At 49.1% G+C, this 144,179-nt stretch overlaps 1 protein-coding gene across 1 annotated transcript; it reads right to left on the minus strand.

The window, feature by feature from the left end:
* Nucleotides 1–11,252: 11,252 nt before the first annotated feature.
* On the minus strand, nucleotides 11,253–79,605 carry LOC147101010 (uncharacterized). Its single transcript, XM_085966011.1, is given in 15 exon segments — nucleotides 11,253–11,512; nucleotides 12,787–13,039; nucleotides 22,364–22,793; nucleotides 27,909–29,399; nucleotides 33,041–33,218; nucleotides 34,234–34,467; nucleotides 54,159–54,289; nucleotides 55,746–55,971; nucleotides 60,627–60,712; nucleotides 62,267–62,410; nucleotides 65,318–65,474; nucleotides 68,180–68,310; nucleotides 74,494–74,612; nucleotides 76,234–76,274; nucleotides 78,506–79,605. Coding segments are annotated over 15 exon segments (4,728 nt in total). The 3' UTR covers nucleotides 11,253–11,505.
* Between the last annotated feature and the right edge of the window lie 64,574 nt (nucleotides 79,606–144,179).

The following is a 144,179-nucleotide window of genomic DNA, read 5'->3' on the forward strand; positions in this document are numbered from 1 at the left end:
GCATTGGCTCCCAGTCCTCGATTTTAAAATTCTCATCCTTGTTTTCAAATCCCTCCATGGCCTCGCCCCTCCCTATCTCTGTAACCTCCTCCACCCCTACAACCCTCCGAGATCTCTGCACTCCTCTAATTCTATCTCCTTGCCCATCCCTGATTTTAATCGCTCCACCATTGGCGGCCGTGCCTTCAGCTGCATAGTCCCTAAGCTCTGGAATTCCCTCCCTAAACCTCTCTGCTTCTCTCTCCTCCTTTAAGACGCTGCTTAAAACCTACCTCTTTGACCAAGCTTTTGGTCACTTGTACTAATATCTCCTTATGTGACTCGGTGTCAAAATTTGTTTTATAATGCTCCTATAAGCACATTGGGATGTTTCACTACATTAAAGGCACTATATAAATGCAAGTTGTTGTCATTGTTTGCATAAGCGGAGACTTGCAGGGAACACGGGATGGGGGAGGGGAACATGACTGAGGTTCAATACAAATACCCATATGCATACTCAGACAGGTGGACCTGATTAGTGCTAGTTTAAAAAAAAATAGTTTATGGGATGTGGGCGTCGCTGGAAAGGCCAGCATTTATTGCCCATCCCTAATTGCCCTTGAGAAGGTGGTGGTGAGCTGCCTTCTTGAACCGCTGCAGTCCATGTGGTGAAGGTACTCCCACGGTGCTGTTAGGGAGGGAGTTCCAGGATTTTGACCCAGCGACGATGAAGGATCGGCCGATATACTTCTAAGTCAGGATGGTGTGTGACTTGGAGGGGAGCTTGGAGGTGGTGGCGTTCCCATGCGCCTGCTGCCCTTGTCCTTCTAGGTGGTAGAGGTCGTGGGTTTGGGAGGTGCTGTCGAAGAAGCCTTGGCGAGTTGCTGCAGTGCATCTTGTAGATGGTACACACTGCAGCCACGGTGCGCCGGTGGTGGAGGGAGCAAATGTTTAAGGTGGTGGATGGGGTGCCAATCAAGTGGGCTGCTTTGTCCTGGATGGTGTCGAGCTTCTTGTGAGTGTTGTTGGAGCTGCACTCATCCAGGCAAGTGGAGAATATTCCATCACACTCCTTACTTGTGCCTTGTAGATCATGTTCACATCAGATTGCTCACAAACTTACTCAAAACAAAAATAACCCTCCTAATGCACATACACAGCAACTCCCCCCTCCCCAACAGCAGGATTCTTGTTATGAATTTGAATTGAAAGACAGTATAGGGTAACTTCACCAACTCATGCATCCAGCAGGGACCAAGGCTCATGGGGTGCACAGGTCAGAGATTGGGTACTACAGTATTGTAGCTGTATCTCTGGCCCACGCTCCCTTGGAGCATTGCTCCCTGTTGAGATCAATTTATTTAGTCATATAATAGCAGCCCATTTATGTACCAGTAAAACCAGCATATTGTTAATCATTTAGTATCAATTATTAAACCGCTGTTCATATTGCAATTTAATGTGTGTATGCAGTTAATTACATTTTATGTATTTATAGTTATTGTTCATATTAATATGGAGCAATTAAATAGGGTAGCACAGGACAAATATATAGCTCTTCCGTTTATGCATATTTCACAAGACACAAACTGATCACATTTCATGAATAATTATTGTCATCGATGCTCACATTTAAAGAAAGACTAGCATTTATATAACGCCTTTCACAACCACCGGACATCTCAAAGCGCTTTACAGCTAATTAAGTATTTTTGAAGTGTAGTCACTGTTGTAATGTAGGAAACGCGGCAGCCAATTTGCACACAGCAAGCTCCCACAAACAGCAATGTGAGGATGACCAGATAATCTGTTTTTAGTAATGTTGGTTGAGGGATGAATATTGTCCCAGGACACCAGGGAGAACGCCCCTGCTCTTCTTCGAAATAGTGGCCATGGGATCTCTTGCGTCCACCTGAGAGAGCAGACGGGGCCTCGGTTTAATGTCTCATCTGAAAACACAGCTGTGTTGTACATACCTTGTGCTTGATATGGAACTTTACCAAAGGTCCAAGTCCACCTCCATATCTCAGCTCCATCCTTATCCCTCAGTTTTCAGTAATGTCAAAAATAAGGTATAGCTCCAGGTGATCTACTTCTATTAGATGGATTTTCAGATTGCTGTCTGATTTGTAAAATCGTTTATTATTTGCGATCAGTTGATCTATTACATGGTATTTACAGCACAGAAACAGACCATTCGGCCCAACGGGTCTGTGCCAGTGTTTACGCTCCACACAAACCTCCTCCCTCCCCTTTTCATCTCACCCTATCTGCAAATCCTTCGATTCCTTCCTCCCTCATATACTTATCTAGCTGCCCCTTAAGTGCATCTATGATATTCTCTTCAACCACTCCCTGTGATAGCGAGTTCCACATTCTAACCACTCTCTGGGTAAAGAAGTTTCTCATGAATTCCTCATTGGATTGATTAGTGACCATCTTATATTTATGACCCCTAGTTTTGGACTTCCCCACAAGTTGAAACATCTTCTTTGCGTTGACCCTATCAAATTCCTTCATAATCTTAAAGACCATTATCAGGTCACCACTCAGCCTTCTCTTTTCTTGTAAAATCTTTTCACTAGTTGAATCAGATACTAGCGCAGTTATGCTTGGTGATGGTCCCGTAGCGGAGTTTGTCTTCGAGAATACGATTGCCTTCTGAGGCACCCCCACAGAACTACAGTAGCATAAATACAGTTTGCAATGGATGTGGCTGGCTTGTGACTAGAAATTGCACTGTGCGATATTAGTAAGAAAATGCACTGAGGTTTGTAGAAATTCCTCTGTTCACTATTTTCTTCTTCTTCTCTTCTTAGGCAGTCCCTCGGAACCGAGGATGACTTGCTTCCACATTAAAAATGAGTTCTCAGGTGACTGATGAGTCCAATGCCCTCGTGGGTGATCGGATCCAACAAGGAGGAATACCAGCCAGTCGACCACCTTTATACCTGGGCAGGTAGGTGGAGCCATGGGCGGAGTCAGCAGTGGTCAGCCCAGGTATAACAGCGTGACAAGAGGCGACCTCGTATAGTGATACAACAGTGTGAACAGTGATAACCATAGAGTAACGATATAACAGTGATAACTATAGTGTAACGATAGTGAACGACAAAAGTGGTTTACCACAGGGACCTACAGTCTCTGTCACGGGTGGGGCAGATGGTGGTTGAAGGGGCGGGTGGGTGGGGTGCTTGGGTTGACGTGCGCTCCTTGCGCTGCCTGCGCTTGGCTTCCGCTTGCTCCCGGCGAAGAGACTCGAGGTGTTTGGCGCCTTCCCGGATGCTTCTCCTCCACTATTTTAACAAACGGGTTACTAACGCCTCTGTGAAGGTAACGGAGCGAGCAATTCCATATCAACATGTTTATTATTAACATCGTACTGCATGATTTCAACTTTCGTGATTTTTCTTTCGGCTTTGAATGCAGAAACCAAATCGCGTGTGTGCGCAAAATCACACCCAAACCCAATTAAAATCTTACACTCAAGCAAGCGGAAAGCAACAACTCATTTCAGATTCATCGTGTGAACAAATTAACCGGCGTTGTAAGCGGTAAATTGGAATCATGTCGCAGTTAAGCAACGGTGAAAGACCAATTAATCATGAGCACCATAAATGTAAGTTGTTGTTATTCTTTTCCATGGGAGATTATTACAATGCTTTAAAGTATTGTTTTCATTTTCCCCTTAGTAAATATATGAAAGGTATATCTTAGTTACAGCGAGCTGTTTAAGGTCCCCTTTAAAAAGCTGCACCGGAGAAAAGAATCCAGCCTCCGTCGTTGTTTCAGACAAGTACGTTTTATTTTCATTTGTAGTGAAAATAATATAAAACTGAAATCCCCAATATAGAGCAAGAAGCCCTGGAGAGGGTACAAAGGAGGTGCCCTGGACAGGGTGCAGAGGAGGTGCCCTGGAGAGGGTACAGAGAAGGTGCCCTGGAGTGGGTACAGAGGAGGTGCCCTGGAGAGGGTACAGAGGAGGTGCCCTGGAGAGGGTACAGAGGAGGTGCCCTGGAGAGGGTTCAGAGGAGGTGCCCTGGAGAGGGTACAGAGGAGGTGCCCTGGAGAGGGTACAGAGGAGGTGTCCTGGAGAGGGTACAGAGGAGGTGCCCTGGAGAGGGTACAAAGGAGGTGTCCTGGAGAGGGTACAGAGGAGGTTTACGAGGATGATACCAGGGATGAACTTACTGAATGGCGGAGCAGGCTCGAGGGGCCATATGGCCAACTCCTGCTCCTATTTCTTATGTTCTTATGAGGGAGTTCAGTTATGTAGAGAGATTGGAGAAGCTGGGATTGTTCTCTTTAGAGCAGAGAAGGTTAAGTGGAGACCCAATAGAAGCATTCAAAATTGTGAGGGGTTTTGATACAGCAAGTAGGGAAAAAACTGTTTCCTCTGGCAAGTGGGTTGACAACCAGAGCTCATAGATTTAACATAATTGGCAAAGGAACTAGAGGGGAAATGAGGAGACATTTCTTCACACAGAGAGTTATCAAGATCTGGAACTCACTACCTGACAGGGTGGAGGAATCAGATTCCATAGGGCAATTGGACATGCACTGGAAGAGGACTAACTTGCAGGGTTATTGAGGAAAAGCTGGGGAGTAGGACTAATTGGATAGCTCTTTCAAAGAGCTGGTACAGGCATGATGGGCCGAATGGCCTCCTTCTGTTCTGTAAGACTGTATGATTGTATGATTCTAAGCAATTTAATGCACTGATAAAATAACATTATGCATTGCGATGAACATCATTGTCAACATTCGTTTTTTCAGTGAGGGATAACACTGTTATTCATCTCAAACCAGTTGTTTGTTGATATGTATAAAATTCTCCCCATTATATTAATTGGCTATTCAGGCTGCAAAACTGAGATTCAGCAAAGCTATTCCTGAGTGGAATTGCAACAACCTGCCAATGACTCTGTTTAACACTCAGGTAAAAGAGAGTTTGTTTCATTCCAAGTGCTGATTTCATCAGCTATTGCCAGCTGGCTGCAAAAATAAAAGCACGTTGTTTCTTTGGGGGAGTTCATGCCTTCAACAACAACAACAACAACTTGCATTTATATAGCACCTTTAGTATAGTAAAACATCCCAAGACGCTTCACAGGAGCGTAATCAGACAAAATTTGACACCAAGCCACATAAGGTGCTATTAGGACAGGTGGCCAATTACTTGGTCAAAGAGGTAGGTTTTATGAAGGACTTCAATAGGGTAGAAGTAGAGAAGTGAGGGAATCCAAAACTAGAAGTCATAAATAGTCACTAATAAATCCAATAGGGAATTTGGAGAAACCTCTTTACTCAGAGAGTGGTGAGAATGTGGAACTCACTACCACAGAGAGTGGTTGAGGAGAATAGAATAGATGCCTTTAAGGGGCAGCTGGATAAGTACATTAGGGAGAAAGGAATAGAGGGGTATGGTGGTAGGGTGAGATGAGTAAGGTGGGCGGAGGCTCGAGTGGAGCATAAACATCAGCATAGACAGCCAGTGGCTCAGTGGGCAGCACTCTCGCCTCTGAGTCAGAAGGTTGTGGGTTCATAGTCCCACTCCAGGGACTTGAGCACAAAAATCTAGGCTGACACTCCAGTGCAGTGCTGGGGGAGTGAGTGCACAGTCGAAGAGACGTTAAACTGAGGCTCTGTCTGCCCTCTCAGGTGGACGTTAAAGATTCCATGGCACTATTTTGAAGCAGAGCAGTGGAACTCTCCCTGGTGTCCTGGCCAATATTTATCCCTCAACCAACATCAATAAAAAAAAACAGATTATCTGGTCATTATCACATTGCTGTTTGTGGGAGCTTGCTGTGCACAATTGGCTGTCGTGTTTCCTACATTACAACAGTGACCACACTTCAAAAAGTACTTCATTGGCTGTAAAGTGCGTTGGAACGTCAGGTGGTTGTGAAAGGCGCTATAGAAATGCAAGTCTTTTTTTATAGATCAATTGGGCCGAATGGCCTGTTTATGACCTGCAAACTCTATGTAATTCTATGTAATGCACCTGCACCTCAACACTTCATGCTCCCTTAACAAACCACCGCAGAGACAGATTGCATTGGCAGGTCATGAAATTCTGAAAAATAAGGTTTGTTTAATCAGCATGTAGTAAGATGAACAGGGGGATTATAAATACTTTAAATAATGCATTATTATACAATAAAACTGCAACGCTCATCAATTAGATTCCAGGGTTTTATTGCTCTCAGAGGCAGAATGGTAAGAGCACACCTGTTATGACCTGAGTTGGGTGAGGCCATCACACAGCCTCGAGGAGCCTGTGCCCCGCGTTCTCCGTACAATGCTGCACCAAAACCAGGACTGCCACCAGCAGTAGTGCCGGAAGGTAAATGCGGCAAGAGTCTGGGCATATGGTATAAAGTGTGAATAAGACCGTTTGAAGGTTCTATGGTTAAGGTCAATGGGGTTGAGTGGGAGAGAAACACGATACATAAATATTGTATGAGGCAGTAAAACAAACTGACTGAGACAAATGCAGACCACAATTATATTAGATTAAAATGCGGGGGAGGGCTGTTCCCATTTGGGTTACTCTCCAGCTGTGGAATGGACAGTCCGTCTTTTGACTGTCAGCATCTGGATATTTCAAAACTCGAAGTTAGATACCAGAAATTGGATTTTTAAAACCAAAAGCACAGAGGCAAGCAGCAAAGATGACCCCAAGAATTTAAGTTCTTAGGAAAGGTAAAAGGAAGTCTGACTTCCTTTGTTTGGAAGGCTTTCAAAATTGAGAACGGGGTCGACAAAATTGATCCAGGCAAATTGTTCACCGCGGTTCAAATCCCCGGAGACACGAGTTACAAAGGTGAAAGTTAGGAGTGAGAAAGGAAGACATGCGGAATGTTTTTACTCAAAGAGCAAGGGTGTTGTGGAATGCTACCAAGAAAGGAATAAATAAAATCAGGAAAAAAACCTGCAATTGCTGGAAACAGGAAACAGCAGGTTATTAGGCATCTGAAGAGACAAAAAGACAGATTAATATTTCAGGATGAATAAACTTTATCAAAACCAGGGAATAGCATTGAAGCCATCAGTGTAAATAGGAGGTAAATGGGTGTGTTTCTAGGAAGAAAAATGGATTCGAATCATCGAATGGATTAGAATCATATAGCACAGAAGGAGCAATTTGACCCATCATGCCCATGCCAGCTCTTTCAAAGAGCGATTCAATTAGTCCCACTCCTCTGCTCTTCCCCATAGCCCTGAATTTTTTTTCTAAGTATATATACAATTCCCTTTTGAAAGTTATTGAATCTGCCTCCACCGCCCTTTCAGACAGCGCGTTCCAGATCATTGTCGGACTGTCAGATTGAGGGCGGTGGTTGGTGTTGATCTATGAGAAAGAGACGGGCTTGTGTGGCCCTAATCTCCTTTCCCTTTTCCTAAAAACTCTTGTATTGTAAAAAATAATGCTTTTCTATTTAATTCTGTGCAGGGGTTTCAAACACCACCCCCCCCCCCCCCCCCCGCAGATATTTCTATGACTTGTTTTAATCGGACCGCTCCTTCTTTAAAGAAAGCGCTTAGACAACTTGATAGATGTTCTTCACAGCGAGTCAGGGCCGCAATTCGACCAGTGAAAACCTATTAGTTGGACTTGCGTTTCGAAATGTTCACCAAAATAATACAGTAAATAGTAGCAAAGTTATTTATGGGCTAGCAACACATAACCAGTGCTTGGAAACGAGTGACATGTAACCGGCCCTTGCAGACAAGTGACACATAAACAGCACTTGGACTTTGTGCTTTAGAGCTTTTGCTTTTGTCGAAGTGTCAGCCATAGCTCAGTGGGCAGCACTCTCGCCTCTGAGTCAGAAGGTCGTGGATTTAAGCCCTACTCACTCCAGAGACTTGAGCACAAAATCCGGACTGATACTTCAGTGCAGCACTGAGGGACCGCTGCACTGTCGGAGGGGCAGTACCGAGGGAGCGCTGCACTGTTGGAGGGGCAGTACTGAGGGAGCGCTGCACTGTCGGAGGGGCAGTACCGAGGTAGCGCTGCACTGTCAGAGGAGCAGTACTGAGGGAGCACTGCACTATCGGAGGGGCAGCACTGAGGGAGCGCTGCACTGTCGGAGGGGCAGTACTGAGGGAGCGCTGCACTGTCGTAGGGCAATACAGAGAAAGCACTGCACTGTTGGAGGGGCAGTACTGAGGGAGCGCTGCACTGTCGGGGGGGCAGTATTAAGTGAGCACTGCACTATCGGAGGGGCAGCACTGAGGGAGCACTGCACTGTTGGAGGGGCAGTACTGAGGGAGCGCTGCACTGTCGGAGGGGCAATACTGAGAAAGCACTGCACTGTTGGAGGGGCAGTACTGAGGGAGCGCTGCACTGTCGGAGGGTCAGTACTGATGTAGCGCTGCACTGTCGGAAGTTCAGTACTGAGCAAGCGCTGCACTGTTGGAGGGTCAGTACTGAGGGAGCGCTGCACTGTCAGAGGGGCAGTACTGAGGGAGTGCTGCACTGTCGGAGGGGCAGCACTGAGGGAGTGCTGCACTGTTGGAGGGGCAGTACTGAGGGAGCGCTGTACTGTCGGAGGGGCAGTACTGAGGGAGTGCTGCACTGTCGGAGGGGCAGTACTGAGGGAGTGCTGCACTGTCGGAGGGGCAGTACTGAGGGAGTGCTGCACTGTCGGAGGGGCAGTACTGAGGGAGTGCTGCACTGTCGGAGGGGCAGTACTGAGGGAGTGCTGCACTGTCGGAGGGGCAGCACTAAGGGAGTGCCACACTGTCGGAGGGGCAGTACTGAGGGAGTGCTGCACTGTTGGAGGTGCCATCTTTAAATAAGACATCTGCCCTCTCAGGTGGACCTAAAAGATCCCATGCCACTATTTTGAAGAAAAGCAGAGGAGTTCTCCCGGTGTCCTGGCCAATACTTATCCTTCAATCATCATCATTTATCGCATTGCAGTTTGTGGGGCCTTGCAGTGCACAAATTGGCTGTTGCTTTTCCTGCATTAGAGCAGAGATTACAGTTCAAAAGTATTTAATTGGCTGTAAAGTGCCTTGGAATGTCCTGAGGTTGTGAAAGGCGCTATATAAATACAAGTCTTGCTTTGTCTGACAGGCTTATTTTCTCTTTTCATTTGCTTTAATTTTGAATTGTTAGATTAATGGAAGTAATAATGTTTATATTTGAACCTTATCGTGAAATTCCTATTTGGAAAATAGACCTGTTGAAGTACAGGAAACTCTTTTTACCAGCACCTAAATAACCGGAAATCTCTCTTAACCGGCAAAATTCAGGAGTAGGTTCAGGTAAGTTTCACTTCATATTAGTGGCCGTGTAACCGGGGTTCCTGCACCTGTTGCCATGCAACAGGGACGCCTGGATCTGTGGCCATGTACGGGGCTCTTGTACCTTAGTAAGTATACCTCTCTGTAATCCGGACTTTTTGATCAACCGGCACCACGCCGGTCCCGTCGGTGCCGGATAAAAAAAGAGTTTCCTGTAGTTTTATTTAGTCTGGCTAGCTCATATCCAAACACTCCCGTGAAAAAGTCCTGCCTACGCTGCCAACTCTGTGCCTCATGATTTGGAAATGTTAGTTATTAAGAATTTTCATCAGCAGCAAAGCTAACACCAGATGTCAAAGGCTGCTATTAACCCGAATGATGACAGGGTTGGTTGGGTCTCCCCCTGCCCTGAACCAGAAAAGGAAAGAAAGAACTTGCAATTCTATAGCACCTTTCACAACCTCAGGACGTCCCAAAGCGCTTTACAGCCAATAAAGTACTTTTTGAGGGTAGCCTTCAGTTGCCTAGGCCCTAAGCTCTGGAATTCCCTCCCTAAACCTCTCCGCCTCTCTCTCCTTCTTTAAGACGCTCCTTAAAACCCACCTCTTTGACCAAGCTTTTGGTCACCTGCCCTAACTTCTCCTTATGTGGCTCGGTGTCAAATGTCTTGTCTTCTAACACTCCTATGCAGCGCCTTGGGAGGTTTTACTATGTTAAAGGCGCTATATAAACACAAATTGTTGTTGTTGTTATTGCTGACATGTTGGGAAAGTGCAGTTGGGCAAGATTCCAGACGGCAGATAGCGCTTCAAGCAATGCGCCCCTGTGAGGAGAGAGAGAGAGAGAGAAGAAAACCAGGGGGAACTAAAAAGTCAAATGAATAACCAAACAGGTGACTCTGTGGAAACTGATTACTACTCATTGCACTGTCACGAGTCCTGAATGCTCACTAATCAGATTCTGGGTTAACTACAAAGATTTCGTTAACTGTTGCGGGTTCCTGTGTTCCATTATATGAGCCTTTCAGATGTTCTCTCCAACTGTTTGCATTAAGGGCTACATAAAGATATATAGTAAAGATAATACTTCACAGGTAAAGCAGAGATTCACTTCAGTGGGCGGCCTCCTTTCAAACTGTCCCACTGTCTGGAACTACTGGGGCTTTTAATTATTGTTTGATTTTCCCAGACTGAAATTAAGCTTGCAGTTAGCTTGATGTGGGAGTAAGTTTGTACCGCCTCTCCAATACAACAGTGCCTAGAACCTAAAAATCTCAATTTTCTCCTTGAATAAAGATTCTAGCTTGTAGTGATTCCGAGCTGGATTGTCACAATTTACCTTATTTACCTTATCACAATTTTTAAAGTGTAGTCACGGAGAAGTAGCTTAATGTAGGTAGAATAATGTACTGACACTCACTGTCTAGGGCTTACAAATAAAGAGGTCTCAAAGGGTTGTTAGTGCTTCTTCGGCAGCACCTCCCAAACCCGCAGCCTCCACCACCTAGAAGGACAAGGGCAGCAGGCGCGTGGGAACACCACCACCTCCAAGTTCCCCTCCAAGTCACACACCATCCTGACTTGGAAATATATCGGCCGTTCCTTCATCGTCGCTGGGTCAAAATCCTGGAACTCCCTCCCTAACAGCACTGTGGGAGCACCTTCACCACACGGACTGCAAGCGGTTCCAGAAGGCAGCTCACCACCACCTTCTCAAGGGACGATTAGGGATGGGCAATAAATGCTGGCCTTGCCAGCGATGCCCACATCTTGAGAACGAATTAAAAAGAAACACATTCGCAGAATGAGCAACTGGCTTCAGGTGCGGAGAAGAGAAAACAGATGTGCTGGGGGGGGGAGGAAAAGTGTAACATCTGGGAGAAATACATTTGGTTTGAGTTTGTTTCCACCTCCCTCCCTCAGCTGAAGAAGTCAATGGAAAAATTGAACACTTGGGGGGCAAAAGAATTGATGCAGCAATGTGGTTTTCTCTAACCTTTAAATATATTTAATAAGTTTTGTAAACAGATACATTTCCAGAACCTCTGGGTAGACGTCTAAAAAGTTCCACTCGCTAAATTAATATGTTATATAATGCATTCTCTTCAAATAAAAGCAACGTTGCAGTGGGTTTAAGTTTGTGCAGGCTCACGCTGGAGGTTGGAGCATTACAGGGTCGAAGCGTCCGAGCATTGCAGAGGCGATGGATAGTCTGGAAACTGCTCAAGCCGGTCTCCTGCAGCTCAGTGTCAAAATGGTCTGTTTATCTCCTGGAGGGAACAAAAGAATGTTTCCGTTGTTACAGAGAGCAGGGGGACCTATTCCGCCGCCTTTAAGACAAGGGGGGTGACATAAGAACTACTAGGCACTTGGTCTAAGCATTAAACGAAGCTTTAATCAACTGTTTTTCAACATGGAGATCTAGTTGTGTCCTTCACTAGTTCCTGTTAAAGAATGTCCTGAGCAAGCTGGGCCCATGCCCAAGTATTTATACTCTCCCTGGACAGTGCCACCAGCAGGCCGCCCAGTATTATTTCATAAGTAATTTCCACATGAATGACAAATTTCATGTCAGGCGGTGTCATTTTAACACTTGTCGGAGGGGGAATGGGGCGGGAAACGGGTGATAACAAACCCGAAGTCCATTTCTGCACCTGGCCTGTTTTTTTTTGCCAAGTGGTTTGAGCCGCACAAGTGAAAGCAATTCCTCCCGCCCCCTCGCACACACACACACAATGTCCTCACATCTTGTCCTGAAGCCACTAACTCATGCTGGGTTACAATTCCATTGGCACTGGCAGTCCCACTGGCTGCCCAGTGTTCGTGTGTGAGGCTAGACAATATCAGCAAGCCCATTGGACCATAGGGACGCCACAGCCGAGTGCATTCTTGACCTCACCCAATGTCTGAGCAGGGATCACCACAACGTGGCGCCCAGCACACTGTCATTGAGAGGTTCTGGTACTAGACCAGCGTCCCAGAGGTCGTGAGCTTAAATCCCACCCTGAGTTGCAAAAGTGGGGACTGAAGTTGGGGGCTGGCACCAGAAAAATGATTGTGAACGATGCTGGATTGTCGTAAATACCCGACTGGTTCACTAAAATGTCCCTCAGGGAGGAGAACTGGCCCTACCTGGTCTGGCCTATATGTGACTCCAATCCCACACTATATGGTTGACTCTTAGGGCTGGATTTTGCCAGGTTCCCACCCACATGGTGCGGGGGGGATTGGGAGACAGTGTGAAACCCGGAAGGTCGGGTATCCTGGCACGCTGTGGTGTTTTAACTCCACAGCGTGCCGGGACAGTGAAATGGAATGGGACAATGGGAGAGGTTGGCACATTGAGAAAGGCAGGAGGATGGGAGACATTGCGGGTGGTGGAGGGGGACACAAAATATTTAAATACAGATACAGGAGGTCTGAAGCAAAAAAAAATAACTGAATCAACTCACTGAGCCATTGAGGGGGAGGAGAGCAAATCCAGCAGACTCCGTTCATTCACGAAAACCTCCCAAAAAATGCCTAGGTTCAGCAGCGCATTTACCTGCCGATGTTGTTGTGATCCTTTCGTCTCATATTAGGCTTTGTGGAATGGGTACAACCAAGGCGCTGGACTGTGGGAGCCTTAGAGGACATGACACACAGATTCCGTCTGCTGTTGTCCTCAATGACCTTCTCTGGATTGACGAACGTGCTATGAAACATCTCGGTAACTTGGTTTCTCTGGAACCTGGGATGGTTCTTGAAGCAGGGTTTCGAGTCACCATCCTGTAATCGGCCCACGCAGAATATCCTATCTGTGGTGCAAGCAAAAAGATTTTAGTTGCTTAAAGGACTTGAGAATCTACTTCACCTTGGTCTACAAAGCCTTATTAAAATTTAGCACAGGTTAGTTGTTGGGCAAAGCTCTCCCTGCTCCGCTCGCAACAACCCATACTCCAGAAAAGCATCCCCGACTGCTTCTATTTGCTATGTTAACTACAGTCTGTCGTGGCTCAGTGGGCAGCACTCTGGCCTCTGAGTCAGAAGGTTGTGGGTTTAGGTCCCACTCCAGAGACTGGAGTGCAAGAGTCTAGGCTGACACTCCAGTGCAGTGCTGAGGGAGTGCTGCACTGTCGGAAGGGCAGTACTGAGGGAGTGCTGCACTGTCGGATGTGACATCTTTTGGATGAAACGTCAAACTGAGACTCTATCTGTCTTCTCAGGTGGACGTAAAAGATCCTATGGGACTATTTTGAAGAAGAGCAGGGGAGTTCTCCCCGGTGTCCTGGGGCCAATATTTATCCCTCAATCAACATCACTAAAAAAAAAGATTATCTGGTCATTATCACATTGCTGTTTGCTGTGTGCAAATTGGCTGCTACATTACAACTGTGACTACACTTCAAAATAACTTAATTGGCTGTAAAACGTCCAGTGCATCCAGGAGAGCTTTTTGAGCCAACATGTAGAAAGTCCTACAAGAGAGGGGGCGGTACTGGACCTAATTCTAGGGAATGTAGCCGGGCAAGTGGTGGAAGTGTCAGTAGGAGAGCATTTTGGCGACAGTGACCATAATTCGGTGAGATTTAAGGTGGTCATGGAAAAAGACAAAGACGGCCCGGAAATAAGGGTTCTAAATTGGGGAAAGGCCGATTTTAATATGATAAGGCAGGATCTGGCCAAAGTGGACTGGGAGCAGCTACCTATAGGAAAATCCACATCAAAGCAGTGGGAGACTTTCAGAAGGGAAATAGAGAGAGTACAACGCCAACATGTTCCTGTAAAGGTCAAGGGTGGGACCAACAAGCAAAGGGAACCTTGGATGACAAGGGATATACAAAAGTGCATTAGGAAAAAAAGGGGGGCTTTTGGCAGTTACAAAAGACTAAAGACGGAGGAAGCCCGAGAGGAGTATAAAAAGTGCAGGGGCATACTTAAAAAAGAAATTAGGAGGGCAAGGAGGGGCCATGAAATAACACTGGCGTGCAAAATAAAGGAAAATCCTAAGATGTTTTATAAGTATATTAAGGGCAAGAGGATAACCAGGGAAAGGGTAGGGCCCATTAGGGACCAAAGTGGCAATCTGTGTGTAGAGCCAGATGATGTAGGCGGGGTTTTAAATGAATTTTTTGCATCTGTGTTCACTATGGAGAAAGACGATGTAGACATAGAAATCGGGCAAGGGGACTGTGACATACTTGAACATATTAGCATCGAGAGGGAGGAGGTACTAGCGGTTTTAGCAGGCCAAAAAGTGGATAAATCCCCAGGCCCGGACAAGATGTATCCCAGGCTGTTGTGTGAGGCAAAGGAGGAGATTGCAGGGGCTCTGACACAAATTTTCAGAACCTCTCTGGCCACAGGGGATGTACCAGAGGACTGGAGAACAGCTAACGTAGTACCATTATTCAAGAAGGGTAGCAGGGATAAACCAGGGAATTACAGGCCAGTGAGCCTAACATCTGTGGTAGGGAAATTATTGGAAAAAATTCTGAGGGACAAAATTAGTCTCCACTTGGAGAGGCAAGGATTAATCGGGGATAGTCAGCATGGCTTTGTCAAGGGTAAATCATGTCTGACCAATCTGATTGAATTTTTCGAGGGGGTGACTAGGTGTGTGGATGAGGGAAATGCTGTGGATGTGGTTTACATGGATTTCAGTAAAGCTTTTGACAAAGTCCCGCATAGGAGACTGGTCAAGAAGGTAAGAGCCCATGGGATCCAGGGTGCCTTGGCGCGTTGGATCCTAAACTGGCTGAGTGGCAGGAAGCCTGTGTCCAGTGGGGTACCTCAGGGATCGGTGCTGGGACCCTTGCTGTTTGTGATCTACATAAATGATTTGGATGAGAATGTAAAAGGTATGATCAGTAAGTTCGCAGATGACACGAAAATTGGTGGGGTGGTAAATTGCGAGGAGGAAAGCCTCAGGCTACAGGACGATATAAACGGGTTGGTCAGATGGGCGGAAAAGTGGCAAATGGAATTTAACCCTGAAAAGTGCGAGGTGATGCATTTTGGACGGACAAATAAGGCAAGGGAATACACAATGAGTGGTAGGACCCTAGGAAGTACAGAGGGTCAGAGGGACCTTGGTGTACATGTACATAGATCCCTGAAGGCAGCGGAACAGGTAGATAAGGTGGTTAAAAAGGCATATGGGATACTTGCCTTCATTAGCCGAGGCATAGAATATAAGAGCAGGGAGGTTATGATGGAGCTGTACAAAACGCTGGTGAGGCCACAGCTGGAGTACTGTGTGCAGTTCTGGTCGCCTCACTATAGGAAGGATGTGATTGCTTTGGAGAGGGTGCAGAGAAGATTCACCAGGATGTTACCTGGGATGGAGCGCCTCAGCTATGAAGAAAGACTAAACAGGCTGGGGTTGTTTTCCTTGGAGCAAAGAAGGCTGAGGGGGGACCTGATTGAGGTGTACAAAATGATGAGGGGCATAGATAGGGTAGATAAAGAGGAACTTTTCCCCTTAGTAGGGGGGTCAATAACAAGGGGGCATAGATTCAAGGTAAGGGGCAGAAGGTTTAGAGGGGATTTGAGGAGGAACTTTTTCACCCAGAGGGTGGTTGGAATCTGGAACTCACTGCCTGAAAGGGTGGTAGAGGCAGGAACCCTCATAACATTCAAGAAGCATTTGGATGAGCACTTGAAATGCCATTGCATACAAGGCTATGGACCAAATGCTGGAAAATGGGATTAGACTGGACAGGGATTGATGGTCGGCGCAGACACGATGGGCCGAAGGGCCTCTTTCTGTGCTGTATAACTCTATGACTCTATGGGCTAGATTTTCAGTTGATAGCGCCAGCAGTTAGCGCCTTAAGAGAAGTGATTTTCGGGCGCTATGCGTGTAGCGTCCGTGCGCAGCGCAGTTTGTGCCCCGCCCCAAATTAAGTTGCCCGTTAGCGCTGGCGCAAAGTTTAGCGCCCGCCCGGATGCGCGCGCAGAAAATGACGTCACATCCTCGTGCAACGCCCTTTGTGCGCCCCGATTCCAAACTTCAGTCGGACCGCCCCATTGTGCGGCTGGCGGCCGGAGCGTTTGGAAAAAGGAACGCAACACAACCAGCGCGGGCCCCGGGGGGTGCAAATTAAAGGGGACGTGCTCTCCAGTATAAAGGCCAGCCTTTTTTCAGAAAACACTCTTGTGCAACGCATTTCTGGAGACACAACAAGGAGGATAGCTAACTGGTTTCAAGCAGCAAGAGCTCAGGTATTTTTGGACTCAGGCCAGAGCGCTGCAAGTGGCCTTTTGGAAATTTGAGTGTTTGCCAGGATTTGATGGGGGTTGCATGGGGTGCCAACGCGGAGCTGCAGCTCCATGTCCGTAGGGCTCGCAGACGCATTGTGAGAGGGGCAGCCCTGGCTAGAGGCAGAGGGGGCTACAGGCGTCGGCCACGTAGGCCTTACCCAGTCAGGCTATACCGCCAGCAGCGCTCCTACCTAAACATGAGTGCCGCGCGATGTGTTAAAAGGCTCCGATTCCGAAAGGAGGTGATTGCAGAGATCTGCCACCTGCTTCGCCGAGATCTGCGGCCAAAGCTCAGGTCCAGGACGTCTCTGTCGGTGGAAGTGAAGGTGACGGTGGCATTGAACTTCTATGCCACCGGCTCCTTCCAATACGCTGCTGGGGACATAGCAAACATCTCCCAGTACGGCGCGCATCGCTGCATCCGCCAGGTGACCGAAGCACTGTCCAGAAGGAGAAGCCAATTCATCTCCTTCCCCATGGCCCTGGAGAGCCAGCATCAGCGCGCATTGGGATTTTCCAGACTCGGGGAATTCCCCTTGGTGCAGGGCGCCATTGACTGTACGCATGTGGCTTTGCGGGCCCCTCTGGAGCATGGCGAGCAGTATCGCAACAGGAAGGGCTACCATTCTCTGAATGTGCAGCTGGTCTGTGACCACAAGCAGCGCATCATGGCAGTCAATGCCAGCTTCCCAGGCAGCAGCCACGATGCCTTTATCCTGCGGCAGAGTACTGTGCATGACATGTTCCAGGCACAGCCTCCCCCAAGAGGATGGCTACTCGGGGACAAAGGCTACCCTTTGTGCACCTGGCTCATGACCCCGCTCCGCGCGCCCAGGACCGCTGCTGAAGAGGCCTACAACGAGAGCCATCAAACCACCCGCAACATCATCGAGCTAACTATTGGGGTCCTCAAGCAGCGGTTCCGCTGCCTTGATCGCTCCGGAGGAGCTCTCCAGTATTCGCCGGACCGGGTCTCCCAATTTGTGGTGGTTTGCTGCATGCTACACAACCTGGCTATCCGCAGGACTCAGGCACTGCCACCTGACGTTGGACCAGCACCTCAGGAGGAGGAGCAGGAGGAGCATGAGGAGGAGGAGGAGGAGGAGCAGGAGTACGTTCCCAGGAGGGAGCGACCAGGGCCAAGGGCCGCACGACGCCACCTTATTACACGGTACTTCTAAGCCCCCTGTCAGGGAATGGCCAGAGGCCATGAGGGAAGATGAATGCAGCCGCTCCGCAACCCCTCAGCCGGCGAAGCCAACAAACACTAAGAAGAACAACCATGGAGACTGCATGAATAAAGATAATTTTTTATTACACAAAAATGAAAAGCCCTTCCCACATGAATCCCCAAAAACAATAAACGGGCCCCACAAAAAGCCCAACAAACGACTCACTCCCACAAACTGGGGAGGAGTCACTCCAACTTTCTTCAAACCGGGCCTCAACGTCGGCCTAACGCAAAAAATAAGCCCTCCAACAACACAACCATGGGCAAAATAAAGATGGTCACCGCCATATAAAAGGAAAGCTGGCCACACCCTCTACTGAGTGGCCCGCGAGGGCGAGACCTTGCCCAGCCTTTTGCCTCCCCTGCCCGGCCTGCTGCTCCTTCGCAAGCTCTGCCCAGTGGCTGCTGCGAGGCTGGGGGAAGGTGCCTGAGGCTCAGATGCCCTTCCACCAGATGCCGCTGGGGGGTGGCCTACACGGCGTTTGGGCCTCGAGGGGCCGTCTGCTGAGTGGCGCACCTGAGCCTGGCCACCATCAGCTGCAGCCGCTTGCCCTTGACGCCCCAGTGGGGGAGTGGCGGTGACGGATGGCGCAATGTGGGCCAGCTGGCGTCTGGGATGCGCTGGCTGGTGCTGTGGCGCGGTGGCACTCGGCCGGGCCCGCACTGCAGGATCCGCAACAATCAGCCGAGGGGCGGCTTGCTGGGATGGTCCAGCGCGGCGGCTGCCCTGGCGATGCCTGCCTGAGACAGCGCGTGTGGCAGCAGTGAGTGCCCCTGTTGTCCTGGTGTGCGCGCGCATCACATCCGCCAGGGTCTTGACGGCATCAGTCAGCATGCGGCCACTCGCGGCAGTTGCTGCCCCGAACTCGCGCACACTGGTCGCCAGCGACTCGATGGCCTCAGGCATGCGCCCCACCACGCTCATGAGCTCCGTGTGGCGCCGGTCCGAATCCTCGGCCATCTTATCCAGCTTCCGCACCTCCTCCGAGGTGAAGGTGTCCGGACTGGAGTCGCGACTCTCCCGCTGGGGAGGAGGGGGCCGAACTAAGGGACCCTTGCCACGTTGGTGGCGGCGAGTGTGCCGATCAGCAGCACTCCCCTCTGATCCTTCCCCCCTTTGGGGGGAAGGCCGTGGGCCACGCGCACGGCTCCTGGGTGGCTGGACGCCACTGGTCCCAGAAGCTGCATTGCCCTGCGACAGTTCCTCCAGGCACTCGTCCAGTGAGGAGGTGTCAAGCATTTCCTCCTCTCCTGCGGGACGTGACTGTTCCCCCGATGGTCCGGCTTGCTCCTCCTCCTCCTCCTGCTCGGAGGTGCTGTCACTGGCAGCTTCAGGGTCCTGGTCGTCACCAGCTGAAAGCAGGAATGCACAAGAGTAGCTTCAGAGTGAGGAGACGGCGTCAGCGAGGGAGTTAGGACTGGTGGCATTCAGCGCATTGGTGGGACAGTGGCAAAGGAGGTAGCTCGGATGGGCCAGTGCGACGCGAGAGGGCCAAAAGGCGAGGTCCTTACCATTGCCGGGCAGTGGAGGGTCGGATACTCCGCACGCTGTGGGGACAATCACACGGGCTCCCATGAGCACACACACGCGCTCCTCCAGCCGAGTGAGCTTCTGCAGCTTGGCGCGGCCACCCCTGGCACGGGCCTGGCGATTAAAGGCTACTTTAGCCTGCAAGAGAAAGGACGGGCTGTAAGTGCGCAGTGTAGCCCTGATGTAGTGTGCACTGCCTCCCATGGTGGAATAGCTTGGCCAGAGTGAAGCCCTGATGTAGTGTGCACTGCCTCCCATGGTGGAATAGCTTGGACAGAGTGAAGCCCTGATGTAGTGTGCACAGCCTCCCATGGTGGAATAGCTTGGCCAAAGTGTAGAGTGCCGAATGGCCATTTGATGCTCATGACTGTCCCAATGCTGCTGGCTGAGGGCTGGCCAATAGGACTTTCAGCTCCCTTTGCCCATCATGTCAGGTGTACATGCAAGAATGAGGAGGAGACTGGAAAGGCTACTCACCTTGACAATCCTGGTCAGGTCGTTGTATTTTTTACGACATTGTTTGTGGGTCCTGGGGGCATCGCCGGTGAACGTCACCCTCTGGGCGATCTGCTTCCAGGCTTTGGTGTAGTCATGGTGGGTTGGATTCCTCCCACTCTCTGGGAACAAGATCTTGCGCCTCACCTCCAGAGCTGTGACCATTATGCCCAGATCACCCTCTGAGAAGCGCAGGGCACGCTGACGGGCCTTCTCTGGCGTTGCCATGACTCCCTGGGGCTGAGCAGCAGTGTTGAGGCCTCTTTGCAAGGCTGCAGTGTGCAGGGCGTGGCAGCAGACCAATTCGTCCCTTCCCCCTTTAAGAGCTGGTCGGCGCCACGGGGTCTGCTGTCAGTCCAAAAATGACCGCACCCGCGCTGCGCCCCGCCTGGGCGCTATCCCTCTGAACCGCTGGCTTAGCGCCTAAAGAGAGTAGTGGAACGCCTCTTTTAGCGCTCCACCAACCTCTTAGGGCGAAGCCACTGAATTCCCGGCAACGGGGCGCTACTTTGGGGCGGGCGCTAACTTCGGGCGGGCGCTAAGGTTAGCGCCCCAAAACTGCCTATACTGAAAATCTAGCCCTATGACTCTATGAAAGGCGCTATATAAATGCAAGTCTATCTTTTTTATTTGTTTGCCTATTCTGGATGAGAATTAGAGCCAGAGTCTGTGCTTGTGGACCATGGCCATTTGGAACAGGTTGGAGTCATCCCAGAATCATTCCATGCCAGAACCTTAGAGCCTGGGAAGAGAGGAGACTTTCAACCCATCAATTGGACTGTTTTAGAGCCCAGTTGCCAGAGATCCAACACCCACTTCCGATTTTCTTCCCTCAGTGATTAGTTTACTGGACAATGACAGAATGTGGTAAACTCACTTATTTGAGCAGCACGATTAAACAATTGCCATGAATCTGTAAAACTCAAACTATAAATCCATCACTGACTCCTGCACCTGGAATTTCCAAGGGGGTTCTCCGATCTCCCACCGTAATTTTGGCAGAAGATCGGCCGTTTCACCAGGATACCCGCTGAAGTTATGGGAAAGGATTGGGGAACCCCTCCAGATAATACACCCCTTTGTTTATAGGAACGAATGGCCACCAAATTAACTGCTGTTTGTTCTTAGGATGTGGGAATAGTCACAGTTATTGCCCATCCCTAGTTCTCTTGGCTTAAGAGGATATTCAGAGTCTTCAGGGACTGGACAGAGGCAGGGGTGGCATATAATGGTCATTTTCTTTCCTGGTTACCAACTGTATAACTGAATTCAGTTTTCACAACTTGCCATGCTGGGATTTGAACCCACAAACTCTGGCCAAAAGCCTAGCCGATACACTATCACATCCCACTGTAAACATCGGGGAGGGGGAGATTTTGACTGTTGGTGTTAGTGTAAAATGGGCGATATCGTCTTGGCCACCCTTTAAACACCTCCCCCAATTTTCATTTAGGCCTGAGATGAGGAGAAATTTCTTCACTCAAAGGTTTGTGAACAATGTTTCCTGGCTTTTCAACAGAATTACAGGGAACGTTGATTCTGAACGTTTGGAATTCTCTGCCCCAGAGGGCTGTGGATGCTCAGTCGTTGAGTATATTCAAGGCTGAGATCGATAGATTTTTGGGCACAAGGGAATCAAGGGATATGGGGGTCGGGCGGGAAGGTGGAGTTGATGTAGAAGATAAGCCATGATCTTATTGAATGGCAGAGCAGGCTCGAGGGGCCGCATGGCCTACTCCTGCTCCTATTTCTTATGTCCTTAATTGCTCACTAATTTATCTGTTTTCGGAGGTGGGCAGCTGGGTGGCAAAATATTAATGAGGCCTGACCGTTACAGGAAACCCCATATGGCGCCTCTCACAGGTAGCTACGTCGTCAGTTGTGGCTCCGCGGGTAGCACCCTCGCCTTTGAAATGAGAAGATTGCGGGTTCAAGTCCTCACTCCAGGCACTTGAACACAAAAATCCAGGCTGACACTCCCAGTGCAGTGCCAGAGGGAGTGCTGCACTGTCAGAGGTGCCGTCTTTCAGATGAGACGTTAAATTTGCAGAACCTACCCTCAGTGCAGACTTGATGGGCTGAATAGCCTCATGTACTATTCTATTCTCGCTCAGGTGGATGCAAATGATCCCATGACTATTTCAAAGAAGAGCAGGGAAGGTGTCCTGGTGCCAATATTTATCCCTCAATTAACATCACTAAAACAGGTGATCTGGTCATTATCACATTGCTGTTTGTGGGGGCTTGCTGCACGTAAATTGGCTGCCGCGTTTCCAACATTACAACTGTGAATACATTTAAAATAAAAGTACTTAATTGGCTGTAAAGCGCTTTGGGAAGTCCGGTGGTCATGAAAGGCGCTATATAAATGCAAGTCTTTCTTTATTATCCACCCGGGAGTGAAAATCCCCACTCGTGTCCATATAGTGAGATCAGCTAACCCAGCTTGTGATCAAAGCGTGGGACCTTCCCGTAACACTCAGTCCTAACTGGGCAGTTCAAGAGCCAATAGACTCACTAAGCTACTATTTTTCTGACCGTTTTCTAATGAGTGTTTTAAATATTGAATCTCTCTTTATTTTCAACTCAGGAAAACTTCCGAAATGTTGTCGCACTTACTTCCGTGCCGCTTCCAACAAATGCAACTTGAATCGTGTTGCTCTCCAGCAGGGTTTGAAATCTCCTCCATCATATTGGGGCTTAGGTTTATGGTCTCAGTCTGCACAAAGTAATTTATGTCATTTTGGGGGCACACCTGATTGCGATTGCGTTTCAGAGCCATAGACACCCTCTTGATCATTTGTGACATAAAGTAATGATTGCCTACGGTGCTCTGCATGTCCTCTGTGACTTTGTGGCCCCCTTGGAAAAGGATCTGGGTCTTCAGGTGGATCTGGGCCTCAGGTTGCAACTGGCTTGAACTCCCAATCTGCTCCATGCTTTTCACCGACACGATGCTGCATGTATCCTCAGGCTTGGGTCCTTCCAAGCTGTGATGTGATGTTGCACTCTGGTTGTCCAGCTCTTCGGAGATATCCGACTGAGCACTCTGATGGAAAAGTAAACACGCGTTTGAAGTTATCGTCAGGACAGAGGTAAGAAACGACAGAGTTGGAGCAGTTTAACAATGACATCAACATTAGTGCACAGCGTCCATCACCGCCGGCTATAACCATGGAAACCTCCTTGCCGCAATTGCTTCAAAGTGTCCTGGAGTGTGAGCAGTGTAGGAGCAAACGCATTGCTCACCCAGTCCCCAGCCCACTAGTGCCACGGAAAACTGGATCACCCAAACCTCATCACCAATCCCTTATTATATCATCATCCGCAACCAAGCACTAACCAAAGACATCATCAGCAATGAGGTGACACCTGACCCAATATATGTTCCGTAGTTAAACATTTATTCTTGGGATTGGCCTTTATTCAAGAGGATTTGAGTATAAGAGTAAAGACGTCTTACTGCAATTATATAGGGCCCTGGTGAGACCACACCTGGAGTATTGTGCACAGTTTTGGTCTCCTTACCTAAGGAAGGATATACTTGCCATAGAGGGAGTGCAACGAAGGTTCACCAGACTGATTCCTAGGATGGGAGGATTGTCCTATGAGGAGAGATTGAGTAGACTAGGCCTATATTCTCTAGAGTTTAGAAGAATGAGAGGTGATCTTATTGAAACATACAAAATTCTTACAGGGCTTGACAGGGTAGATGCAGGGAGGATGATTCCCCTGGCTGGGGAGTCTAGAACCAGGGCCACAGTCTCAGAATAAGGGGTCAGCTATTTAAAACTGAGATGAGGAGGAATTTCTTCACTCAGAGGGTGGTGAATCTTTGGAATCCTCTACCCCAGAGGGCTGTGGAGGCTCAGTCGTTGAGTCTATTCAAGACAGAGATTGATAGATTTTTGAATATTAAAGGAGTCAAGGGATATGGGGATAGTGCAGGAAAGTGAAGTTGAGGTCGAAGATCAGCCATGATCTTATTGAATGGCGGAGCAGGCTCGAGGGGCCGAATGGCCTACTCCTGCTCCTATTTCTTATGTTCTTATGCGAGTGCCGCATTTAAGATGGTGGTGGGCCTTCCTCTTGAAGCACTGTAGCAGTTTGATACTTCAGAGGGCAGTTAAAGGTCAACCACATTGGTGTGGGTCTGGACTCCATGATTCTACTCGATGAGACCAGAGAAGGACGGCAGGTTTCCTTCCCTAAAGGACATTAATGAGCCAGTAATGGAGTACGGTAGCATTGTGGTTATGTTACTGGGCTAGTAATCCAGCGTGCTTGGATTGATAATCCAGAGATATGAGTTCAAATCCCACCACAGCAGTTGTGAAATTTAAATTCAGTTAATTCAATAAATTTGGAATGAAAAGCTAGTATCAGTAATGGTGACCATGGAGCTCCTGGATTGTTGTAAAAACCCATCTGGTTCACGAATGTCCTTTACCTGGTCTGGCCTATATGTGACTCCAGACCCACAGATTTGTGGTTGACTCTTAACTGCCCCTTGGAAATGGTTTAGCAAGCCACTCAGTTGTATCAAAACTGCTACACACCACACGTTGGTTCAAGAAGGCGGCTCCACCACCACCTTCTCATGGGCAATAAATGCTGGGCCTTGCCAGCAACGCCCACATCCCGTGAATGAATTTTTTAAAAAGTTGGGATTTTTCACAAACCGACAGCTTTATGGTCACTTTTACTGAAACCAGCTTTTTATTTCCCGATTTTTAAACTGAATTTAAATTCTCAAACTGCCATGGTGAGATTTGAACTTGTCGATCAATTACTCTAGGCCTTTGGATTACTAGTGCAGTAACATGACTGCCACACCGCAGTACCCATAGTATGTAGAGCTACGCCGTATCCCTGTACCCCACACAACAAAGACCATCATACTTACAAACACGTACGCTTAGGTCTAATATTTGTCTACACTGTTCAAACATGTGCATGTGCATCATATAAATAGAATAGATCATGACCAGGAACCCTGGCCGAATTTAATCCCTGCCTATTCCACGGTCACTTGTACCAGCTCTGACTGAGATCAGCTCACTCAGCATAGAGTGCAGATCCAACATGGGAACCCTCTTGAGAGTGCTTGGTCTGTATAGCTCAGTGACAGGCTGATCAGTGACCACTGGACGGCCTCTATTATCATCGAATCACTGAATAGTACAGCACAGAAGGAGGCCATTCAACCCATCAAGTCTGTTCCGGCTCTTTCGAAGAGCAATCCAGTTAGTCCCCCTCCCCCGCTCTTTCCCCATATCCCTACGATTCTTTCTCCTTCCAGTATTTATCCAATTCCCTTTTGAAGGCTACTATTGACTCTGTAACCACCAGACCATCAGGCAGTGCATTCCAAATCCTAACCACTCGCTGCGTAAAAAAGTTTTTCTTCATGTGGCCTCTGGTTCTTTTGCCAATCACCTTGAATCTGTGTCCTCTGGTTATCAACCCTTCAGCCACTGGAAACAGTTTCTCCTTATTTACTCGAGCTAAACCCCTCATGATTTTAAACACCTCTATCAAATCTCCTCTTGGCCTTCTCTGCTCCAAGGAGAACAACCCCAGCTTCTCCAGTCTCTCCATTATACTTTTTAAAATTAAAGTTAAATTTTTTCAATCAGTTTGCGGCAATATTTCTTCATCACAGAGAGAGATGGGAAACAGGGAAACTGTTGAGGATCTCTTCCTCTCTACACACCCGCCCCTCCCACCACACTGATAGAGAATCATCACATTTAAATGTTGGCTCCTTCATAGTAGATGTCACATCGAGTGTACAGCACAGAATGAGGCCATTCGGCCCAACTGGTCTATGCTGGCGCTTATACTCCACATGAGCTTCCTCCCGTCCCTCTTCATCTAACCCTATCAGCATAAAATTTGTGCTTCTGTGTGTGCTCGTGCGTGTAGTCTGCACTGCTATGTTCTTTTAAAATAAACTGGCTAAGAAACGCTCTGCCTGGATTGAAACCTCTGCCGGGACCACATTAGAATAGTTAACAGAATTTGTACGGGGATCAAATATCCATTTAACTTGGCCACGCGGGTTTTGATTCTCCTCGATGGGGAGGAATTTTGCGTACTTTGCAGATCAGGGAGCAAGAGAGGCAAAGAGCTCCTGGATAACATCGGAGAGCGGCACGATATACAGAAAGCTTCCCATCAAAGCGCTGGGAAACAGCGAGCAGAAACAGCTCGCAAAAAATAGACCATGTGTGAAATCCTTTCCTCGCAGTTGGTTAAACCAGGTCAAAAAATGCAGCTCGTCACGTCTTGAAGGTGAGGCAATGCAGATGGATTCACAGATGGGGCTCTTGTATACCAAAACCGCTCCAGAAATTCATGTCCCTGCCTGGGATCTGAGCCTAGTTCCACAAACTAGTGTCAAATCCTTTCATTTTCTTTCAACCCCAATAATAAAAAAATACAAAATAAATAATCATACTACTGCCATGCATTCAGCTCGGCTTTGGAAGGGTATGTGTTCTGGGCACTTTGGGTATCTAGCCACTTGCATGTTGGGACCGTGCCCAAGTTTCTTCAACAATTAATATTGAAGTTTTTGCTTTTGAATGCCATGCCGCATGTACCTTTCTGTTGCACGTATGCCAGAGATGGAACCCAGATTGCATTGTGTAGGCCTGCACAGGGCTTTCTGCTTCTGTGCGTACTTAACTCATGGTTTCAGTAAGCCAAGCTCACTGCTTGTGTTCTGCAGTTAAGTTATTGGCCTGTTTATTACAAAGAATAAGCAAGTGCGGACCATGAAATGTGGCCACTGCTGCAAGCTGAAAAGGAGCGGGCTCTCCTTTGGCAATACTAAAGGGGTTGGGAGGAGGCTCGCGTGGACCATAAACACCGGCATGGAGCAGTTGGGCTGAATGGCCTGTTTCTGTGCTGTAGATTCTATGTGATGTGATATCCTTCTATTCCTTTCTCCCTCATGTGCTTATCTATCTTCCCCTTAAATGCATCTATACTATTTGCCTCAACCACTCCCTGTGGTAGTGAGTTCCACATTCTCACCACCCTCTGGGTAAAGAAGTTCCTCCTGAATTCCCTATTGGATTTATTAGAGACTGTCTTATATTCATGGCCTTTAGTTTTGGTCTCCCCAGCAAGTGGAAGATCTTCTCTACATTATGAAACCTGACATGAACCAACTGAGTGGCCTGCGGGTGGCGCTGTCCAGGGAGAGTATAAATACTTGAGCATGGGCCCAGCTTGCGCAGGACATTCTTAACAGGAACTAGTGAAGGACACAACTAGACCTCCATGTTGTAAAACAGTTGATTAAAGCTTTGTTTAACGCTTAGACCAAGTGCCTAGTCGTTTTCTTACGTCAAAACCCTTTCATAATTTTAAAGACCTCTATTAGGCCACCCCTCAGCCTTCTCTTTTCTAGAGAAAAGAGCCCCGGCCTGTTCAATCTTTCCTGACAAGCGTCACCCCGCTCCACCCACCCATCAATGCACTCTGGACTTCCCGCGCAGTCGGCTCACCGGCTTTTAAATGGGAAAAACCGCGCATGCCCGGTATTTTGAATGGGCCGCACATCCCCCCCCAAAATTAAAGGGAACATTGCTTCCCACCTCCCCCCCCACTGATAATCCGGCTGGGATGTGTGAAGGGTCATTCGCTGATGACAAAAATGGACTCAGATCGCAGACTGTTGGATTAAATTAATTTGGAGTTGCCGGGACGTGAAATCAAGTACCACAGCAACTAAAAACAGAATATTTGGTGGATTACGATGTCATAAGTTGCCCAATTTTGAAGTTGGCCAGACACCATTCACTATTTGTACTAAAGCAAAACACTGCGGATGCTGGAAATCTCAAATAAAAACAGAAAATGATGGGAAACACCCAGCAGGTCAGGCGGCCTCTGCGGAGAGAGGAACGGATTTAGGGTTCAGCAAAACCTCAAATGAAAGGTCATCGATCTGAAACATTAACCCTGTTTCTCTCTCTCCACAGATGCTGCCTGACCTGCTGAGTGTTTCCAGCATTTTCTGTTTCCATTCATTTATTTTATCATTTATCACTTGACCTATAGGCTTATCTCAATGGTGGAAAGTCAGATCACTTAGGAAATGAAAACATATCACACAGACTTTGGTGAAATATCCTCTATTTATACATACGCTGGATGCATTCTCCTGGGATGAAGTGGACACAGACAGGATCCATTCCTGGGCCTCTTTTTTGATCTCTGTATGGATTTTGTTCCCTGCCTGGAACTGGCTTTCTGCCTGAGCCTCTAGTTGGGCCTTGGTTTCTGCTTGGGTCTGGGCGTCTGGTTGGGAATGGGCCTCTGGTTGGGCCTGGGCCTCCGACTTGACCTCTGGCTGTATATCTAGTAGCTCACTGCCCAGTGTCTGGGCCTCTGGCTGAGGCAGGTCCTGGGCCTGTGGCTGAGCCTGGTCCTCGGCCTCCTGCTGAGCCTGATCCTGGGCTTCCTGTTTCGCCTGGTCCCAGGATTCTGGCTGAACATGGTCCTGGTCCCAGGCCTTTGGCTGAACCTGGGCCCGGGCATGTGGTTGGCATTGGTCCCGGGCCTCTGCTTGAGCCTGGTCCTGGGCCTCTGTCTGTGCCTGTTCGCAGGCCTCGGTCTGGGCCTGTTCGCAGGCCTCTGGCTGGGCCTGGTTGCGAGCCTCGGTCTGGGCCTGTTTGCAGGCCTCTGTCTGGGCCTGGTTGTGAGCCTCTGGCTGTGCCTGGTTGCAGGCCTCTGCTTCAGCCTGGTCCCGGGCCTCCTGATAAGCCTGCTCCAGGGCCTCTGTTTGAGGCTGGCCCTGGGCCTCCTGCTGTGCCTGGTCCTGTACCTCTGGCTGAATCTGGTCCCGGGCCTCTGACGGAATCTGGTCCCTGAACTCTGACAGAATCTGGTCCCTGAACTCTGACGGAATCTGGTCCCTGAACTCTGACAGAATCTGGTCCCTGAACTCTGACAGAATCTGGTCCCTGAACTCTGATGGAATCTGGTCCCTGAACTCTGACGGAATCTGGTCCCTGAACTCTGACAGAATCTGGTCCCTGAACTCTGATGGAATCTGGTCCCTGAACTCTGACGGAATCTGGTCCCTGAACTCTGACGGAATCTGGTCCCTGAACTCTGACGGAATCTGGTCCCTGAACTCTGACGGAATCTGGTCCCTGAACTCTGACGGAATCTGGTCCCTGAACTCTGACGGAATCTGGTCCCTGAACTCTGACGGAGCCTTGGCCTGAGTCTCCTCCTGAACCGCTGTCTGAGCATGGGCCTCAGGCTGAGCTTCTGGCTGAGCTCGGGGCTCTAGTTCAACCTCCTGGGCATAGGCCTCTGGCTGGGGCACTGGCCAAGCCTCAGCATTTGCCTCTGTTTGAGACTTGACTGTGGCTTCTGCCTGGGCTTCTAACTGGTCCTGGCTCTGGTCCAATTCCTTTGCCTCCAGTTGGGTTTGACTGTGGTTTTTTGAGGTGCTGTCAGTGCTGGCCGTGCTCGACACACAAAGTTCACCAACTTGCTCCACGGCGTCCAGCCCTGAATCAACCTCTGTGCTGCCCGGAGGCATTTCACCGCCCTTCTCCACATTCTCTTTCTCAGTCTTGCTTGCTCCTTGGGTTGGCCTGGTGGCTGTTTCTGGAAGTTGGCTGGTCTAAGAAGAGAAAAATGTAGCTTTAAAAATGAATTTCATTTTTCAAAAATCGATAAATACAAATTCTGCAGCCTGTGCCAGGTGGACTGTGTAAAATGTTACAGTGTGCCTGATGTCCACAATTGGTTCTTGCATCAAGGAAGGATGCCTAGCAATGTTCCCTCTCATTTTTTTTTGAGTGGATGGCCCCTTTAACAGGATGCGCGGTCCATTCAAATTTCCGTGCATGCGCGGTTCTGCCCATTGTAAAGCCGGCAAGCGTCCTGCGCGGGACCTCCGGAGCGCTGTGCAGACGCACATCTCAACGAGAACATCCTTGTCAAGGCCTTGGAAAGGGTGTAGAGGAGATTTACTAGAATGATACCGGGGGAAAGGGAAAACAGTTGTATTTAAGTATTTATTTCAATCATTTAAGATTAATATTACATTAATAATAGCTCCTGATCTTTGAACAGCTCTAATTGGACAGCGTTTGGCACAGTCATGATGGGCCGATTGGCCTCCTTCTGCGCTGTATCATTGTGTGATTCTATGATCACATTTAAAGAATTTGTTCTGTATCATTCTTCCTCTTCCTTTTCCCCAACTCGGCCCAATCAAACGCACAAATTTCTTCCTGCTTCTTCTGAGGGGTTCGATGCAAAGGGCATCAACAGCCCCACAGGTGCATCACTGATGCAGGCTGCTTGACTGTGACAGGCCCCAACCTGTCCTCAACACACATGTGTACACACAAACACACATACACGCTTAAGAACATAGGAACAAGAGTAGGTAATTCAGCCCCTCGAGCCTGTTCCGCCATTCAATGGCTGATCTGTGACCTAACTCCATATACCCACCTTTGGCCCATATTCCTTAATACCTTTGGTTATCAGAAATCTATCAATCTCAGATTTAAAATTAACAATTGATCCAGCACCAATTGCCATTTGTGGAAGAGAGTTCCAAGCTCCTACCACCCTTTGTGTGTAGAAGTGTTTCCTAATTTCACTCCTGAAAGGTCTGGCTCTAATTTTTAGACGATGCCCCCTAGTCCCTGACTCCCCAACCAGCAGAAATAGTTTCTCTTTATCCACCCTATCTGTTCCCCTTAATATCTTGAAAACTTCAATCAGATCACCCCTTAACCTTCTAAATTCTAGGGAATACAACCCTGTGTAAGCTCTCCGTGTAATTTAACCCTTGAAGTCCGGGTATCATTCTGGTAAACCTACGCTGCACTCCCTCCAAGGCCAGTATATCCTTCCTAAGGTGTGGTGCCCAGAACTGCTCACAGTGCTCCAGGTGTGGTCTAACCAGGGTTTTGTACAGCTGCAGCATAACTTCTACCCCCTTGTATTCTAGTCCTTTAGACATAAAGGCCAACATCCTATTAACCTTTTTGATTATTTTCTGTACCTGTTCATGACATTTTAATGATCTGTGTACCTGGACTCCCCAAGTCTCTTTGTACCTCCACTGTTTTTAGCTTTTCACCATTTAGAAAGTACCCTGTTCGATCCTTTTGAGGTCCTCACATTTGCTTATACTGTATTGAAATCCATTGGCCACAGTTTTGCCCATTCACTTAATCTGTCGATATCCCTTTGCAATTTTATGCTTTATCTTACACGCGCAAACACACGTATACGCGCAAACGCATGTGCATCTAAACACATGTACACGCTCCAGCAGAAGCCACTGACTGGCGATGAGGAAGTAGAACCCCGGTTGGCTTCTTCTATTCCCCAGCCCAGATTACAGGCCGTGCGACTTTCCTTTGAAATTCAGATCGTCTTCAGGGGAACGGGTTTCAAGCCCTCCGAAATCAGAGTTCAATCAGCAGCCAATTAGCAAATTAAAATAAAACTGACGCCGTGCTTTGAATTAGTTGCCTGAAATAATGTCTTTCTGTGTCCATGGGGGTCACATCAGCTTATTGTCAAGTTTCTTTATTTTTTTTTTGTCCTTGAGCTGATCCAAGTGGGAGATGCTAAATTTGGGCCTGATTTTAACTTCTGGGCGGGAAACGCGGCCTAAAAGTGGCCAGTCCGTTCTGGCAGGAGATTTACCCCTCAAGCAAGGTCGCAAAAAAAACAACAGATTATCTGCTCATTATCTCGTTGCTGTTTGCGGGATCCTGCTGTGCGTTTTTTTTTTGCCGCAATAAATATTCTCCTCCTCTGGGAGGAGGCCGTTGGAATTGGGCGGCTGGCGGCTGCTGGCGGGAAACCAGGGGTACGGGGGTCGTGGGGTGGGGGCAGCGGGCAGAGGGGAAAAGCCCCGGGGGGGGGTCAGGGGGAGGCCATGGGATTCCACTCCTTCTTCCTCCGGCCCACATTGAAACTAAAAAGGAAAATTTTGAAAAGTTACCTCTCTTCTGGTCCCGGCTCGTGTTCCCGGCAGCTTTTGTCCTGGTGAAGAAGCCATCACTGGCTACCCTGCCCCAATCAGGCCTACGGTTAAAATAGCAGATCGGGCCCCAGTGACATCATCGGAGCCCAAACCGTTTACTTAAAAAGGGCCCTGCCGGCTTCGGTGGGGGGTGCGGGGTGGCGGGGGGGGGGGTGTCCTTGCTGCCTGCAATTTAATATTGCAGTCAGCCAGATCAGAACAGGAAAAAAGTGGTTAAATCCCTCATTCCATTTTAACTGGCTCTCGACATGCAGGAGGGAGTTAAAATTGAACCCTAAGAGTGGAGATTAGGACACTTTCCATTTCCGGATCCCAGGGTCAGTATCAATCACTCGCAGGTTAGATGCGGAGGAAAGCTCCCTCTACTCTTCCCTGGTCAGGTGCTTCTCCTCAAGCTCATGAAGAGCGTCCCCCTGCTGCAATAGTGAGACGTGTTCCCATTCACCACACCAACAACCCAGTGATCTCTCTGAGGGGCAGTAACGTGTAGGAGGAGCTTGGTGCTTTGCACCCATCGCCACCTGGAACCGGATAGCGACGGCCCAAACTCAACTCATACAGCAGACAAAAGAGACCTCATCAGTCTAGGATTGACTTCAACCCAGGTTCTGAAGGTTGATCTTCAGCGCACGGCACCATCCAGCCACTTTACTTCAATGGATTCAGCACTGCGCGTTTAGTAATCTCGGTGCACCCTGGATGGTTAAAGGAAGAACTTGCATTTCTATAGCGCCTTTCATGACCTCAGGGCATCTCATAGCACTTTACAGCCAATGAAGTACTTTTTGCAGAGTCGTCACTGTTGTAATGTGGGAAACACGGCAGCCACTTTGCGCACAGCAAGCTCCCACAAACAACAATGAGTTAATGACCAGATAATCTGTTTTTAGTGATGTTGGTTGAGGGATAAATATTGGCCCAGGACACCGGGGAGAACTCCCCGCTGCTCTTCTTCGAAATAGTGGTCGCGGGATTTTTTAAGTCCACCTGGAAGAGCAGACGGGGGCCTCAGATTAACGATATACAGCACCTCCAACAGTGCGGCACTCCCTCAGCACGGCACTGGGAGCGTCGGCCGGATTTTGTGCTCGAGTCCCTGGAGTGGGGACTCGAGCCCACCACCTTCTGCCTCAGAGGCGAGGGGTGCCACCCACTGGGCCGTGGCTGGCACCCAGCGTGACTTGTTAGTAAATTGAATTCCGTCTTAAAACGAAGCAGTGCATCAACCGAGATGAAGTAGTTACGGGAGCCGAGGGTGGAGGCGTTGGCGGCTCGTCTGGGGGCTTCTGCTTTGCCAGGACTGACGCCGAGAAATTCCTCTGGTTCTGGGACTCTCCCCGCAGGCTCCTTTCTGGGCACTTCCGCCCTTTCAGCAGCAATTCCTTCTGCTCCTGCCTCTGCCGGATTTCGTGGCGCAGCTGCCTAGAGAGCCAATACCAATGCAAAGCCGTTTGGTGAGAATATTTTTCTCTTTTGCCCGCACCCGCCCCAACACCCCCCCCAACTCCCCCTGCCCAACACCCCCCCCCCAACTAACCCCTCCAATTTTCTACTGTTTTGTTCTGAAGGGGGGTGACCCCTCTTGCCCCGGGCATGGGCAGCCAGACTGCTAGCTCACCCAAGTGACAATAATCACGTGGGAGCCCATTCACTCAGCCAGCATTGGCGGGCTATTCAACCGTGGGGCGGGGGAGAGCCTCCGAACAGATCTTGACCCCGCATCACCCGATACCCAGCACGCCCACACTTTCCACAGGGGTGGCTGGAGAGTGATCGGGGGCAGCAACCCATTGTTAGGTTTTCCCCTTTCCCCAGTACGAGAGAACGTAGGGCAATGGGAGTGTCGCCACTGCTGCCCTCGCTGAGTTCAACTAACTCGATGCAGGACCCGGGATTAATCTGGGGACCTGGTCTAGTCTGCACGGCTCAGCTCCAGGTCAGGTGGTGCCTTTAGCAACCAAGACATTCAAGGAACCCAGTATTCTCTTTCAAACAAAACAATTCCACTCCGGGATTATATGCACGGGGAGAGGCAGTGGAGGGCAGTGGAGGGGCAGTGGTGGGGCAATGAAGGGGCAGTGAAAAGGCACTGGACGGGCAGTGGGGGGGGCAGTGGAGAGGCAGTGGGCGGGGCAGTGGAGGGGCAGTGGGGGGCAGTGCAGGGGCAGTGGGGGGGCAGTGGAGGGGCACTGGAGGGGAGCACTGGAGGGGCAGTGGAGGGGCAGTGGAGGGGGCAGTGGGGGGGCAGTGGGGGGCAGTGGAGGGGCAGTGGGGGGCAGTGGGGGGCACTGGAGGAGCAGTGGAGGGGCACTGGAGGGGCAGTAGAGTGGTAGTGGGGGGTCACTGGGGGGGCAGTGGAAGGGCTGTGGAGGGGCAGTGAAGTATCCAGTTTATTCTAGAAACAAAGGAGACTGCCATCAATCAAAATAAAATCTACCTGGCACATTCTTCCCGGGTCTTGGAGGCAATAGTTTCCTGGAAAAGGGAATGTTTGCATTTCAAGAATTTATCATATTTTTCTGAGCCAGTAATAGGATAAATTCTTCTGAAGCTCCTCATGTTTTCATCTTCGTACTTTTCCATCTGTTCCACCCAGGCAGCCTGGTTGCTCCGTATTTCATCAGCTCTAATGTGAAGAGAAAGGCACCAGTTATTCCCTTTGTGCTTTACTCTAGCGGCTGGCCACCATTTTTTTGTTCTTAAATCTACTGCTTTTTTATCGTTCGGTCTCTCCCCTTTCCTCCTCGACAGTAAGGAATTCAGGAGAAACTTTACCCAGAGCGTGGTGAGAATGTGGAACTCGCTACCACAGGGAGTGGTTGAGGCGAATAGTATAGATGCATTTAAGGGGAAGCTCGATAAACACATGAGGGAGAAAGGAATAGAAGGATATGCTGATGGGGTGAGATGAAAAGGGGTGGGAGGAGCTCGTGTGGAGCATAAACACCGGCACGGACCAGTTGGGCCGAATGGCCTGTTTCTGTGCTGTTATTCGATGTAATCATGAAGCATTAGGGTTGATTCTGCGACTGGACACACATCGCAACGTTAGGAACAGGAGTAGCCCATTTAGCCCCTCGGGCCTGCTCCACCATTCAGTTAGATCGTGGCTGATCTGCACCTTAACTCCGTTTGCCTATCTTTGCCCCATATTCCTTGATACCCTTACCTAACACAAATCTCAGTCTTAAAGGCTCCAGCATCCACAGCCCTTTGGGGGAGAGAGTGCCACATTTCTACCATGAGTTGTGTGAAAAGGTGTTTCCTGATTTTGTTTTGGATTGGCCTGGCTCTAATTGTAAGATTGTGCCTCCTTGTTCTTGATTCTCTCTCCCGGTGTGAAGCAGCGTCCCCAGAGAACTTCCTACACTTTCAAATTAACGGATGGATTATGATGGGCTGGGGTTGGGGGCGACAACTCTGATTGGACATATTCCGGGGGGGGGTCATCACATGACCTCCAGCCGCCACCCCCCCACACTCCTGCTATTGGTCGCCCAATATGCCAATCCTCACAGTGCCCTGCCTTCTCATGGCCAATCGGAAACTCTTTGTTAGTGAGTGTGGTGCAATGTTTTTGGGTGATGTGTATCAGTGAGTGTCAGTCAAACATTTTCCCATGTCTGATATATTTACAACTAATGAACAAAACTGTTCAAATATATACGTTAGCAAAATACTGCAGATGCTGGAAATCTGAAATAACAACAGAAAATGCTGGAAAATGCTGGAAAAACTCAGCAGGCCAGGCAACATCCGTGGAGAGAAATTAGAGTTGACGTTTCGGGTCGAAACCCTTTTTCAAAACTGGAAAGGAAATAAAATAGATCGAAAGCAGGGCTGCAGACACATGGGAACACCACCACCTCCAAGAGCAGCGGCGGCAGGCAGCGAGAGAGGCGGGACCTGTGGGAGACTCGGCGGCGGCGGCGAGGTACAAAAGGCAGCAGCGGGGCCAGGAGAGGCCTCAGAGCAGCAGCGGCAGGCAGCGAGAGAGGCGGGACCTGTGGGAGACTCAGCGGCGGCGGCGAGGTACAAAAGGCGGCAGCGGGGCCAGGAGAGGCATACCAAACTCCAGTCTGCAAGCTCAGAAGGTAGCAGAGAGGTAAAAAGTAATCGGGGTGTGACGTCACCAGGGAGCAGGTAAGTGATTGGTTGGTGAGTATTTCTCTCTTTTCATTACAAGCTTGAATTCTGTGGTGTTAAATTTCTAGGGTCTCTGTGTTGTAGTGAGGACAGTTGGTAAATAAAGCGCCCAAGAGTATACCTGTAACTGGGGTATTGAATAAATTTTTAGATTAATTAAAGGAGTAAGTCATGGCAGGAGAGCTCAGACCCATGTTCTGCTCCTCTTGCTCCATGTGGGAAGTCAGGGACGCTGCCAGTGTCCCTGGTGACCATGTGTGCGGGAAATGCATCCAGCTGCAGCTACTTGTAGACCGCATTGCGGCGCTCGAGCTGCGGGTGGATGAGTTTTGGAGCATGCGCGATGCTGAGAGGGTCGTGGATAGCACGTTTAGCGAGTTGTTCACGCTGCAGGGTAGGGCTGCACAGTCAGAAAGAAACTGGGTGACCATCAGGCGGAGCAACAGAGGCAGGCAGGAAGTGCAGGGGCCCCCTGCGGACATCCCCCTTTCAAACAGGTATACCAAGTTGGATACTGTTGAGGGGGATGACTCACCAGGGGAAGGCAGCAGCAGCCAGCTTCCTGGCACCAGGGACGCTTCTGCTGCTCAGAAAGGGAGGAAAAAGAGTGGGAGAGCAATAGTGGTAGGGGATTCTATCGTAAGGGGAACAGATAGGCGTTTCTGTGGCCGCAAACGTGACTCCAGGATGCTTTGTTGCCTCCCTGGGGCCAGGGTCATGGATGTCACTGAGCGGCTACAGGGCATTCTTAAGGGGGAGGGTGAGCAGGCAGAGGTCATGGTCCACATTGGGACCAACGACATAGGTAGGAAGGGGGATGAGGTCCTGCATCAAGAATTTAGGGAGCTAGGTAACAGATTAAAGAGCAGGACCTCAAAGGTTGTAATCTCTGGATTACTCCCAGTGCCACGTGCTAGTGGGTATAGGAATAGGAGGATAGAGCAGATGAATGCGTGGCTAAAGAGTTGGTGTAGGGGGGAGGGTTTTACTTTCCTGGATCACTGGGCCTGCTTCTGGGAAAGGTGGGACTTGTACAAGTCGGACGGGTTGCACCTGAACCAGAGCGGGACAAATATCCTTGCGGGGAGGTTTGCTAGCACTGTTGGGGGGGGTTTAAACTAACTTGGCAGGGGGATGGGATACAGAGGGGAGCTGAAATAGGGGGTGATGTGCTGCCAATTATAGAGAAAAAAACAAGTCAGCTTGGTAGACAGGGCAAATATACAAGGGCAAGGCTGGATGGCATCTATTTTAATGCAAGGAGTCTTGCAAATAAGGTGGATGAACTGAAGGTGTTGATAAACACATGGGAGTATGATATTGTTGCTATCACGGAGACATGGTTGAGGGAGGGGCAAGACTGGCAGCTCAATATTCCGGGGTACAGAATCTTCAGGCGAGACAGAGGGGGGGGGGTATAAGAGGAGGGGGTGTCGCAATATTAATTAAGGAGTCAATTACTGCAGTAAGGAGGGATGACATATTAGCAGGTTCCTCTAATGAGGCCATATGGGTGGAGCTTAAAAACAAGAAGGGGGCAAGCACTTTGCTGGGAGTGTACTATAGGCCTCCAAACAGTCAGGGGGAGATAGAGGAACAGATATGTAGGCAAATCTCAGAGAAATGTGCAAATAATAGGGTAATAGTAATGGGGGATTTCAACTTCCCCAATATTAACTGGGATAGTCAGAGTGTGAAAGGTACAGAGGGTGCAGAATTCTTAAAGTGCATCCAGGAGAGCTTTTTGAGCCAGCATGTAGAAGGTCCTACAAGAGAGGGGGCGGTACTGGACCTAATTCTAGGGAATGTGGCCGGCCAAGTGGAAGAAGTGCTAGTAGGTGAGCACTTTGGTGACAGTGACCATAATATGGTGAGATTTAAGGTGGTCATGGAAAAGGACAGGGATGGGCCGGAAATAAAGGTTCTAAATTGGGGGAAGGCCGATTTTAATAGGATAAGGCAGGATCTGGCCAAAATGGACTGGGATCAGCTACTTGTAGGAAAATCCGCATCGGAGCAATGGGAGGCTTTCAGAAGGGAGATTGAGACCATACAATGGCAACATGTTCCCGTAAAGGTCAAGGGTGGTTCCAAAAACCACAGGGAACCTTGGATGTCAGGGGATATACGAGAATGGATTTAAAAAAACGTGGGCTTTTGGCAGATACAAAAGGCTAAAGACGGAGGAAGCCCTAGAGGAGTACAAAAAGTGCAGGGGGATACTTAAAAAAGAAATTAGGAGATCAAGGAGGGGCCATGAAATAACACTGGCGAGCAAAATAAAGGAAAATCCTAAGATGTTTTATAAGTATATTAAGGGTAAGAGGATAACTAGGGAAAAAATAGGGCCCATTAGGGACAAAAGTGGAAATCTGTGTGTGGAGCCGGAAGATGTAGGAGGGGTTCTAAATGAATTTTTTGCATCTGTTTTCACTAAGGAGAGGGACGATGTAGACATAGAAATAGGGCGGGGGGACTGTGATATGCTCGACCATATTAACATCGAGAGGGAGGAGGTATTGGTGGTTTTAGCAGGCCTAAAAATGGATAAATCCCCAGGCCCGGACGAAATGTATCCCAGGCTGCTGTGTGAGGCAAAGGAAGAGATTGCGGGGGCTCTAACACACATATTCAGAACCTCTCTGGCCACAGGGGATGTGCCAGAGGACTGGAGAACCGCTAATGTAGTTCCATTATTCAAGAAGGGGAGTAGGGAAAAACCGGGGAACTACAGGCCAGTGAGCCTAACATCAGTGGTGGGAAAATTATTGGAAAAAATTCTGAGGGACAAAATTAGTCTCCACTTGGAGAGGCAAGGATTAATCAGGGATAGTCAACATGGCTTTGTCAAGGGAAGATCATGTCTGACTAATTTGATTGAATTTTTTGAGGGGGTGACTAGGTGTGTGGATGAGGGTAACGCAGTGGGTGTGGTATACATGGATTTCAGTAAGGCCTTCGATAAAGTCCCGCACAGGAGACTGGTCAAGAAGGTAAGAGCCCATGGAATCCAGGGTGCCTTGGCACGTTGGATACAAAACTGGCTTAGTGGCAGAAGGCAGAGGGTGATGGTCGAAGGTTGTTTTTGTGACTGGAAGCCTGTGGCCAGTGGGGTACCACAGGGATCGGTGCTGGGCCCCTTGCTGTTTGTGGTCTACATTAATGACTTGGATAAGAATGTAAAAGGTATGATCAGTAAGTTCGCAGATGATACAAAAATTGGTAGGATGGTAAATAGCGAGGAGGGTAGTCTCAGTCTGCAGGACGATGTAGATGGGTTGGTCAGATGGGCGGAACAGTGGCAAATGGAATTTAACCCGGAAAAGTGCGAGGTGATGCACTTTGGGGGGACTAACAAGGCAAGGGAATACACAATGAATGGTAAGACCCTAGGCAAGACGGAGGGTCAGAGGGATCTGGGTGTGCAAGCACACAGATCCCTGAAGGCGGCGGAACAGGTGGATAAGGTGGTAAAAAAGGCATATGGGATACTTGCCTTCATTAGCCGAGGCATAGAATATAAGAGCAAGGAGGTTATGATGGAGCTGTATAAAACACTGGTTAGGCCACAGCTGGAATACTGTGTGCAGTTCTGGTCGCCACACTACAGGAAGGATGTGATAGCTTTGGAGAGGGTGCAGAGGAGATTCACCAGGATGCTACCAGGGCTGGAGCGCTTCAGCTATGAAGAGAGACTGGGCAGATTGGGTTTGTTTTCCTTGGAGCAGAGGAGGCTGAGGGGGGACATGATTGAGGTGTACAAAATTATGAGGGGCATAGATAGGATGGATACTAAGGAGCTTTTTCCCTTAGTAGAAGGGTCAATAACTAGGGGGCATAGATTCAAGGTAAAGGGCGGGAGGTTTAGAGGGGATTTGAGAAAGAACTTTTTCACCCAGAGGGTGGTTGGAGTCTGGAACTCACTGCCTGAAAGGGTTGTGGAGGCTGGAACCCTCACAACATTCAAGAAGCATTTGGATGAGCGCTTGAAATGCCATAGCATACAAGGCTACGGACCAAATGCTGGAATATGGGATTAGATTAGACAGGGCGTGATGGCCGGCGCGGACACGATGGGCCGAAGGGCCTCTATCCGTGCTGTATAACTCTATGACTCTATGACTCTAAGTTCCCCTCCAAGTCACACAACCATCCTGACTTTTGGAAATATATCGCCGTTCCTTCATTGTCGCTGGGTCAAAATCCTGAACTCCCTAACAGCACTGTGGGAGTACCTTCACCACACGGACTGCAGTGGTTCAAGAAGGCGGCTCACCACCACCTTCTCAACTAGGGATGGGCAATAAATGCTGGGCTTGCTAGCGATGCCCACATCCCAGGAACGAATTAAAAAAAAGTCAGTCCTATTGAATCCTGCTGGGATTGTAGTTCTACGTGATGTGGTTGACCTACAATACCCGACTCATATTACCCTCCCTACCCCGGGGACACTCAGACTGATTGTAGCTCTCTGCTCCCAACCTGACCGAGCTGAACTAACTCAGTGCAGAGCAGGACTTGCTGGTCTGGTCTGTGTGCCTCGGTTACAGCCTGCCAGAACCACCCAAGCAAAAGGGGGAAGCTGTCAACCCTTGCCATCCCCGCATTTACACCCCATTTCTCCTGAATGGGGGTGGCCAACCCTCCAGGATTGTCCTGGAGTCTCCAGGAATTGAAGATTAATCTCCTGGACTGTAGTGCGAGCAGCACCCGGGAGAAAAATCATAGAATCATCGAATCATGGAATAGTACAGCACAGAAGGAGGCCATTCGGCCCATCGAGTCTGCGCCGGCTCTTTCGAAGAGCAATCCAGTTAGTCCCCCTCCCCCGCTCTTTCCCCACATCCCTGCAATTCTTTCTCCTTCCAGTATTTATCCGATTCTGTTAGATCCGTGATTCTGAGAGTATGATGTTTTTCAATAACCACACGGATGCTGTAACTTAACAATCAACAGGTATTTACTGGAGTAGGGTAGTCTCAAGACTGGGGGTACAGAGGCATGCACAAGGCTTATATACAGGTGTGGTCACTGCCGGTACTACAGTATACAGGAGCTGTAAAAGTAGTTCTCTCTTAAAGGTACATACACTACAATTCCTCCCCTTTTAGATTAGTAGTACCCATAATATTCAAATAACAATTAACACTTTACCATGTACATTAAACAACAATAGTCCATTTATAGATTCAGTCTTTAGGGCGGCTTCCTGATCCTTTCGGGATAGCGCCTTTCCTGAGGTTCTTGTTCTTGGTGCGGAGGCGATTCTGGCCCCTTTTCATCGGTTTCCACTGCTACTGGTTCTGAGGTATGTCGGGTTCATCCCCAGGTACTCAAGACATGGGGTTGACTCGTTCCTGTGATGCTAAGATCTGATCGACGTGGCGTCTCATAATGTTCTCCCCGACATCCACTGTGTACATTAATGGCCCCTGCCTTGTACATATCGTTCCGGGTTGCCATTTCTCTGTTCGGTAGTCACGGGCCAAGACTGGTTGTCCTACATTGAAGCTCCTTGTCGGCTTCTCATTGATGTGCTGGAATTGCTTATCCTCAACATATCTTCGCACATTTGGTCTGAGCAAGTCCAGACGAGATCTCAACCTTCGGTTAAAGAACATCATGGCCGGGGTCTGGTTGGTAACTGCATGTGTCGCATTTCGTTAGGCTAATAAGAAATTGTCCACCTTATGCTGTAGTGGAATTTCATCGTCGCACATGGCCTTTATCGCCTTCTTAAAGGTTTGTACGACTCTCTCAGCCAATCCATTTGTGGCTGGATGATACGGGGCGGATGTGTAATGCCTTACCCCATTCCTTCTCATAAATTTTCGAAACTCTTCGGACACAAACTGTGGTCCATTATCAGAGCAAATCTGCTCTGGCAAGCCGTTTCTGGCAAATATGGTCCGTAGGACTGCAATCATTTTCTCTGTAGTGGTTGAGGACATTTTTATCACCACAGGCCACTTCGAATGAGCATCCACTGCTATTAAGAACATTGAGTCCATGAATGGACCAGCGAAATCAATATGCACCCATTGCCATGGCGAGGAGGGCCACTCCCATGGGTGTAGAGGGGCATGTGGTGGTGCATTTTGGACCTTCTGGCATCCTGAGCAGCTCTTGGTTAGGTCTTCGATTTGTTGATCGATTCCCGGCCACCACACATAAGCCCTAGCAAGGCTTTTCATTTTCACTCCCCCCAGATGACCTTCATGTAGCTCATTTAGCACTCTCTCCCTTAACTTGGGTGGAATCACCACTCTGGATCCACACATCACTGTCCCCTGGCATACTGACAGCTGTTCTCTTCTGGATGAGAATGCTGGCAACAGTGAGTCGCCATGTGTTGGCCATCCACTCACCGTGAAATCATATACCCGAGACAGCGTCGGATCATTGCGGGTCTCCTTCTCTATATCCGCGTTCGTTACTGGCAATCGTTCAATTATTGACGAATAAAATATCTCGATAGGGTCCACTGCTGGTGCTTCCTCCACAGTAGTCAGTGGCAGGCGCGATAGCCCATCAGCGTTTCCATGCTGTTTCGTGCCTTTATATTCTATTTCATATTGATTCGCCCCTAGAAACAGGGACCATCTTTGTAATCGTTGTGCAGTCATCGCTGGAACGCCCTTCTTAGGATTAAAGATGGAGACAAGTGGTTGGTGGTCAGTCAGCAAGGTGAACTTCTGCTCATGCAGATAGTGGTTGAATTTTTTTACTCCCCATACTAGGCTGAGGGCCTCCCTGTCAATCTGGGCGTAGTTGCGCTCGGCTGAGGTTAGTGACCGAGACGCAAAGGCTACTGGCCTCTCCAACCCGTCTGGGAATTTGTGCGACAGCACCGCTCCAATAACATAGGGTGATGCATCACATGCCAAACGAATTGGTAGTGCTGGATTGAAATGGGCCAACACCTCTTTTGATGTGATCAATTCTTTACACTTCTGGAAAGCTCGTCTACGTTCGTCATTCCACTTCCATGGTACCCCTGTTTGCAGTAGGGTGTTCAGTGGGTGTAATACCGTGGACAAATTTGGTAAGAACTTATGGTAGTAGTTTACCAGCCCGAGGAACAACCTCAGTTGTGCCACATTTTCCGGTGCTGGAGCCTTGACTACTGCCTCAATCTTTTCAGGGGACTTATGTAACCCCTCTTCATCGATGACGTGGCCACAATACGAGATCTGTTTCTGGAAAAACTCCCACTTGTGGCGATTAGCTCGTAGCCCATACTCCTTTAATCTGGTGAGCACCTTCTCCAAGTTGGCGAGGTGATCACTGTCATTTTCGCCCGTGACCAGGATGTCGTCCAAATAACACTGGGTCCCTGGAATCCCTTGCAGGACTTGCTCCATTGCCCTTTGCCAAATAGCCGGAGCCGATGCTACCCCGAACACCAGCCGGTTGTATTGATAGAGACCTTTATGTGTGTTAATCGTAAGGTATTGTTTCGAGGCTTCTTCTACCTCCATTTGCAAGTACGCCTGGGCTAGATCAATTTTGGTGAAGCGTTTACCTCCAGCTAGCGAGGCGAAAATATCCTCAATTCGTGGAAGCGGATATTGTACCGTGTGAAGGACTGGGTTCACTGTCACCTTAAAATCCCCACAGATGCGGACCTTCTTTGGTTCCCCAGGCATATTACTCAACGACCTCTTCATTACAGGAATGATGGGTGTAGCCCACTCGCTCCAGTCTACTTTGGACAGTACTCCTGAACGTTCCAACCCTTCCAGCTCTGCTTCGACAGCTGGTCTGATCGCTTAAGGCACTGGTCTGGCCTTAAGAAACTTTGGGCTTGCATTTTCCTCTATTTTAATCATTGCTGTTATGCCTTTTAGTGTTCCGAGTCCCTCCTGGAACACTTCTTTTGCATCAGTTAGCATTTTTGACAGTCGTCCAGGTGTGACGTCGTCATCCTTTTTGGCCTCAACCTTCAGTGCCTGTATGGAATGCCAATCTAATTGTATCTTCCGGATCCATTCACGTCCTAGCAGTGGTGGTCCTCCATCTGGCAATACATATATATCCATTTTAGGTATTTCCTGGCCTTTATATATCACTTTCATCCTTATTTTTCCTTTGGGGTAGACTTTTTGCCCCGTGTACGTCTTCAAGACAATCTCTGTAGCTTTCAAGGGTATATGTGAAAATAGCCGCTTGTAGTCCCTTTGGTTTATGACTGTTAGGGCTGATCCTGTGTCCAATTCCATTTTCACTTGGACTCCGTCTATCTTGAGTGTAACCCAGATAGTCTGGTGATCCTCCATTTTGGTTACCTTATGTAGTTTCAGACAACCCAGCTCCTTGCTTCCGGAGTCTGTGTCACTTTTCTGTTCGTCTGAACTACTGTCCATCACCTTGTGTACCTTTTTGTACTTCTCCTGTGGAGATTTCTCACTGTTGGTTTTCTTCCCAGACCTGCAGACTCTTGCTATGTGTCCTGCTTTTCCACACTGTCTGCACACTTGGTCCTTGAACCAACAATCCTTCTGGTCATGTGTTGTTCTGTCGCAGCGATAGCACTACCCTGTTCCATAGGACATTTCATTGGTGCCATATTCTTGCGGTCTCCGTTGTATCTCTGCAGCGCCCCTTGCGGCTGCTTCGTGTGATACTGCCATACTGAAAGCCTTGTCCAGCATAAGATCCTTTTCTGATAGAAGCCGTTTCTGGGTTCCTTCACTTTGCAGCCCACACACAAACTTGTCCCTTAACGTATCTGCTAGTCCCGCTCCAAACTGGCAGTGTTTCGATAGCTTGCGCAGTTCCGTTAGGTACTCAGCATTGCTTTCGTCTTTGTGTTGGTTCCTTTTATGGAACTTAAATCGTTCTGCTATCAGCAGCGGTGTGGGGTTTAAGTGGTCCTGTAGGATTTCTACTATGCTTTCGAAATTCTTGTTCACAGGCTTCTCTGGGGTTATTAGGTTTTGCAGTAACCCATAAGTTTTTGCACCCATGGAATTTAACAAAACCAGTGCTTTCCTAGCATCTGGCACTTCATTCGCCCTGCAGTACACCTCAATACATTCCACATATGTCGCCCAATCTTCAACTTCATTGTCGAACGTAGAGATACTGCCACTCTTCTGCATCCCTGGGTGTGATTTAACTGTCAAAAATGGCGTCTCCCATGCTTCCCCTTCTTCTCCGTGGCACAAAATGGCATCTCCCGTGCTTTCCTTCCTTCCCGCGCTCGCCCTTCTTCTCTGCTGCGGCTTCTAAAAATGGTGTCTCCCGCGCTCTTCCTTCTCCGCGGCTCAATGGCGTCTCCCGCGCTCTCCCTTCTTCTCCCCACAGACACTGTTCAGCCCTTGAGCCCTGGCTGTGCTCTGCGCGTTCTTTTTTTTTGTGCGCCTTTCCCGTTTCCGCCGCTCGGTCCTGAACCCGGCTGTTGCTTTACCCTCTCTCTCTCCGTTTTGTTTTTCCTCGACGCCGCTCGGTTTTCAACCCCCGGCTGTGCCCTGTGCGCTTCACCCTCTGTCATACCCCGTTGACGCTGCTCGGCTTTCTCTCCGCCGTCGGTCGGCTCCAGCCGCCGCTGTCCGGGAAGGGTCTGCGCTGTACCTGTCGTCAGTCTATTGCTGATCGTCGTGGCTGGGGAACCAAGCCCGGCCTGCCACAGCCTCCCCTGCGATGTTCACTCTCTGCCGGACGACTGGGCGGTTGCTCGTGGTCGACGCCCGTGTTTCTGGCCTCGACTTTCTTCCACCGCCCTCCCGGAGCGAATCCTCGAAGGGAAATGCAGAGTTGCAGGTAGATTCGAATCGGCACTCGTCGCCACTGTTAGATCCGTGATTCTGAGAGTATGATGTTTTTCAATAACCACACGGATGCTGTAACTTAACAATCAACAGGTATTTACTGGAGTAGGGTAGTCTCAAGACTGGGGGTACAGAGGCATGCGCAAGGCTTATATACAGGTGTGGTCACTGCCGGTACTACAGTATACAGGAGCTGTAAAAGTAGTTCTCTCTTAAAGGTACATACACTACAGATTCCCTTTTGAAGGCTACTATTGAATCTGTATCCACCAGACTATCAGGCAGCGCATTCCAAATCCTAACCACTCACTGTGTAAAAAAGTTTCCCCTCATGTTTCCTTTGGTTCTTTTGCCAATCACCTTAAATCTGTGCTCTGGTTATCGACCCTTCAGCCACAGTTTCTCTTTATTTACTCTATCTCCACCTTCATGATTTTGAACACCTCTATCAAATCTCCTCTTTGCCTTCTCTGCTCCAAGGAGAACAACCCCAGCTTCTCCAGTCTACCTTACAGGGTGTTCAAAAACTACTGTGTGCTTTTTTATTTTCTTTGAACATTTTCATTTATTAGTTACTAGCTGGAGTGCCCGGCGGTGCCGAGGCTTTTTCGAGGGCATGTTGTTGTTGGAAGAGAGAGAGAGAGAGCGACTGGTGGGGGGGGGGGGATGAGAGAGAGCGACTGGGGGGAAGAGAGAGCGCGACTGGGGGGGAAGAGGGAGAGCGACTGGGGGGGGAAGAGAGAGAGCGACTGGGGGGGGGAAGAGAGAGAGCGACGGGGGGGAAGAGAGAGAGCGACTGGGGGGGGAAGAGAGAGAGCGACTGGGGGGGAAGAGAGAGAGCGACTGGGGGGGAGGAGAGAGAGCGACTGGGGGGGAAGAGAGAGAGCGACTGGGGGGGAAGAGAGAGAGCGACTGGGGGGGAAGAGAGAGAGCGACTGGGGGGAAGAGAGAGAGCGACTGGGGGGGAAGAGAGAGAGTGACTGGGGGGGAAGAGAGAGAGCGACTGGGGGGGAAGAGAGAGAGCGACTGGGGGGGAAGAGAGTGAGCGACTGGGGGGGAAGAGAGAGAGCGACTGGGGGGAAGAGAGAGAGCAACTGGGGGGGAAGAGAGAGAGCGACTGGGGGGAAAAGAGAGAGAGCAACTGGGGGGAAAAGAGAGAGAGCGACTGGGGGGAAAAGAGAGAGAGCGACTGGGGGGAAGAGAGAGAGAGCGACTGGGGGGAAGAGAGAGAGCGACTGGGGGGAAGAGAGAGAGCGGCTGGGGGGAAGAGAGAGAGCGACTGGGGGGAAGAGAGAGAGCGACTGGGGGGAAGAGAGAGAGCGACTGGGGGGAAGAGAGAGAGCGACTGGGGGGAAGAGAGAGAGCGACTGGGGGGAAGAGAGAGAGCGACTGGGGGGAAGAGAGAGAGCGACTGGGGGGAAGAGAGAGAGCGACGGGGGGAAGAGAGAGAGCGACTGGGGGGAAGAGAGAGAGCGACTGGGGGGAAGAGAGGGAGCGACTGGGGGGAAGAGAGGGCGGGGAGGGCAGGGAGGGGCGGGGAGGGCGGGGTGGGACGGGGAGGGCGGGGAGGGCGGGGAGGGGCGGGAAGGGCGGGGAGGGCGGGGTGGCGAGGGCGGGGCGGGGCGGGCAGGGAGGGGCGGGGAGGGCAGGGAGGGGCGGGGAGGGCAGAGAGGGGCGGGGAGGGCAGGGAGGGGCGGGGAGGGCAGGGAGGGGCGGGGAGGGCAGGGGAGGGCAGGGAAGGGGCGGGGAGGGCAGGGAGGGGCGGGGAGGGCAGGGAGGGCAGGGAGGGGCGGGGAGGGCAGGGAGGGGCGGGGAGGGCAGGGAAGGCAGGGGGGGCGGGGAGGGCAGGGAGGGGCGGGGAGGGCAGGGAGCGGCGGGGAGGGCAGGGAGGGGCGGGGAGGGCAGGGAGGGGCGGGGTGGGCCGGGGAGGGGCGGGCAGGGTGGGGAGGGGCGGGGAGGGGCGGGGAGGGCCGGGGAGGGGGAGGGAGGGCAGGGGACGGGGGGCAGGGAGGGGGAGGGGGAGGGAGGGGGAGGGAGGGGGAGGGGAGGAGGGGGGAGGGAGTGGGGGAGAGAGGGGGGGAGAGAAGGGGGGAGAAGGGGGGGAGAGAAGGGGGGAGGTGGGGAGAGAAGGGGGGAGGGGGGGAGAGAAGTGGGGTGTTAAGTCTGTGTGTTATATTGAGAATTAATACACAGACCACAAGAGTAAACTTTAACAGGACTTTACTATTCGAAGGTCAGGGCGGAACTGCCCAATAAATCATTACACAGCACTTATATACTGGTGTGGTCACCACCGGTATTACAGTATACAGCAGCCAAGATAAAGTAGTGCAACTCTTAAAATAGTTCCCTTAAAGGTAGAACGGTTCTCTTAAAGGTGGAACGGTTACATACACTACAATCCTCCCTTTTTAGCTTAACAGTATATGTTCCCCATTAAACATAACATCATAACATATATACACAACTTCATGTGAAAACAGTTCACAGATTCAGTCTCTGCGGTGGCGCCTCCTGCGCTTCCTGATTCGGTCCGGATAACGCCTCGGTGGTGTAGTAGTTTTCGATGGTGTAGTAGGTTCTTGTTGCTGGGGTGACTCATCTAATAGTCCTTCACTGGACTTAACAGCTTGAACTTCCGTAGCTTCAGAACCAGCTTGAACTTCCGTAACTTCAGAACCAGCATTGCTGACTTCTAAAAGCTCGAGTACCTTGGGAAGTTTTTCTACTTCCAAACTGATTTGACTCAGTTCGGAGGGACCACGTGCGTGACCTGGTAGAGGTGATAATGGTTCAGATGGGTCATCATCTTCTGCTTCGTCTTTTCCTTTTCTGCTTCTTGGAGACTCTCTGGGCTCCACTCCCAGCTGCATGCACAGTTCCTCCTCCTCTTCCTCCTGTTGCCGTATTAGCGCCACCATCTCCCGGTGTTTCTTAGACTTTTTGTGATTCTTCATGGTTTTTGCACTTTGGAAGATTTCCCCACAAGCTGGGCAGAACAGGTCGTGGTAATATTCGGTGTCGTCCTGAGCTAGGCCAGCGAGAGGGTCTTCTATTTCCTCCATGCCCAGCTGGACGTTAGCCAGCTTTTGTTCCAAATCCAGACATCTCTCCTGAAGAGACTTCTTCATGTGTTCAGCTTCATCCAGCTTTTTCTGGGCTTCCTGCAAGTCTTTTACTAATGACATCATTTGTGATTTCAATACTTCAACTTCATTCGGAGATTGATTGATCGGACTATTCAATCCCTCTACTGGAGCAGCTGTTTCAGCATTCTGTTGTTCTACATTGACATGAGTCAGCGTACTCTTGGCATCCAAGGGCTGCTCTGCTGCAATCTTCTCAGTCTGTGTTGCAACCTCAGCTATTTCAATAACTTTTGAGAGCTCCGAACCCCTTTCCTTTGAAGATTGAAGCTCGTGTTCAAGTTTTTCCCGTTTCAGAGTCTTGTCCCTCAGCATATGAAGGAGTTGGCTGACCGTTAACTCTTCTGACATCAGACGTTTCCCAGTATCGTCGTCATGTGTTTTTGACATATAGGCTGCCGGGCTGTTTGTAACCTTGCACTGGGGCTCCTTTGCTGCTTTTAATTCGCCATCATCCGTAGCCTCCACCATTCGAATTTCAACAAATGAATCGTCCGGTGATGTTGCACCCAACTTCAGTAGGAGCTCGGAATTCATGGCAACCAAATCAGCCTTTTCTGCCTGCAACCTGCTAACAAGCACCTTCCGTTGCTGAACATCTTGCTCCACCAGATTAGAGCACGCACCTTCAGGAACCGAATCAGCTTTGATTCGTTTGGCCTTCTCGCGCAGATGGTTTGTGTGCTCCTGCTCCATTTTCTCCATCAGCTGCTTCTGTTGTCTTTCCAGATTCTCCCACTCTGTGTCAAAGAACTTTTTCGTTGCATTCATCTCTTGCTCAAGACGGCGAATCATTTGTTCTAATTGCTGTTGTAGTTTGAAATGGAGTTGAGTTCGAGCCCGGTGTTCCTCAGAAATGTGCATGTCTGTAGACTGGACAGACTCAGAATTCTCTGTCAAACTATGTTGTTGTTGTTCAGTGGAATTCTGTTCTGATACTTTGTTCTCCTCTGAAGCATAAGCATTCATGCACTCCTTCGTTTTTCCATCATTAGTCTGCAAGTCCATTTTAGACTTGTCTTTTGCACATGGGCTGGTCTTACCATCATCAGTTCCAGAGTCTGAGCTGATTGTCTTCACCGAGTTCTCACTCTTTATTGCTTTTAGGGAGTGCCAGTCCATATTTATTTTCCTGATCCACTCCCGTCCCAGAAGTGGTGGACCTCCCTCAGGTAGTACATATAAGTCCATTCCTTGGTGTTCTTTGCCCTTGTGTCTCACCTTGACTTTTATCTTTCCGATGGGGTATACTCTTTGCCCCGTGTATGTCTGCAATACAATCTTGGTATCTCTCAAGGGTATATGTGAGAATAGGCGCTTGTAGTCCCTTCGGTTTATGACTGTTAGGGCTGATCCTGTGTCCAATTCCATTTTCACTTGGACTCCGGCTATCTTGAGCGTGACCCAGATAGTTTGTAGGTCAGCTTCCTTACTCACATTGTGAATTCTCAGACTACCCAGTTCCTGGCTGTTGGAGTCTGAATCCGAATGCTGTTCATCCGAACTCTTCTCAGCCACCTTATGAACCTTTCTGCACTTTTCCTGCGGTGACTTTTTGTTGCTGGTCTTCTTACCTGACCGGCATACGTTAGCTATGTGACCAAGCTTGCCACATTTTCTACATTCCTGGTTTTTAAACCAGCATTGGTTCTGATCGTGTGTTGTCTTTCCACAACGATAACATTTCGTTGTACCCAAAGCCATTTGATCTACGCCGAGTACCGCTGCCTTCAGCTGCATTTCCACAGTGCCTCTCGCTGCTGCTTCGTGCGATGCTGCAATAGAGACAGCCTTATCAAGTGTAAGATCATTCTCTTCGAGCAGTCGCTTTTGTGTTCCTTCCTTTGACAACCCACACACGAACTTGTCTCTCAGTGCCTCTGTCAGATTTTCCCCAAACTGACAGTATTTCGCTAGCCTATGCAGTTCAACCAAGTACTCCGCGTTGCTTTCCTCTTTCAGTTGCGTTCTCGCATAAAATTTAAATCGTTCCGCTAACATCAGCGGTGTGGGGTTCAAATGACCCTTCAGGACAGCAACAATATTAGCGAAAGTCTGATCCGCCGGTTTAGCTGGTGATAGAAGATGCTTCAATAGCCTGTATGTCTTCGCACCCATTGAGTTTAGTAAGGTTAGTGCTTTATCATCATTTGATATTTTATTTGCCTTACAATATATCTCTATGCGTTCTACATACGTGGCCCAATCTTCCACATCGGGATCGAAATCGTTAATGTTACCACGCTTAGGCATCTTCGCAATCTTTTTGAGAAACAACAACGAAATTTTTCTTTAACTTTTTTTTTCAAAAATGGCGGTTTCCCGCGCTTATCTTCTTCCCCGCCTCCGAGAATGGCGGTTTCCCGCGCTTGTCTTCTTCCCCGCCTAAATGGCGGCTTCCCGCGTTTCTTCCTCGGGCGGGAGGGGTAAAGCTTTGCCCTCGGGCGACGACCGCTGGCTTTCGGGGTTCGCAGCCTGCGCGCCGGCTTCAGTTTATTCTGAAAGCGCGAGAACAGCTGATTGAGTTCCTTGTTCCCTTTCCCAACAGGGGCAACCGGGCGCTGGGGACAACCAGTTGGCGGCGGACAGTTCCAGCTCTTGGTCCTTTGCGGAAAGCTGCTGTAAGCCGCTGGGCGGAAATCTCGCTCGGTCTCCCTCGCTCGGTCCCGTTCTCCCTCGCTTGCACGGTCTCCCTCGCCCACTTGGTCCCGTTCTCCCTCGCTCGCTCGGTCTCCCTCGCTCGCACGGTCTCGTTCTCCCTCACTCGCTCGGTCTCCCTCGCTCGGTCCCGTTCTCCCTCGCTCTCCCGCTCGCTCGGGCTCTGTCTCTCCCTCAGCGGTTTTCACTCGTGCCTCCCAGCCCCTCTTGCAGTCCGGTCCTTTCCCCCTCCAGCTGCGGCTGAGTTTGCCGCGGTTTTTGTTTTTTTCTCCCGCGCCTTACGATCCCGGTCACTGCGCCTCGCGGCCTCGGTAGCTGCCCGGCCTTTTTCACCGGTCGCGGTCGAGCTGTCTCTTGACGCTGTAGCGTCTCCCAGCCCACTTGTAGCCCGGTCTCTCACACCGGCTGCGTTCCCTTCACCGCGGCTTCCGTGCCCTACGCTGCCCCAGTCTCAGCGCCTCTGGCCCCGACTTCTGTCCGGCTCCTTTCCCCGGCCGTGGTCGAGTTCTCCGCCCTTATATCCTCCGTTTTTTTTATTTTCTCCCCTACTCACAGTCAACGTGGCCAACTTGCTTCTCGTCGCTGATCGGCTCACCCACCACCGTGATAGAAGGGACGATCACTGCCTGTTGCTGATGGAAGGCTTCGTGTCAGAATTCTTCCTTCTTCCTTTGCTCTGCAGACTCGAGTCTTCTCTCAGCAGAATGACGAGGGCGGATGCCTCTTCTCGATGCCCGTTAAACTGCCTTGGATGTATCTCTGCCGCAGGGTAAGATCGAACTCGTCGCCACTGTTAAGTCTGTGTGTTATATTGAGAATTAATACACAGACCACAAGAGTAAACTTTAACAGGACTTTACTATTCGAAGATCAGGGCGGAACTGCCCAATAAATCATTACACAGCACTTATATACTGGTGTGGTCACCACCGGTATTACAGTATACAGCAGCCAAGATAAAGTAGTGCAACTCTTAAAATAGTTCCCTTAAAGGTAGAACGGTTCTCTTAAAGGTGGAACGGTTACATACACTACAGGGGGAGGGGGGGAGAGAGACAGAGGGAAGGAGAGAGGGCGAGTGGCCCGCGGCCACAAATGGAGCCAAGCCCCGAGAACAGGCGTGAGCCGGCTTGAGGCTGAGAGACGGCCACGCCCGGTTGCCGGGGTAACCCTTCCCCCCCTTCCGAGCCCCCGTCCTCCCGAGCACCGGCCGCGCCGCCCCGCCCCGCACTCCCGAGAGCCCCGCTCTCCGAGCCCCAGCCGGTCCGCCCTGCACTCCCGAGAGCCCCGCTCTCCGAGCCCCGCACCCCCCGGCCGAGCCGGCTTGAAGTCCGCCGATTGCGGCTGTGAGAGACGGCCGGCGGGCCCAGTTGCCGGGGTAACCCTTCCTGCTCACCAAGCCCCGCTCGAGATCCGCAATCCCGAGAGCCCCGCCCCCCCCGCCCGAGCCGAGCGGGGAACAGAGAGAGACGCCGCGTCTCAGCTGCTCCTGCTGCGCGCGCACCCTGACCCTCGTGACCCTCGTGGCTGACGCCGTTGCCCTGGATAACGTGACACCGGGGGGGGGGGGGTGAGGAGCTTAGCAGAAGCCGTGGGACAATTACCTAGCTCGGGCCTGGCTGGGCAAGGGAGGCCCAGGCTTTGAGGCCTAACAAAAACAGGGAAAGGTAGGAAAAAGAATCTTCAGGTTAGAGAAAATATTTACAAATGAATGAAGTTTTTTTTTAAACAATTTAATAAAAGCAATTTTATTTTGCTGGAAATGTATATTTGAAAAGAAAGACACAGAAAGCAGGAAAAAGAATGGAAGCAAGATGGCGGCTACTCACCTCGGTTCAGAACGATAAGGCCCGCCCACACACGCACCGATTGGTCGACCGTCAGGTCACCAAAGCGTAGGATTGGTCAATCGTCCCGTCACTCGACCGTAGGATGGCCCGGCCGCACGCGCCAGCAAGCCGGCGTACGATTGGTCGACCTCGAGGTCACTCTGTCGCTAATGAGCGGATAATGAGATGCTAATGAGCGGAATGTTGAAGGTTTTTCGGATACCGCGGGCGCGATTTTCGTCCGGCCGAAACGTAAATACGCTTACCAGCGTTTCGGAAAGGTAAGCTTTCTTTTGACGTAACGCACGCATAGGTACGCTCTGTAACTTTCGAGCGCATAGCCGGACAGACGCACACATGAGGACAGACAGACAGAAGGACAGACAGACAGAAGCACAGACAGACAGAAGGACAGACAGAAAGAAGTATCCGTTTATATATATAGATAAAAATATTGGAGATGGGGTGGAGGGAGGGTGGGGAAAGGCTGTTTGACTGAGTGGGGCGATTGAGGTGGGGGGGGTCATATGATGAGACCCCCAGGATATGTCCAACCGGAGCTGGTAACCCGACTGGAGTACTGTTCTGCCGGGACCACCAACTCTCATGCCCCACTTATGTGCGAGCCTAGACATTGACCCCAGCTTGAGCCAACAGTTCCAGGAGAGCGAAGGAACTGGAATAAGTAAATTATTCCGCACACACTGGCCCCTAATTCATTACTGAGCCTTTCGCGTTGTCACCCTGTCGCACAGTTACCTGTCCTCATGGGATCTGTAGATGTGTAGGAGTCGTTCATTTGTTCTGCGCCTGTCCTCTTCCATAACTTTCCGACGGTCACAAGCACTAAGGTTTATCATGCAAAATGTATCGTAAAGAAGGTTATCTTTCACTTCTTGGTCAAGTTTGGAGTCAGTGGTGAAACTCGGAGAATGATTAACCTAAAATATTCACAGCAAAATATGTTCAAGAATGAATGGTAGAGAAATGTAGCGAGTGGAATCCGCTTTCTTAAAGAGAGAGTCCTACCATCAGTTAAGCAAGGCGTATGCATCAGGTAAAAATAAATCACTGTTAAAGGGGCCGTGCGGCCTAATGAATTGTCACTTACACCTAGAAGCTTAACAAGCAGACATCTGCACACTTATCATGCCTCTCAGGAACACCTTTGCTTCCTTGCATCTGCGAGCCAGAGGCCGTGATCCTCTAGTGCTGCGTTCAAAGTATCCATTTCTTACATATAAGGATTGACTGTGAGTGGCTGCAGGCTCTTCAACTATGGGAGCCATCACAGCTGACCCTTATCCTATCTTTACCCGGCATTCCGCACACGTATATTTTCCAGCAGGGATTGCTGGATAGGGATCACTAGATGGTGATCGAGAAGCTGATTTATTTTTTCCTCTCTTTAGCCCAAAGGCCGTTGGAACCAATTATAACTCTCCGACTGCTGATAACTCAGCACAGATTGGGCACCTTCTGGACATTATGATTCAGTTGCCACTGAGGCCTTTCACTAGATGTAGTTAACAGGAATTAAAGTGATAAATGTAAACAGAAAAAGGTTACACGCTTTATTAATAGAGGCATATAGCGTGGAAAAGGAAGGAAGTTATGCTAACCCTTTATAGATCTCCGGTTAGGCCTCACCTGGAGTATTGTGTCCAATTCTGGGCACTGCACTTTAGGAAGCGTGTCAAAGCCTGGGAATGGGGATTTACAAGAATGGTACCAGGGATGAGGGACTTCAGTCACATGGAGAGGCTGGGGAACCTGGGATTGTTCTCCTTAGAGCACGAAGATTAATGGGAGATTTAATGGAGGTGTTCAAAATCATGAAGGGTTTTGATGGAGTAAATAAGGAGAAACTGTATCCACTGGCAGGAGGGTCGGTAATTAGAGGACACAGATTTAAGGTGATTGGCAAAAGAGCCAGCGGTGAGATGGAGGAGAATCTTTTTATGCAGCGAGTTGTTGTGATCTGGAATGCGCTGCCTGAAAGGGCGGTGGAAGCAGATTCAGTAACAACCAATGTTCCCTCTAAACTGTGTGTCCACACGGCCGTGCAGTAATGGGAAAGGTCACGCACAGGCCGCTCACCGGCTTCTCTTTTGTAACGGGACTGCGTACTAAAAGAAACAGGCCACGCAGAAGAAAGTGCAGCTTACAGGGAGCATTGGTAGTAGCTTTGGATACTTGAAGGGGAGAAAATTAGCAGGGCAATGGGGAAAGAGCAGGGGGGAGTGGGACTAATTGGATAGCCTTTTCAAAGAGCCGGCACAGGCATGATGGGCCGAATGGCCTCCTTCTGTGCTGTATCGTTCCATGATTCAACGTTCTATGCAGTCGACGGAAATATCCGCTTAGCGCGTGTACTTATCTCAAAGATCTCTGTACCTCCAGCAGCCAGGGTTTCAGAGTTTGGTCCAGCAGGATATCAAAGCCAAGGATCTCAAAGCAAGCACTGCCAGAAACATGATTTGGGAAGCATGTGAGGTAATTGTGTTTCAGGACCGGATACGCCGCCAGGATGGTTTTGATGATCACATCTTCAATGCTGCTCCACAGCCTCTCCAAGTCATAGGCGTTGTTCTCCATGTATTTGTTGAAGAAAGATAGCTTTCTGGAAGAAATATATTTTACAGACCCGTCAGTTCCCAACTCTTGTAAATCATCATTTATCTCTCAACAACAACTTGTATTTATATAGCGCCTTTAATGTAGTAAAACATCCCAAGGCGCTTCACAGGAGTATTATAAGACAAAACAAAGATGGTCTTGTGGAGTACCTTATCTGACAAGCTGTCACGCAGCATCATTCGTACCAATCAACAGCAATAGTCGAGTTTTTTTAATTGTTCCTGGGATCTGGCATCGCTGGCAAGGCCAGCATTTATTGCCCATCCCTAATTGCCCTTGAGAAGGTGGTGGTGAGCCGCCTTCTTGAACCGCTGCTGTCCAGAAGGTGCTCCCACAGTGCTGTTAGGGAGGGAGTTCCAGGATTCTGACCCAGCGTTCCATGGGAACCAGCAACCATCTGGGCCCTGGCCATACTCTGTGAGCCCAGGCACTGAGCGGGGAGTTTTAAACTGAAGCCGGTGGGGTCCTTTAAATATGCAGATAAGCCACCATTGGGGCCTGGCTGCAATATTAACCCAAGTCCTGAGCGGGGGAACAGTGGTGACTTCCCCGCCAAGCCAAAGCTGTCGGGAAGTGGATCTGGAGTCTGAAGGAGCCCAGAAAGGTAAATGTTTCGTTTTGATGTTCCCTCGTGGTCCGGCTGTGTGCCTCTGGGCCCCACGGGGAAAGCTTGGACCTCCCTTGCATCGGGCTTCCCTCTCATTAACCCCCCCTTCTCAAGCTGCAATCCTTGCCCAACCTCCCTCTTGAACGATAGCAAAATACTGCAGATGCTGGAAATCCGAAATAACAACAGAAAATGCTGGAAAAACTCAGCAGGCCAGGCAACATCCGTGGAGAGAAATTAGAGTCGACGTTTCGGGTCTAACCCTTTTTCAAAACTGGAAAGGAAATGAAATAGATCGAAAGGTAGGGCTGCAATAGAACAAAAGAAGTGAAGAGACATTAAGAGGTATTCAAAATGAGACGAGATGGTGATAGGACAGTGGAGACAAAAGACGGCTCAGATTAGGTGTGAAATGTTCTGGCAGAATGAGAGACAGCTGCCATGTGGGAGAGAGAAAAAAAAGGAAAGTGGGGGGGGAGGGAGAAACCGCAAAGGGGTGGATAAAAAATATAAGTAAAAATGTAATAGGGGCTGAGGTTATGATCTGAAATTGTTGAACTCGATATTGAGTCCGGAAGGCTGTAAAGTGCCTAATCGGTGCTGTTCCTCGAGTTTACGTTGAGCTTCCGTGGAACAATGCAAGAGGCCAAGGACGGTGAGGACCGAGTGGGAATGGAGCGGTGAATTAAAATGACAGGCGACTGGAAGCTCGGGGTCACCCTTATGGACTGAACGGAGGTGTTCCGCAAAGCGGTCACCCAATCTGCGTTTGGTCTCCCCAATGTAGAGGAGACCGCATCGTGAGCAACGAATACAGTATACTAGATTGCAAGAAGTACAAGTAAATCGCTGTTTCACCTGGAAGGGGTGTTTGGGGCCCTGGGCAGTGGGAAGGGGGGAGGTATAGGGGCAGGTCATAATCATAATCATAATCAACTTTATTGTCATTGTTAGTGCACAAGTGCAGTACAACGAAATGTAGGCTTGCGGCTCCCGAGAGTGTACATTTAGATTAAGACATTTAAACATTCAACATACATTTGGCTTGTAATACATTAACATAAACATAACCATAATAAAGTGCATTGGCAGATGTGCAGGCTTTAGAGTTTATTTGTGGAGTTCAGTAGGATGACAGCCCTGGGAAAGAAGCTGTTCCTAAATCTGGTCGTTCGGGTGCGAATGCATCTGTAGCATCTCCCAGATGGCAGGAGGGTGAACAGACTGTGGCTGGGGTGGGTAGGGTCTTTGATGATGGTCCGTGACCTCCGTAAACAGCGTTTCTGGTATATGTGCTCTATGGTCGGTAGCCGGGTGCCGGTAATGCGTTGGGCAGTTTTGACTACCCGCTGCAGGGCTTTCCGGTCATAGTAGCTACAGCTGCCATACCATACTGTGATACAGTTCGTCAGGATGCTCTCTATTGTGCAGCGGTAAAAGTTAGAGAGGATCAGGGGTGACAGGTTACATCCCTTCAGCCTCCTTAGGAAATATAGGCGCTGCTGGGCCTTCTTCACCAGAGAGGAGGTATTGAGGGACCAGGAGAGGTCTTCCGTGATGTGGACTCCGAGGAACTTAAAGCTGTCCACCCTTTCCACCACAGCCCCATGGATGTGGATGGGGGTGTGACTTCTGCCTTTAGACTTCCTGAAGTCCACAATGATTTCTTTGGTTTTCTTGATGTTAAGGGCCAGGTTGTTATTGGCGCACCACTTCATGAGATGCTGGGCCTCCTCCCTGTAGGCTGACTCATCGTTGTTGGTGATCTGGCCTACTACCGTGGTATCATCCGCAAACTTGATGATGGTGTTGGAACCATGAACAGCCACACAGTCGTGGGTGAAGAGGGAGTAGAGGAGGGGGCTCAGCACACATCCTTGTGGGGCCCCCGTGTTCAGGGTCAGGGGGGGGGGGGAGGTGTGGTTACCTAATTTGACAGACTGGGGTCTGTTTGTTAGGAAGTCCAGGGTCCAGTTGCAGAGGGAAGTGTTCAGGCCAAGAGTGTGGAGTTTGGTGTTACATCTCCTGCGCTTGCACGGGAAGGTGCAAACATTTCACATCTAATCTGAGCCGTCTTTTGTCTCCACTAGTCCTATCACCATCTCGTCTCGTTTTGAATACCTCTTAATGTCTCTTCACTTCTTTTGTTCTGTCCCAGCCCTGCCTTTCGATCTATTTCATTTCCTTTCCAGTTTTGAAAAAGGGTTAGACCAGAAACGTCGACTCTAATTTCTCTCCACGGATGTTGCCTGGCCTGCTGAGTTTTTCCAGCATTTTCTGTTCACCCTCTTGAAGACTTACCTTAGCGCCGTAGGTTTGCCAACTCTGGTTGGACGTATCCCTGAAGGTTTCATCACATGACCTTCGACCTTCAGCTGCCCCGCAAGCACCCTCACACTCCCGTCATTGGTTTCCTGACACGTCCATCCTCGCAATGCCCCGCCTTCCCATAGCCAATTGGGAAGGGAATAGACTCTTCCTTACTCAATTGAATAATTCCTGACTGTCAGTCAAACAGCCCTCCTTACCCTTTCCTAACACACATTTTATTAATGGCCCGTATGATTTCTCTCCCTGGGTTTGCTGGCAGCAGTGTCCTGGAGATTAGTCTTCAGTTCCTGGAGACTCCAGGGCAATCCTGGAGGGTTGGCAACCCCCTAGTGCCGGGGACCGCTCCCTCTGGTCCCAGGGCAGTGGCCTCCTGCGGCCTGACTTTAACGGCCAGGCAGCCGCTTCCCGACGGCCTCCCGGCTATTTTGGTCAGGCAGTTGGCCAGCGGGAGGTTAACAAAGCCCGGCCATTAGAATCGACAGGGCCTCCCTACTGCCACTCCCAGATGGACTGACTGCGTGCTGGGCTGGTCTCCCACCTGGGACTTATAATCAGCTCCTGTTAGGGGTAGGTTATTTGATCAATAACAGTCAATACACCAGCACCTTCCATCCCAAGGCGGACACCTTCATTTCCGACAATCAACCACATTTTTAATATTCATATATTTCACTCACTATTTTGTTTGCTGGCCTATTTTGTATTATAAATAGAATAAAGGAAGGAACATCTGGAGTCTAAAGCCTAAGTCCCCATCAAATTTGGTTCCACTTCTCACCTTCAGTACAAGGCTGAGCTTCCCCTTCTTAGAATCTTTCCTACTGCTGAAAGCTCTGAATGAGGCAATCCAATAAATTTCAGCACTGGACTCCCACTCCCATGGGACCAAGAGAGGCCGTTATTCGGGCTTCATTCTCTTAAAAGGTTGTGTCCATTGTCTTCCTGCAGTGCTGCAGGATGGGGCACATTGCAGAAGCTTTGAAGGACTAGCCCCTTCTCCAAATGAAGCCTTTTTTTTCACGTGAGCTGATCGTGGAGTGGCTTTAATCTCAGGGAGAGGTTGCAGCCTGGTCCTACACTCTCAGTTGAAGGAGGAGGACATTTGGTGGGCAACAGTATTGACGATCTAAACAGGCAATGAAGATGGAGAAGATGTAGATCATGAGCAACCTTTACATCTGCTGAGGTCTCAGAGGGTTCAAAGGTAACTGTTGGGAGGCGGTGATGGTACAATGTGTTGGGTTTAAACACCCATAATTTCCCCCCCACACCAAAAATTCACGGTCTCAGCCATGGCAATAAGGGCTGAGCAGAGGCCAAGCACCTCCCCCAGGCAGGGCGGCGGGGGAGGGAGGGGGGATAAGAATTAGAAATTAGATGGGCAACTCACCTCAGGTTGTTATAGACCTCCTCACAGCCAGCTGAACAGAGGCCTGGGAGCGAGTTGCCTGATAGCCATCTCGGCTTGGGGGATGGCAAGTGACAATGAGAGACCTAAAGAGGGGGAAAAAATAAAATGACTTAAAAAGAGGGGGGGAACAGGAGGAGGTAATGTGCTATTGTGACAATGGAATAAAGGCTGTACTATCTCTCCTGACGCACCGACCCCCTTCCACATGTACTGCGCTTTTACAATGGGCAGGCCCATGCTGCACTATGAGAAAGCCGTCTACAGTTACTCTGCTGCTATACGGTCTCACCTTTTACTGCCTTTGTTTTCATCTCGGACGAAATTCTTGCTGTGCTTGTTGATGGAGTAGTTGGTGAGGTGCATGCAGACATCCTCCTGTGAGCAACAGAAGGCAAAGGGGTTGGTCTCTCGTGCAAGGGGCATCGCCCACAATAATTACGTCGAACTGCCGCCACCTCAACAAGTGGCTACCCCGGAGCGTGGCCACGCAATTGCTATTAACATGCTCACGTCAGTTTCACTGTGAGCAGAGAGGAGAAATAGACTGACGGGTACCTAGGCTCATGTCGCTGGGGAATAAACAGCGGAGACCAAAGAAAAAGAAAGCAAGACATGCATTTTTATAGCGCCTTTCACGGCCTCAGGACGTCCTAAAGCGTTTTGCAGCCAATAGATTACTTTTTTGTGGTGTAGTCACTGTTGCCCAGCAGCCAATTTGTGTACAGCAAGATCGCACAAACAGCAATGAGATAAATGACATGATAATCTGACTTTAGTGCTAGCTGGTTGAGGAGTAAATATTGGCCAGGATACCAGGGAGAACTCCTCCCTGCGCTTCTTTGAATAGTGGCCATGGGATCATTTACATCCACCTGAGCGGGCAGACGGGGCCTCGGTGTAATGTCCTATCTGAAAGACAGCTCCTCCGACAGTGCAGCATTCCCTCAGTGCTGCACTGGGAGTGCCGGCCAGGATTATGTGCCTAAGTCTGTTGAATGGGGCTTGAACCCACAACCTTCTGAATCAGAGGCGAGGGTGCTGCCCGCTGAGCCACCTAACTAGCCAAAAGGAAGTACACTTCTACTGCCCAGCCGCCCTACAATATCTCACCCAAGTGGCCACTCTCCCATCTGTGAGTGCTAACAGGCCCGTTTACCATGGGGGGCATCACAGCTAAGCCCAATCCTGTTTCCACACAACATCCCCACACACGGCAGAGCAGAGGACTGTTGAATCAGGATCACTTGTCCAGGAACCCTGGCTGATTTTTTCTAACCCTCCCTAGCACAGGAACAGCCATTTATTGGACTCCCATCTTTAAAAAGCGCGAATGCTCCATGGAGTTAATTAGAGATCAAGGGGGCAATTTCAGACTAACCCGCCCATTGGAGAGCTGACGGGATCGGGTGCAACGCTGGTTTTACTCCCCGTCCGACAGTACTCTCCAGTGAAGTCAAGGGAGACTAATATTGGGCCGGGTGCAGGGTTGCCAACTCTGGCTGGCAATATTCCCGGAGGCTTCATCACATCACCTCCTGCCTCCAACCGCCCCGCCCCACCCGGTCAAACAGCCTTTTCTCCCCAGCTCTGATATTTTTACCACAGACAGACAGAAATGTTCAAAGAAAATGAATAAAACGCACAATTTTGTTTTAACGCCTCTGTGGTTTTTCTCCCGGGTGTCGGGGAGATTCAGCTTTAATTCCTGGAGACTCCAGGCCAATCCTGGAGGGTTGGCAACCCTTAGCGGGGGGGGGGGGGGGCGGCGGTATTAAACTGACGTTCTGCCCAAGCCTGTGGTTTCCCACCCGATGAGTTAGGTTAAAATTACCCCGGTAAAAATGACCAATTGTATTACTTTTAAAGCAAGCTAACTACAATTCACTGACTTGCAGCTTTAAGAAACAAGCCAGTGGGGGGGCTACTTACCACATTCCTGTCGGTGGGTTCGGAATACTTTGTGGTGGCAAAACGGATCAGGCCCTCATCGTAGAAATATATTCGCAGAGGATCACAGGAAGTAATCAAGACGTAGAGTCTGAGGTCAAACTTGAACCCGTCCAAGATGAATGGCTGCATAGGACGGAAACTTGAAGTCATTCAAAACTCAGCTGCCCGTGTCCTAACTCGCACCAAGTCCCGTTCACCCATCACCCCTGTGCTCGCTGACCTACATTGGCTCCCGGTTAAGCAACGCCTCGATTTTAAAATTCTCATCCTTGTTTTCAAATCCCTCCGTGGCCTCGCCCCCTCTCTATCTCTGTAATCTCCTCCAGCCCCACAGCCCCTCGAGATATCTGCGCTCCTCTAATTCTGCCCTCTTGGCATCCCTGATTATAATCTCTCAACCATTGGCGGCCATGCCTTCTGTTGCCTGGGCCCTAAGCTCTGGAATTCCCTCCCTAAACCTCCCCGCCTCTCTTGCCTCCTTTATGTCGCTCCTTAAAACCTACCTCTTTGACCAAGCTTTTGGTCACCTGCCCCAATATCTCCTTGTGTGGCTTGGTGTCAAATTTTTTTTGCTTTAAAGCACTCCTGTGCAGCACCTTGGGACATTTTACTACATTAAAGATGCTATATAAATACAAGTTGTTGTTGTTGAAGTAGAGGTTGTTGAAGTACCTTTAATAGGGGGGGGGGGTTACGATATCTACATTGTGTTAACTAATTCCCTTCCTAGGGTCATCCACCTACTCCAGACCTTGATCTTGTTCCCACTCTAATTAATCTCCGCTCCCCTCCTGAAGGTACTGAGTCCTGCTGGTGTGCTTCAACCAAGTGGCGCCATCCTTTCACGCGTGAGGCCCGGGCAGCGAATGGAGGCTGGCTATTCAATCACAGAGGGCATCACAGCCGAGCCAAATTCAGGCCTCGATCTGATTGCCCCCAGCTCCCCATTTTGTTAATGTGTTTGGTTTTAACCATCGCCGTCAAACCATGGGGTGGAATTTCCCCTGTATTTGCGTCCAGAGACACGAGCGTTCAGTGTCAGGCAAATACCCAGCGAGAAAGATCGGGAAAATTCAGACGCAAGTGTGTTACCCACGTAATTGCGCTATGCCCGAATTTCCTCGATCTTTTGCGCCCGTCTATTGATCCCTGCACCGGAACACAACTGGGCCCTGTGAGGCCGCACACGTGTGTTTCTTGTGTTGGGTAAAATTATGGGATTTTTCTGGGGCTTTTTATAGCGATTTAAAAAAAAACATTATTTTCGCTGAGACCTGTGCTGTATTTTCTGTTTATTTGAAATCATCTTTACGACATTGCTTTGAGTCAGATGAAAAATTGAAAAGCTTCATCGATCGCAGGGTCTTTAAAGTGCAGGAATGATGTTTAGCCGGCCCGAAACTTTAATTTTCATATGAGGAGGAATATATGGCGTGAGTTTCCTGGGGCCTAACTTCAACGGACGTAAAAATGGGGAGAGATGTGGAACGGGCTGCCGACTCGTTTCACACTGCCGCACAAAGTCGAGATCGACCCCGGGGGAGCATTTCTAAAATGAAGAAGGGATTAATCGCAGGGAGATAGGCTATTTGAAATGGGTAGGGTTTGTGTTAAAAAGAGTTGAACATACTTTAGATTAAAAGACATCCTCTTTCATAAATGTCTCGTTATTGAACCCACAAAGAAATCAATACATGGTGTCAGAAGTGATTGAAAGAGAATGGCCTAGAAATTCAGTAAGGCCCCGCCAGCTCGCTTGCGCCCAAAAGTTAGCGCTGCGCGCGGAGCCAGTTGCGACCGTCAGAAATTCAGTTTTTGCACCCCAAGTCGGAACCGGGCGCTATTCCAGGGTGTGCCCGCCCCCGCTTGGGGCGATGAAACTGAATTTCAGCGCTGTAGGTGCCGCTGCGCCACCCGCTGCGGAGCGGCAGGCTGTGGTACTGCAGGCCTCCTCCTTCTCTTAAGGGGGAGGTGCCTGCAACGGGGAGATCGCCGCTTGATAGTGCCGGCAAATGAGCCCGGCACCACGGAGAAGTGCCGGGCTCGCGGAAAGCAGCCGGCAATGCCGCGGGGGGGGGGTGGAGGAGGCCGGGGAAGGAGGTGCGGGCAGGCACTAAATATGGGTGTCGGGCCGGTATCGGGGCGGAAACGGGGCACTGCGCACACCGATGGCGTCATCGGTGCCGGCGCAGCGCTACCGGCTACCGCCGCCATTACCGCTGCGCTGAATATCAGCGCAAACTCCTCTATTGGCGCAGAAGCCCTCTTTGGGCGGTAACTGGGCGCAAAGCTGGCGGGGCCTTACTGAATTTCTAGCCCAATGTCTTTTAATCTAAAGTATGTTCAACTCTTTTTAACAGCATTTACAGGAGACATCATGCTAGTGATGCATCTAGAACGAAACTGAAACTAAACTCCTTTGCTTGTCTCTCACATGACCTCTGCTGGTCAGGCATAAGTAATCAATACATGCAAACATGCTGGTAAGACATGATAATCAAACAGGCAAATAACATCACTATTTGCTGATATCATTACAGGGTTGGTGGGACGAGAGGGCGTGCATGTAAAATCCGTAAGCAGAGATGCCAGGGAAGTATTTCTTTTCACAGAGTGTCATCACTCTGAGGCGTGAGGTGAGTGTGGAGTCGCTGAAAGGGAACAGCGCGCTTCCAGTCACAGGGGCAAGGTGCCAGTCAGTTGTGCTTTGGGGAGTCCTGGGCAGCCCCGGGCTCTGAGCTTGGTCTGACTGCCTAAGGGAGTCGGAGAGTCATTTCCCAGAGTGTTTCCTGAATTGGCGGCAGGTTTTTTTTGGTCTTTGTGTTTGTTCACCTCTCACGGGCGGGGAGCTGGTGCGGTGCCTGTGGGTTCATGGAGCACGAGGTGCCACCACCGACCTTTCTCGCCCCTCTTTTCATGTGCTTGTTATGGAGTTCTTTAGCAGAACCAATGTCATTCAGGTAAGAATTCTCCTTTACGAATGCCCACATAGTAACACTGAGCAGGAAACTGTGGTGTGGGCTAAAGTACCTTTGGAATGTACACCTGGCACACCATGTCTTCCCCTGGTTTAACTTCATTGGTGTTTCTGGTCAAGAAGATGCCACGGCCCTGACATTCAGAATCAGGTTTGCAGATGAATGTCTTGCTTTTCCTTGCTTTGCTGTAGGCCATAAACTCATGATAACTGTAGAAAGAAGCATTTTTCAATACTGAGAGAGAATAACACGTTAAGAAAGACTTGCATTTCTATAGCACCTTTCACGACCACAGTACGTCCCAAAGCGCTTTACAGCCAGTGAAGCACTTTTTTGAAGTGTGGTCACTGTTGTAATGTAGGAAACGCGGCAGCCAATCTGTGCACAGCAAGCTCCCACAAACAGCAATGTGATAATGACCCGATTATCTGTTATAGTGATGCTGATTGAGGGATAAATATTGGCCAGGACACCGGGGAGAACTCCCCTGCTCTTCTTCAAAACAGCACCATGGCGTCTTTTATGTCCACCTGAGTGGGCAGACGGGGCCTCGGTTTAACGTCTCAGCTGAAAGACGGTACCTCTGACAGTGCGGCACTCCCTCAGTACTGCACTGGGTGTGTCAGCCTATTTTTTAAATGGTGAGAAACTATTAAATGTTGGTGTTCAGAGAGATTTGGGTGTCCTCGTACAAGATACACAGAGAGTTAGCATGCAGGTACAGCAAGCAATTAGGAAGGCAAATGGCATGTTGGCCTTTATTGCAAGGGGGTTGGAGTATAAGAGTAAGGAAGTCTTGCTACAATTGTACAGGGCTCTGGTGAGACCACACCGGGACAGTTTTGGTTTCCTTATTTAAGGAAGGATATACTTGCCTTGGAGGTGGTGGAATAAAGGTTCATTAGATTGATTCCTGGGATGAGAGGACTGTCCTATGAGGAGAGATTGTGTAGAATGGGCCGATACTCTCTGGAGTTTAGAAGAATGAGAGGTGATCTCATTAAAACATATAAGATTCTGAGGGGGATTGACAGGGTAGATGCTGAGAGGTTGTTTCCCCCTGGCTGGAGAGTCTAGAACTAGGGGGCATAGTTTCAGGCTAAGGGGTCGGCCTTTTAAGACTGAGATGAGGAGGAATTGCTTCATTCAGAGGGTGATGAATCTTTGGAATTCTCTGCCCCAGAGGGCTGTGGATGCTCAGTCGTTGAGTATATTCAAGGCTGAGCTCGATAGATTTTTGGACACCAGAGGAATCAAGGGATACGTGGAATGGGCAGGAAAGTGGAGTTGAGGTCGAAAATCAGCCATGATCTTATTGCATGGCGGAGCAGGCTCGAGGGGCCGTATGGCCGACTCCTGCTCCTAATTCCTATGTTCTTATGACTGGGATTGATTTTACACATAATTTATATTATGTAACTATCCTCCACTCACTCAATTTTGCTGGAGAAATAATCCTGCCTTTATCGGGAGACGTTGCTGAGTTCTGTTTGCTGCAGCTCATTGAGAGTCTTTTTAAATAGACTCTGTAAATAGACACTGTAAATAGATTCTGTTTGCTGTAAAATAGACTGTTTGCCATAAGTCCCACCACACCCCCAACTCAGGGGCTGACACAGTGGTCTCAATAGACACGCTGAATATTTACAGGAGACTTTGCTCTTAAACCTTACACTTTGGCTGTTGGGAGTAGTTTTAAAAATCATCGGGGGTAATTTTGCCTTTTGGTGAAGGTGTGAAACGGGTGATTTCGGATTAACCGCGTGTTATACCCCCCTCACGGTTTTCCCTTGCATTGACTTCCGGTGGGGTGTACATTGGGCGGTCGATCTAACATCCCCTCATTTTACACCTCTGCCGAAAGTTAAAATGACCCCCATTGACCTCTGGGACCTGGGTATAAGTTCAACCAAGACTGAGGGGAAGAGAGAAGCAGAGGTAAATCAAGAGGGAATGGTTAGATGACTCCAAGCTCCAATCCTGTAAATTGTAGGAGAAAAGGATGGGAAATTAAGGAGTAGAACAGTTTTGAGAGGCTAGGGAAGCATGAATTAGAGTGACAAGCTGTTTTGATCTCAACACAGGAGAATGGAGGTCCAGGAAGAATGTGTGGAACAGTGAATTTGAAGCTGATGAGTAATTAAAGGAGCGATATCTGGTAGAATCAGTGCAATAAAGACAAGAAAATTTGTGATGGATAGAAGATGGGAAGGGAATCATTTAACAAATAAGAAGCTGTTTCTTGCCTCCTGATCAGTGCAAGAGTGATGCTGGAAGAGATCCTGATCCGGGAATATCTAAGCCTTGGGCATTCTTGCGTTTTGTAGAGTTTTGAAAGCTCCGGCCTTTAAGTAAGAAGAGCCGAGAGGAAAGTGAAGTAGATTTATGCGACTTGATTTTTAAAATATTTATCTGCTCTTCAAGGTGAGGGCTGTTAGTCCTGAGGAATGGAGGTCTTCCCATTGCAGGCTCCCAATGCTGGTATCAAGCTCCCAGATCAGGTATAGCACAGTCAGGCGTTGACTAAAGCTCCCATAGTCTGCCCAACAATGTTCCTTAGCCACAACCTCAGAAGAGTATCCTAGTGCACCAAGGTGACGATTACTTTTCCATTCTGCACAATAGCCAGCTTATGGTCTCTCTGAGTAAGATTGTGAATTTTCTGGTTATAGACTCATGTCTACCAGGAACTGGACTCAGACTGCCCAAACACACGGGACCTTTACAGACAGCAGGCAGAGGAGACCATCATTCCATCTGCAATTTGAACCCAGGTCCCAGAGATAAAAGTCCAGCTTCTAACCCATTGCGCTACCCGGTGCCTGTTTCCATGTTCTGCCCTGTAAGTGTGGCTTTAGTCTATCATTAATGTGCCATGAAGTTGTTTCACTCCCCGGCCTTTCCTGGAACTTACTCAGATGGTAGACACCACGTTTTAGGGAAAATATTGTAATCCTTTGGATATAGCCTTAACATCCTATTTAAGTTCCTGGCCAGCAAGTCCTTCCTGCAGATCTCATTCATCCCAGGAAAATGATTAATTTTCTGTATGAGAAAAAAGAGTCATCAATCCGCATTGACTGCACACACAGTGTGTAGTAACACCTTTCATTTATTCATAGAATCATAGATGTTAACGGCGCAGCAGGAGGCCATTCGGCCCATCATGTCTGTGACGTCTGACAAAGAGCTATCCAGCCTAATCCCACTGTCCAGCTTTTGGTCCGCAGCCCTGTAGGTTACAGCATTTCAAGTGCATATCCAAGTACTTTTTAAATGCGATGAGGGTTTCTGCCTCTACCACCCTGTCAGGCAATGAGTTCCAGACCCCCACAACCCTCTGGGTGAAAACAGTTCTCCTCAAATCCCCTCTAATCCTCCGACCAATTACTTTAAATCTATGCCCCCTGGTTATTGACCTCTCTGCTAAGGGAAATAGGTCCTTCTTATCCACTCTATCCAGGCCCCTCCTAATTTTAAACACCTCAATTAAATCTCCCCTCAGCCTCCTCTGTTCCAAAGAAAACAACCCCAGCCGATCCAATCTTTCCTCATAGCTAAAATTCTCCAGTCCTTACAACATCCTCGTAAATCCGTAGGGATGCGTCAGCTATACATACAGCGCCGCGTTCAGAGTCAATACAATGGCTTCCCGTGGCAGTGGGAGCACGATGTCCCTCAGCCGCTCCGTCCTCCTCTTCACCGCGGCCTCCTCCTCACTGTTGCCGGCTCCACGTGTGGTGGCCTGCTTCTCCCGCTCTGGCCACCATGCCCGGCTCCCCTCCTCCCATCCGGACTGCGAGTTACCTGAAATGGAGCTGCCGGCCGACGTGCTGCAGCGTGTCGTGAGTCTGCTGCTGCTGCTCGTTGCGCTGCGCTCCTCCGCCCGACTCGCCAAACACATCGTCGGGATGTGAATGCTCCAATGCGGCCTCCTCTTCACCATCGCCGGCTCCAAGCTCCACGGCCCGGGGCCTACTTCTCTCTCTTCACGGATCGGCCTCTGGCCGCCATGCTCGGCTCCCCTCCTCCCAGTCGGAATTCCTTCCCGCCGAGGAGCTGCCGGCCATGTGCTCCAGCGGGTTGGCTTGGCTGCTGCTGCTGCTCACCGCGCTGCGCTGCTTCTGCCCAACTCGCCGAGCAGCTCGCTCCGGTTGCGGGAGTGAGCGGCGAGAGCTGGCCACCCGAAGCAGGGAGAGCGATCTCAGCACCGGACCGTCACGGCTGCCATCTTGACAATATGTCATAGCAGAGATCAGCTGATTGGGATTGGGATCTTCCTGACTTTCGTGGCTCAGTAGAAAGAAAGACTTGCATTTCTATAGCGCCATTCACGACGTCAGGATGTCTCAAAGGGCTTTACAGCCAAACATAGAAACATAGGCCTAGAAATTCGGTATAGCCGCGTTTGGGGCGCTAGTCCTGGCGATGTGCAAAGTTTAGCGCCACCTAGCGCGATATTGGGTTGCAGCAGCCCTAAAGGTGATTGCGGCGCTAAATCAGGCGCTGCACGCTACTCTTAAGGTGCTAACCCGGCGGCGCAACCCAATTTCGTGGCGGCGGGGCGCAGCGAGGGTGCTGTCAATAATCACTTTCCCTCAGACACACTGGCGCCGGCCAGCTCTTAAAGGGGCAGGTCAATTGGCATCACCAGACACACTCACTGCCCTGTAGGCCTTCAAAGCGGTGGGAGCCTACCTGTGGCCCACCAGCCTAGCAAGACATGGAAAGGGTGAGGCAGAGGGCGGAACGCCTCACTGATGGGGCATTGGATGCTTTGGTTGGCGCAGTGGAATCAAGGCCAAGGGAGATGGTTGGAATGTGATTTATGTTTTGGACAGTCTCCCGGGTGTGAGAGTTGTTATGTGTCAGTGTATTAGTTTTGCTTTCTATTGCCATAGCTTTCTCATGTAAATGTAACACTTTCTTCATTTACAATGGCCATGCCTGCTATTTACATGCATCTTGCCCGTCACAGGCTTGGGGGCATCAGACCGGTTCCATTCCCGTTCTTGGAATGGCAGCAAGCATTCCGTGAGAGGAGCCTAGAAGCTACTTCTGATCAGCCTGTGACGCGCAGCCTGAGAAGAGCCGCTCGCGTAGAAGTTCAGGCCAGCAGGCATCTTCTCAGCCACCGACAGAGATGTCCTGCACGTTATCTGAGGCTGCAGATCTGGCTGAAGCAGCTGGCACAGCTCAGTCACCACCTCCTTTCCAAATCACAGCCTTCTGACACACTGCTCCTCCGGCATGTTCATGTAGGAAAACTGCTGTCGGAAAACCCTGCCAGTGTAAGGTCTGCTGTGGCGACGTCTGTTGGCCCTCCTCCGTCTGGCCATGCCTGCCCCCCTCTCCCAGCGTCTCAGTGCCCTTTCCAGATGATTCAGCAGCAGGTTGTTCCCCTCCAATGCAGCCCCCATAATAAGTGCCCACAGGAAGGTTCCCCGTTGTCAAGGCTCACCAACAGCAAGGTGATGGTCAGAAGGCTGAAGATCGCCTGCCTGTGCTGGCTCAGTGGTCAAATGGCTCTCAGTGTGCAGCTCAGCAACTTTTTGTAGCTCTCGAGGAAGTTGTGCTCCAAAAATGGCTGCCGCTTTTAAAACACACCAGCCCCCTTTAAATAACGCTCCTCCAGCCCGAGAGTGACTTGGTAAAGGCCCAGGTAAACTGTCACTATTAGCGCCAGGCGCTACAGAGGGGGGCGCCACTGAATTTCCGGTCCGGGGCGCCCAAAAGGCGTTGCACACTCAAATTACGTCATAATCAGCCTGCGCCCATGAGCGGGCGCTAAGATTTAGCGCCGGCGCTAAATGCATGCTCAATATGGGGCGAGGCACTAGGCGCCTTGCGCCTGCGCGGAAATTGGCTAGCGCCCCACTTCTCGGCCTCTTTAGGCGTTAATCGGTGGCGCTAACAACCGAATTTCTCCCCCATAGAAACATAGAAGATAGGAGCAGGAGTAGGCCATTCAGCCCTTCGAGCCTGCTCCGCCATTCAATTAGATCATGGCTGATCATCCAAATTCAGTACCCTGTCCCTGCCTTCTCCCCATATCCCTTGATCCCTTTAGCCTTAAGAAATATATCCAACTCTTTCTTGAATATATTTAATGAACTGGCCTCCACCGCCCTCTGTGGCAGAGAATTCCACAGGTTCACCACTCTCTGGGTGAAGAAATTCCTCCTCATTTCAGTCCTAAATGGCTTACCCCTTATCCTTAGACTATGACACCTGGTTCTGGACTCCCCGGCCATCAGAAACATCCTTCCTGCATCTAGTCTGTCCAGACCCGACAGAATTTTATAGGTTTCGATAAGATCCCCTCTCAATCTTCTAAACTCCAGTGAGTATAAGCCCAATCGACACAATCTCTCCTCATACGTCATTCCTGCCATCCCAGGTATCAGCCTGGTGAATCTTCGCTGCACTCCTTCCATGGCAAGAACGCCCTTCCTCAGGCAAGGTGACCAAAACTGCACACAATATTCAAGGTGCGGTCTCACCAAGGCCCTGTACAACTGTAGCAAGACATCCTTGTTCCTGTACTCGAACCCTCTTGCTACGAAGGCCAACATACCATTTGCCTTCTTAACTGCCTGCTGCACCTGCATGCTTACCTTCAGCGACTGGTGCACAAGAACACCCAGGTCTCTTTGCACTTCCCCTTCTCCCAATCTATTGCCATTCAAATAATAATCTGCCTTCCTGTTTTTGACACCAAAGTGGATAACCTCACATTTATCCACATTATAGTGCATTTGCCATGTTTCTGCCCAATCACCCAACCTGTCAAAATCGTACTGGAGTTTCACGACATCCTCCTCACAGCATACCCTCCCACCCAGCTTTGTGTCGTCTGCAAATTTGGAGACATTACATCCAATTCCCTCGTCCAGATCATTAATATATATTGTGAACAGCTGGGGTCCTAGGACCGATCCTTGCAGTACCCCACTAGTCACTGCCTGCCACTCGGAAAACGACCCGTTTATTCCAACTCTTTGCTTTCTGTCTGCCAACCAGTTCTCTATCCAAGTCAATACCTTGCCCCCAATCCCATGTGCCTTAATTTTGCATGCTAATCTCTTATGTGGGACCTTATCGAAAGCCTTCTGAAAGTCCAAATACACCACATCCACTGGTTCTCCCTTATCTATTTTACCAGTTACATCCTCAAAAAATTCCAGTAGATTAGTCAAGCATGATTTACCTTTTGTAAATCCATGTTGACTTTGTCCGATCCTGTCACTGCTTTCCAAGTGCTCTGCTATTACATCTTTTATAATGGACTCTAGCATTTTCCCCACTACCGATGTCAGGCTTACCGGTCTATAATTCCCCGCTTTTTCTCTACCACCTTTTTTGAATAGTGGGGTAACATTAGCTACCCTCCAATCCATGGGTACTGTTCCAGAGTCTATCGAGTTCTGGAAGATGACCAGCAATGCATCTACTATTTCTAGGGCCACTTCCTTAAGTACCCTGGGATGTAGATTATCAGGCCCTGGGGATTTATCGGCCTTCAGTCCCATCAATTTTCCTAACACCATTTCCCTACAAATACTGATTTCTTTCAGTTCCACCCTTTCATCAGACCCTATGTTCCCCGGCATCTTTGGGAGGTTATTTGTGTCCTCCTTTGTGAAGACAGAACCAAAATATGTATTTAGTTGGTCTGCCATTTCTTTGTTCCCCATTATAAATTCCCCTGATTCTGACTGCAAGGGACCTACGCTTGACTTCACCAATCTTTTTCTCTTCACATATCTATAATAGCTTTTACAGTCAGTTTTTATGTTCCCTGAAAGCTTACTCTCATATTCTATTTTCCCTTTCTTAATTAATCCCTTTGTCCTCCTTTGTTGAATCCTAAACTGCTCCCAATCCTCAGGATTATTGCTTTTACTGGCCGACTTATATGTCCTCTCTTTGGATCTTATGCTATACCTAATTTCCCTTGTTAGCCACGGTTGAGTCACCTTTTTTGTTTTATTTTTATGCCAAACTGGGATGAACAAATTCTGTAGCTCATCCATTCGGTCTTTGAATGTTTGCCATTGCCTATCCACCGTCAACCCTTTGAGTGCCATTCCCCAATCAATCCTATCCAACTCGCTCCTCAGGCCATCGTAGTTTCCTTTATTTAAATTGAGGACCCTAGTCTCTGATTCAACTACTTCATTCTCCATCTTAATGAAGAATTCGATCATATTATGATCGCTCCGACCCAAGGGGCCTCGTACAACAAGATTGCTAATTAATCCTTTCTCGTTACATAATACCCAGTCTAAGATGGCCTGATCTCTGGTTGGTTCCTCGACATATTGGTCCAGGAAACCATTCCGAAAACACTCCAGGAATTCCTCCTCCACAGTATTGTTACTAATTTGGTTGGCCCAATCTATATGTAGATTAAAGTCACCCATGATGACTGCTGTGCCCTTGTTGCACGCTTCTTTAATTTCCCTTTTAATGCCATCCCCAACCTCCACCTTACTGTTTGGAGGTCTATATACCACTCCCACTAACGTTTTTTTCCCCTTAGTATTCCTCAATTCTACCCATACAGATTCCACATCATCAGAGCTAATATCCTTCATTACAATTGTGTTAATCCCTTCTTTAACCAGTAATGCTACCCCACCTCCCTTTCCTTTTTGCCTATCTTTCCTGAATATCGAATAACCCTGAATGTACTTTTTGAAGTGTAGACACTGTTGTAATGTAGGAAACACGGCCATCAATTTGTGCACAGCAAGATCCCACAAACAGCAATGTGATAATGACCAGATAATGTTTTTTTTAGTGATGTTGGTTGAGAGATAAATATTGGCCAAGACACTGGGGAGAACTCCCCAGCTCTTCTTCAAATAGTGGCATAGGAGCTTTTGCGTCCACCTGACTGGGGCCTGCGGTTTAAGGTCCTAAAGATCACACCTCCGACAGTGCAGCACTCCCTCGGTACTGGCACCAGGAGAGTCAGCTCTGGATTATGTGCTCAAGTCTCTGGAGTGAGCTTTGAACCCATAGCCTTCTGACTCGAGGGGCGAGAGAGTGCTACCCACTGCGCCACGGCTGACAATGAACACAGTGTCACACTGTGATGGTACATTTACCAATTGAGCCACCCGCATACTGAAATTTAAATGTGTGAGGTTCCCCTGGCTCTGGTAGAAAATCTGGGGAAACGGCAACTTCCCCTTATTGGGTCAACAGTTGGCTAATTACCTGGTAGCGTTTCAGTTCCATGGCTTTGTCCAATGACACTGAGTAGTCAGTCCAGAACAGAGTCCATTCCTCATCATCACCCACCTCTTTCAACCCAAACTGAACGGCCGCACGACGAACTACAAAAAAAACAGAAAGCAGTAGATGCTAGCTCAATGAATCGTTTTCAATCTGAGCTCGATAGATTTTTGCTAGCAAGGGTGTTAAGGGATTTTGGAGCCAAGGCAGGTGCATGGAGTTAGGTCACAGATCAGTCATGATCTCATTGAATGGCGGAACAGGCTCGAGGAGCTGAATGGCCTCCTCCTGTTCCTATGCTCCTAAACCATGAGCTCAATATTGAGAATTGGTCACCTCACAATGAACTAGGACACTTTCCAAAAGCTAAATCACTTACACAGACACTTCCTACGGATAGTCTCTAACCTTTTGCACGTCTCTAGTGAGATTACTTGTTCTTCCTGTTTTGGTATAGGGAAAAAAGACTGACCTGGTGAGTCTTCACACTCCTGGCTTCCAATTGGCTAAATATTTGCTGGAGTTCCCTAATAGTGTGGCAATATTTTCAGGGGGTCCCTGGGAGGGTGTCCATATTTATAGGAGGTCCCCAGGGGTATTTCAATATTTACAGGGGGTCCCTGGGAGTGTTTCTGTATTTACAGGATGCCCCGGGAGTTTGTCAATATTTGATGGGTGTCCCAAAACAGAAATATTTGAAAACCATTCTTTTGAAGTCGCTCCCATTTGCAAGATGGATGGTAAGGTCCAGGGAGAAAGTGAAAGGAGTCAAGTAAGTGGAGGAGGTCACTCGGCCCCTCATTCCTGTGCTGGCTCTTTGAAAGGGCAACCAATCAGTCCCACTCCCCCTGCTCTTTCCCCATAGCCCTGCAAATTTTTACCCTTAAAATATTTATCCAATTCTCTTTTGAAAGTTATTATTGAATCTGCTTCCACCGCCCTTTCAGGAAGCGCATTCCGAATCACAACAACTCGCTGCGTAAAAAAAAATCTCCTCATCTCACCTCTGTTTCTTTAGCCGTTTACCTTAAATCTGTGTCCACTGGTTACCAACCCTCCTGTTACTGGAAGCAGTATCTCCTTATTTATTCTATCAAAGCCCTTTATTATTTTAAACACCTCTATCAAATCCCCCCTTAACCTCCTCTGCTCTAAGGCGAACAACCCCAACTTCTCCAGTTTCTCCACGTCACTGAAGCCCCTCATCCCTGGTACCATTCCATCTGCACCCTTTCCAAGGCCTTGACATCCTTCCTAAAGTGTGAAATTGTATCTTGGAATGAGTCAGCAGGTTCCGGAGAAGAGGTGAGTGTGTTGGCAAATGAAGCAAGAGATCGTATTTATTTTTATTTCAACAGGACCCTAAAATCTGAGGGGTAATTTTTGCAGAGCTCCGCGCCCTACCTCCAACTTTCACTCCCATCTAGAGAGGCTCCACGCTGCCAACCCAACCCTCCATCACGTCCCCGGATGGATCAGCCTATTCAGCACAGGACTGAGCTCGAACCAAGGAGTTCCCAGGTCTGTATGGCCCGGCTTTGGAAAAGATATTTACCCACTGAACCGTCAAGAGTGCTACAAGACATTTATTGAGCTGTGGTTCTTTTTTAATGCAAAATCCCCAATTATTAAGGTGGAGTCGAAATTCCCCAAATCTTTGGCTGGAACTTTTCCAATGAGGAAGTTTCACAGCAGAGGCCAACTAGAGTTTCACATACTCACCACTGGACTGCTTGCAGTTTGAAAGATTGATCCATATTCATCTGAAACAGGAAAGATACAAAGAGACAGACACGTGCACAAGGAGCTTTGGTTCAATAAAGACAACCACCTTCCTCAAGTATCCTTTTCAACCTTATCTTTCTTGGGGAAAAAAATGATCACTCTCCTGTCCTCAGGAGTCATGCAGGGATATAATTCCACAGACACTGGAACTGAGTCAGACAGATAAACAGGGTGGCAGCTTAACGGCCCGGCCTGTGCGGAGCTAGCTAACCTCGGCTCGGGTGGCAATGGGGGTGGCGGGAAATAATTTAAAACATCTTTCTTCCCAGGGACACCAGAGGGTGGTAGATTGGATTCTGTCCCAACACACCACAGTTCTACTGTTAGAACAGCAGGGGAGTTTTTGATTTAAATATTATATGATTACAAATACCCAGAAGCTGTAATCTAACAGTCCTTGGCAGTGAACATTGGTGCGTCACTGAAACACCAATAAGGAAAGTGCAGAGGAGATTTACCAGAATGGTTCCAGGGATGGGGGATCTTAACTACAAGGACAGGTTGGAGAAGCTGGATTTGTTTTCATTAGAGCAAAGGAGGTTGAGGGGTGATTTGATAGAGGTGTACAAGATTATGATGGGTTTGGATAGTCTAGATGGGGAAAGGCTGTTCCCACTAGTTGATGTTACAAGGACTAGGGGACACTCGGTCGATGGGGTGCAAATGACAGGCAATGACTATCTCCAACAAGCGAGAGTCTAACCACCTCCCCTTGACACTCAACAGCATTACCATCGCTGAATCCCCCACCATCAATATCCTGGGGGTCACCATTGACCAGAAACTTAACTGGACCAGCCACATAAATACTGTGACAACAAGAGCAGGTCAGAGGCTGGGTATTCCGCGACGAGTGTCTCACCTCCTGACTCCCCAAAGCCTTTCCACCATCTACAAGTCACAAGTAAGGAGTGTGATGGAATACTCTCCACTTGCCTGGATGAGTGCAACTCCAACAACACTCAAGAAGCTCGACACCATCCAGGACAAAGCAGCCCACTTGATTGACACCCCATCCACCCGCTTCACTCCCTCCACCACCGGCACACCGTGGCTGCAGTGTGTACCATCTACAAGATGCACTGCAGCAACTCGCCAAGGCTTCTTCAGTAGCACCTCCCAAACATGTGACCTCTTCCACCTATAAGGACAAGAGCAGCAGGTGCATGGGAACACCACCACCTCCAAGTTCCCCCTCCAAGACACACACCATCCTGACTTGGAAATATATCGTTGTTCCTTCATCGTCGCTGGGTCAACATCCTGGAACTCGCTCCCTAACAGCACTGTGGGAGTACCTTCACCACACGGACTGCAGCGGTTCAAGAAGGTGGCTCACCACCCACCACCCTCTCAAGGGCAACTAGGGATGGGCAATAAATGCTGGCCTTGCCAGCGACGTCCATGTTATGTTCATTAATAAATAGACATTCTTATTATGAACACAGCTAGCTTCTAGCTAGTCATTTATTCAGTACACGTTCTCTAGGTACAGTATCTGTAGAGATGCAGCATGTGTGCTCCTGTGTGCAGGCTGCCATCTTGACTGTTGCCTTGTGGGTAGCCTAGTGCCTCATGGGTAATGTAGTCTTAATATATATACAGCTGGGTAGTGTAGTCTTATACATACAGCTATAAACAGCTCTACGGCTTCACCTAGTGTCCACTATAGAATGACATGTTATTGATCGTTACATCCCCCTTTCTTTGAGGTTTAACAAAATCAATATCAATCAACTTTCAAGAAAACAATAAAGATAATATCAGTAACACTTTTGTTAGTGCTCTATAAACATAAACATTTTCAAATCAGTCAACACATTTTCAAAGCTTTGCATTGTACTCAAAGATTAAGTCTATCAGGCTCTTTTACTTCACATGTGGATCTTCTCAACACGGGTAAGTCTGATGTGTCTTCATGAGATTGTTCTGGCAGTGAATGACAAGATGCAGTTGCGGCATTGTCATCAATCTGCTCTTGTATAGATCGAGGTCTCCTTGCAATCTTTGCTTGGAGAGGGTTTCAGTGTTTCCTTCACTCTTCATGCCATAACTCTCAATGTAGTCAATGCACTCTCGAAAAACTGCTGGCAGCTGGATCCCATCATACAGCATAGTCCTCTCAGCAGCCTCGGCTAATGGAACACCAAAGATTGGCCTGAGGGAAGAAGGAGTATCCACCGGAACTGCTTCCTGCTCTGGTGCAGGCTTCTTCTTTTTCTTTTTCTCTTTCCACTGCTTAACAACATCTGCTGCGGTTATATCTTTGGACTTTTTCTCCTTGTGTTTTTCCTCTTTGCGCTTTTCTTCCTTTGGCTTCTCTTTGACCTTAAAGTCTTTTTCTTTCTTCTTGGAGAAACTAGGCTTTTTGAAGACATGGATACCCTTTGGCCTTTTCATCCTTGATGGGCTCTCTGCTTCATCACCTGAGTCATCTGGTCTGCTTATGGCACAGTTTATACGGTAGACTCTTTTGACCAGTTCTAAGTCCTCACAAGCTTTGTCACCTAGTATCGAATCAAGCCTTTCAGCCACAACAGAAAACATGAGATGATGCACTTTGTCTTTGACTGTCACTTTAAGTCTGCATACACCTAAGCTATCTATTGTCTGTCCATTATAGCTCTTCGGTAGTACTGACTTTTTTTGTATTTTGGGCTTTTCTTTCATATTTTTTATGTCACTCATACTGATTAAGTTTGCTTTTGCCCCAGTGTCCAGTCTCAATGTAACTAATGCTCCATTTATCTGCAGTGGGATCATCCATTTGTCCACTTTTACTGCATTGACTTTATGTTCAGCATTGTCCATTTCTGAGGGCTGCACATTTTCTGTATCTTTTTTGATATCGTCACATGACACCATTCCTACAAAAAATGTCTCACTTAAATCAGTGTCCTCAATCACATTAACTTGTTGCCCTTTCGTTGTTTTTACTTTTGAAAAGCATTGTTTGGCAAAGTGATTCTTTCCATTACACTTTGTGCACATTTTTCCAAATGCTGGGCATTGTCTTAACTGGTGTTTGTAACCACAGCTTTTACAATTAAAAATTTCATCCTCCGATTGCTTTTCATTTCTGTTCTGCCCACGTTTCTTCCCCTTGTAGGACACAGCACCGACAGCAGCATTTTCACTCATTACAATCGCATCATTATTGATTTCACTGAAAGTCTTCGCGTGCTTTCGAGCTAGCTCGCTGGCTTGGCATATTTTCACCGCATTTTCCAAATTTAGTTCGGTTTCTCTCAACAGACGTTCCCTGACTTTTTTATCATGAATACCAAACACAATCTGGTCACGAATCATGGATGATTTCAGCTCAGAGAAATTACATGTCTGTGCTTTCAGTTTCAGATCAGTTATAAAGCTATCAAAAGTCTCATTTTGTTGCTGTGTCCGAGAACGGAAGATGTATCTTTCATACGTCTCATTCTTTTTGGGAGAGCAATGTGCATCAAATTTTTTTAGCACATCTTCTAATTTTTCTCTGTTCTCCGCTGGATTAAATACAAATGTATTAAATACCTCTATCGCCTGTGGGCCTGCAACCGTAAGCAGCAATGCTATCTTCCTTGCGTCTGGCTTCGTACCGAACCCGATGGCTGCAATGTAGAGTTCGAATTGCTGTTTAAAAGTCTGCCAATTGTAGTCGATTTTTTCTGAGAGATTCAAACGCTCTGGTGGCTTCAAATTCTCCATGTTGCTTTTCACAATTTTCAGCAGATCTTCACCATCCTGGTACCATGTTATGTTCATTAATAAATAGACATTCTTATTATGAACACAGCTAGCTTCTAGCTAGTCATTTATTCAGTACACGTTCTCTAGGTACAGTATCTGTAGAGATGCAGCATGTGTGCTCCTGTGTGCAGGCTGCCATCTTGACTGTTGCCTTGTGGGTAGCCTAGTGCCTCATGGGTAATGTAGTCTTAATATATATACAGCTGGGTAGTGTAGTCTTATACATACAGCTATATACAGCTCTACGGCTCCACCTAGTGTCCACTATAGAATGACATGTTATTGATCATTACAGCCCACATCCCATAAGCGAATTTAAAAAAATCAAGCGGGCTGCTTTGTCCTGGATGGTGTCGAGCTTCTTGAGTGTTGTTGGAGCTGCACTCATCCAGGCAAGTGGAGAGTATTCCATCACACTCCTTACTTGTGCCTTGTGGATGGTGGAGAGGCTTTGGAAAGTAAATTGACTGTTGTAATGTAGGGAAACATGGCAGCCAATAAGCTATAAGGTCATGAAAGGCTCTATTTAAATGAAAGTTCCTTCTTTTTCTTTGGTTTTGACTATTAACTGAACCCTCAAGGTTAGATCACTCCAAGGTGTCTGTTACTTTTGTTCCTCCCACTCTCTCCCCTCCTGCCCGGAAGGCACTGACTCACACTAGGGTACTAACGTTCCACGAGTGCTCATATGCCTCTGGATACCTCTTATCCTTCCCAATTGAATCCAGATGTCTGATTTTTCAGGTCAATTTTAATCCTGCCCTGTTGTCTCAGGTTGAGAGCAGCATTCCTGAAGTTTCCTCCAAGCCATTTTATTTTTGCTTTGTTCCTGCAAGACAATGTTTTGAGGAGTTCAGGGGGTGTGGGGGGTGAATGAAGGAAGTCTGGAATGTGCTTAATTTGTTTTTTATTTCCACACTTCTCAGTTAGCTGAATAGTCAAGGTGTCGCTAAACCCACAACAGAGACAACGTTTACTGTACATTAACAAATAATTCTGCACCTCCCTTCCAACACAAGCCCCTCTCTCTACTGAACACTAAGTGATAACCAGGCCTCAAACCACCACTTTCTCCAGTTCTCAAAGTGCTCATATTGGCTGAGTTTACAAATCTCCCTAGTAAAGAATGGCTGGGTTCAGCTCAGAACACTTTCTCCTAATGACATCGTGAGGGTAATTTCAGGAGTCTGCGCTGTCGATGGGGAGTGTCCCCTGCAGGCGGTGCAAAGCCTTGAAACTCATGGAGGCGCAAGTCATCATCACATGACCTCCAACCGCCCCGCCCCCCCACCCGCCATTGGTCGCCCGACATGTCGATCCCCACAGCGCACTGCCTTCCTGCACCAACCCTGGGCACCACACTGTCGGCAGGATGTCAGGGCCCTGGAGAGGGTACAGAGGAGGTTTACCAGGATGATACCAGAAATGAGGGAGTTCAGTTATACGGAGAGAATGGAAAAGTTAGGATTGTTCTCCTTAGAGCAGAGAAGGTTAAGGGGATACCTAAGAGAGAGATTCAAAATTATGTGGGGTTTTTATCGAGCATGTAGGGAGAAACTGTTTCCTCTGGCAAGTGGGAGAGTAACCAGAGGTCATAGATTTAAAATAATTGGCAATGGAACTGAAGGGGAAATGAGGAGAAATTTCTTCACACAGAGGGTTGTTAAGATCTGGAACGCACTGCTTGACAGGGAGGTGGAATCAGAGTCCATAGGAACTTTCAAAGGGCAGTTGGGCATGTACTTGAAGAGGACTAATTTGCAGGGTTATGGGGAAAAAGCTGGGGTGTGGGACTAAATTGGACAGCTCTTTCAAAGAGCTGGCACAGGAGTGATGGGCCAAATGGGCTCCTTCTGTGCAGTAATATTCTATGATTCTATGTATAGTAATCTGGGATGTAATGTTTAAGTTATCCACCAGATGAACCAAAGATTAAGGTTTCACATTCACCAGTATTTAAGGTAATGGGTCATGTATTCAATGTCCTGGTACACCAGTTATTACGGTAATGTGGCATTGCATTATGGGTATGACTCAGAGGTGAATCCTCCATCTTGCCATCATGCAGTAAGAAATTGTGTGCTTTGCTTGCAGCCTGTAAGAGATGTTTCTCTGCTACACCGTATAATTAAACAGTTGGGTTTTGTTCCTAAGATCTCGCTTATCTCAGTTTCTGACCTTACCACTCGGATATCACACTATGATAATCGGAAAGCAAACAGATTTTTCATTACCCGAATGGACGATTCTTGACTGTCAGTCAAGCAGCCTTTACTCTCCATCGCCAATATTTTTATAACTATTTAATCAAAGTGTTCAAAGAAAATGAAAAAAACAGACAATTTATTTAATGCCCCATTTACTTTTCTCCCGGGTGTTGCTCACCGCAGAGCCCCGGAGATTAATCCTCAATTCCTGGAGACTCCAGGGCAATCGTGGAAGGTTGGCAGCGGGAGTCTGAACTAACAATTATTATTTGAGTGTGGGCTTGAGCCTCATTGTAGCGTTCCTCCCCTTCGTTCATGTCCCTTCTCAGTAGTATTAAAAGCTACAGTGGTATTGGAAAACCCCCTCATCACCGGGAAGGCAGGCAATGCCTTGCCCTCGATTCTGAAAGAGTGCAGGGAAATTGGACTGCTGAAAGATGGCGACTCCCTGCATACAGACCGCTGATGTGCAGAAACTCGCGCCTGTAGTTGCTTGGCAAATAATTCATAGTTTATTGTAGTCTATCATACATAGATGCTGAGAGGCTGTTTCCCCTGGCTGGAGAGTCTAGAACCAGGGCTCACAGTCTCAGGATAAGGGGTCGGCCATTTAGAATTGAGATGAGGAGAAATTTCTTCACTCAGAGGGTGGTGAATCTTTGGAATTCTCTACCCCAGAGGGCTGTGGAGGCTCAGTCATTGAGTATATTCAAGACTGAGATCGATAGATTTTTGGGCACTCAGGGAATCAAGGGGTATGGGGATCGGGCGGGAAAGTGGAGTTGAAGTAGATCAGCCATGATCTTATTGAATGGTGGAGCAAGCTCGAAGGGCCTACTCCTGCTCCTATTTTGTATGTTCTCATTATCGGAACATACTCTGGCCTGTATTGTAAATTTTGTTAATCAACAAAGATTGAAATTATTCTTTCCCCCAATATTTTCCCCTATCCTCTGCTGAAAGAACTGACTCATAGCACCATAGACACCCTCCAGCACACGGCACCTGGCCATTCTTCATATATGACTGAGCGTCAATAGGCTATTCAACATGGACAGCATCACAGCTGAGCAAAGTCCCGTCCTCACGCCCAGTCCACAGTCACATGCTCTCTCCAGAAGGAGGCAGTGATCAGCGATCAGGAGCGGAAGTTTGACTCAATTTGCTCCCCAACCCCCCGCGCTCCCCCGCGCCCCCCCCCCCTCCCCTCCCCGTTTAGTGCAGGGACACTGAAGCCAACTGAAATACCTAACTATTGCTTCAGCAAAGGCAGCCAACTCAACATTGAGTCTTGGGACCTCCCGGATCTGTCTGCCACACCTGGTCCCACTGACTGGAGCAACTTCATTTAATTTTAATTTTACGATTGACCTCTGCAAATAAAACGGATCTAATTTGCTTTTTCTTTGGTAGTTACCTCTTTTTCTTCATGATCTTAACTCGTGCTTTATGGAGATCGTCAGCATTTGTATTGCGCTGAAAGCCAGTCGTGGGGGCCTCTTGCGGTGTCTCACAGTCCTTTTCCCTGTCATCTTCTTTGTCGCTGGTTGCCACTGTTCCTGGGCTCCCCTTTTGCAGGCCCTCTTTTGAAGATCCCTGGGGCAATCCCCTCAGTGGATCCTTCATTCTGCTAAAACATTAAAAAAACTTCTCATGATGCTCATTTCTTCTGAATTGTCTGCTGCATGCCCTCTCCTGGGGTTCAGGCGAGAAAAGACTGGAGCTTAGAATAGAGTTATTCACTAAATTCTTGTCAAGAGCCATAATCCCAATCAGTGTTGTACTCAAGGGCCATTCTCGGGGACACCCAGCCTGCCGACACACACTAACCCCAGGCTCACATATGGAAGTAGGTTGCCACTGACTGAGGTACCAAGGGGCCGAGCCGACAGCCCTGGGACCTCGCCCCAGTGCCTTCAGGGGAACATGGGTGAAGGAAAAGGCACACAGGGAAATGGAGAGGAGAGGGGGAAAGATCGGGCAGAGAGAAATGAAATAACAGATAGACGGGTAAAATCGAACAAGTTAAGCAAAGAGACATGCAAACCAAGAGCCCCTGCAGCTTTCTTAATTTCAGCAGTTACTGGGACGAACAGGATTTCAACACAATCAGACCAGGAGAAAATTGACAGTTGAGTCAACTAGAATGTTAGATTTGAGAGAAAACAAGTGTTTCTTACACTTACACTCACCGAGTGATCTTGAGCTCAGGATTCCACCCTCAATAGATTGGAACATGTTAAAGGTGGCACCCAATCACAATGCAGCAGGCAGAATCCTGAGAGGAGGTGATGGCTGTAACTGGTTCTTGACTGATTAGTTTGTCAGCACCAGGACTCAAACAGGAAGGAGCCCTGCCTTTTAAAAAGCTAAAGAGCTCAGCCCGGGCCTTGTTCCTATTTTTTTTATTAGTTCACGGGATGTGGGCTTCGCTGGCAAGGCCAGCATTTATTGCCCATCCCTAATTGCCCCTTGAGAAGGTGGTGGTGAGCTGCCTTCTTGAACTGCTGCAGTCCGTGTGGCGAATGTTGTATCCGTGTGTTAATAGAGACACTGAAGGCAGGAGTTGGTTTCACAGGTGTTTACTGAACAAAGTCTGGAGGTGAACTAACTGATACAACACAATATACAGGCTTATATAGCCCGAGTGGCCATTACCGGCATTACAGTACACAGGGGGCTCTTAAAGGCACATACACTACAATTCCTCCCCTTTTAGCCAACCAGCACATAATATTTTAAGTAATCATTAATTACATGTTACAAGAACAATAATCTACACATTGCTGCAGTTAATCAATCAAAAGTCAGTCTCTCTGGAGGCTTCCTGACTCGGTCCGGATAACGCCTCGGTGGTGTAGTAGTTTCTGGTGGTGTAGTAGGTTCTTTTGGCAAGGCTGATTCGGCTTGAATGCCAGTGTCGGGTTCATCTGGTTCCAGTATCACCGGATCGGAGGTAGATACTATGGGTATCTCTACTTCATCATTAGGCGTATAGAGTTGTGGTGTAGGTTGTCCCTTTTCGGATGACTCTATGATCTGGTCAGCATGGCGCCTTATTATGCTTTCTCCAATGTCCACGGTATACATCAGCGGTCCTAGTTGTGTGCAAATAGTTCCAGGCTGCCGTTTCTCGGTACGGTAGTCCCGGGCCAAAACTTGTCGACCTATCTGGAAGGTTCTAGTTGGCCTTTCATTCATGCCTTGAAATTGCCGGTTCTCCACGTCCCTTCTGATGTTTGGCTTGATCAAATCCAGCCAGCATCTTAGGCTTTTATTGAAGAACATCATGGCGGGAGTTTGGCTTGTAACCATATGTGTTGCATTCCTGTATGCAAACAAGAAGTTATCTACCTTATGCTGAAATTTTATGTCTTCATTACCCATGGCCTTTATGGCCTTCTTGAAGGTCTGGACAAACCTTTCAGCCAATCCATTGGTGGCGGGATGGTATGGGGCGGACGTGTAGTGCTTAACCCCATTGTTTTTTAAGAACTTCCTGAATTCTTCGGACACAGATTGCGGTCCATTATCAGAACAGATCTGTTCAGGCAGCCCATTCCTGGCAAATATGGTCCTTAATACTGTGATGGTTTTTTCCGTGGTGGTGGAGGACATCTTTATTACCTCCGGCCACTTGGAGTGTGCATCAACCGCGATTAAGAACATTGAGTCCATAAATGGACCAGCAAAGTCGATGTGTACCCTTTGCCATGGAGATGAGGGCCACTCCCATGGATGTAGAGGGGCTTGTGGTGAAGCGTTTTGGACCTTCTGGCATCCTAGGCAGCTCTTGGTCATTTCTTCGATGTCTCCATCGATACCTGGCCACCATACAAACGCCCTGGCTAGGTTCTTCATTTTCACTCCACCCAGATGCCCCTCATGAAGCTCCTTTAGCACTTTATCCTGGAGTTTGGGTGGAATCACCACTCTGGATCCACACATCAAGGTTCCTCGGCACACTGACAGCTGTTCTCTTCTTTGCGAGAATGCTGGCAACAGTGGTTCGCCATGTGCTGGCCATCCCTTCACTGTTAAATCGTAGACTCGTGAGAGAGTCAGGTAATTTCTCGTTTCCCTTTCAATGGCAGAATTTGTTACTGGTAGACATTCGACTATGGTAGAGTGGAACATCTCCACTGGGTCTACTGTAGGTGCCTCTTCTACCGTTGGCAACGGTAGGCGCAATAAACCGTCAGCATTCCCATGCTGTTTTGATCCTTTGTATTCTATGTCATATTGGTGTGCCCCTAGAAAAAGGGACCACCTCTGTAGCCTTTGCGCTGTCATAATGGGAACACCCTTTTTAGGGTTGAATATGGAGATGAGGGGTTGATGGTCAGTGTGGTAAACCACTGTTAACCCTGTACATGTCTGTGTGGTAAACCACTGTTAACTCTGTACAAGTCCAGGCATGTCTCAGCCCCTGGCTCCACCCCTAAGCCCGGGTATAAAGGTGACTCACCACCCTTCCCCCAGGAGCTCTTAGGATGGATTCACTAGCAGAGGCATGCTCTAGTTCTTAGTCAATAAAAGCCTACTTCATATAAGCCCATCTCGTAGTCTTTGGTGTTGTTGATAACGCATCAGTCAGTCAACAAGGTAAATTTTTGTCCGTGTAGGTAATGGTTGAATTTCTTCACTCCCCATACCAGGCTGAGTGCTTCCCTGTCGATTTGGGCATAGTTACGCTCAGCTGAGTTCAATGAGCGTGACGCAAAAGCTATCGGCCGTTCCGAGCCATCAGGGAATCTATGCGATAATACCGCTCCTACGCCGTAAGGGGATGCATCGCACGCCAGTCTGATTGGCAGTGATGGGTTGTAATGAGCCAAAACTTCCTTGGACGTGATTAAGTCTTTGGATTTATGGAAGGCACGTTTACAGTCTTCGCTCCATTTCCAAATTACTCCTGTTTGTAGCAGTTCATTAAGAGGGTGCAGAAGAGTTGATAAGTTCGGTAAAAATTTATGATAGTAATTTATCAATCCCAGGAACGACCTTAATTGTGAAACATTTTCAGGTGCTGGGGCTTTTATGACCGCTTCAATTTTTTCAGGTGACTTATGCAACCCTTCCTTATTAATTATGTGGCCACAATATGATATTTGTTTCTGGAAAAATTCGCACTTGGGGCGATTTGCTCGTAGGCCCCGTTCTCTCAGCCTAGTGAGCACCTGCTCCAAATTGGCAAGGTGCTCGTTGTCGTTTTCTCCTGTTACAAGGATGTCGTCTAGGTAGCATTGAGTCCCCGGAATGCCTTGGAGGACTTGCTCCATAGCTCTTTGCCAGATAGCTGGAGCTGATGCTACTCCAAAAACCAGTCGATTGTACTGGTACAGGCCTTTGTGTGTATTTATCGTGAGATACTTTCTAGAGGCCTCTTCAACCTCCATCTGTAGATATGCCTGTGCCAAGTCAATTTTGGTGAAACGTTTCCCTCCGGATAGTGAGGCGAAAATATCTTCTATCCTCGGAAGAGGATACTGTACCGTGTGAAGGACCGGGTTTACAGTCATCTTGAAGTCTCCACAGATGCGAATTTTTCTCTCTTCTTCAGATTTATCATTATTCAACGTTTTCTTCATGACCGGGACGATGGGTGTTGCCCACTCGCTCCAATCTATCTTGGATAATATGCCTGCCTTTTCCAAATTCTCCAGCTCTGCCTCGACTGCTGGACGAATTGCGTATGGCACCGGCCTTGCCTTAAAAAACTTGGGAATTGCCGCATCTTCCACTTTTATTGAGGCGGTGATGCCTTTCAAGGTTCCTAGTTTCGCTTGAAACACTTCCTTGGCGTTGGCCAAGATGTCTTTTAATCGTTCAGGTATGACGTCATCATCATTTTTTTTCTTACTGGTCACCGTCAGTGCCTGAATGGAGTGCCAGTCTAAACGTATCTTCCTGATCCATTCACATCCCAACAGCGGTGGACCACCATCTTGTAGAACGTATAAATACAACTTCTGTATTTCCTTGCCGTTGTATACAACAGGCACCCTTATTTTTCCTTTGGGGTATACTTTCTACCCCGTATATGTTTTCAAGATAATGGATGTGTCTTTTAAAGGTATATGCGGAAATAGCCGCTCGTAATCCCGTCGATTTATGACGGTCAGAGCTGATCCTGTATCTAGCTCCATTTTAACTGGGGACCCTGCTATCGTGAGGGTAACCCAAATGGTCTGGTAATCTTCTTTGGCAATTACATTATGTAATTTGAGACAGCTTAGTCTCTTGTTTCCGGAGTCGCTATCACTCTTCTGGTCTTCGGAGCTACTGCCCGTCATCATTTGTACCTTTCTGTACTTTTCTTTATTGATTTTTTTTTTCCTGTCCGTGAATTTTTTTTGTCCAGATCGGCATACCCGTGCAATGTGTCCAATCTTTCCGCATTGCCTGCATGCTTTGTCCTTGAACCAGCAGTCCCTCTGGTCATGGGTGGATCTGCCGCAGCGATAACATCTCTCGAAACCCTGTGTCATTTCATGGGTGCCGAAGTCCTGTGTCTTTTGCTGTATCTCTGCAGCTCCTCTTGCGGCTGCTTCGTATGATACAGCCATACTGAAAGCCTTGTCCAGTGTCAAATCTTTCTCAGAAAGCAGCCTTTCCTATGTTCCTTCACTTAGGAGACCGCAGACGAATTTGTCTCGAAGAGAACCTGCCAGTCCTGCCCCGAATTGGCAGTGCTTTGATAGCTTTCTTAATTCGGTGAGGTAATCAGCGTTACTTTCATTCTTGTGCTGATTCCTCTTGAAGAATTTGAATCGTTCCGCTATCAGCAGCGGTGTTGGGTTTAAGTGCTCCTGTAGGGTATCAACAATTTCCTTAAAATTCTTGTCCTTTGGTTTGGCTGGAGTGATTAAGTTTCGTAACAGCCCGTATGTCTTTGCGCCCATTAGATTTAGAAGTACTGACGCCTTTTTAACATTTTCTATTCCATTTGCTGTGCAATATACCTCCACTCTTTCCACATATGTGGTCCAATCCTCTATATCGGTATCAAAAGCATCAATATTGCCAGCCTTAGGCATCCTGGAAAAAAAATGGCGCTTCCCGCGCTTTTCTTTCTTTCCTGCAGAAAAGATATGGCGCTTCCCGCGCTTTCCCGCCGCTGCTGCTGACAACGCTGTTTTCCGTGGGTTTTTTTTTTTTTTTTTAATTTTTTTTATTTACAGGTGGAGACTCGTTCCCGCCGGACTCTCTGGGACTTTTCCCCCCCTCTGCTAGGTCCGAACGCCGACCTGCTTTGCAGCGCCGGCCGTCTCCCGAGTGCTCCCCCCCGTCTGTTTCTGCTTGCCTCCGCCTTCGCTGCTTGGCCTCACCACAGAGCCAGTCGATGGAGCCCCAGCCCGCCCAGGAAGGATTATTGCAGTACCTGCCACCAGCTCGGCTAGCTGGTGAAACCACAGTTTTTTGGGTTTTTTCTTGCTTTTCTTCGACTTTGGACGTCTGAGGAATCGATGCCCTTGAGGTGCTGCCGAATTGCAGGTAAGTCCGTTTCCAATTCGTCGCCACTGTTGTATCCGTGTGTTAATAGAGACACTGAAGGCAGGAGTTGGTTTCACAGGTGTTTACTGAACAAAGTCTGGAGGTGAACTAACTGATACAACACAATATACAGGCTTATATAGCCCGAGTGGCCATTACCGGCATTACAGTACACAGGGGGCTCTTAAAGGCACATACATTACAGTGAAGGTACTCCTACAGTGCTGTTAGGGAGGGAGTTCCAGGATTTTGACCGAGCGACGATGAAGGAACGGCCAATATATTTCCAAGTCAGGATGGTGTGTCCATGCGCCTGCTGCCCTTGTCCTTCTAGGCAGTAGAGGTCGCGGGTTTGGGAGGTGCTGTCGAAGAGAATATATAAATAGGAGTGGCTTTAAGCAACAGACACCAGATGGTGTCAGGTTTGATTCCCTGGTCTGTAGTGAATTAGCTGGACTCCACGACAGATCAAGATCTTGGCTTGGGACAGAAAGGAAACAGCCAGGGTTCCCAAACTCCTGATCACTTATCCATCAGGTGAGAACAACAATAACTTGTATTTATAGAGCACCGTTAACATAGGAAAACATCCCAAGAAAGAAAGAATGACTTGCATTTCTATAGTGCCTCTCACGATGCCCCCAGCGCTTTACAGCCAATGAAGTACTTTTTGAAGTGTAGTCACTGATGTAATGTAGGAAACGCGGCAGCCAATTTGTGCACAGCAAACTCCCACAAACAGCACTGAGATAATGGCCAGATCGTCTGTCCTTTTAATAATGTTGGTTGAGGGTCAGGCCCACCTGAGTGGGCAGACTTAACATCTCATCCAAAAGGCACCTCTGACAGTGCAGCACTCCCTCAGTACTGCACTGGGAGTGCCAGCCTGGATTACGTGCTCAAGTCTCTGGAGTTGGAGATTTGAACTCATGGGGGGGAGAAATTCAGTTGTTAGCGCCAGCCGCTAGTGCCTTAAGAGGGCGATAAGTGGGGCGCGAAGTGGCTAGCGCCCGGGCGCAGCGCGATCTGCGCCTCTCGCGAAATTGAGCGGACATTTAGCGGCGGCACAAAACCGCAACGCCCGCTCAGCTGCGCGCGCAGATCCTTACGTCATTTCATGGTGCAACGCCCTTGGTGCGCCCCGAACCAGAACTTCAGTGGCGCCCCCCTTCTTTCCTCCTGGCGCTCCCAGCGACTGGTTGACTAGAACGGTTCCCAGTCGCTGTGGGGCTGGGGGGGCGCTATTTAAAGGGGGCTCTTCCTGGCTTCTTAGTGGTAGCCATTTTTGGACCACTCCTTCTGTGTGAGAGAGAGAGAGATTTGCAGAGAGACAAAGGGAGAGAGCTTTCTGCATTGACTCAGCGCTCGCACAGGTACTTCTGGCTTCAGCCCAGAACTTTGCAGTTGGATTGATTTTTCAGTGCCATAGCCTTGAGTGGCCACATATTATGGGGGCTGCAATGGGTGGAAACGTTGGGTTTCTCCATTGCATTGAGAGGGCTCAGAGACACCGAGAGAGAGTGCCAATCATGGCCAGATGGAGGAGGGCCAACAGGCGTCTGCATAGGAGGCCTTACCCTCCCAGGGCATACCGCCAGCAGTTCTCATGCCTCAACATGTCTGAGGAGCAGTGTATTCGGAGGCTTCGATTCAGAAGGGAGGTGGTCACTGAGCTCTGCCACCTGCTTCAGACAGATCTGCAGCCTCAGCTGAGGAGCAGGACATCTCTGTCAGTGGCAGTGAAGGTGACAGTGGCTCTCAACTTCTATGCTACCGGCTCCTTCCAATCCGCTACTGGGGACATTGCCAATGCCTCCCAGTTTGCGGTGCATTGCTGCATCCGCCAAGTCACGAATGCCCTCTTCAAAAGGAGACGTCAGTACATTTCCTTCCCCATCGCCCTGGACAAGCAGCAAGAGCGCGCAATGGGATTTGCAAGAATAGCAGGCTTCCCCATGGTCCAGGGCGCCATTGACTGCACGCATGTGGCTTTGCGGGCGCCTCTAGAGAATGCCGAGGATTACCGCAACCGGAAGGGGTTCCATTCGTTGAACGTGCTGTTGGTGTGTGATCACAGACAGCTGATACTAGCTGTCAATATCCGCTTTCCAGGCAGCAGCCACGACGCATTCATCCTGTGCCAGACTTCTGTGGCAGACCTTTTCAAAGCCCCGGCTCACCCAGGAGGTTGGCTTCTCGGGGACAAGGGCTATCCTTTGTGCACCTGGCTGATGACCCCACTCCGTGCGCCCAGCACCCCTGCTGAAGAACGATACAATGACAGCCATCAAGCAACCAGGAACATCATTGAGCACACAATCGGCGTGCTAAAGTAATGGTTCCGCTGTCTGGACCATTCCGGGGGAGCCCTTCAGTACTCGCCTGAGCGAGTCTCCCATTTCGTTGTAGTGTGCTGCATGCTGCACAACCTGGCTGTCCTCAGGACTCAGCCACTGCCAGCAGACATTGGAGGACCACCAGAGGAGGAGGAGGAGGAGGAGGAGCACCAAGATGGGAGGGAGGCACAAAGTGCAAGGGCCGGCCGTCAGCGGCTTATTGCAAGTCGGTTCTAGGCCCCCTCTGAGGGAATGGCTTGTGCCATTGAAAGAACATGAATGGAACCGTTCCACAAACCCTGAGCCGGTAAAGGCAACAAAAAGTTCAAAGACCAAATATGCACAATCTGAATAAAGACAAATATTTATTTAGCAAACTCTGTGCCGTTCCCGCATGACAAACAAATACAGAGAAACCCCCCAAAAAAAGTCAGACACATAACTGGATCTCACAACCTGGAGACAATAAACAAAAGAGTTAACCAAAAATGACCATGATCCTTGGCCTTCACTAAAAAAAAATCACAGAATTTTGCCACACCTCCTACTTTTTGGCCTGCGAGGGTGATCTGCCTCGCTTGCGAGATTGGCCCCTCCCCACCCTGCAGCTCCTCCACAATGGGACCCCAGTGGCTGCAGCAAGGCTGGGGGAAGGCTGCTGAGTGTGAGATAGTGAGTCGGCAAATGCCCTTGGGGGACGGCCTGGACCAGCTCTGGGCCTGGAGGGCCCAGCTGCTGACTGCTCCAACTCTGCATGGGCGGCAGCAGTCTGTCCTATGGGTGGTGGCAGCTGCAGTGGAGGAGTGACAGTGTTGGTGGCAGGAATGCTGCCATCCTGACAGAGCACAGGCACTCCCTGGTTGGACCACACACTGGCACTCGCACGGGGCAGCACTGAAGCAGGCGCAGCAATCTGCTGAAGCACAGACTGCTGGCCTGCTGCGGCGCGGCGAGGGACCCGGTGAATCCTGCCCGATCCAGCGAGGGTGGCAGCAGTCAGTGCTCGTGTGGCCCTAATCTGTGTCTGCATCAGACCAGCCAGTGACTGCATGGCACGACTAAGCACTTGCGTGGAAGCCACCTGTGCTGCACCGAAGTCCTGCAGACTCCTTGCCTGTGCTGCCCCGAATTCCTGTACACTCCTTGCCAGTGACTCTATGGAGTCAGGCATCCTTGCCACTGTAGCCATGAGCTCAGTGTGCCTGTGCTCCGCCTGGGCGCCCATTTCAGCGAGGAGCCGCACCTCCTCTGCGCTCACTGTAGCAGGACTGGAGGCCAGACTCTCCCTCCGGGGAGAAGGCCGCCGAGCTTCCCTACCCGCCCCCCCCACGTTGCTGTAGCCCGCTGGGCCCCGGAGCTTCAACCTCCTCAGACCCTTCCCCCCCTGCTCCCCTCCAGGGAAGACGTGTCCCCATTATGGCCATGGACTGCCTCAGCTGAGGGTGGCACTGATGGTCCAGCTTCCTCTTCCTCCTCCTCGCCTTCAGAATCACTCACAGTGGCAGCTTGACGGCCCGCCTCCTCACCTGGCGAATCAGCATCTGAAAGCAGGGAGGTACAAGAGTTGCTTTAGTGTGAGGACAGGGCAGCAGCGAGGGAGGCATGAGTGCTGCAATGCACTGCATTGGTTCGATAGTGGCAAAGGATGCTGGTGTGAGGCACAAGTGGAAGGAGAGAAGTCAAAAAGGTGATGACCTCACCATTGCTGTCCAGAACGGGGTCGGCATCTCCAGTGGCGACGGGGCCAATCATCCGGCCTGCCATAATCCGTTCCACTCGCTGCTCCAGATCACTGAGGTCTTTAAGTTCAGGACAGCCTTCCCCGGTCCATTGCCACTGCCTCCTATTATGCGCCAGCTTGCCCTGCAAGAGAAAGGACGGGCTCTCAGTACAGTGTGAAGCCCTGATCTTGGCTGCACTGCCTCCCATGGTCGAATAGCCCTTACAGTGTGATGCCCTGATCTTGGCTGCACTGCCTCCCATGGTCAAATAGCCCTTACAGTGTGTAAAGTGGTGAATGTGCATGTGAGTTTCATGAAAGGCCCATAGGTGTTGGATGAGGGCTGGGCATTTGGGCTTTCAGGACCCCTTGGCCATAAAGTGAGGTGCACATGCAGGGATGAAGAGGATACTGGAAAGGGTACTCACCCTGACAACCCGAGTGAGGTCGTTGAACTTCTTCCTGCATTGCACAGGGGTCCTAGGTACCATGCTGCTGGAGGTCACTCTGTGTGCCACCTCCCTCCAAGCTTTTTGATATTCGTTGGGCAGCATCCTCCTGCCACTGTCCGGAAACAGGATAGATCGCCTGCGCTCCGCTGCGCCAACCAAAACCTTCAGGGCCCTCTCACTGAACCACTGCGCTCGCTCCCTGGCCCTCTCCATGGTCCTAGGCGTTACAATGTCGCAGCAGGTCTGTCCACGCTGAGAATCAGGGCTCCAATGTGCAGGGTGTGGCTGCAAGCCAAATCGACCCTCCCCCTTTAAGAGGTGACCGGCGCCAGCGTGTCTGCCTGCAATCGCTAACTGGCCGCTCCAGCGCTGCGCCCGCCCTCGGTGGTAACGCCTCGCCTCTCCGGCTTAGCGCCTTAGGATAGTCGTGCAGTGCCTGCTTTAGCGTACCAAAAACCTCTTGGGGCAAAGCAACTCAATTTCGCTGAAATAACAACAGAAAATGCTGGAAAAACTCAGCAGGTCAGGCAACATCCGTGGACAGAAATTTGAGTTGACGTTTCGGGTTGAACCCTTCTTCAAAACTGGAAAGAAAAGATAGATCGGAGGCAGGGCTGCGATCGGACAAAAGAATAAAAGAAACAAAAGAAGTAAAAAAGAGACAATAAAAGGTATTAGAAGCTAGACGAGATGGTAATAGGCTGAGATTAGGTGTAAAGTGTACTGGCAGGGCAAGAGATAGCTGCCAGGTGTGAGAGAGAAACAAAAAGAAAGGGGGGGGGGGAAGGAGTGGAAAAATTACAAGAAAAAATGAAATAGGGGCCGAGGTTATGATCTGAAATTGTTGAACTCGATATTGAGTCCGGAAGGCTGCAGAGTGCCTAATCGGAAGATGAGGTGCTGTTCCTCGAATTTACGTTGAGCTTCCGTGGAACAATACAAGAGGCCAAGGACGGTGAGGTCCGAGTGGGAATGGAGCGGTGAATTAAAATGACAGGTGACCGGAAGCTCGGGGTCACCCTTACGGACTGAACGGAGGTGTTCCGCAAAGCGGTCACCCAATCTGCGTTTGGTCTCCCCAATGTAGAGGAGACCGCATCGTGAGCAGCGAATACAGTATACTAGATTGCGAGAAGTACAAGTAAATCGCTGTTTCACCTGGAAGGGGTGTTTGGGGCCCTGGACAGTGGGAAGGGGGGAGGTATAGGGGCAGGTGTTACATCTCCTCCGCTTGCACGGGAAGGTGCCAGGCGAAGGGGAAGGGCTGTTTGGGGTGATAGAGGAGTGGACTAGGGTGTCTCGGAGGGAGCGGTCCCTGCGGAATGCTGAAAGGGGAGGGGAGGGGAAGATACATTTGGTGGTGGGATCACTTTGGAGGTAGCGGAAATGCTGGAGGATGATCCGTTGAATGTGGAGGCTGGTGGGGTGAAAGGTGAGGACAAGGGGAACCCCATCGTGGTTCCGGGAGGGAGGGGCAGGGGTGAGGGCAGAAGTGCGGGAGATAGAACTGACACGGTCGAGGGCCATGTCAATCACGGTAGAGGGGAATCCTCGGTTGCGGAAAAAGGAAGACATGTCTGAAGCACTGGTGTGGAAGGTGGCATCGTCGGAGCAGATACGGCGGAGACGGAGAAACTGGGAGAATGGAATAGAGTCCTTACAGGAAGCGGGGTGGGAGGAAGTGTAGTCCAGGTAGCTGTGGGAGTCAGTGGGCTTGTAGTGAATATTGGTCGATAACCTATCCCCAGAGATGGAGACGGAGAAGTCGAGGGGTGACCCCGAGCATCCGGTCGCCTGTCATTTTAATTCACCGCCCCATTCCCACTCGGACCTCACCGTCCTTGGCCTCTTGTATTGTTCCACGGAAGCTCAACGTAAACTCGAGGAACAGCACCTCATCTTCCGATTAGGCACTCTGCAGCCTTCCGGACTCAATATCGAGTTCAACAATTTCAGATCATAACCTCGGCCCCTATTTCATTTTTTCTTGTAATTTTTCCACTCCTTCCCCCCCCCGCCCTTTCCTTTTGTTTCTCTCTCACACCTGGCAGCTATCTCTTGCCCTGCCAGTACACTTTACACCTAATCTCAGCCTATTACCATCTCGTCTAGCTTCTAATACCTTTTATTGTCTCTTTTTTACTTCTTTTGTTTCTTTTATTCTTTTGTCCGATCGCAGCCCTGCCTCCGATCTATCTTTTCTTTCCAGTTTTGAAGAAGGGTTCAACCCGAAACGTCAACTCAAATTTCTGTCCATGGATGTTGCCTGACCTGCTGAGTTTTTCCAGCATTTTCTGTTGTTATTTCGGATTTCCAACATCCGCAGTATTTTGCTATCGTCAATTTCGCTGAAGGTGGCGATAATTTTCGCCGGGCGCTGAATTTAGCGCACACTCGACTATAGCGCCCCAAACGTGGCGATACTGAATTTCTAGGCCATGATCTTCTGACTCAGAGGCGAGAGTGCTACCCACTGAGCCATAAGGTGATGCACAGGAGCGTAAGCAGACAGACATTAACACTGAAGGACAGGATCCGGCTTGGCTGCGTTGCTCCTTACGCACCCACCCCGGTCACTCCCCACCCCCCACCACGCGCCCCCCCCCAAAAGTAGCCTCCTGATATTTGCTGTATAAACCTTAAGTGAGACATGAGGTTAGAAGAATTGCTTTGTTCTGACAGAGCAGTGGAACAGAGTTACACAAGAGCACAGTTTGCAGCAGTGGGGGATTTAGAAATGAGTAAAGGGACATGTTTATACTGAAGGCATGAGATTTATTTCCTAGTGAGGTCTGGGGACATATTCTGGCCGCCCGCAACCGCCACCCCTCCCACCCCCCACAGGAAAATGCTGACTTTTGACACTTTATTTACTGCCTTTTGGAGCCTGCTGGTAATCGTACCTTGCGATCCAAAAATAACTTCTCCTGGAAGGGTTGCAGATATTTTTAATATGAAAATAAAAGTAGCTGTACGGGCTTCAATGCAACTTTACAGGGTCCAGTTCCTTTTATTGGGAGACCAACTCATACATCATGTTAGCTTGTGAACTGAAACCTCTTACAACCCACAGCTACAACATTCCCAACCCGCTGTGCGTCCTACCCTGAAAGAAAGGCTGGTTCACAATCGCAATCAATGCCTGTCCCAGATGCCAAGGCGATCCAGATTCAGGCAGTGGGCTACCCGGTTCGAGGGTTTGTTAAATTAACCGTTACTTAAAAAGAACATGGTAAAAAAAATAGCTTAAGCGGGGGTAAGAGTAAGTCAATATCACCAAAGTATAGTCTTAGATCCGAATTCTGATGAATTGTCAAACCTAAACACCAGCCTGAGTGTCACAGAGGGTCATTTTAACTAAAGCCACCAACTATGAAAGGTTTACACCCGCCCGATTTTGTTCTCTATCGACTTTTAACTAAAAGTAAAATCGGGCGGGTGTAAAACATGCAGCCAATCTGATCCCGTCAGTTTCCTGCCTGCCAAATCTGGTTAAAATAACCCCCCACAGGTGTGTTACAGGTGTGTTCATTTATTGCTTGAACCCCCCGAGGAAATTATACATAAGAAATACGTTGCTAAAATGCAGCTTTTGAAATCTTACTTTCCTCCGCAAACGTTGTGGGGCCTGTTTGGGTAAGAACATATGAACATAAGAAATAGGAGCAGGAGTCGGCCATTCGGCCCCTCGAGCCTGCTCCGCCATTTAATGAGATCATGGCTGATCTGATCTTGGCCTCAACTCCACTTCCCTGCCTGCTCCCCAAAGCCCTTGATTCCCCTGTTTTTCAAAAATCTGTCAATCTCCACCTTGAATATATTCAATGACTCCGCCTCCACAGCTCTGGGGTAGAGAATTCCAAAGATTCACGACCCTCTGAGAGAAGAAATTCCTCCTCATCTCTGTTTTAAATGGGCGACCCCTTATTCTGAAACTATGCCCCTAGTTCTAGATTCCCCCACGAGGGGAAACATCCTCCCTCCATCTACCCTGTCCAGCTCCCTCAGAATCCTGAACCGAAACAGGACCAACATCCTTGCGGGGAGGTTTGCTAGTACTTTTGGGGGGGATTTTAAACTAAATTGGCAGGGGGATGGGATACGGAGTGGAGCTATAGTAAGGGTGGATGCACAGCCAAATATAGAGGAAAAAACAAGTCAGCCTGGAAGGCAGAGCAAATATGTAACGGCACAAGGGAGTATGGCAAGGCTGGATGACATTTATTTTAATGCAAGGAGTCTTGCGAGTAAGGCAGATGAATTGAAGGTGTTGATGAACATATGGGAGTATGATATTGTTGCTATCACAGAGACATGGTTGAGGGAGGGTCAGGACTGGCAGCTCAATATTCTGGAGTATAGAATCTTCAGGCGAGACAGAGGGGGCTGTAAAAGAGGAGGGGGTGTCACAATATTAATCAAGGAGTCAATTACTGTTGTAAGGAGGGATGATATATTAGCAGGTTCCTCTAATGAGGCCATATGGGTAGAACTTAAAAACAAAAAGGGGGCAAGCACTTTGCTGGGAGTGTACTATAGGCCCCCAAACAGTCAGGGGGAGATAGAGGAACAGATATGTAGGCAAATCTCAGAGAAGTGTAGAAATAATAGGGTGATAATAGTAGGGGATTTCAACTTCCCCAATATTAAATGGGAGAGTCAGAGTGTGAAAGGCTTAGAGGGTGCGGATTTCTTAAAGTGCATCCAGGAGAGCTTTTTGAGCCAGCATGTAGAAAGTCCTACTAGAGAGGGGGCGGTACTGGACCTAATTCTAGGGAATGTAGCCAGGCAAGTGATAGAAGTGTCAGTAGGAGAGCATTTTGGTGACAGTGACCATAATTCGGTGAGATTTAAGGTAGTCATGGAAAAGGACAAAGGTGGACCGGAAATAAAGGTTCTAAATTGGGGGAAGGCCGATTTTAATATGATAAGGCAGGATCTGGCCAAAGTGGATTGGGATAAGCTACTTGTAGAAAAATCCACATCAGAACAGTGGGAGTCTTTCAGAAAGGAAATAGAGAGAGTACAACGCCAACATGTTCCCGTAAAGGTCAAGGGTGGGACCAACAAGCCCAGGGAACCCTGGATGTCAAGGGATATACAAGAATGGATTAGGAAAAAAAGGGAGGCTTTTGGCAGCTACAAAGGATTAAAAACAGTGGAAGCCCTAGAGGAGTATAGAAAGTGCAGGGGGGTACTTAAAAAAGAAATTAGGAGAGCGAAGAGGGGGCATGAAAAAACACTGGTGGGCAAAGTAAAAGGAAAATCCATAAGTACATTAAGGGCAAGAGGATAACCAGGGAAAGAGTAGGGCCCATTAGGGACCAAAGTGGCAATCTGTGTGTAGAGCCGGAAGATGTGAGTGAGGTTTTAAATGAATATTTTGCATTTGTGTTCATTATGGAGAAGGACGATGTAGGCATAGAAATCATGCAGGGGGATTGTGATATCCTTGAACAAATTAGTATTGAGAGGGAGGAGGTACTAGCAGTTTTAGCGGGCTTAAAAGTGGATAAATCCCCAGGCCCAGTCGAGATGTATCCCAGGCTGCTGTGTGAGGCAAGGGAGGAGATTCCAGGGGCTCTGACACAAATTTTCAGAACCTCTCTGGCCACAGGGGAGGTGCCAGAGGACTGGAGGACAGCTAACGTAGTACCATTATTCAAGAAGGGTAGTAGGGACAAACCCGGGAATTACAGGCCAGTGAGCCTAACATCAGTGGTAGAGAAATTATTGGAAAAAATTCTGAGGGACAGAATTAGTCTCCACTTGGAGAGGCAAGGATTAATCAAGGATAGTCAGCATGGCTTTGTCAGTGGGAAACATAGAAACATAGAAGATAGGAGCAGGAGTAGGCCATTCGGCCCCTCGAGCCTGCTTCGCCATTTAATGAGATCATGGCTGATCATCCAAATTCAGTACCCTGTCCCTGCTTTCACCCCATATCCCTTGATCCCTTTAGCCTTAAGAAATATATCTAACTCCTTCTTGAATATATTTAATTAATTAGCCTCAACTGCCTTCTGTAGTAGAGAATTCCACAGGTTCGCCACTCTCTGGGTGAAGAAATCCCTCCTCATCTCTGTCCTAAATGGCTTACCCCTTATCCTTAGACTGTGACCCCTGGTTCTGGACTCCCCCGCCATCGGGAACATCCTTCCTGCATCTAGTCTGTCTAGTCCTGTTAGAACTTTATAAGTTTCAATGAGATCCCCTCTCATTCTTCTAAACTCTAGAGTATAGGCCCAATCTACACAATCTCTCATCATAGGACAGCTCTCTCATCCCAGGAATCAATCTAGTGAACCTTTGTTGCACCGCCTCCAAGGCAAGTATATCCTTCCTTAGATAAGGAGACTAAAACTGTGCACAGTACTCCAAGAGTGATCTCACCAAGGCCCTGTGCAATTGTAGCAAGACTTCCTTACTTTTATACTCCAACCCCCTTGCAGTAAAGGCCAAAATACCATTTGCCTTCCTTATTGCTTGCTGTACCTGCATGCTAGCTTTCTGTGTTTCTTGCATGGGGACACCCAAATCTCTCTGAACACCAACATTTGAAAGTTTTTCACCATTTAAAAAATATTCTGTTTTTCTATTCTTCCTACAAAAGTGAATAACCTCACATTTCCCCACATTATACTCCATCTGCCACCTTACTGCCCACTCACTTAGTCTATCTGTATCCCTTTGCAGACTCTTTGGGGGCAATTTTCCCAGTCCTGGGGAGGCAGGTATGGAGGCGGGACTGCTGGGAAAATGGCATCTTCCCGGGAGGTGGGTCCCCGACTAGCGCAGGGATCCGTCTCCTCGAGACGGGAAGGGGATTAGAGCCAATTAACTGCCTGTTAACAGGTAGTTAACAGGCAGTTTTGAGGCTTATCCCCATTTTACCCCTGCAAGTGCGAGCTTCCCGACGGCTGCGAATCAGCGAGATGAGCAGTGGGTCTGCGGGGGCGAGAGGGATCGAAAAGTCCGCTGTGGAGGTGAGTGATGGGTGCAAGTGTCGAGAGGTAAGTATGAGAGGTGAGTGCAAAGTGTTAGATAAAGTTTACTTGCCTTTGCTTCTTCCTGCAGGCTTCAACCCTTGGGGATCCGGAGGTGCCTCATCTCAATGGCAGAGATGACAGAATGGCTGCTGCATTCTCAGATGCAGCAGCCATCTGATTTCTGCTGAGGAAAGAGGTTTTGGTGAGTCTTTGTGCAATGGCTCACCTTAGAACAGAGATTGTCAGTGTTTGACAGCTTCTCAAAGCTGTCAAATGCTGACAATTCATCTGTCAAAAATTGTTGACAGATGAAACGTCATACGCTGATGTCCTCTGTCACCAGCTTTCCCTTAATTGGCCGGTAAGCCCGCAGGGCGGGCTTAACAAGGTCAATCAAGGGAAAATAGCGTGGGTTGGCCGGATGTTGTTGGAGGCGGGACTGAAACCCGAAAACCAGCAGTCCCGCCCCCAATGCGCCCCCATTGAGAAAATCCAGCCCTTTGTGTTCTCCTCACAGCTTACTGTCCCACCTAGCTTTGTATCGTCAGCAAACTTGTATATATTACACTTGGTCCCTTCATCTAGGTCATTATGTAAATAGCTGAGGCCCCCGCACTGATCCATGTGGCACCCCACTAGTTACAGCCTGCCAACCTGAAAAAGACCCGTTCATCCCTACTCTGTTTTCTGTCCGTTAACCAATCCTCCCTCCATGCTACTATATTACTGCAACCCCATGAGTCTTTATCTTGTGTAATAACCTTTTATGCGGCACCTTATCGAATGCCTTTTGGAAATCCAAATATACGACAGCCATTGGTTCCCCTTTATCTACCCTGCTAGTTACATCCTCAAAAAACTCTCATAAATTTGTCAAACACGATTTCCCTTTCATCAAACCATGTTGACTCCGCCTAATCATGTTATGATTTTCTAAGTGTCCTGATACCACTTCCTTAACAATGGATTCCAGCATTTTCCTGACAACTGATGTCAGGCTAACTGGCCTGTAATTCCCTGTTTTCTCTCTCCCTCCTTTCTTGAATAGCGGTGTTACATTTGCTACCTTCCAATCCACTGGGACTGTTCTAGAATTTAGGGAATTTTGGAAGATCAAAACCAATGCATCCACTATCTCTTCAGCCACCTCTTTTAGAACCCTAGGATGTAGGCCATCAGGTCCAGGGGATTTGTCGGCTTTTAATCCCATTAATTTCTCTAGTACTTTTTCTCTACTTATATTAATTACGTTAAGTTCCTCACCCGCATTAGACCCTTGGTTCCTCACCATTTTTGTTTTGCTTTTTGTGTCTTTTACTGTGAAGACAGATACAAAATATTTGTTTAACGTTTCTGCCATTTCCTTATTCCCCGTAATAATTTCTCCTGTCTCAGCCTCTAAGGGACCAATGTTTACTTTTGCCTCTCTCTTCCTTTTTACATACTTGTAGAAGCTCTTACGATTTGCTTTTATGGCCTAGAAATTCGGTGGGCTGCGCCACCAGTTAGTGCCTAAAGAAGGCACTCAGTGGCTTTAGTGCCACTGGCCATGCCTCCCGTGATATTTAGCTGGGGCGCTAATGGCGGCGTTAGCCTGTTGCGCTGCGCCACCACCGATGACATCATCGGTGTGCACAGCGCCCCGCTACCGCCCCGATCTCGATATTCAGTAGCGCCCGCCTCTGTAGCGCCGTTCGCAACTCACGCCCGGTTCATGGGGCCTACCTGTGGTGACAGTGGCGCAAATTAAGGTGGAGGTGCGGGGCGGCCGTTTTTTCCGGCGGCCGCCTGCCAGCACCTCCGTCCCCGGCCTCCTGATCTCCCCCCGCGGCAGTGCCAGCTGTTTTCCGAGAGCCTGGGACGTCTCCTCGGTGCCAGGCTCTTTTGCCGGCACTCGCGATCTCCGATCGCGCTGGTGCAGGCCCCTCCCCCTTAAGAATGGGAGGAAGGCCTGCAGTACCGCAGCGCGCCATGCCGCAGCGTGTGGCGCTGCAGCACGTTGCACTGCGATATTCAGTTTCAGCGCCCTAAGAGGGACGCAGAGCGTCTCGAGCCTCGCCCCGTGTCCCTCTTGGGGCGTTCAAGCTGAATTTCCGGCGGTCGCAACTGCTCCAATCGCTGCGCTAATTCCGGCGCCCAGGCGAGCTTGCTGCCCCGTTTGCGGCTCCACCGAATTTCTCCCCCTATATTTCTTGCTAGTTTTCTCTCATTCTATTTTTTCCGTTTTTATCAATTTTTTGGTCATCCTTTGCTGGTTTCTGAAACTCTCCCAATCCTCAGGCTTGCTACTATTCTTCGCAACATTCTAAGCTTCTTCTTTCAATCTAATGCTATCCTTAACTTCTTTAGTTAGCCATGGATGGATCATTTTTCCCGTGGAGTTTTTGTTTCTCAATGGAATGTATTTTTGTTGAGAATTCTGAAATATTTCTTTAAATGCTAGCCACTGCTTATCTACCACCATACCTTTTAATCTCTTTTTTCAATCTACCTTAGCCAACTCGCTCCTCATATCTATGTAATTGGCTTTATTTAAGTTTAAGACTCTAGTTTCGGACTTCGGCAAGTCACTCTCAAACTTAATGTGAAATTCTATCATATTATGATCACTCTGCCCCAGAGGATCCTTTACTATGAGATTGCTAATTAACGCTGTCTCATTACACAATACAAGATCTAAAATAGCCTGTTCCCTGGTTGGTTCCATGACGTATTGTTCTAGGAAACTGTCCTGAATGCATTCCATGAACTTGTCCTCCAGACTACCTTTGCAATTTGATTTGTCCAGTCTATATGAAGATTAAAGTCCCCCACCTTTTTTAGTTTAAAGCCCTTTCTACAGCCCTAGTTATTCGAATCGCCAGGATGCTGGTCCCAGCCTGGTTTAAGTGGAACCCGTCCCGACGGAACAGCTCCCTCTTTCCCCTGTACTGGTGCCAGTGCCCCATGAATTGATACCCCTTCTTCCCACACCACTCTTTGATCCACACATTTAACACTCTGATCTGCTTGACCCTATGCCAATTTGCATGTGGCTCAGGTAGTAATCCAGAGATTATTACCCTTGAGGTTCTGCTTATTAATTTAGACCCTAGCTCCTCAAACTCCCTCAGAAGAACCTCATTCTTAGTTCTACCTATGTTGTTGGTTCCTACGTGGACCACGCCAACTGGATCTTTCCCCCTCTCACTCCAAGTTCTTCTCCAGCCGCGAGTCTTTAACCCTAGCACCAGGCAGGCAACACAGCCTTCGGGACTCTCTTTCACAGCTGCAGAGAACAGTATCTATCCCCCTGACTATACTGTTCCCTACTACTACCACATTCCTTCCTTCTACCCCCACTTGGATGGCCCCCTGTACCATGGTGCTGTGGTCAGCTTGCCCATCCTCCCTGCAGTCCTTTTCCTCATCCATACAGAAACACCAAGGATAACTCCCCTGCTCTTCTTCAAAATAGTGCTCTATTACCTTTTACATCCACCTGAGAGAACAGACGTCTCATCCAAAAATCTGTTAGAGTTTTTTGAGGTTGTAACTAGCAGAATAGATGACGGGGAACCAGTGGATGTGGTGTATTTGGATTTTCAGAAGGCATTCGATAAGGTGCCACAGAAGAGGTTATTAAATAAAATTAGGGCTCATGGGATTGGGGGTAATATACTCGCATGGATTGAGGATTGGTTAATGGACAGAAAACAGAGAGTAGGAATAAACGGGTCATTTTTGGGTTGGCAGGCTGTAACTAGTGGGGTACCGCAAGGATCAGTGCTTGGGCCTCAGCTATTCACAATCTACATCAACAATTTGGATGAGGGGACCAAATGTAATATATCCAAGTTTGCTGGTGATACAAAGCTGGGTGAGAACGTAAGTTGTGAGGTGGATGCAAAGAGGCTTCAAAGGGATATAGACAGGCTAAGTGAGTGGGCAAGAATATGGCAAATGGAATATAATGTGGAGAAATGTGAAGTTATCCACTTTGGTAGGAATAATAGAAAAGCAGAATATTTTTTAAATGGTGAGAGATTGGGAAATGTTGGTGTTCAGAGGGACCTGGGTGTCCTTGTACACGAATCACTGAAAGTTAACATGCAGGTACAGCAAGCAATTAGGAAAGCAAATGGTATGTTGGTCTTTATTACAAGAGGATTTGCGTATAAGAGTAAAGACATCTTACTGCAATTATATAGGGCCCTGGTGAGACCACACCTGGAGTATTGTGTACAGTTTTGGTCTCCTTACCTAAGGAACGATATACTTGCCATAGAGGGAGTGCAACGAAGGTTCACCAGACTGGTTCCTGGGATGGGGGGATTGCCCTATGAGGAGAGATTGAGTAGACTAGGCCTATATTCTCTGGAGTTTAGAAGAGTGAGAGGTGATCTCAATGAAACATACATAATTCTTACAGGACTTGACAGGGTAGATGTAGGGAGGATGTTTCCCCCGGCTAGGGAGTCTAGAACCAAAGGTCATAGTCTCAGAATAAGGGGTCGGCCATTTAAGACTGAGATGAGGAGAAATTTCTTCACTCAGAGGGTGGTGAATCTTTGGAATTCTCTACCCCAGAGGGCTGTGGAGGCTCAGTCGTTGAGTATATTCAAGACAGAGATCGATAGATTTTTGAATATTAAGGGAATCAAGGGATATGGGGATAGTGCAGGAAATTGGAGTTGAGGTCAAAGATCAGCCATGATCTTATTGAATGGTGGAGCAAGCTCGAAGGACCAAATGGCTGACTCCTGCTCCTATTTCTTGTGTTCTTATGTAAAAGATGGCACCGCCGACAGTGCGGCGCTCCCTCAGTACTGCACTGGGAGTGTCAGCTGAGATTTTGTGTTCAATTTTCTGCAGTGCGGACTTGAACCTACGTATGACCTTCTGACTCAGAGGCAGACTTTCACCCACTGAGCCACGACTGACACTTTTTCATACAAATGTTTACTGCCTCTGTTAAAACAGCAACTAAACAAATGTCATGCGGCCGCATCCATACGATGGTGTCGGCTCTTTCTAAATTACTACACAGTAACAAAGGAACCCCTAGTATAAGCACGGATAACACACTGAAAGCAGCATTGAATGTTATAGAACATACCTTGGCACTGTACGCACATACCAACCAGCCAGTGGTCCACATCACAGGACTGCACTACACTATTACAAAATACTGCAAAGGCAATCTGGGTGACATTTTTTAAATTAAGCAAAGCCCAACACAATTCAGACCCCACCCACTCCCCATTGTGTTTCCAAAATCCTGTCAATTCTCTAAGTGTAATGCTCAAATGAAGCCAAATAAAGGGGGGAAATTCAGTTGCTTTGCGCCTCCCGTTAGCATCCTAAGAGCGCAAAGCAGCAAGCGCTCGGGCGCGGCGCCGCCAACGCCTCCAGCGGGAGGTTAGCGGCAGCGGTAACCGTCAGTGCCCCGCTATGAATTTTGGCCGTGGGGGGCGCTAATTCTTTCGGGGCGCTAAAAGTAGTTAGCGCCTCGAAGGGGGTGCGACTCAATTTTTCCCAAAGAATTCACACCAAGGAATGCACTTGGATATGCACTTGAAGTGCCGTAACCTACAAGGCTACGGACCAAGAGCTGGAAAGTGGGATTAGGCTGGAGAGCTCTTTTTCGGCCGGCACAGACACGATGGGCCGAGTGGCCTCCTTCTGTGCTGTAAATTCCTATGATTAAATGAATATCTTCATTATCACAAAGAGGTGGCTACAACCAGTCTTGAAGTAAATTAACCTTTGCACAAGACAACAGTCTAGGAAGTCTCAGGACCTTTCTCCAAGGAAACTATGTTGTTGAAAGGTTTATACATAGATACATAGATACATAGAAGATAGGAGCAGGAGTAGGCCATTCGGCCCTTCGTGCCTGCTCCGCCATTCGATGAGATCATGGCTGATCCTTTAATTCAGTATCCCGTCCCCGCCTTCTCTCCGTAACCCTTAACCCCTTTTGCCCGTAGAAATATATCTAATTCCCTCTTAAATATATTTAATGAGCTGGCGTACACTGCCCTCTGTGGCAATGAGTTCCACAGGTTCACCACTCTCTGAGTGAAGAAATTCCCCCTCATCTCTGTCCTAAATGGTTTAGCCCTTATCCTTAAATTATGTCCTCTAGTTCTGTTCTCACCCGCCAAGGGAAACATTCCTTCTGCATCCAGTCTGTCTAGACCTGTCAGAATTTTATACACTTCTATGAGGTCCCCTCTCAATCTTCTAAACTCCAGTGTGTACATCCCTAAACTACATAGTCTCTCCTCATAGGTCATTCCCGCCATTCCTGGTATCAGCCTGGTGAATCGCCGCTGCACCCCCTCCATGGCAAGAACATCCTTCCTCAGATGAGGCGACCAAAACTGTACACAGTACTCGAGGTGTGGTCTCACCAGTGCCCTGTACAGCTGCAGCAAGGTATCCCTGTTCCTGTATTCTAACCCTTTTGCTATGAAGGCCAGCATACCGTTTGCCTTCTTGACCGCCTGTTGCACCTGCATGCTCGCCTTCAGTGACTGGTGTACAAGAACACCCAGGTCTCTCTGTACTTCCCCCTCTCCCAATCTATTGCCATTTAAATAATAATTTGCCCTCCCGTTCCTGCACCCAAGGTGGATAACTTCGCACTTGTCCACATTATAGTGCATCTGCCATTTATCCGCCAAAGGATGCTCGTCATGTGTATTTCCTTTGAGGTCAAACACGAAATAAAAAACACCCACAACTGCAACTCTCCGAAGCCATCAATTCATCTTAACACTTTTCTTCCTTAAGTGCACACGCAGCCAAAAGTGAAAGAAAGTCGTGTGAGTCTGATTGGGTCTGACGGCTTCAAATCCCACCATGGCAGTTTGAGATTTTGAATTTTGTTTTTTTTAATCTGGAAATAAAAAGCTGGTGTCAGTAAAAGTGACCATGAAGCTGTCAGGTTGTCGTAGAAACCCAACAGGTTCACTGATGGCCTTGAAGGAAGGAAAGCTGCCGTTATTACCCAGTATGGTCTATCTGTGACTCCACCGGGGCTAAAAGGGATAAATTATGAGGACAGGTTGCATAGACTAGTATAGAAGATGAAGGGGTGATCTAATCGAGGTGTTTAAGATGATTAAAGGAGTCGATCGGGTCGATAGAGAGAAACTATTTCCTCTGGTGGGGGGAGTCCAGAACAAGGGGGCAGAACCTTAAAATTAGAGCCAGGCCGTTCAGGGGTGATGTCAGGAAGCACTTCTTCACACAAAGGGCAGTGGAAATCTGGAACTCTCTCCCCCAAAAAGCTGTTAAAGCTGCGGGTCAACTGAAAATTTCAAAACTGAGAGTGAGAGATTTTTGTTAGGTAAGGGTGTTAAGATTAAGGGTTATGGAACTTGGCAGGTAAATGGAGTTAAGATATAGATCAGCGATGATCTCATTGAATGGCGGAATGGGCTCAAGGGGCTGAATGGCCTCCTCCTGTTCCTGTGTTCCGATGTTCCAGTCCCACACCAACTGGGCTGACTCTTACCTACCCCTGAAGTTGCCTAGCAAACCACTCTGTTGTATAAATTGAGGACAACTAGGGATGTGCCGGCCTTGTCTGCGACACCCACATCCCAACAATTAATTTTTAAATGTCCGACTCGTTAACAGGCTTGATTGGTTCTACCAGCCTCCAGTCTGCCTTCCAACTGCTCTGATTGGTCGATGCTGACACAACCACCAATCCCAGTGAGAAAAAATGATTTTTCTTGTTCAATGCTAACAAGCTGGCACATTGTGGAAATGCTGAGTGTTAGTTTAAAAGTCCGATGGTTGGCATGTTTGGAGATTAATTGGGTGGGGTATAGCCTATGATAACGTAGATTGCACATGGTCTATGTAAGGAAAGCCAAAGTAGCAGTTTTTGTTCTGTAAGAAACATAAGGATTAGAAGCAGGAGTAGGCCATGCGGCCCCTCGAGCCTGCTCCGCCATTGAATAAGATCATGGCTGATCATCGATCTCAACTCCACTTTCCCGCCCAATCCCCATATCCCTTGATTCCCCAAGAGTCCAAAAATCTATCGATCTCAGCTTTGAATATACTCAACGACTGAGCATCCACAGCCCTCTGGGGCAGAGAATCCCAAAGATTCACAACCCTCTGAGTGAAGAAATGTCTCCTCATCGCGATCTTAAATGGCCGACCCCTTATCCTGAGACTGTGACCTCTAGTTCTAGACTCTCCAGCCAGGGGAAACAGCCTCTCAGCATCTACCCTGTCAATCCCCCTCAGAATCTTATATGTTTCAATGAGATCACCTCTCATTCTTCTAAACTCCAGAGAGTATAGGCCCAATCTACTAAATTATTTCTTATGTTCATGAATACAGGGTTCCTCCCCAAGAAGAACAATACAAACATTTGTAAAATAATTTTAGGCCAAATATTCTTTAAATACCAGCTTAAAAGAACCCCATAGCTACATCTAGTGTACAGCACAGAAACAGGCCATTCAGCCCAGCTGGTCTATGCCAGCGGTTCTGCTCCACACGAGCCAGTGTGGTTGGACACAGGTTCAATCTCTACTGAGCAGAGCTCTGTGTCTCAGCCACAATCCTCCCAGGAGGCAATGAGCTGTGGGCAGACACCTCCTTACAGTGTGGTGTGAAGGGACAGTTGTCCCCAGGCTGCAGTTGTTTGTTTCTTGGCAACTGGCTCAGGTTAGCATGAGAGCAGTGAGCCCAGCCGCCCTCTTGGGATGCATGAATCGACCAGGGATAGCGGGAGGGAGAAAAAAAAATAGTCTTTGAGAAATAGTTCACAAATATCATTTAACTTAATGTTAACTTGAGTTAACTTAATTTGAAGCACATCGTATCATCACCTCGAATGAACTACCTGCCTCCTGGTACGAGCACTGTCACTCTTGCTTGTACACATGAAAACTCGCAAAGAACTCTCCAGGCTGGCCAAGATTATGATGAAAGGAGAAGCCCTTTAACACAGCGAGTGACTGTGGCTCGTGCCTCCATCCCTGATGTCACTGGAGCAGAACTTTATGATGTCACAGTAGGATGACATCAAACAAGCCAGGGACAACACAGAAATGAATGTAAACAGCAACGTACATGCCCTCACAAGACTAACTCTTCCACTGTCAGATGACACTTGGAACTAATGGTCTCCCTCAGTCTTACCTTAATAAATAGAAGCTCAGCATTAATACATCTTGACTTACACGGCCTCCTCTCCACCTCTTTTGGTGATGCCCTTTCTTTTGTGGCCCTGGCTTTTCATTTGGATTTGTCAATAGATTAAAAGAAGTTGGTTTTGCAATCATGAAATTGAAGATTTTCAAAGGTCTACAATCCTCTGTGTAACTTGTTCTGTTTGATACAAGGTACACCAGTATATTAAATCAGTAAAGGGGATCGGCGTGTGCATACATTCAACAGAATGCAGATGAAATTCAATGTTCTCCAGGTATGCGTGTAACTCTTTGGGAATGGGAGTATCATGGGGGAAAAATCGGGTTGCTTTGCGCCTCCTGTTAGCGCCCCGGACGCCGGGGCGCAGCGCCGCTAACGCCTCCCGTGAAATTCAGCGGGAGGTTAGTGGCGGCGGTAGCCGGTAGCGCCCCGCGGCATTGCGCCTCCGGTGATGACATCATCAGCGTGCGCAGCGCCCCGGCCGCAAACTTGGCTCGCGCCCCCTGACCTACTGCCGGACGCTGTGACCAACAGGGTCAGCGCGGTGTTTCTGCGGCCGCAGCAGCGCAAATTAAAGGGCAGGTGCCGGGCAGCCATTTTTTTTGGTTCCGCCTGCCAGCACCTGCCCCCCCCTTCCGCTTTTTCATGCGGGGTGCTGGCCGCGATCACTCAGCCCACGCTCCCCTTGAGTGCTGGGCTGTTTTCCCAGCACCCTGCTCCCTGGTGGTTCAGCAGGGCCCCGGTGTGCGCACTGCGCTAGGCCTCGCCCCTTTAATCAGGAGAGGGAGGCTTGGAATACCATGGCGCTATGGGCCGACGCCCGTGGCGCTGTTGCACGTAGCGCCGCAATATTGAATGGTAGCGCCCCAAGAAGGAGGGGGAGCGCTTCCAGTAGCCCCGCCTCCTGCTTGGGGTGCTACCACTCAATTTACGGCGCGGGGCGCTAACTTTTTCGGGGAGCTAAAAGCAGCGCCCCGGCGAAGTTAGCCCCCCAAAGGGGGCGCAACCAAATTTCCCCCCCCCCCCACATTCCAAATGGCGGTGAATTGGAAGGTCTGAAACAGCCCTTCTAAAGTCTCTGCTTTTTTGAAAAGATTGAACCCCCCTCCCCCCCATTTCCTCCGCTCTCCACTGAAGCCATCATTGACTCAGTCTGACTGGGTAGATGCTGGGAGGATGTTTTCCCTGGCTGGGGAGTCTAGAACCAGGGCTCACAGTCTGAGAATAAGGGGTTGGCCATTTAAGACTGAGGTGAGGGGAAATTTCTTCACACAGAGGGTGGTGAATCTTTGGAATCCTCTACCCCAGAGGGATGTGGAGGCTCAGTCAGAGTATATTCAAGACAGAGATCGATAGATTTTTGGATACTGAGGGAATCAAGGGATATGGGGATAGAAACATAGAAACATAGAAGATAGGAGCAGGAGTAGGCCATTCGTCCCCTCGATCCTGCTCCGCCATTTAATGAGATCATGGCTGATCATCCAAATTCAGTACCCAGTCCCTGCTTTCTCCCCATATCCCTTGATCCCCTTAGCCTTGAGAAATATATCTAGCTCCTTCTTGGATAGAAAAGGAAGGTGGAGTTGAGGTAGAAGATCAGCCATGATCTTATTGAATGGCGGAGCAGGCTCGAGGGGCCGAATGGCCGACTCCTGCTCCTATTTCTCATGTTCTTATGTCTGGGGAACACCTCCTCTGACCACCCTTCAATGCCTTGCCAAAGTAGCCTTTCTCCTGTCTGAGCCCGGACAGTGTGAGTGTTGATAGATTGTGGAGGGCATCACAGCTGAGCTTAACCGTGTCTTTACCCCGATGTCTGCACTCAGGCACTTTCCAAGAGGGGTCACTGTACGGTGATTAGGAGCAAGGAAACTGGCTGCATTTTCCTCTCCTGGGTCCAAGGTCACTGACGTCAACTGCAAGTTGCACCGTCTGTCACCCTGGTCGAGATTAGCTAACACAGCACCGCTGGGTGTTTGATGACAATCCGGCAGCTTTCAAGGAAATCTTTCCTGGTGCCAACCCACAAATGACCAGTTTTATTATAACTTGCCATGGTGGGCTTTAAACTCAGACATGAATCAGTCATTCATGAAAGAAAGACTTATGAAATAATACTGAGTGGCCTGCGGGTGGCGCTGTCCAGGGAGAGTATAAATACTCGGGCATGGGCCCAGCTTGTGCAGGACATTCTTAACAGGAACTAGTGAAGGACACAACTAGATCTTCATGTTGTAGAACAGTTGATTAAAACTTTGTTTAATGCTTAGACCAAGTGCCGAGTAGTTTTCTTACATCACTCACAGCTTCTGGATCGCTCTTTCAGTGCTATACCTCTGGGCTACCGCATGCCCTACGTCTCTGGGAGTGATGCTGTGGGTGGGGGGGTGAGGGGGGTTGGAGCAGAAGCCATTGTTAGAGATGTTCTGGCTATGACAGACACGTAAAGGTGGAACTAAGTGAGGACAGTTCTGGGAGGTAACAACACCTTTCAAGACCTTGGAGAGAAAAGCGAGGTTGGAGATGGGGTGGTAGTTGACAAGGACCGATGATTGGGTTTTTTGAGTGAGGTGGGGGTGGGGGGGAGGTGACAGCGGCAGTTTCGAAATGGGAGCCCAGTTCAAAGAAAGAAATAGTTTGCATTTCTATAGCGCCTTTTGGGATGTCCCAAAGCGCTTCCCAGCCGATGGAGTACTTTGGAAGTGTAGTCACTGTTGTAATGTAGTTCACAGAGGTATTCTGCCATAATGAGCCGGCAGAAAAGGACCTCCATTTAGCATCTCTTTGAAAAGCCAAACCTCCCTCAGTACTGCACTTCTGACTCAGAAGCACGAAGGACAAAGGCTCACTCAGAAAATAAGGAAAGCGATTAAATTCATTTCAGAAAGAAAGAACTTGCATTTCCATAGCGCCTTTCACGACCTCAAGACACCCCAAAACACTTTGCAGCCAATAAAGTACTTTTTGAAGTGCAGCCACTGTCATAACGTAGGGAAATGCAGCAGCCAACCTGCGCACAGCAAGCTCCCGCGAACAGCAATGTGATAATGAGCAGATAATCTGTTTTAGTGATGTTGGCTGAGAGATAAATATTGAAAGAAAGAGACTGGGAGCATTGGACTCAGACCCAGCCTGCCCTCTGAGAGTCTGAATGTATTTGTTATTGCTGAGCACATATATCTACAGCATCTTTTACAAATCAGCCATAATAGAAATGAACAGAAAACGTAATTAACAGTGAAAAATGACACTTTTTACAGCGTATGCCATACATTTCATTACAGTTTCAGCTTTTAATTTATGGTCCTGTTTTATTACGCTCCCTAAAATAAGCCAATAAATGTTCCATATGTTTTGTCAAGGTATTGCTGACAGTATTTAAAATAGAATTTCTTAAAGGCACCCAAACTTTATTTAAAAAAAGATCAACAAGGCGCCAGGTTTGATCTGCAAGCTGTGCTGGTGATGACAGTGAGGAACATAAGAACAGGAGTCGGCCTCTTAGCCCTCCCCGTGCTGCACGGGGAGTCTGACCGAAACAGAGAATTAAATTCAGCCGGGGTTTTCACTCCTGGTCACTAGCTGGTGACGCCTGTGGAAAAGTGCATGGGTTTGGGTTTCGAGTGAGGAGAGGATTAAGCGTGGCTGTGATGCCTTCCATGGTTGAATTGCCTGCCCATCCTCACTGTCTGAGCTTAAACCTGAGGAATGACCGCTTGGTCACGAGGCACAGGATGGGGGAGGGGTGGCTGGGGAGTGGGAGGGGGGTTTGGGGAGGGGCTAGGGTTGGGGAGGGGGTGGGGCAGGGCCCACAGAGGCATGCTCCAGGAACCAGCACCCTCAGCGGAAAAAATAGTTAACTGAAAGAGACAAAACATAACAGAAGCCCCAGAAATGAGCAGGCTGCAATCCCTGCTGGAGGTTGCAGTGTCGTCGGGAGAGCACCTCGTTTGCATGGGGGCAAGAGGTGTATCTCAAGCACCCACTGGCCCCCCGCTGTTTGCCATTGCAGTGGGGTGCAGCGGTGGGTTGGTGGCATGGTGAGGATGGGTGGGGTTGGGGAGGGGGTGGGGTGGGGGTTGGGGAGGGGGGCATTGGGGAGGGGGGTTGGGGAGGGGGTGTTGGGGGTGGGGGGGTTTGGGGAGGGGGGGTTCGGGGTGGGGGTTGGGGAGGGGGTTTGGGGAGGGGGGTTGGGGAGGGGGTTGGGGGTGGGGTTTGGGATGGGGGGTTGGGGAGGGGGGTTGGGGAGAGGGGTTGGGGGGGTTTGGGGAGGGGGGTTGGGGAGGGGGGTTTGGGGGGGTGGGGAGGGGGTGTTGGGGAGGGGTGTTGGGGAGGGGGGGTTGGGGGGTTTGGGGAGGGGGTTGGGGAGGGGAGTTGGGGAGGGGTGTTGGGGAGGGGGGTTGGGGAGGGGGGTTGGGGAGGGGGGGTTGGGGAGGGGTATTGGGGAGGGGGTGGGGGTTGGGGAGTGGAGTTGGGGAGGGGGGGTTGGGGAGGGGGGTTGGGGAGGGGGGGTTGGGGAGAGAAGTTGAGGGGGTTTGGGGAGGGGGGTTGGGGATGGGGGTTTGGGGGGTGGGGAGGGGGTGTTGGGGAGGGGTGTTGGGGAGGGGGGGTTGGGGGGTTTGGGGAGGCGGTTGGGGAGGGGAGTTGGGGAGGGGAGTTGGGGAGGGGGGTTGGGGAGGGGGGGTTGGGGAGGGGGGTTTGGGGAGGGGTATTGGGGAGGGGGTGGGGGTTGGGGAGTGGAGTTGGGGAGGGGGGGTTGGGGAGGGGGGCTTTGGGAGGGGGGGTTGGGGAGGGGTGTTGGGGAGGGGGGGTTGGGGAGGGGGGTTGGGGAGGGGAGTTGGGGAGGGGGGGTTGGGGAGGGGGGCTTTGGGAGGGGGGGTTGGGGAGTGGAGTTGGGGAGGGGGGGTTGGGGAGGGGGGTTGGGGAGGGGAGTTGGGGAGGGGGGTTGGGGAGGGGGGTTGGGGAGGGGGGGTTGGGGAGGGGGTGGGGGTTGGGGAGGGGTGCGGCGGTGGGTTGGTGGCGTGGTGAGGGACGATGAGATCAAAGCTCCTGTTAGAGTGCGAGTGTAGAATCCATTTTGTAAGTAAAGAATCCATTTTATACTTTAGCATAAAGTTAAAAGCCTGCGGAACTTTGAGTCTCTGCACAGAGATCACAAACAACCCGGTCCCAGCGTTAAACAATACAAGGAAAGAAAGAACTTGCATTTCTATAGCGCCTTTACATGACCTCAGGACGTCCCAAGTGCTTTACAATCATTGAAGCACATTTGAAGTGTAGTCACTGTTGGAAACGCGGCAGCCAATTTGCACACAGCAAGCTCCCACAAATAGCAATGTGATCATGGCCACATAAACTGCAGTTAGTGATGTTGATGGAGGGATAAATATTGGCCAGGACACCAGGGAGAAGTCCCCCTGCTCTTCTTTGAAATAGTGGCCACGGGATCTTTATGTTGAATCAAGAGGGCAGACGGAGCCTCGGTTTAACGTCTCATCCAAAAGACGGCACCTCCGACAGTGCCGCACTCCCTCAAAGTGTCAGCCTAGATTTTGTGCTCAAGGCTCATGCAGCAGGACTTGAACCCTCCAACCTTTCTGAGACAGAGATTAGAGTGCTATCCACCGAGCTACAGCTGGCAGCGTTTCGGCCCCAATAGGTACATCCCATGCTTTGCTAGCCTAAACACCAGCTTGCTAGCCTTGGGACCAGGGCAGCCTGGACCTTCCGCATTGCATCAAACTGATGTCGTCCCAGTTACACAACCTGGTTTAGCACACTGCTGAAAAAAACAAGCCCACACGAGTAGCTTCCAACAGGAGTCACTGGATAGCGATTAAGAATGGAACCCCTGTCTGAATTTTCCTCTCCTTAAGGTCACGACCTTTTGTGGGTACCTTCTAACTGCCGTCATGAGCTAGCTGGGCACAGGACGGAGCTCCGACGTGGCAACTCATTTCTTTTGTAGATGTGATGCGGTGATATTGAGCAAAAGTTGCAGGCTGGAAAAATACATTCCAAAGTTCCGACAGGAATGAATGGAGTTTTTATTGTGGCTTCTGAACTGGTTGTCCATGTGAATATTTGGCAGCCACGCTCATTTCTACTGCTCCAGTCTTGGTGCAGTCACAAGATTTTTATCAAGACGTTGTCCACAGTTCTTCTGCCAAAACACACAGGAGCCAAAGGTTCAGATTGAAACAGGCTCAGTTTATTCAGCTCTCTCATCGTGTACTACTTATTTTCCAATACACAGCATAGAGCTTCCTCGATGGTAAATGCGTGTGTGGCATCATACGGACAAGGAAAATCCCAGTTCCAGGATGAAGATCGGAACGCTGCAAATGTCCGCAGCCCCCTAGGTTAGTGAGGGTGGGGGTGGGGGGGGGGGGAAATCAGCTAAAGCTCCCGCCATGAAACACTCTCTGATGAAAAGTGTGTGTATATGGATGGCAGGGCAGGAGTAGGTTCGGCCCTGATAACCTGTATAGTCAAGTAGACCACAAGCACTCATAGCCTGGTTGGGGGAGTGAGGATCAGCCTTGAGGAATGGCCACTTGCTACAGAGCTGCTGGGATCAAGGAACCGTTTCCCAACAAGAGTCAGAGCATTCAACAACAACTTGCATTTATATAGCACCTTTAAAGTAGTGAAGCATCCCAAGGCGCTTCACGGGAGCGACAAAATCTGACACCGAGCCTCAAAAAGAGAGATTACGACAGGTGACCAAAAGATAGGTTTTAAGGAGCGACCTAAAGGAGGAGAGAGCGGTGGAGAGGTGCAGAGGTTTAGGGAGGGAATTCCAGAGTTTTGGGCCAAGGCAGCTGAAGGCACGGCCACCTTTGGTGGAGTGATTAAAATCGGGGGATGTACAAGAGGCCTGAATTGGAGGTCCGCAGAGATCTCGGAGGGTTGTAGGGCTGGAGGAGGTTACAGAGATAGGGAGGGGCGAGGCCATGGAGGGATTTGAACACAAGGATGAGAATTTTAAATTCGAGGCATTGGTGGACCGGGAGCCAATGTAGGTCAGCGAGCACAGGGGTGATGGGTGAATGGGGCTTGGTGCGAGTTGGGACACGGGCAGCAGAGTTTTGGATGAGATCCTCTGAGAGAGGAAGGAAGATTATCATCGCTGGAGCTTCTGTAACTGTCCTCCACTTTAAGGCAGGGACCTGAACCCGCCTGTTGTGTTTAGGACAACCCGTGCTTGCTCGTTAATTGACTTGTTCAGAACTGTAGCTGTGTCACCCCTTGCAGGTTGGCTAATTCAAAGATTAACTCAAACTCCTTTTGATGGTACGTCTTCCATCGAAGATCTCACTCTCCTCCTCCACTTGCTCAACAGCACAAAGCCATCTGCACTTTCTGGAGGTGGTGAGGTTACTTCACTGCTGCCCGGCAACTGGGCATTGACCAGTCACCATCTACTGGGCATTGACCAGTCACCATCTACTGGGCATTGACCAGTCACCATCTACTGGGCATTGACCAGTCACCATCTACTGGGCATTGACCAGTCACCATCTACTGGGCATTGACCAGTCACCATCTACTGGGCATTGACCAGTCACCATCTACTGGGCATTGACCAGTCACCATCTACTGGGCATTGACCAGTCACCATCTACTGGGCATTGACCAGTCACCATCTAATGGGCATTGACCAGTCACCATCTAATGGGCATTGACCAGTCACCATCTACTGGGCATTGACCAGTCACCATCTACTGGGCATTGACCAGTCATCATCTACTGGACATTGACCAGTCACCATCTACTGGGCATTGACCAGTCACCATCTACTGGGCATTGACCAGTCACCATCTACTGGGCATTGACCAGTCACCGGTAGCACCATATACTGTCATCATGGTAACAGCTTTTAACATCTAACCCAACATCAGTGGGTCTCTCTTGCCTCAGAAGGCTGTGGGACCAAGTCCCACTCCAGAGACTTGAGCACATAATCTAGGCTGACGCTCCAGCGCAGTGCTGAGGGAGTGCTGCACTGTCGGAGGTGCCGTCTTTCGGATGAGACAATAAACCGAGGTGAATGTAAAAGATACCATAGTGCTATTTCGAAGAAGAGCAGGGGAGTTCTCCCCGGTGTCCTGGCCAATATTTATCCCTCATCTAACATCACCAAAATAAATGATCTGGTTATTTATCACATTGCTGTTTGTGGGAGCTTGCTTTGCACAAATTGGCTGCTGTATTTCCTACATTACAACAGTGACTGCACTTCAAAAAGTATTTAATTGGCTGTGAAGGGCTTTGGGACGTCCTGTGGTTGTGAAAGGCGCTACAGAAATGCAAGTCTTATTTTTATTTTAAGATGAAAAACATTTCTATTGCATTTCCGGTGCGAATGTGCCCTGAGCAGTCTTTTGACCTTAGGCTATTGTAAGCTCTTTGAGAAAATGCTCCCAAATCTCCCCAGTGCAATAGCATCGCCCCTTTAAGACCAGAGACTTGTAAAAGCTGTAAAACACAGCGCAGTGCCGAGCAGTGAATTTAAACCTAACACAAAGCAGACTTTATTGGACAGCTGAAATTTACAGACTGTACATAGGACAAAGGTGCAAAGTCACCTTAGATCAGTGAAGAAAGCACTGCAGTAGAAGAAAAAAACGTTTGCTTTTAACACTTAAAGTCATGGAAATTTCTCAAGGGCAAAATCCATACTTGGAATAGATTTGATCTTAGGGAAAACCCCTAAACTTACAGCAGCTTTAAATTTCCTCTTACTTTAAGCCCTCTCTTCAGTCACGCCAATGGTTAGTTGGTAAAACCAGTGCTAAGGTGGCAGCTGTGGTTCAGTGGGTAGCACTCTCACCTCTGATGGAAGAAGGTTGTAGTTTCAAGTCTCTAAGATCCCTGAACATAATCCAGGCTGACACTCCAGTGCAATACTGAGGGTGTGCTACACGGTCGGAGGTGCCGTCTTTTGGATGAGATTTTAAAGCGAGGCCCCCGTCTGCCCTCTCAATTGGACGTAAAAGATCCCATGGCACTATTTCAACGAAGAGCAGGAGAGTTCTCCCCGGTGTCCTATAACCAGAATAACTGCTCATTATCTCATTGCTGTTTGTGGGAGCTTGCTGTGCGCAAATTGGCTGCCGCGTTTCCTACATTACAACAGTAACGCCACTTCAAAAAGTACTTCATTGGCTGTAAAGTGCTTTGGGACATCCTGAAGTCCTAAAAGGCGCTATAGAAATGTAATTTCTTTCTTTTTCTTTTCAATGTCCTTTCTTGATTCTTGGTCTGTCCTGAGTTAGCTGATCGGATCTGGGTGGCATTATTGGTGTTACAATCGGCCTCTGCACCCCTAGGCTAAATGGGGGGGGGGTGCAGGGGGGAGGTGGGGGGCAGAAACATCCCGGATTCTCACTATCCAATGACTTCCGCTATAATGAATCCGTGTGTGGATGTCAGGATGAGGGCGGAACTGGGCTCAGCTGTGATGCCCCCTGCAGTCGAATATCCCACCTACAGGGCAGGATTTTCATTGGGCCGTGGAGGCGGTATTGGAAACGTGTGGGGGGTTAAAATCGCGAAATCGGGGGGCACGATCCCATCCCGCCACCAACCCGCCTCCATGCCAGTTTCAAAGGAGGCGGATACCCGACCCGCACTGGGACCCGCCTCCCCGAGGCGGGAAGGGGATTAGTGCCAATTAACTGCCTGTTAACAGGTAGTTACCAGGCAGTTTTTAGCCTAATCCCTATTTTTATTGCTGAAGTGTGGGATTCCCGACAGCTCCAAACCACGCCAAGTTAGCGAGGTGGACCGTCGGGCTGAAGGACTTGGAGGGTTCGAGATGTCCGGTGTTCAGGTGAGTGATGGGTGCATGAGTAAAGAGGTAAGTGTGTTTGGTATGTGTAAAGTGTTTAAAGAAGTTTTACTTACCTTTACAGCCTTCCTTCCTTCAGGTCTCGGAGTCCCTCATCTCACCGGCACAGAAAACAGAATGGCCGCGAGCTGTCAAAAGTTGCAGCATTCAGCTTTCTGTTCTGGAGAGATCTCTAAATCAGCCTGAGAGGACGGAATTAAATTGGAGTACAGATTGTCAGTGTTTGACAGCTTCAAAGAGCTGTCAAACGCTGATATTTCATCTGTCAAAAGTTCTTGACAGATGAAATGTCAATCTGTGACGTCACCTGTTGCCGGGTGGCCCTTAATTGGCCTGCTGAGCCCGCTGGGTGGGCTCAACAAGGTCAATCAAGTGAAAATCGCGTGGGTTGGCCACAACTCAATGGAGGCGGGACTGCAACCCTGAAAGCTGTAGTCCCGCCTCCTACCCGCCTCTTCAATGAAAATCCAGCCCATAATGTCTGGGCCCACACATAAAGAATGAGCCAAAGGGTGGTTGACATTTGGTGGAACCAGGAGGAGATTGCTGGTTGGTCTCCTTATCAAAGGATGGATATACTTGCCTTGGAGGCGGTGCAACAAAGGTTCACTAGACTGATTCCTGGGATGAGAGGGCTGTCCTATGAGGAGAGTTTGAGTAGATTGGGCCTATACTCTCTGGGGTTTAGAAGAATGAAAGGTGATCTCATTGAAACATATAAGATTCTGAGGGGGATTGACAGGGTAGATGCTGAGAGGCTGTTTCCCCTGGCTGGAGAGTCGAGAACCAGGGGGCACAGTCTCAGGATAAGGGGTTGGACTTTTAAGAATGAAATGAGGAGGAATTTCTTCACTCAGAGGGTTGTGAATCTTTGGAATTCTCTGCCCCAAAGGGCTGTGGATGCTGAGTCTTTGAATATATTCAAGGCTGAGATCGATAGATTTTTGGACTCTAGGGGAATCAAGGGATATGGGGATCGGGCGGGAAAGTGACGTTGAGGTCGAAGGTCAGCCATGATCTCATTGAATGGCAGAGCAGGCTCGAGGGGCTGTATGGCCGACTCCTGCTCCTAATTCTTATGCTCTAAGTTACTCTCACCAAACATTTAACAGGGAAAATTAAACTGGTAAGGAATAAAGATTGGAACCAGTAAAAGAAAAGTAAAATTAAAACAACAGAAATAGGAGACAGAGTGGGGGGAAGGAAGGGAGGTAGTATGGGGATAGGAAAAGAGAATGAGGGAAGGGAAAGCAGTTGTATTTAAGTATTTATATCAATAATTTAAGGTTAATATTACCATAATAATACTGCTCCTGATCGTTTGACAGCTCAATGAACAGTCTAGGGATGAGCGACTTCAGTTATGTGGAGAGACTAACAGAAGCTGGGGTTGTTCTCCTTAATTCTAAGCTCTGGAATTCCCTCCCTAAGCCTCTCTTTCCTCCTTTAAGATGCTCCTTAAAACCTACTTTTGTTCACCTGCTTTAATATCTCCTTATGTGACTCAGTGTCAAATTTTGTTTTATAATACTCCTGTGAAGCACCTTGGGACATTTTACTACGTTAAAGGCGCTATATAAATGCAAGTTGTTGTTGTTGAAGAGCAGCGATGGTTAAGGAGAGATTTAATAGAGGTGTTCAAAATCATGAGGGGTTTTGATAGAGTAACTAAGGAGAAACTGTTTCCACTGGCAGGAGGGTCGGTAACCAGAGGACAGATTTAAGATAATTGGCAAAACAACCAGAGAGTGAGATGAGGAGAATTTTTTTTACGCAGCGAGTTGTTGTGATCTGGAATGCGCTGCCTGAAAGGGCAGTGGAACAAAATTCAATAGTAACTTTCAAAAGGGAATTGGATAAATACTTGGAAAGGAAAAAAATTCACAGGGCTATGGGGAAAAAGCAGGGGGGAGTGGGACTAATTGGAGAGCTCTTTCAAAAAGCCGGCACAGGCACGATGGGCCGAATGGCCTCCTTCTGTGCTGTGTGATTCTATGATTCAATTACTGTAACATTACAGTTTGTGTCAGTTTCACAGGGCTTGAGCAAAGTGGTTGGCTCGTGGAGAGGGTCATTTCACGAGATCTACCAGCAGGCTAAAGGTTAGAACATTAAGTGAATTTATCGATCGCCCACTCCCAGCTCAGTCTCATCAGCCAAGAGTATCTACCAACAATTCATTCACACACAACCCATGGTTTATCACTTTAAAAACAGGAAATTATGGAATGTTAATAATGGATTAATACATGTTAGCCGTGGCTCAGTGGGTAGCACCCTTGCAGATGACACAAAGCTGGGTGGGCATGTGTGCTGTGAGGAGGATGCTGAGAAACTCCAGTATGATTTGGGCAGGTTGGGTGATTGGGCAGAAGCATGGCAGATGCAGTATAATGTGGATAAATGCGAGGTTATCCACTTTGGTGGCAAAAACAGGAAGGCAGATTATTATCTGAACGGCAATAGATTGGGAGAAGGGGAAGTGCAACGAGACCTGGGTGTCCTTGTGCACCAGTCGCTGAAGGTAAGCATGCAGGTGCAGCAGGCGGTTAAGAAGGTAAATGGTATGCTGGCCTTCATAGCGAGAGGGTTCGAGTACAGGAACAAGGATGTCTTGCTGCAGTTGTACAGGGCCTTGGTGAGACCACATCTTGAGTATTGTGTGCAGTTTTGATCGCCTTATCTGAGGAAGGATGTTCTTGCCATGGAGGGAGTTCAGCGAAGATTCACCAGGCTGATACCTGGGATGGCAGGAATGACGTATGAGGAGAGATTGGGTCGATTGGGCTTATACTCGGTGGAGTTTAGAAGAATGAGAGGGATCTCACTGAAACTTATAAAATTCTAATAGGACTAGACAGACTAGATGCAGGAAGGATGTTCCCGATGGCCGGGGAATCCAGAACCAGGGGTCACAGTCTAAGGATAAGGGGTAAGCCATTTAGGACTGAGATGAGGAGGAATTACTTCACCCAGAGAGTGGTGAACCTGTGGAATTCTCTACCACAGAAGGCAGTGGAGGCCAATTCGTTAAATATGTTCAAGAAGGAGTTAGATATATTTCTTAAGGCTAAAGGGATCAAGGGATCAAGGGATATGGGGAGAAGGCAGGGACAGGGTACTGAATTTGGATGATCAGCCATGATCTCATTGAATGGCGGAGCAGGCTCGAGGGGCCGAGTGGCCTACTCCTGCTCCTATCTTCTATGTTTCTATGTTTCTATGTTTGCCTCTAAGTCAGAAGGTTGTGGGTTCCAAGCCCCACTCCAGAGACTTGAGCACAAAAATCTAGGCTGACACTCCCGGTGCAGTAATGAGGAAGTGCTGCACTGTCGGAGGTGCCCATCTTTTGGATAAGACATTAAACCGAGGCCCCCTCTGCTCTCAGGTGGACGTAAAAGTTCCTATGGCACTACTTTGAAGAAGAGCAGGGGAGTTATTCCCAGTGTCTTGGCCAATATTTATCCCTTAATCAACATCACAAAAACAGATTATCAGGTCACTGTCACATTGCTGTTTGTGGGAGATTGCTGTGCGCAAATTGGCAGCTGCATTTCCTACATTATGACAGTGATTACACTTCAAAAGTACTTCATTGGCTGTAAAACGCTTTGAGACGTCCGGTGGTTGTGAAAGGCGCTATAGAAATACAAGTCTTTCTTTCTTATTGTGTGCATGTAATTTCCTGACGTGCCTTCCCAGCAGGTGAGGCTCTGCTCCAGGAATATGCAATTGGAAAACTCCGCCAATTATTACTGAAATTATACTATTTTCCTCTTTAAATGAACTATTCCAGCAGACGATGTCATAGGCTGAACAGGTAACATGAAGAGCCTGGCTGACATCATCTGCGGAGCAGTCTGTGAAGTGAAATATAGGGGAGAAAAGTAACACTGAGCAAAATAATTCTTTAAAAGGACCAATTGCGCATCAGAATTTTAATAGCTTGCCGTTATGCTGGGGATTTTTAAAGGGGAAGGTATAACCTACTGAACTGTTTTGTAATCTTAACTGTGCACTCACTGGCATCTGTTAGTCCCCCCTTGTTACCCTGCTCATTAAGTGTAGAAGCAGACACCTTGGGGGCGATTTTCCCAATGGGGGCGCATTGGAGGCGGGACTGCTGCTTGTCGGGTCTTTGCCCCGCCTCCATCGACTTCTGGCCAAAACACGCTATTTTCCCTTGATTGACCTTGTTAAGCCCATCCAGCGGGCTCAGCAGGCCGATTAAGCGGAAGTCAGTTACAGAGAACATCAGTGTATGACGTTTCATCTGTCAAAAATTTTTGACAGATGATTTGTCATTGTTTGACAGCTCTGTGAAGCTGTCAAACACTGACATTCTCTGTAGTTTGATAATTCCTTGTATTCAAGACTCATCAAACCTCTTTCTTTAGCAGAAATTAGATGGTTGTTGCATCGGAGAATGCAGCAGCCATCTGTCATCTCTGCCGGTGAGATGCGAGACTCTCCACATCCCCAACGTTTGAAGCCTGCAGCAAGAAACAAAGGTAAGTAAACATTTTCTATCACTTTCCACTCACCTCACATACTTACCTCTCCACACTTGCACCCATCACTTAGCTTCACAGCGCACTTTTGCACCCTTCTGACCCCCGCAGACTCACTGCTCGCCTCAGTGACCCTGGCGGGGTTTCCCGACGTTGGGACTCCCGCGCCTCTCCTGGTAAAATGGGGGTAATCCTCTTAACTGCCTGTTAACTACCTGTTAACAGGCAGTTAAGTGGCTGTAATCCCCTTCCCGCCTCCAGGAGACGGGAGACGGGACCCGGCGCGGGTCGGCTACCCGCCTCCTGGGAAGATGGCACGGAGGCGGGTTGGGGGCGGGATGGGTACCCGCCCCCAGATTCTGCCATTTTCCCGGCAGTCCCGCCTCCATACCCGCCTCCCCAGGGCTGGCAAGATCGTGCCCCTTGTGTGGAGCCCTCCCACTTCCAGTGACATCATTAAAGGGGACAATGGAGGGTGACCAGTACTAATCATTCACGATTTCACTGGAAGGTTGGCGCGGGGGCAGCGGGGGGGGGGGGCAGTGTAGGAGTCGCCAACCCTCCAGGACTGCCCTGGAGTCTCCAGGAATGAAAGATTAATCTCCGGGTACACTGCTGCGAGCCACTCCCGGGAGACAAATCATCAGGCACATCTCAAGAATTGTGGGTCTTTTAAAATTTTCATTGAATACTTGAGGTAATGTAGGAAACACAGTTGCCGATTTGTGCAGAGCAAGGTCCCACAAACAGCAATGATATAATTACCAGTTAATCTGTTGTGCCGCTGTTGGTTGAGGGGTAGATGTGTGGCCCGGACACCAGGGGAGAACGCCCCAGCTCTTCTGGGGTGTTTTCCATCACCTGAACAGGCAAATGGACAATGTCTCATCTCCGACGGTGCAGCACTCCCTCAGTACTGAACTGGGGCTTGAACCCACAACCTTCTGACCCAGAGATGAGAGTGCAACCACTGAACAAATGATGTAGAAACAAGCAGAAGAACTCTGGCCTCTTGCACATCCCCGATTTCCAACGCCCCACCTTTGGCGGCTGTGCCTTCAGCTGCCTAGGACCTACGATCTGGACTTCCCTCCCTGTATCTCGCTACCTCTCACTCCTCCTTTAATATACTCCTCAAAACCTACCTCTTTGGCCAACCTTTTGGCCACCTGTCCTAGTATCTCCTTCAGTGGCTCGGTATCAAAATGTTGTCCTGTGAAGCGCCTTGGGACATCTTACTAGGTGAACGGCGCTGTATAAATGCAAGTTGCCGTTGTTGTTTATTTTCAAACACTTGCATTAATTCTGAGTCCATTTCTAATGTAAGATGATTGCTGCAAAACTTTTTGTGTCGAAAACCCATCTCGCCAGCCCTCATTAAAAAAACATTTTTGAGCGAATATGTGTATTATAATGGGAACTGTGCAGCGCTGTAAAATCTGTGGAGTGCTTCAAGTGATGTCAACCCAGCAGAAACGCTTGGTCCAGCATGTCAGGATGAAGTGATAAAATCAAGGCCATTACACTCAGCTCATTTCAAATGGCTGCCTCAGTACTGCTATCTTGATGCAAGTTTTGCCTCTAGGGGCGGGGGGGTGGGGGCAGGGGGCCCCTGTATTAGTGAACATGGAGAACGCCTGTACCTGCAGTGTCAGGCTATGACAGTGTCCGCTTCTGTCTGTCAGCCCTTTAATTGCTGGAAGCTGTACATCAGACTAATAGCCACGTTTCTCACAAAGCGTACATCTCCTTTTTGCAATCAATTTGGAGGAAAAACAGCCATAATGCTCGATCACTGTCGAAGGACTGAGCTGTTACCTGATTTGTAACCTGCCCTTAACTCTGAGCTATATTCCTTTCAGCAAAGCAAATTGCCTTAAAAGCCAAGAGCAGAATCCGCCCAGCTGACAATAGCATTTTACCAACAAGGTCCCCCCCCACACACCTCGCCAACCCCCCCGCTCCACCCCCACCAGCCCGTCTCTCCATAATTCCCTCTGTTGGACCAGTCTCTGTATTTCACATAATGGAGTTACTTTGCATTCGGAATAAAAAAGGTTGTCAGCAAAATAATAAAGTATCAGTAAAGCACAATGGAAAGCTGACAATCACTGTGGCATCATTGACTGTAGTCTATAAAAATGCTAATGCAGAATCGCAATAAAAATAGAGAGGAGAAAATGGTGACATCGGACAAAGGTCTGGAGCAAAAACTATTTTATGGTGTGGCTGCCTAAATGGTTTGAATTCACTCGACTATCTCAAATGCTTGTAAAAACTGATCAAATTAGTGTGGACTGAGAAACCGTTCATTATCCAGCACAGGGGTGTTTATGTTGGGTTATCCAGGAGTGGGAATTTTAAAAATTGCAGGGTACACATCCCAGTTGGTCATTCGTCATTGGTGAGCCTAAGTGAGTGTGATCGGGCAAACTTAGGCCAATTGCTACAGCTCAGCTGAGGTCTCAGAATGGACAAGGGGTCACACCTGTGATTTTCCTGGCCCAGGTGGAAAAAAATAAAGAAAAAAATTCCATTTATATAGCTCCTTTCCTGACCTCAGGACGTCCCAAAGCACATCACATCCAATGAAGTACATTTGAAGTGCACTCACTGTTGTAATGTAGGAAACGCAGCAGCTAATTTACGCACAGCAAGCTCCCACCAACAGCAATGAGATAAATGACCAAATAATCTGTGTTTTAGTGATGTTGGTTGAGGGAAAAATATTGGCCAGAACTTCGGGGAGAACTCCCCTGCTCTTCTTTGAATAGCGGCATGGAATTTTTTATGTCCACCTGGGAGGGCAGACGGGGCCTCGGTTTAACGTCTCATCCGAAAGACGGCACCTCTGACAGTGCAGCACTCCCTTAGCACTGCACTGGGAGAGTCAGCCTAGATTTTGTGCTCAAGTCTCCTGGAGTGGGGACTATGAACCCACAACCTTCTGACTCAGAGGCGAGAGTGCGATCCACTGAGCCACGGCTGACCAAATAAGCCTCCTTCACCCTCCTAAGCTGAGGAACGATGCAGGTCTCAATAAAATACATGTAAATGGAACAGGGACAAGAGAGATAGAAATATACCAGGAGGATGGAATCACAGAATCATAGAAATTTACGGCACAGAAGGAGGCCATTTGGCCCATCGTGTCTGTGCTGGCCGAAAAAGAGCTATCCAGCCTAATCCCACTTCTAGCTCTTGGTCCGTAGCCCTGTAGGTTACAGCACTTCAAGTGCATATCCAAGCACTTTTTAAATGTGATGAGGGTTTCTGCCTCTCCCACCCTTTCAGGCAGTAAGTTCCAGACCCCCACCGCCCTCTGGGTGAAAAAAGTTCTCCTCAACTCCCCTCTCATCCTTCTACCAATTACTTTAAATCTATGCCCCCTGGTTATTGACCTCTCTGCCAAGGGAAATAGGTCCTTCCTATCCACTCTATCTAGGCCCCTCATAATTTTATACACCTCAATTAAATCTCCCCTCAGCCTCCTCTGTTCCAAAGAAAACAATCCCAGTCTATCCAATCTTTCCTCATTGCTAAAATTCCCCAGTCCAGGCAACATCCAGGGAGCGCTTTGCGATAACTCCGTTGAGTGACTCCTCTCTGTGTAAGTGAAACCTGGATGCATTTTCCTTCCGGAGACAAGGAATGCTTGAAGACTAATGTCACATTCTATACAAAGTGAAGTCATGAACCCAGAGAAATATCCTGGTGAACAGTACATGGATCAGCCAATTCAGCATCAGCCTGTCAGCATTTAAATAGTTTATGCTGCATTAATTTGCAAATGTGAAATGTCAGTACTATGAATGGATCCACTTTTGAAACCTTCAATCCATCACTTACGGCTGCAGTTGAGTGATTCTGCTCGTAAATCTGAACGTAAAACACTATATTGTTCTATTATGAATAATAGGATATGATGTCAGTACAAACAAACAAACAGAAAAAAAGGGCTTTGCTGACAAAACATTTAAGCAGTTGCATAAAACCCAGCATCCCGGTAGCTCAGCAACATTGAGATTAATGCTCCTCACTTCAAAATGCTGTGGTGGGCGAGCTCTAACAAGACTCACTCTCGCCTCCGAGTCAGGAGGTTGTGGGTTCAAGTCCTGCTCCAGGAGACGTAGCACATAATCAGTACTGAGGGAGTACTGCACTGGTGGAGGTCCCGCCTTGCAGGTGGGACGTTAAACCCAGGCCCCGTCTGGCTTTTCAGGTGGACGTAAAAGGTCCCACGGCCACTATTTGAAGAAGGCCATGGGAGCTCTCCCCGGTGACCTGGCCAATATTTATCCCTCACTAAAACAGATTATCTGATCATTTCCACATCCTTCCCGCTCAAGCTCAAAAACAGAACTTCCATATCAATAAGATGAATTACAAGAATTAATGTTGCCTTAGATCCCCATCATTCATCACTGGGCTGACCGATGAAGGTTTTATTGGAACTCCAATGTGTGGGGACCTCTGGGGCTTGTTTTATATCTCAGGTACAGGTGTACTCCACAGCCTCCCAGGATGGCATGGAGCCACATAGCTGATGTCTCTCAATCAGAAAGAACAATGCAGATATCCCTTAATGAGTTGGTGGCTTAATGCACTGCATGATGTGGTACTGAGTCACAGAGAGCAGTAGCATTCCTGGTCCAGACTGAGTTTGCTGTTCTAAGCTCCTTCTATAGGGGTGCTACAATTGCCCTCACTGTTCCTTGAGGTCAACCTCTCCTGCTCCTGCTCCATTACCACGATTTGAAAAGGTTGAAGCTACCCACATAGGAACAGGAGGAAACCATTCAGCCCCTCGAGCTTGTTCCGCCATTCAATTAGATCATGGCTTATCTGTATCTTAACTCTTTGCTGCCATAACCCTTAATACCCTTGCCTAAACATTTCCATTCAATTCCATCGAAGTAGTAATGCGCCATGCCATACAACAGAAGGGATCATGCCTGCAGATAACCATGCGGCAAACTCCTGAAAGCCAACAAGAGTGAGCCCAGTACTTCCCCGTAGGCTGGAAGAAAGGGAGAAACAAGCAATGGAGCCTCGCAGACTTTCTAACAGACAGTGGGAGCCCAATTAACACAGGCCAATTGAGGGAACGGTAGCATAGCGGTTATGTTACTGCACCAGTAATCCAGAAGCCTGGACTAATGATCCGGAGACATGAGTTCATAATCCCACCAATGGCAGCTGGGGAATTTAAATTCAGTTAATTAAATAAATCTGGAATAAAAAGCTAGCATCAGTAATGGTGACCATGTAACTACTGGATTGTCGTAAAAACCCAGCTGGTTCACTAATGTCCTTTAGGGAAGGAAATCTGCCGTCCTTACCCGGTCTGGCCGATATGTGACTCCAGACCCTCAGCAATGTGGTTGACTCTTAACCTCCGTCTGAAACGGCCGAGCAAGCCACACAGTCAGACCGCTGCATAGAAGTATTTACTAAGACCTTCACCACACGGACTGCAGAGATTCAAGAAGGTGGCTCACCACCACCTTCTCAAGGGCAATTAAGGATGGGCAATAAATGCTGGCCTTGCTCAGCGACACCCACATCCCAAAATGAATAATAAAAGAAAGGCCAGAGTACAGGAAACAAGGGGTGCTACTATCATTCCAAAGCAGACAGAGGGCGGAACAGGAGATGGGATCAATGGCTGAGGTCTTATCTTTGCATTGTTGTGGTTCAACATTAATTGAGATCCTCAGTAACCTTAGCAACGAATACCTCACGTCCACAAGATAAGACATGGGGGTGAATTTTATTTCCCATCACCACCGGGAAAGGTGGGCAGTTAAAATGAAGAGGGTGGTCTTACCCACTGACCTCCCACCCGATCCCGCTGACTGCAAGGCGGCAAGATCATCTGCCTGAAGCCAACGGGGTCCTACTGGAAATATGCAGATCAGGCCCCGATGACACCATCGGGATCCGACAGCCATTTTAACTTTGACCTGAGTGTAGAAGTTGCTGTAGTTTTCCCGACAGGCGGGAGGGGGATCCGCAGGGGAAGAGACCACTCCAAGTATGCTCATTCCTTTTCTTTGTGGGACCAGGAGTAGGAGTGGTCCACCGGGTCCCACAAAGACAAGTGTAGACTTTCAATGACAGATTCCACTCCCACCCAACCACTGCTCTTCCTGAACACCCAGAACTCCCACCCCCTCTGCCCCCACACTTACATTGGGCCCAGCTGGTGGTCTCTAAGTCACCTGATTTTAACTGACCAGGCAGTCACTTATAGAATCATACAGCAGAAAGGAGGTGCCAACCTGGGGAAGCTGCAACACAGGACTACGTGCATATTAAACAGGGGAAGCAACATGCTATAGAGAGGGCTAAGTGATCCCACAATCAACAGATCAGATCAAAGCTCTGCAGTCCTGCCACATCCAGTCGAGAATGGTGGTGGACCATTAAGCAACTAACGGGAGGAGGAGGCTCCATGAATATCCCCATCCTCAATGATGGTGAAGCCCATCATGTGAGTGCAAAAGACAAGGCTGAAGCGTTTGCAACCATCTTCAGCCAGAAGTGCCGAGTAAATGATCCATATCGGCCTCCTCCTGAGGTCCCCACCATCACAGAAGCCAGTCTTCAGCCAATTCGATTCACTCCACGTGATCTCATTGAATGGCGGAGCAGGCTCGAAGGGCCGAATGGCCTACTCCTGTTCCTATCTCTATGTTTCTATGTTTCTATGTGATATCAAGAAATGGCTGAGCGCACAGGATGCAAAGGCTATGGGCCCTGACAACATCCCAGTTGTCGTGCTGAAGACCTGTGCTCCAGAACTAGCCGCGCCTCTAGCCAAGCTGTTCCAGTACAGCTCCAACACTGGCATTTACCTGACAATGTGGAAAATTGCACAGTTATGTCCTGTCCACAAAAAGCAGGACAAATCTAATCCGATCAATTACCGCCCCATCAGTCAACTCTCAATCATCAGCAAAGTGATGGAAGATGTCATCGACAGTGCTATCAAGCGGCACTTATTCACCAATAACCTACTCACTGATGCCCAGTTTGGATTCTGCCAGGCCACTCGGCTCCCGACCTCATTACAGCCTTGGTCCAAACATGGACAAAAGAGCTGAATTCCAGAGATGTGGTGAGAGTGACTGCCCTTGACATCAAGGCAGCATTTGACCGAGTGTGGCATCAAGGAACCCTAGTAAAACTGAAGTCAATGGGAATCAGGGGGAAAACGCTCCACTGGCTGGAGTCATATCTAGCACAAAGGAAGATGGTTGTGGTTGTTGGAGGTCAATCATCTCAGCTCCAGAACATCGCTGCAGGAGTTCCTCAGGGCAGTGTCCTAGGCCCAACCATCTTCAGCTGCTTCATCAATGACCTTCCCTCCAACATAAGGTCAGAAATGGGGATGTTCACTGACGATTACACAGTGTTCTGTTCCATTCGCAGCTCCCCAGATAATGAAGTAGTCCATGCCCGCATGCAACAAGGCCTGGATGACATTCAGGCTTGGGCTGATAAGTGGCAGGTAACATTCGCACCATACAAGTGCCAGGCAATGACTATCTCCAACAAGTGGGAGTCTAACCACTTCCCCTTGACATTCAACGGCATTAACATCGCCGAATCCCCCACCATCAACTGGGGGGTCACCATTGACCAGAAACTTAACAGGACCAGCCACATAAATACTATGGCGACAAGAGCAGGTCAGAGGCTAGGTATTCTGTGGCGAGTGTCTCACCTCCTGACTCCCCAAAGCCTTTCTACCATCTACAAGACACAAGACAGGAGTGTGATGGAATACTCTCCACTTGCCTGGATGAGTGCAGCTCCAACAACACTCAAGAAGCTCGACACCATCCAAGACAAAGCAATCCGCTTGATTGGCACCCCATCCACCACCTTAAACATTCACTCCCTCCACCACCGGCGCACAGTGGCTGCAGTGTGTACCATCTACAAGATGCACTGCAGCAATTCGCCAAAGCTTCTTCAGCAGCACCTCCCAAACCCGCGACCTCTTCCACCTAGAAGGACAAGGGCAGCAGGCGCATGGAAACACCACCACCTCCAAGTTCCCCTCCAAGTCACACACCATCCTGACTTGGAAATATATCGCCATTCCTTCATCGTCGCTGGGTCAAAATCCTGGAACTCCCTCCCTAACAGCACTGTGGGAGCACCTTCACCACACGGACTGCAGCGGTTCAAGAAGGTGGCTCACCACCATCTTCTCAAGGGCAATTAAGGATGGGCAATAAATGCTGGCCTTGCCAGCGACACCCAGATCCCATGAACGAATAAAAAAAGCACAGGAGGCGACCATTCGGCCCATCGTGTCTGTGCCTGCCCTTTGAAAGAGCTCTCCAATTAGTCCCACTCCCCTGCTCTTTCCCCATAGCCCTGCAATTATTTTCCCTTCAAGTATTTATCCAATTGATAGTTCATATTGAATTTGCTTCCATCGCCCTTTCAGGCAGCGCATTCCAGGTCATAACAATGCGCTGCGAAAAAAAAATTCTCCTCATTTCCCCCTTTGGTTCTTTTGCCAATGACCTTAAATCAGGGTGCTCTGGTTACTGACCCTCCTGCCAGTGGAAACAGTTTCACCTTATTTACTCTATCAAAACCCTTCATGGTTTTGAACAGCTTTATTGGCCAGTAATGACCCACCATGGATGACTAAAGAAATATGGGCAAAATTAAAACAAAAGTAAAAGACATAGGGGAAAAAATTGGGTATCGCCCATTTTGGGGCGGTAATATCGGCCGGGCGCAAAGTTTTGTCAAAACCTGTCGTTCCAAGCGACAGGCGCTAAGGCAGGGGGTGCAACTCAATATCCAGTCCGGGGCGCTACCGGGCCGTTGCACGCTTGACTGATGTCACGATCTGCGGGCGCAGGAGATCGTGGCGGTAGTGTTTAGCGCCGCCGCAAAACAACTGGTTAATTTCGCGAACGGCGCTAAAATCGCCTCGCTCGGGCGCTAACTTCCTCGCGCCCCATTAGCGCCCCCCGAAGGCGCTAGCGGGAGGTGCTAACCAACCAAATTTTCCCCCTAACAATTTTGATGAAAAAAGCTCAGGCGCAAATGTAAAAGAAAGAAAGACTTGCATTTCTACAGCGCCTTTCACGACCACCGGACATCCCAAAGTGCTTTACAGTCTATTAAGTACTTTTTGAAGTGTAGTCACTGTTGTAATGTAGGAAATGCAGTAGCCAATTTGTGCACAGCCAGCTCACACAAACAGCAATGCGATAATGACTAGATAATCTGTTTTAGTGATGTTGATTGAGGGATAAATATTGGCCCAGGACACCGGGGAGAACTCCTCTGCTCTTCTTTGAATTAGTGCCGTGGGTTCTTTAACCATCCACCCGAGAGAGCAAATGGGGCCTCGGTTTAACATCTCATCCAAAAGACGGCACCTCCGACAGTGCAGCACCCCCTCAGTACTGCCCCTCCAAGAGTGCAGCGCTCCCTCAGCACTGCCCCTCCGACAGTGTGGCGCTCCCTCAGTAATGTCCCTCCGACAGTGCAGCGCTCCCTCAGTACTACCCCTCCCACAGTGCAACGCTCCCTCAGTACTGCCCCTCCCACAGTGCGGCGCTCCCTCAGTACTGTCCCTCCGACAGTGCAGTGCTCCCTCAGTACTGCCCCTCCAACAGTGCAGCGCTCTCTCAGTACTGCCCCTCCGACAGTGCAGCGCTCCCTCAGTACTGCCCCTCCGACAGTGCAGCGCTCTCTCAGTACTGCCCCTCCGACAGTGCAGCGCTCCCTCAGTACTGCCCCTCCGACAGTGCGGTGCTCGCTCAGTACTGCCCCTCTGACAGTGCGGCGCTCCCTCAGTACTGCCCCTCCAACAGTGCAGCGCTCCCTCAGTACTGCCCCTCCGACAGTGCGGCGCTCCCTCAGTACTGCCCCTCCGACAGTGTAGCGCTCCCTCAGTACTGCCCCTCCGACAGTGCAGCGCTCCCTCAGTACTGCCCCTCCGACAGTGCAGCGCTCCCTCAGTACTGCCCCTCCGACAGTGCGGCGCTCCCTCAGTACTGTCCCTCCGACAGTGCAGTGCTCCCTCAGTTACTGCACTGGGAGCGTCAGCCTATATTTTTGTGCTGGAGCCTCTGGAGTGGGGACTTTGAACCCACAACCTTCTGACTCAGACCTGAGAGTGCCACCCACTGAGCCACGGCTGACTGCATCTGCAACCTAGAAATTTTGGGGGTAAAGGTGAAGAATACATGTTCATCTCGGATAACGTGGCTTTATACATCAAATGAAAGGGCTGGTTAAGAGGAGCGCGAATATGAAATCATTTTGAAGCGGAAGCACTCGGTTTGGGAGGAATAGGCCGAGAAATTTGTGTCGGGCAGCGTCACAAATCAGGCGGTATCGGACGGGCTGCCCATTACGCGCAGCGCCGGATATTCGGTTCTATTGTCTGTGCCTCAGTACCGAGACAGCCACCGCGGAGACAAATGTTACTGCACACTTAAACTCAGAGAATGGGCGGCAAACTACAAATTTGCCCAGGGCGTCATTTTCCCGAAGGCCGGCCCTATATTTCAGCACCTCACTGTCTAAATAGTTATTCCGTGCAAAAATGCCTTTGGAAGACAGACCCATTGAAGGCTCAAAATAAATAATTTGCTCGCGATTCACTACAGCACTCTGCTGTAGAATTACACTCACAACCTTGAGTTATGGAGTCAAGTGACTGGAAGGAGAAATGAAAATCAAATCAGACTACTGCCCACGGGCTATCCGCGATGTTCAATACCTTGCACATATTTTCATTATGCTGTAGAACATTATCATTACCACCTGAAGCATAGTAGATTCACATTACACCTTCTCTTCTCTGAAATGGTTTGCAAGAAGCCATTTGAAATGAGCCAAAATGTAAATGCAACATTAGTCACCCACACGCGGGGGACCGTGTCCGGATGGAAACCTTTCAGCTGTCGTCCCCTCAGACGGAACAGGCGAGCGTGGGTTCGTTTAGTCAATGGATTGTTTCGAGATGTTTTAATGTTTTTGTTTTTTGTTTTCTTGTCCAGTGTTCTCTTGGTCTCCTGGGAGTCATTTTCATTCTTTGGCAAAAAAATAATAATAATCATAATAGTTTCTTGCATTTCTATAGCGCCTTTCACGACCTCAGGGCGCCCCAAAGCTATTTACAGCTAATGAAGTATTTTTTGAAGTGTTGTAATGTAGGAAACGCGGCAGCCAATTTGTGCACAGCAAGCTCCCACAAACAGCAACGTGATAATGACCAGATCATCTGTTTCAGTGGTGTTGATTGGGGGATAAATATTGGTCAAGACACCGGGGAGAACTTCCCCATCTCTATTTCGAAATAGTGGCCGTGAGATCTTTTAAGTCCACCTGAGAGGGTAGACAGGGCCTCGGTTTAATGTCTCACCTGAAAGACGGCACCTCCGACAGTGCAGCATTGCCTCAGTACTGCCCCTCCGACTGTGCGGCGCTCCCTTAGTACTGCCCCTCCGACAGTGCGGCGCTCCCTCAGTACTGCCCCTCTGACAGTGCAGCGCTCCCTCAGTACTGCCCCTCCGACAGTGCGGTGCTCCCTCAGTACTGCCCCTCCAACAGTGCTGCGCTCCCTCAGTACTGCCCCTTCGACAGTGCAGCGCTCCCTCAGTACTGCCCCTCCAACAGTGCAGCGCTCCCTCAGTACTGCCCCTCCAACAGTGCAGCGCTCCCTCAGTACTGCCCCTCCAACAGTGCAGCACTCCCTCAGTACTGCCCCTCTGACAGTGCAGCACTCCCTCAGTACTGCCCCTCTGACAGTGCAGCGCTCCCTCAGTACTGCCCCTCCGACAGTGCGGTGCTCCCTCAGTACTGCCCCTCCGACAGTGCAGCGCTCCCTCAGTACTGCCCCTCCAACAGTGCAGCGCTCCCTCAGTACTGCCCCTCCAACAGTGCAGCACTCCCTCAGTACTGCCCCTCTGACAGTGCAGCACTCCCTCAGTACTGCCCCTCTGACAGTGCAGCGCTTCCTCAGTACTGCCCCTCCGACAGTGCAGCGCTCCCTCAGTACTGCCTCTCCGACAGTGCAGCGCTCCCTCAGTACTGCCCCTCCGACAGTGCAGCGCTCCCTCAGTACTGCTCCTCCGACAGTGCAGTGCTCCCTCAGTACTGCCCCTCCGACAGTGCAGCGCTCCCTCAGTACTGCCCCTCCGACAGTGCAGCGCTCCCTCAGTACTGCCCCTCCAACAGTGCAGCACTCCCTCAGTACTGCCCCTCTGACAGTGCAGCACTCCCTTAGTACTGCCCCTCCGACAGTGCGGCGCTCCCTCAGTACTGCCCCTCCGACAGTGCAGTGCTCCCTCAGTACTGCCCCTCCGACAGTGCCCTCAGATCCCTCTGCTCCTCTACCCCATTCGGACACTTATTTTCTAAGGCGCATGTGACCTCCTTATTCTTCCCACCAAAATGTACCACCTCACACTTACCTATATTGAAGTTCATTTGCCAATTACACGCCCATTCTGCAAGTTTACTGATGTCTTCCTGTATTTTCTCGCAGTCCTCTGTATTAACTGCACCCCCCAATTTGGAGTCATCTGCAAATTTGGAATTGTACTTCTGGTTTCTCTGTCCACATTGTTTATGTAAATAGTGATCAACAGTGGACTCAGTACTGATCCTTATGGAACACCACCTCCCAGCTTTTGCCAGTCTGAGTAATTACATTTAACCCTATCTCTCTCAGGTCTCAGTTTCTGGATGTTTTTCTCTTACATCTTTAAGTAAGGGGCCAGAAATTCCAGAACGGGGCTTGCAGCGCGTGCAAGCCCCGTATTTGCACTTACCCCGCGCTCCTGCCGATCAGCTCCAGGGACGCCTGCACTTGCAGAAACTGAAAGAAGAATCCCGGGCAGCGTATGACGTCACGCCGCCCAGGAGTGCAGCCAGCGCGGAGCCAGGAGCGTGCAGTGTAAGTGAGACACGCCCCTTGAGGTCTCAGTTTCACTGGACACGCCCCCAATGTTTCTGTCAAGCTTTTTTACATGCAAAGCAGCAGTTTAAATAGGTTTTTGGAAGCTTTTTGAAGATTTTGGTAACTTTTATAAACTTTTTTAAATGTTTACATTATTTTGAGTAATCTGAAGTAGTTTTAAAGAGAATTAAAGCAATTTAAAGACTTTTAAAAGCCCTAAAAGAATTTTTTTAATTCCATTTATTTATTTAGCAATGTCGTCATCATACGTGTCTTCACACTGTTCCATTTGGGGAACTGTATGAAGTGGTGGAAGGATTTATGGCCATGATTAACGCTCATTCCGTGACCGTAACCATCTTTGAACCAGCCATTAGGGCGGTTAGTCCTATGGCGGGAGGGTTTTACGGGCTCCCACAAGCTATACAAGGAGGGGGGGCCACCCACACCCACGGACGCAAATATCCCACTGGATGTCAACCCAGAATTTAGAGCCGGAGCTCCGACTCCACTTGCCGGGACTGTCTGGAGCGGGGTTCGAAACCCTACCCTGATCTGGCCCAGTGGCGGGGATCCTACCGCTATGACAAAGGCCCAATCCGATTAGCAACGTGAAATGGCAGCATAGGGCTCCAGTCACGGGGAGGGAAAAGGCGCAGGAAACGTATGGGTGTCACCTTTTGTGCGGAGTGGGCCTTTTGCGTAGCAGTAAGCATCCCCGCCGCTGGGCCAGAAGGAGTAGGGTTTAGAACCCCACTCCAGACAGTCCCGGCAAGTGGAGTCGGAGCTCCAACTTTAAATTCTGGGTGGACATCCAGCGGGATACTTGCGTCCGTGGGTGTTGGTGGCCCCCCCCCCTCAGATGGGTTGTGGGAGCCCGTAAAACCCTCCCGCCATAGGACTAACCACCCTAATGGCTGGTTCAAAGATGGTTACGGTCACGGAATGAGTGTTAATCACGGCCATAAATCCTTCCACCACTTCATACAGTTCCCCAAAGGGAACAGTGTGAGGATACGTCCGATGATGACCTCTTGCGCAATGCACCTCCTTGGACCCTCAGTCGCAGATGCGAGGGGGCAAGTCGTGCAATTGTTAAATTTTTTATTTTATTGACATGTAAAATGTTGGCCCAATAATTCCCTTCCAAATGCGCTAGTACGGTCGGGGTACTTACGCATCTGGCCGGATGAAATGCCGGTTTTCAGCATGCACAGTGCATGTGGGGAAAACCGGCATTTCCTGTCCTCTGAACGAAGGGGTTCAGAGGCAGAACGCGTGCGACTGCACAGGCAGCACGTGCGCAGTATAATTCGTCGCTTTCATTAATGCTTTCAGTGAGGTCCAGTCATTACAACTTACACATGAAAAAAGCATGGGTACAGTTGCTACAGAGGCTGCGGAGGAAGATATTTCTTATCGTGGAGCTTCTGAAAGTATGTATGTCTGTATATATTCCTTTGCGTGTTATGTATATATTCCTTTACTTATGTGTATGAATGTATTATTTAATTATGACTTTCAGAGAAAGTAACTTATTGGAAAATCATAATTAAAAACATACATTCATACACATTAGTAAAGGAATATAAAACATCTATATACATAAATCGGTACTTCTGTCATTCTGTCTTTCTGTCTATCTGTCTTTCTGTCTATCTGTCTATCTGTCTATCTGTCTGTCTGTCATCGCGTGTGCGTTGTGGGTATGCACTCGAAAGTTACAGGGCGTACCTACGCGCGCGTTACCTCCAAAGAAAGCTTACGCTTCCGAGACGGTTTTAAGCGTATTTACGTTTCGGCCGGGCTAAAATTGCGCCCGCGGTATCCCAAAAACCTTCAACATTCCGCTCATTAGCATCTCATTATCCGCTCATTAGCGACAGAGTGACCGACAGAGTGACCTCGAGCTTGACCAATCGTACGCCGGGTTGCTGGCGTGTGCCGCCGGGCCAATCGGTGCGTGTGTGGCTGGGCTTTATCGTTCTGAACCGAGGTGAGTCGCCGCCATCTTGATTCCAAACTTTTCCTTTCTTTTTCCCGCTTTCTACGTCTTAAAAAAAAACGTTGCTTTTAAAACACATATTGTTTTTTAAAAAAATGATTTAGAAAGTAATTAACTTATCTAATCTCATTACTTTTCCTACCTTTCCCCATTTTTCCAGGTAGGCCTAGAAGCCTCGGCGTCTCCTCCGCACCCACGCCCGAGCTAGGCACCTCCCGGCCCCACTCGAAGGCTGGAGGGCCAGCCTCAGCCCAGCACCGCTAGGGTGCGCGCGCAGCAGGAGCGGAGACCCGCTGTCTCTCTCTGGCTGGCCGGGGGGCGGGGCTTGCTGAGCGTCCAGCGTTACCCTGGCAACCGGGCCCGCCGGACGTCTCGCACAGCCGCAATCGGCGGTCTTCACCTCGGGGGGGAGGGGGGGGCCGCGACCCTCGGGGGGGGGGCGGGGGGGGCCGCGACCCTCGGGCGGGGGGGTGGGGGGCCGCGCGCGCAGCAGGAGCAGCTGAGACGCGGCGTCTCTCTCTCTGGCTTGGTCAGCGTCACGGTTACCCTGGCAACCGGGCCCGCCGGCCGACAGAGACGCCGCGTCTCAGCTCCTGCTGCGCGCGCAATCGGCGGTCTTCACCTGGGGGGGGCGACCCCCGCCCTCCCTCCCCTCCCCCCTTCCCCCCCTTCCCCCCTGCCCTCCCTTCCCCCCCTCCCTACCTTCCTCCCCCCCGCCCTCCCTTTCCCGCCCTCCCCCTCCCCTCCCCCCCGCCCTCCCCCTCCCCTCCCCCCCTCCCTTCCTCCCCCCTCCCCGCCCTCCCCCTCCCCTCCCCCCCTTCCCCGCCCTCCCCCTCCCCCCCTCCCCCTCTCCCTCCCTCCCCCTCCCCCCCTCCCTCCCCCCTCCTCCCTCCCCCCCTCTCCCTCCCGCCCTCCCTTCCCCTCCCCCTTCCCCTCCCCCTCCCCTCCCCCCTTCCCCTCCCCCTCCCCCTCCCCCCTCCCCTCCTCCTCCCCCCTTCCCCTCCCCTCCCCTCCCCCCCTCCCCCCTCCCCTCCCCCTCCCCCCCTCCCCCTCCCCCCTCCTCTCCCCCTCCCTCCCTCCCCTCCCTCTCTTCCCCCCAGTCGCTCTCTCTCTTCCCCCCAGTCGCTCTCTCTTCACCCCAGTCGCTCTCTCTCTCTCTTCCAACAACAACATTCCCTCAAAAAAGCCTCGGCACCGCCGGGCACTTCAGCTAGTACATACATATACGTAAAGGAATATATGTGGACATACATACATAACTCATTCTCACATTCCATTCACACAGCCACAATTGCTCCTTCTACCTACCGTTCTGAAAACCCTTTTAAAAAAAAATTTAAACTTTTAAACTTACTTAAAATTTCTTAAAATAACTTCCCTCCCTTTCCCAAACAAAAATATTGCATTTCAAAAGCTCCACGATAAAATATCTCTTCCTCCGCAGCCAATGAACAACTTTACACTTGCTTTTTTCAAGTGTAACTTCTAAGGACTTAACCTCACGGATTTCATGAATGAAATCCACGAAGTTCACTGCGCAAGCGCTGCCTGTGCAGTCGCACGCGCTCGAGGTCTGGAAATGCCGCCGTTCCCCGCATGCGCTGTTCATGCTGAACACCGGCATTTCCAACGGCCAGAAGCGTGAGTAAGCCGACCGTACTCACGCTTCTGGTCTGGAATTTCTGGCCCTATCACCGACGTTAAGGGTCTATAGTTCCCTGGACTTGTTCGATCTCTCTTTTTAAATGTAGGAATCACATCAGCTGTCCACCAGTCCTCTGGCACTATTCCCTTTTCTAATTAATTTATATATATATGTAATAGTGCCTCTGCTTTCCCTTCCCTAACTTCTTTTAATATGCACGGATGTAATCCATCCGGACCAGGGGTTTTATCCTCTCTAAGTTTCATTAGTTTATCAATTTTCTCCTCCCCTTTCTATCTTAAATGCCTTGCTATCGTTTTTGCTTTTTTCTTGTAATGACATGCCCACCATGTTAATCTCCCTGGTGAATACCAAAGCAAAGTAACTATTTAATATTTCTGCCATTTCGCTGCCATTACCTCTGAGTTTATCATGTGTATCCCTCAGTGGCTCTATTCCTATCCTGATATTTCTTTTGCTATTTATGTGTCTGTAGAATACTTTACTATTTTGTTTTATATTCCTTGATAATTTAATTTTGTAGTTTCTCTTTGCCTTCCTAATTTTTTTTTTACTTCTTTCCTAACCTTTTCATATTCCCTTTTGTCATCCTCTCCTTGATTGTCTCAGTACTTAGTGTATTGGGGGAAAAATTCGGTTGGTTATCACCTCCCGTTAGCACCTCCGGGGGGCGGTAATGGGGCGCGAGGAACTTAGCGCCCGAACGCAGCGATTTTAACACCGCTCGCAAAATTGACCAGTCGTTTTGCAGCGGTGCCAAACACAACCGCCACGATCTCCTGCGCCCACAGATTGTGATGTCAGTCAAGCATGCAATGCCCCGGTAGCGCCCTGAACTGGATATTGAGCCGTGCCCCCTGCCTCAGCGCCTGCCGCTACGAACGACAGGTAGAGGAGAACGTTTTCAAGTCGGGAAGGGGCTGGGGGAGCGCTATTTCAAGGCGGGCGCTTCCTGCCTTTTCTTGTCGGCAAAATTTTTGGTTTTAACGCTGCCCTAAGGAGTTTTGGCCCTCAGCACCACTTTTGAGGTTCCTCAGCGCCGAGCTCTTTCCCTGGGCCTATCCATTAGTGCTTCCAACACAATTGCTTTCGAGGTCTCTCCAGGCCGAGATTCAAGGCTGCAATGAGCAGGGTGTTGCTGGCCAGCAAGATGGCCCCTCCCCTATAAGAACTGGATGGCGCCAGTCTGTCTGACTTCCATGGTAATGGTCATCACCAGAGCTTCGGTAACGTTCTGAGGTAACGCCTCGCTCCCTGATGTTAACGCCTTAAGAGAGGTGTGTCAGCGCCTGATTTAGCACTCAAATCACCTCCAGGGCGATAGAAGCCAAGTTTGCAGTCAGAGACGATAATTAGCGCCGGCCGCTAAACTTTGCGCCCGGCCAATATTAGTGCCCCAAAATGGGTGATACCAAATTTTTCCCCCTTATTTTTTATTCTGAATTTTTTCATTTAATCACGGCGCCGCCACCCCCACCCCCTTTGAAATGTGTCAAAGCACCTAAAAAAAAACACAAGTGCCTTCAGAGTGACGTGACCCTGTTACAGGGGTGGAATTTCATTGGCTCCCGGAATAGGGCTTCATCAAAAATGGCCCGGAATTTGCTGGAGCGAGGCATCCCGCGGCGTAACCCCCTGACCCGTCAGCTCGAAATGGCGATCAGCGTCCTACACACGGACCCGATTAGGGTTGCCACCTCTGCTTGGACATATTAGGAATGTAAGGAGGAGCCCTTTCAGCCCCTCGAGCCTGTTCCGCCATTCAGTGAGATCATGGCTAATCTGCAACCTAACTCCACATACCCGCCTTTGGCCCATATCCCTTAATACCTTTGGTTATCAGAAAGCTATCAATCCCGGGTTTAAAATTAACAATTGATCTAGCATCAATTGCCGTTCGCAGAAGAGAGTTCCAAACTTCTACCACCCTTTGTGGGCAGATCCCTGGGGGTAGATTTTCCTCGAGCCGTCAGATGGGGTTTCAGGCGTGTGGGGGGGAAAATCCCAAATTCGGGGGTCCCGACACCATCCCGCCCAAAACCCGCCTCCATGTAAGTTTCAAAGGAGGCGGGTACCCGCCCCGTACTGGGACCCGCCGACCTGAGGCGGGAAGGGATTAGTGCCAATTAACTGCCTGTTAACAGGTAGTTAACAGGCAGTTTTTAGCCTAATCCCTATTTTGAGGGGTGTTGTGTGGGATTCCCGACGGCTCCAAACCACGCCAGGTTAGAGCAGGCGGGCCGTCGGGTTGAAGGACTTGGAGGGGTCGCGATGTCAGTGTTCAGGTGAGTGATGGGTGCATGAGTGCAAAGGTAAGTGTGTTTGGTGTGTCTAAAGTGATTAAAGAAGTTTAAATTACCTGTACTTACATAACAGCCTTTCTTCCTCTAGGTTTCGGGAGTCCATCACTCAGCCGGCACTGAAAGCAGAATGGCTGCGAGCTGTCAAAAGTGACAGCCTTCAGCTTTCATTGCCGGTGAGATTTCTAACTGAGTCTGTGTAGAAGGACTCAGGTTAGAACTCAGACTGTCAGTGTTTGACAGCTTCAAACAGCTGTGAAACGCTGATATTTCATCTGTCAAGAACTCTTGACAGATGAAATTTCAGTCTGTGATGTCAGCTGTTGCCGGGTGGCCCTTAATTGGCCTGCTGAGCCCGCTGGGCGGGCTCAACAAGGTCAATCAAGGGAAAATCGCGCGGATTGGCCGGACGTCGATGTAGGCGGGACTAAAACCCGAAAGTTGAAGTCCCGCCTCCTTCCCAACAGCTT

This window comes from Somniosus microcephalus, chromosome 24, assembly GCF_052327205.1.
Source record: "Somniosus microcephalus isolate GS21.2 chromosome 24, FLI_Smic_1.0, whole genome shotgun sequence".
NCBI lineage: Eukaryota > Metazoa > Chordata > Chondrichthyes > Squaliformes > Somniosidae > Somniosus > Somniosus microcephalus.